At 37.4% G+C, this 144,179-nt stretch overlaps 6 protein-coding genes across 13 annotated transcripts; 3 read left to right on the forward strand and 3 right to left on the reverse strand.

Moving 5' to 3' along the window:
• The first annotated feature begins 3,514 nt into the window (after positions 1-3,514).
• pdca (phosducin a) lies at positions 3,515-10,923 on the forward strand. Its single transcript, XM_017490429.3, has 4 exons — positions 3,515-3,676; positions 6,482-6,550; positions 7,730-7,878; positions 9,771-10,923. Exons 2-4 carry the CDS (start codon positions 6,505-6,507, stop codon positions 10,287-10,289), a joined length of 714 nt encoding a protein of 237 aa, XP_017345918.1. The 5' UTR covers positions 3,515-3,676; positions 6,482-6,504; the 3' UTR covers positions 10,290-10,923.
• A 2,104-nt stretch (positions 10,924-13,027) lies between these two features.
• Positions 13,028-25,302, reverse strand: odr4 (odr-4 GPCR localization factor homolog). 5 transcript variants are annotated; one of them, XM_017491649.3, is made up of 14 exons: positions 25,082-25,302; positions 24,600-24,699; positions 23,387-23,524; positions 23,105-23,200; positions 22,871-22,977; positions 22,716-22,752; positions 22,502-22,630; positions 21,682-21,777; positions 21,074-21,133; positions 20,868-20,996; positions 16,921-16,999; positions 15,785-15,970; positions 14,730-14,843; positions 13,028-13,770 (listed from the first exon to the last, which is right to left on the reverse strand). In XM_017491649.3, the coding sequence occupies exons 2-14, from the start codon at positions 24,696-24,698 to the stop codon at positions 13,700-13,702; spliced, it is 1,341 nt and encodes a 446-aa protein (XP_017347138.1). In that variant the 5' UTR covers position 24,699; positions 25,082-25,302; the 3' UTR covers positions 13,028-13,699. The 5 variants fall into 5 exon arrangements, with proteins under 5 accessions (XP_017347138.1, XP_017347137.1, XP_017347139.1 ...); XM_017491648.3 differs by having other exon boundaries at positions 15,785-15,967; positions 20,868-20,999; XM_017491650.3 differs by having other exon boundaries at positions 13,028-13,767; positions 15,785-15,967; positions 20,868-20,999; positions 25,082-25,301.
• A 120-nt stretch (positions 25,303-25,422) lies between these two features.
• Positions 25,423-58,378, forward strand: tpra (translocated promoter region a, nuclear basket protein). 2 transcript variants are annotated; one of them, XM_017491074.3, is made up of 51 exons: positions 25,423-25,687; positions 28,840-28,944; positions 29,331-29,386; positions 29,840-29,936; positions 30,061-30,164; positions 30,598-30,762; positions 30,863-30,955; positions 31,819-31,899; positions 32,730-32,817; positions 32,922-33,062; positions 34,415-34,509; positions 34,970-35,167; positions 35,749-35,856; positions 35,955-36,175; positions 36,603-36,763; positions 37,722-37,849; positions 38,603-38,751; positions 39,440-39,602; positions 40,747-40,881; positions 40,973-41,113; positions 41,575-41,740; positions 41,900-42,066; positions 42,511-42,663; positions 42,856-42,972; positions 43,657-43,860; positions 44,033-44,223; positions 44,343-44,490; positions 44,590-44,727; positions 45,727-45,858; positions 45,992-46,122; positions 46,407-46,617; positions 47,807-47,965; positions 49,299-49,497; positions 49,823-50,019; positions 50,303-50,376; positions 50,600-50,796; positions 51,175-51,417; positions 51,857-52,005; positions 52,296-52,376; positions 52,626-52,790; positions 52,958-53,062; positions 53,478-53,568; positions 54,113-54,321; positions 54,654-54,725; positions 54,845-54,939; positions 55,625-55,734; positions 56,234-56,332; positions 56,420-56,579; positions 56,776-56,888; positions 57,384-57,473; positions 58,058-58,378. In XM_017491074.3, the coding sequence occupies exons 1-51, from the start codon at positions 25,537-25,539 to the stop codon at positions 58,114-58,116; spliced, it is 7,005 nt and encodes a 2,334-aa protein (XP_017346563.1). In that variant the 5' UTR covers positions 25,423-25,536; the 3' UTR covers positions 58,117-58,378. The 2 variants fall into 2 exon arrangements, with proteins under 2 accessions (XP_017346563.1, XP_017346564.1); XM_017491075.3 differs by having other exon boundaries at positions 54,848-54,939.
• Positions 57,880-68,115, reverse strand: prg4a (proteoglycan 4a). The gene is made up of 14 exons (XM_017490404.3): positions 67,994-68,115; positions 66,444-66,583; positions 65,664-65,780; positions 65,307-65,420; positions 64,853-64,900; positions 64,103-64,171; positions 63,576-63,689; positions 62,766-62,957; positions 62,304-62,390; positions 61,705-61,844; positions 60,883-61,039; positions 59,931-60,029; positions 58,917-59,042; positions 57,880-58,509 (listed from the first exon to the last, which is right to left on the reverse strand). Exons 2-14 carry the CDS (start codon positions 66,517-66,519, stop codon positions 58,403-58,405), a joined length of 1,446 nt encoding a protein of 481 aa, XP_017345893.1. The 5' UTR covers positions 66,520-66,583; positions 67,994-68,115; the 3' UTR covers positions 57,880-58,402.
• A 3,736-nt stretch (positions 68,116-71,851) lies between these two features.
• On the reverse strand, positions 71,852-87,521 carry rxrga (retinoid x receptor, gamma a). Of its 3 annotated transcripts, XM_017491589.3 has the most exons (12): positions 87,364-87,510; positions 87,164-87,258; positions 83,013-83,150; positions 80,706-80,899; positions 79,302-79,425; positions 78,920-79,099; positions 78,004-78,164; positions 75,886-76,015; positions 75,537-75,669; positions 74,675-74,766; positions 74,091-74,196; positions 71,852-72,244 (listed from the first exon to the last, which is right to left on the reverse strand). In XM_017491589.3, exons 3-12 carry the CDS (start codon positions 83,035-83,037, stop codon positions 72,097-72,099), a joined length of 1,293 nt encoding a protein of 430 aa, XP_017347078.2. In that variant the 5' UTR covers positions 83,038-83,150; positions 87,164-87,258; positions 87,364-87,510; the 3' UTR covers positions 71,852-72,096. The 3 variants fall into 3 exon arrangements, with proteins under 3 accessions (XP_017347078.2, XP_017347077.2, XP_017347076.2); XM_017491588.3 differs by lacking the exon at positions 87,164-87,258 and having other exon boundaries at positions 87,364-87,518; XM_017491587.3 differs by lacking the exons at positions 83,013-83,150; positions 87,164-87,258 and having other exon boundaries at positions 87,364-87,521.
• A 15,014-nt stretch (positions 87,522-102,535) lies between these two features.
• dusp12 (dual specificity phosphatase 12) lies at positions 102,536-106,796 on the forward strand. The gene is made up of 7 exons (XM_017490148.2): positions 102,536-102,622; positions 103,079-103,366; positions 104,448-104,561; positions 104,651-104,769; positions 105,504-105,591; positions 105,836-106,016; positions 106,601-106,796. The coding sequence occupies exons 1-7, from the start codon at positions 102,615-102,617 to the stop codon at positions 106,748-106,750; spliced, it is 948 nt and encodes a 315-aa protein (XP_017345637.1). The 5' UTR covers positions 102,536-102,614; the 3' UTR covers positions 106,751-106,796.
• The last annotated feature ends 37,383 nt before the right edge of the window (positions 106,797-144,179 follow it).

Raw genomic sequence — 144,179 nt, forward strand, 5'->3', positions numbered from 1 at the left:
AAAACATGGTTAGAGTTTGTGTGTATATCTGTGCTCATTCCCCCGGCAACATATTTTGACCGATCTCGGCTCAAAGCCTAATGCTGTCATGGTACCAGTCCAAGGCCTGCAGATTGGAATCTATGCTCCCTGACTTTCTGTTTCAGAAAGAAATATGTAAGCATATGGGATAGAACAATAATGCTCAATCCACTTTATTCAACACATACAGTAGTTGCACAATATCAAAATACTATTCCAGAAGTAGTCCAAGAGATAGTTACAGTTGTAAGATGTGTATTTTCTTCTCTAATATGCTGTTACCCTCCACTCAGCTTAATAACTGCACCAATTCTACCAATCTGCACCAATCCACTAGTGTCTTAAGAGAGTTCCTGTTAGTTTTAGCTCACTCTTCCCCTGTTTGAGTGGACAATTCAGATAGAATTCTTGGTGCACATTTCAGTGTGTCACCTTCTGTTTGAAATAATCTTACAAGTTTATCCCGTTGTTCATAGACTTGTTGAACTGTCTGTTTCAGATGTATCATAAATGGTTTAGATTAATGCATTAGACTAATACGTTATAATTTCTATAATAACAACACATACACAGGAATTTACATGGCAGACAATCCACATAATCTAAGGCTAATAATAAATATTAAAATGGGTTGTTGTTTAACAACAACAAATCTATAATCGTTGATATGGTGATGTTTTCTGTTAGGAGACATTTAAGTGACATTTATTAAAAACGTCTCAGATTACAATGGTTTTTAACAGTCATTAAGACATGGGAGAAGATTCAGGATAGAGGAATTGACACTTTCCGGTTTTCTCAGTTGCATGGTGTGTTGCAAGGTGTGTTTTTTATTTCAAGAGAGTTAATACTGGAGAGGCTACTGCAGGAATGACGGTTTATAGCTCCTGTTATGAAAGTGATAACAGGAACTAACTTGTCTGGTGGATGTTCCATAACATAACATAAAATGTGTAATGTGCAATGTGTCATTCTTTAATAATTAAAACTTATACTCATTAGAAAATCTCTGTGGTATTATCTTATAGTTATGCCGTATCGCACAACTCTGGAGGGGATTATTTTTTTTACAACAGCTTTGTCCTTCATGTGTTATTCCTTACATTCATCACTCTTGGTGTCTTTCTTCCAACCCGTCTTACACAATATTGTCTTTATCTTCACATGATCCGCACATAACTAACTTAAACAATATTAATGTTAACTTAAATATGTCAATATATTTGTGAAGAACAATAAAACAGTTATCTCCAATGATTTCTGGTAGGCAATCATAAGACTGACCAGTCGAAGAAATGAATCAGAAGTATGTCACTTCCTTTCCCAAAAAATATAGTCGAAAGTATCATATGGTGTCATGTTCATACTGGAAAGGCAAACTTCTCTGGCACCCAAAAAGATTTACATGAGAAATAAACTTAAGTGGAATAAAACAGAATTCCCTTTATGAGAGAGCCTCTGTGATATAATATCCGCCCGCCCCTTTGAAATCGCCTCAAACTGGTGTTGTGCAATATTTTATTTGTTGCAGCATGTGGTTAGGACCAGTTTCACTAATGAATCTGAACCAGATTCAGAGGTTTCTGGCAGGTCAGTGTGATTCATGGTGGAACTATTTCATCATTAAGAAACCTTTGTGTGCCAAATAAACATGTCTGAGAGTGTAGCATACATGAAAGAGGGATACTTCCTCCCTTCCTCCTCTTCCCCCTTATAAGGCCGCAGGAAGAGCCGGGCCAGCCTGGAATTAAAAAAACCTTAATTTTACCTCCATCTAGTGATCACCATGAGGAAGCTTATTTTTGGAAAAACATAAAGGCCCAGAACTCACAAATAAGTTAAATAGACTTTACTGACCTTTCAATAGAACAGATACAGTAAAAGTGATATATGGAGGCAAACTGCATTTTAATTGAGATTGGGTTTGAATAAAAGTTCTGACCTGATTAGATTTTACAATTCTTTTCTTGTTTTTTAACAAAACCTAATTTTCTATAACTCTTAGAGGTATATAAGATCAAAACTGAAAAAAAATGTAAAATGTAAAAAGTTGCAGGCAGTACCATATTGTGTTCACCAAATTGAAATAAATTTTTGAAAAAATGGTTCACAATAAACACTCTTTCATTTACTTCTTTATTATTATTTTTATTTGACAAATGTGAAAGAATTGAAGTAGAAGAATTAAATTCTGAGTTACAAGGCAAGTGTTGATTTTTGACAATATTTAACCTTAGTGCTTGCGGCTGAACAGTGAGGCAAACTTCAACTGAAAGATGTCGTAAGTTGATAGCTGAAAAAAGTATGCAGCATTTTCATTTCCTTATAAAAGAGCAGTATTTATCTTTTTGTAATGAGTAAAGTTTTTTTTCTATAACAATTGCCAAAGTGTTTCTTTCTAATTTGAACCAGACAAAGTGTAGTTTGTCCTTTATAGTAAAAAAAAATAAATAAAATTAGTTGACAATAAAAATCATACAGTTAGTCTATTTCGAGTTTAATGTGCATATCTGTACATTTCCACAAGGAAAAAAGAGAAAAAGGAGAGTGGCGTCAGGAAAAGACGAGACACAACATGTCCAGGCAGTGTTATAATCTTCTTGCCTAGAGCAGAAGAAAACTGTCATTAACTGCATAACATCATCAGGTTTCAAGCAGGCCACGTATACAGCAGCTACCTCTGTCACACTAAACAGATGCGTCAAAGTCCATCCTTTCCTCATTCCAGTCAATCTGATCACATCGTCTTCTCACTCTCTGACCCTGGGAACATACAGTGCTAAACAGAAGAGCAAGAAGAATTTGTTTACTTGCTAATAGAAATTTTGCCTAGAGTAGCGCTAGCAATGAACTGCACTTGGTGAATAAATGAAAGGCTTAACAGCCAAATGAGGTAGCATGAAATGTTACCTAAGCCAGTGATAACAATGGGTTGCCTCACACAGTCTTGCTTAACACATCCGGATAAGTGGATTCCTCATGAAAACGTCACTCATGCACATAGTAATTATGAAAAAGTAATTGAATTGTAATAGTAGCCTATTTCTGATGAACCATTCCAAGCTGATGTATACACAAACCCGAAACCTAAGGTGAGCCAGTTAGAATGAATGCGGTTGTGTTTTATTCCTTACAATATCACTAAGTATTAGGACACTTCAGTGGGTGTCAAAAGCCCAGGAAACAGATTGTCTTGTCATTTCTACTCTAATTCATTGTCCATCTTACAGATTTCAATTTAAAGTTTATTAACGACTTATTATTAAACTTTGCATTTGTATATTTACACCATGTACCAAATAAACAACTTCTTCACTTCTTCACCCACTTTTCCTGATGGGTTATCAATCTATAATCTTTTAAATCTATAAAGTTTACTGCAATCAGCAATCTATATGGTCATCTCACTGTCTTTCATCTGCCTTCATACAGAGATTGCTGTATGAAGGAAGCTTAATTATCCTGCTCTAATCCGATTACACGCCATTAAATTATGTCTACAATGTCATCATGACGCCCATGTCTAATTCTAATAAGCACCTTAGACCACACCCACCATCGTCAACATAGAGGGACCACCGGGGTCTGAGAACTTCTAAAGAAAATCCATAAACCCATAGGAGAAGCATCTGTTCAAGACACACTATACTCTCAGGTAGGCCAGACAGCTCTCTATCCCAACCTCTTTGTCTCTTTATAATTAGAAAATATTTTGTGTATCTTATATATGAAATAAATCCTGTTCATTGCTAACCATTAAGAAGCATCTTTAATCAGATCATGTTCCTGATAATGAACCACCAAATATGATCTGCTCAGAGTGCTTTTTTGCAATGATATGCCTGTGCTATGCACTCTGAGAAAAATGGTTCTTGAAAGTTCATGGGATAAGTAGGGGTTCTTAGCTTCGAAAAAAGGTTCTACTTTGAACCCTTTCAGATAAGGATGGTGCATAGAATTCAATTCAGTTTTATTAACATGTCACAAAGCAAATTTATGAAATTGGGATTTATGAACCAGACTTAAATTGTCTAATAATGACTTATACATTGTAGTTCCTCTACAATGGCATATAACTACAAGTGCTTTGTTCAGTTTTTCTTTCCTTCATATGTTCAAATATCAAGCTTTTTTGTTTTTGCTCTAATGCTCCAAAGCTCATGACCTGTAATAGTCTAACTATGTTTTTCATCTAGCTGTATATCGAGATGATCTGTACACACACACACACAAAAAAAATTTAGAGCAAAAAAAATGTCTGAAGGGCTTTTCAGGGGGAACCCAGAAGAGGATGAGTTTCCTTTGTAGTGGTTAATACTATGTACAAACAGTGAAAGAACTGATTGAATCATAGATATATGAAAATTTACTGTAATTAAAATGCCTGTCCAGAATATATTAAAGAAACCTTCATAAGAAATAAATAATATATAATACTAAAATTAAACAACAAGAACAAAAAAAAAAACTATAACTAAACAAGCACTGCAAAAGTAATCTCTGAATAAGATTTCATATTCTAAAAGATTTCATATTAGAACATATAGGCTGATTTTAAACTAATTTAAAAACCTATTTATTAGAGACTACATAACATTTGGAGAATTAAAAACAACAAACAAACAAATAAAAAAAACTATAGCCAAAACAACAACAACAACAGCAGCAAAAATAGCTAGAGACAGCACAAGTAATATACTGTATGTAATATGTGCCTATACTACAAGCAGTACAATGCACACACACACACACACACACATATATATATATATATATATATATATATATATATATATATATATATATATATATATATATATATATATAAAATCCTTAATAATATGTAATAACTAATCTTATTAGTTATTATTGTGTGCAGACTGAGCTCAAGGCCTGATTTGACCATATTTACTGAAATTTAAAAGAGGTTTAAGATATTTACTGAAAAAACAAGAACAGGTAAGTGGATATGTTGCCTATTCATTGATGGGAGAAAAGGTGAATACATACAGAATATGTCATGTAATAAATAAAGGTCTTCGTCAAAATGGACGGCTGTAAATCTCCTGAATGCTGTTCACACTATCAGGCCTCATGTGATAACTTACAGCAGGCGTTCTCAAACTTTTTCCTCCACAAAGCTGTTTTAGTGTAAAAAAAAAAAGAAAAGAAAAGAAAGAAGAGCAGATTAATTTTATGACTACAATTGTAGCTGTTCAGATATATTAAGCACATGCAAATATGCATCATCATGTAACCTGAACTATTGTAGCTTTATTTTCCTGAAATAAATGTCATATTAACAGCTTTAATGAAATATAGATTTAATCAAATATGTAGATTTATGGTGACATTTTGAATTTATGCTTGTTTGTTTTTTAGTTACAGTATGAATCTTTAGATAATTATCAACGTTAAAACATAATAGAGAGTCACATCATTGAAACACACAGAAATTTCAACACATAACTGAAAATGTGACCAGTCATTAAGGCTTATGTTATAATAATTATAGCAATAATGAGATAATATAAATAACTCACCAAGACCACATTTTGAAAACAATTTATTACTCTAAGATATATTTTAGTCCTATTTACTGTTATATTTAATGAAATATACATAGAAATAGAAGAACATACCCATCTTATTCAACTTGATGAAAAAATATTATTAATATAAAATGAACTTGGTTTTATTACGTGACATATATTTGTTAGCTTTATGCGTAGGTACATCATTCTTTACTTAAATAATGTACTTGAAAAACATGAAATGAATGTTTCTCATAGTTTATATGAAAATATACCCACTAAGAAGAAGACACTCATCTGTCTATGCATAGCAACATGCATATGGACTTTGCGTTTCATCATTTTTAAAAATCTTCATTAATGATGTGCTACAGACCAGAGCCTCATTTAGCCACAGTGGTCATAAATCATTAAAAACCATCCTACTTGGTTTACTGACCAAAGACTTTCAAAGAATATCCACCTGAGACAATTACTACATACACCTAAAAGCACCCACACACAATACAGATGTCTGCTGAAATGCAAACCAGTGTATAATCATGTGTATTAATCTTATAATCCAAGCTCAACCCTGATAAGTGTAGGTGACACTGACATATAATCCATCTTCCTGTAGTTACATCATCATAATCAGCACGGGTTAATCCAAAACACCTGCTGACATCCTTCTCTCTAGCTATCAGTCTATTCATTCACTTTATCATTTATTCATTTATGCTTTTCTGTAGTTATAAGCTAAACACTGTGATTTAAGAAATAAATGATAGTATACTATTGGATAATTTTCTCAGTATGCCAAGGAAGTTCTCTCCATTTCTCCTTTGTTGATTACCCAAAAGGAAGTTGCGCAAAGCGGGCAAATTTGGAGATTATTTATACCATTTCCTGCAAACCCCAGAAGTTCTATCTTTATCTTTTCTCAGAAGTCTTGCTGCAGACTGTAAATATGTCAGACTTGGTGCAGGAAGATGAGCTACCAGCACCACACACAGGTAACACAATGACAGTGATGATTACTCAATAAATCATTGGTTCTTAGATTCTTATATTCTTATATGTACATTCATCTTCAGTAAGCACCATTGATGGGATGCCAATCTACTACAGTGTACCATGCACACACTCATTCATACACTTCTTCACACCTAGGGTAAATTTATAGTAACCAATTCACTTACCAGAGTGTATTTGTGATGTAATAAAAATTGTTCTAAAAAAACAACAAACAAAAAGCCAGAAATAAAAAAAGCCAGGTCCTGCATAGCCTATAACTATATCGAATTGATCAGCTAATTATCAGGTTTATTGTTAGGTGTTGAATGGAGGGAAAACATTTGTCCAGCACTGTGGGTCGACACGAGAGGACTTGAGAAACCCTACCGTGTAACTACAAATGTTTTTATTAAGCCCTATCTCTAAAAGGGGTCATCAACATGGAGACCAAGTTTATTTATTTCCCTACTATAAATGATTTACCTCACCTCAGGGAAGTCACCAAACCTTTTGTTCTCTGTGCCTGAAGTTGTTGACTACACAATCTACAGGCAGAACATTGATGCAGTGCTTTTTCAGTTGAATATGTCACACGAAACCAGACTGTGAGCATCATCATACTATGTCTGGTGGCATGTAAATATGCAACACTGCTAACAGCATAATGTGTCACCCAAACCAGATGAGTGTTCAGGAGTATGAGATGATCTAGCTCTTTCACCATAGTCAGCTCTGATTTACCCAAACACATTTTTTCATCTTCTGTATCATCTCCGTGAAGTTGGTCCCCACTCAATGCTGACAGGTTTTGTTTGAACAGGTTTCATGTGAGACAGTAAACAAACAACATTTCATTCATTTTCATCAGTGTTGGCAGTTTGGGTGAATTGACGTAACAGTAACAATCAACAGCACCTACTGGGAACCCATATGATAATCTCTGACTCAATCTGATTGTGTTCTAAGGAAATATGTAATAGCAACAAGAACAAGAAGAAACAAATTATAGCTAATATATTGCTAACAACAAATGGAACGTAACTCTCAAAAATCCACATTTGAATTAATTCCCTTTCATTTATCTTTAGCAGTGCCAGCTATAAATGATTTCTTATCAATTCTATTGAGGTACACCAATAGATTATAGAAGGTGTTGATTATTCCTGTGGTTTCTGCAGGTCCCAAAGGAGTGATCCACGACTGGAGGAAATTTAAGCTAGAAAGTGAGGACCATGAGAGCACGCCACAGAAGCGGAGAGAGCTCCTCAGACAGATGTCCAATCCCAAGGCTAATACTGATGATAACAATGAAAAAATTAACCGCAAGGTCATTACCCAATACCACAAATCCACTAAAGACTTTACCACAATCATGACTCAGTGGTCTATATTGGTACAACTGGACAATCAAGTTGAAGCAATGTTTCTTGACAAATTGATACATAGTATTTCCACTGAACTAGACCTATAGTAAAATGGTTGCTACTGTCAGTGACTACCTACTTATTAGCCATATACAGTGTTATATCTTTTATATCATATCATATCATGTTATGTCCTCTTGGCATCATATAGAACAAAACCTCCATGGTGTCTAATGAACATCACTTGAGCCAATAAAGTAATAGGGAAATGTTGAAATGGAAGTCCACAAGGACATATTCAAGCAGTATTGCCTTAGTGTCGACACATCATAAAGGTGGATGGGGAGAAAATATTATTTTAAATGATATCTATGAATCATGAAAACATTTTAAAAACAAATATGTTCAGTTGATTGGGTCTGTGTAAATACTGCTTGTGTAGTAATTGACTGTATTTGTTTCCTATATTTATACAGTATTCCATATGTGTACTGTATTCTGACCAAACCTCTCTTGGGAATTTTTTTTTTTTTTTTAGAATCTCAAAAGACAGATTTGGATAAATAGGAATAAACAAATTATTTAACATTTTATGTGGCATGGTGGTACAGTGGGTAGAGCTGCGGCCTCACAGCTGCAGGGTCCCTAAGGCCAGATTACTGTTTGTGTGCAGTTTCCCATGTTCTCCAAAAGTCCATGTGAGTTGCGGTTCTCTAGTTTCCTCTCACCTCCCAATAACATTCCTGGTGGGTGGATTTTCTACTCTAAATTGCCCCTAGGTTTGAATGAATGTGTGAATGTGGTGCCCTGTGAAGGTCTGATGGTCCATCCAAGGTGTATTCCCATATCTTGCCTAGTGTTCCCAGATCCACCATGACCATGATCAAGCAATTACTGTAAGCAATTACCCAGACCCAGAAAGCAGTTACTGTAGATGAGGGGTCTTCAATCTTATTCACAAATGGCTGGTGTGGCTGCAGGTTTTCTTTCCAACCAAGCAGGAGCCATACCTGATTTCACTTGTTGAATCAGTTCAACTTAGTATCCAATCAACGATCAAGTGTGTCTCCAGTTTGGCTGTAATGAAAGCCTGCAGCCACAGCAGCCCTTTGCAGATAAGATTAAAAACTCCTGCTGTAGATGAATGAATATGTATTTTTGTGCAGCAATAATTGGCCCAAAACATTGCATGGTGTTATCCTAAAAATTCATTAAGATCTACATTAAGAAGTGCTGAAAGTATAGAACTTTAGGGTGAGAATCTGGCACTGTAACATGATGTCATCAGCTTCATCTTGGTTCACTCTGAAATCCAAATAAAAGATATATATATATATATATCTCCAAATAAAAAATCTGTAATAATTAATAATAATAATAAATAATAATAATCTAAAAATCGTTAAAACATGATCCTGACTCAGGTCCTGCATAGCCTATAACATAATTGAATTGATCAGCTAATTATCATGCATTTTGTTAGGTGTGATGAATGGAGGGAAAACATCCATCCAACACTGTGGATCTAAAGGAAAGGACTTGTGAAGCCCTTCCATATAACTGTAAAACGTGATTTTGTTAATCCTATCTATAGCAGGGGTCATCAATTTAGAGACCAAGTTTGGTAATTTCCCTGCTCTAAAGGCAGGTGATTTACCTCACATCAGGGAAGTCACCAAACTTTTTGCTCTCTGTGCCTGACGTTGTTGACTACACAATCTACATCAGAACACTGATGTAATGCTTTTTCAGTTGAATATGTCACACGAAACTAGACTGTGAGCATCATCATACTATGACTGGTGTCATGTAAATATGCAACACTGCTAACAGCCTAATGTGTCACCCAAACCAGATGAGTGTTCAGGAGTATGAGATGATCCAGGAGGAGGATGAGCGATGTCTGAGGAAATACCGCAGGCAGTGCATGCAGGAAATGCATGAGCGCTTGAGCTTCGGGCCCAAATTCGACAGCGTCTTTGAGCTGGAAAGCAGTGAAGCCTTCCTCAAGACCATCGAGAATGAGCACCACCTCACGCTAATCATCGTGCATATCTATGATGATGCTATCAAAGGCTGTGAAGCTCTCAACAACTGCCTGAGCAGCTTGGCGGTCGAGTACTCCAGCGTGAAATTTTGTCGAATCCGGGCATCTGCCACAGGTGCAGGAGAAAGATTCACCGATGATGTCCTGCCCACTGTGCTGGTGTATAAGGCTGGAGAAATGCTGGGAAACTTCATTTGTGTTACCAAGCATCTCAATGAGGAGTTCTTCACTATTGATGTGGAGAACTTCCTCAATGAGTATGGCTTGTTGCCAGAGAAAGAATTCGCTGCCTGCCCTGATGATGATGAAGAGCTAGGGGTGGAATAGTCTAGAAAGATCATACTAGCGGAGAAGAGACATAGTAGAAGATCCATGGCAAATGTTTGGGACTAAGCATACAAATTGGCAATCATTTTGTCATGTATAGAAGCTCATTAACTCACATGCTCTAATCAGATATACATATCCCACTGCAGTTACTATACATTATTAAGAACTTGCATGTGGATTAAGGTGATGTTAAAACACACTTATATTAACCAAAGCAAGATGTTTCTTATCAGTAACTGAACAAAGACACCAAGACTATCCAAGCATATTTCCACAGAGTAAATAAATAAAACTGAGTGAAACTGAAAATTGTATCATATAATTACATAATTTGAAGGTGGCCCCATAGAGGACATACAAACTAATTCCAGTTTTTTCTGAAATTTTTGAAGGTCCTTGCTTAATCTGTGGCCATTAATGCTTAACCATTAGTGATTAACGGTGTAAATAAGAAACATCAATTTGAAGTGGTTATGTTTTGGTCTGTAGTGGCGCTTCATGGTACCACTTTTGATTAGTGCCATGGACATGGTCTGATGCCATTGTCAACATTTCTTTCTTTTTTTGAACGTCATGTTGTCAGTTCACTAATCAGACCAGAAACGGTTAATAAAATAAAATAAACTGTGAAACCCTGTGAGAGCATCCCTTTCTGACCTGTCTGAGAGTTTCTGATGTCTCTTGCCCTTTAATTAATGTTTTGATGAGCTGCCTTCAACTAAAACATATTTTAGCTAGAGTGACTCCAGCTAGAGATATCAGGATGATTCTGTGACATTTTAATTTTAATGATCTACACTATTTCTAGCTCCACCCACATGCTCTGGCCTGACTCACGTGGTACTGTATCTGAATAAAAGGGCTAATCAAATTCAGCACAAGTATGTAGAATACGTCACAATACGGCATTGGAAACAGTGACAACATGCGGGATTATAGTTAATTTGCCAAGGCACACTTAGATGTTACAGTATATTAAATTCCCTTTAATTCCCTGATACACACACACACACACACACACACACACACACACACACACACACACACACATATATATATATATATATATATATATATATATATATATATATATATATATATATATGTATGTATGTATGTATGTATGTATGTATGTATGTATGTATATAGTTAAACTAGGTTAATCTTTTTATGTATGCAATACTAATGAGTTTTTGTTTATTCCATTGGAGAAAAGGGGTGGTTTGTGTAGGATTTGGGGTGTTTTCAATTCACTTATTCAAATTCATAATAATTCATACACAAAGGTACAAAAGTAAAGGTTCAAGTAGTGATGGGATTAGTGTCCTATTCAGTCCTTCCAGGATTTCCCGATTTTACGATCGCAGAAATATCAAGCAAACTCAATATCAAGCAAACTCAAACAATATTCGGAGGAGCTTGCAATTTTTTAAAATTACCATAATATTTTCCACAGATTTGGACCAAGACGTGCCATGTGACCATCACAACGAGCATTCAGTCAACACCCTCTTGGATTCATGTTGAACATGAATACAGCTAAAAAAGTCTCATTTACCAACAAACATCACTGTGAAATACCGTGCAAAACAATTTCGTGCAATTGTAATTTTGCCAATTCAAGTAGTTTTCCGCAAAAAAGCACAAAAAGACACAGCAAAATCAAGCATTTTTGGCTGTAACAATCACAAAAAAAACCTCAGTGAAATCCTGTACGAACTGATTATTTGTATGAAATCAGATTAATTCCAACATCATCAACCTTATTGTTTGAAGTAATATAAGTAATGCAAAAGTTTAATGACTTCAGGTTTGCACAGAATCGGCATTTCTTGATGATGTATGTTCCTATGTACACTGTCAATATTTTGGGGCACATATATTTTGAAATATTTCCATGACAATATTGTGTACTGAATGGGTCAATATACTGTACATTATATAACTGATTATTGACCTATTTATAGTACTGAAGTTATGTTTAAGAACGTAGTGAATTGTTTAACTATACTGTATATATAGAGGTTTGCTGTTACGGCAGCCAAACAGAGTACATTAATAAATAATCAAATAGCAATTTCATTAGATTACTTCCCACTTGGGTCCCCAGTTTGAACTCTGGTTAATGAGTAGTTTCACGTCTTCCCAATGTTCTTATGGTTTTCCTACAGTTTCTGCCCAGCTCCTAAAAACATGCTGTTGGGTGACTGGGTACGAAAAAAAAAGTGTGAATGCGTGTGTAAATGAGTGTACATGGTACCCTGTGATTTACTAGCATTCAATTTGGGGTGTTTTCCTTTATTTTCAGGAATTTGACACAACTCAATAATTAACACAAACTGAAAGCACAGACTCTCCCAAAAATCTCAGGTTGTGTGAAATTTAAAAACTATTGTTTTTATTATTATTGTTTTGTTAAATAACCAAACGTCGTTACAAAACACTTGATTGTTTTTTCCCACACAGAAATTCATGTGTAAAACTTGAATTCAATAACAGACTGTGTGATAACATGCTCTCCGTGGTTACACTATGAAGACTCTGTAACAGTAGATCTGTGAATAATATAATTACTATGTTCTGTCATCAATCAGCGTGATCATGGTTCATGCAGAAAATGGGTTTGCATAGTACGAATATAAAAAGTGAACTTTGAGTAATAAGGATATTCTTACTGTCCAACACGCTTTACGTTTATGCGGATTTTTGGTATCAAAGGAGTGATCACACTGAGATTTTAATCAAAAATTTATTACACTGCCAAAAATTTGTCATCAGCCATCTTTGGTTGCAATGGGACTAAATCGCCAGCCAGTGTGCAAGTCACATTACAGTACATACATGTCCTAAGACCACTGATTTCAATTCACAAAAACTTATGAATAATTCAATGTATAATTATGCATGAATGTCTGCAGGACTGCACAACATGTCTTTGATGTTGTGTGTGTGCGACACTGAGACAAAACAACAATTCATAATTTATTAATGAATGAAGTGTTTAGTGATGGAACCCATAACAGGAGAATGAGGACACTGCTCATTGCTTGGAAACCGCTCCAGTTGGACAGGTTCCTGTATTACAGCCATCAGTGAGTCACTGCCTCAATTCTATTATGGGTCAGTGAGAAAATTTTAATAGGGTGGAAAAAAAAAATCATTAAAATCTTAATGATTAATGGAACATTTGTCCCATCCTTCGTTAAATAAATGTAATATGTTGATGCGGGTTTTAATATTTGTTTAGTTTGATCTTTTTTTTTTTTTTATCTTGTGGACAATTATAACAAGTTATAATTTACAATTGTAATTCAGAAAATATGTCATTTGAAGAGATAGAAAAGTAATTTTCTATAGTTTATTAATTTATTTTGATAAAGTTTTAATAAACAACTGTGGTCTCGCTGTTACTCAGTAAGATAGAGTAGAGAGGTTGCTGTGGCCAAGAGGGCGACCGCAGCTGCCACCGCCATGCCTGCTGGGAAGAGAGAGACCAAGAGAAAAAAAAGAGAATGATGAAAGGGGGAATTTTTTTTTTTAACACACTGGAAAAACACTGGCCCATAGTGATTCACTTATGACTGGGTTTCAGTCACATACAATTAGAGGAACAGTTAACAAAAAAAGGACATTTACACAGTTTTCTCTCTGTAGCCAGTCATCAGAGATGAGTTTGCTGTCTCTTTAGTTTTGCACTGGAGTTAATGTAAACATTGTTGGTGCCAGATCAGCTGGTTTGAGCAACTGAGAAACTGTTGATCTGGGATTTTCACACACAACAATCTACAAAGTTTACTCAGAATGGTGTGTGTAAAATAACCCCAAAAAACACAACATCCAGTGGACGGCAGCTCTGCAGGCAGAAACGGCGTATTGATGCTAGAGATCAGAGGACACTGGCCAGGCTGGTTTGAGTCGTGTCAGCCGAGAATAGATATCTACGGCTAAAGTGGGTAAAGGCTGATTGAAACTAGACTGCTGAAGATTGGAAAAAGACCAGGCGATGGAACACGATATGGTCTTTTGCTGTTGTAGCGCATTCACCACAAGGTTCAACATACTGTGCAATCGGAGATGCTTTTCTGCTCACCACAGTTGTAAAGAGTAGTTATTTGAGTTACCATAGCTTTCCTGTTGAACAAGATTGAACAAGTCTGGCCAGTCTCCTCTGACCTGTCTCAGGTCACTGAATGGTTTTTTTTTCTTTTCACCATTCTGTGTAAACTCTATAAACTGTTGTGAGTGAAATACTTTTTTCCACTTAGATCACATTTCTCCCCATTTTCATGTTTCATGTGAACTTCAACAAAGTTCTTGTACCTGTATCTGCATGATTTTATGCATAATAATAATAATAATAATAATAATAATAATAATAATAATAATACTTCCTAATTTACTTACACATTCACACACAACCTTTTGTCTGTAACACACCTGCATATTGTATTGCTGCATTCTTTTTTGGCACGGTTTCAGCGCTGGATTGTGTAGGTACTTGAGTAGCTTCTTCGTCACATCCATCTTCCACTCCCAAAACAGAGAAACATGCTGAAACACACATACACGTACACACACACACATTGACACAGAAATCCCCACATGAACATTCTCTCCATATTATAGGGGCACGTTTCTTCCAAGCCTGGGGCCTTAGAATCAGTGTTATGGTTTGAATAGCTTTTCAGTTCAGTTGTTCATAGGATATCAAGAGTTTGTTCAGGCTGGTCTATGCAGGATTAGGCAATGTTCAAATAGCTTTTACAATGTCTTCAAAAATTCCTGGCACACATTCTGTTAACACACCCTTCAAGCATCAAATTTTTTAAGCACTAAAATCATAGATACATACTCTAACTAGGAATGGGGAAATGTTAAACTTTTATCAGTTTAAAAATCACGTGGTCAAACAAAGAATTGCTCCATGAACATTACAGTAATTTTTTTTTTTTACTGATGTTATGATGCTGCGATCATATCATCAAATATCATGATGAGAAGAAGAAGAAAAAAAAAACATTTTCAAAATGCTGTTTGTCAAATCACATTTGTTAGAGGATGAACTCTCGACACCTTCCAATGAAAAAAAGCGAAACCTTCCCATATCTCAAAATGATGCTACCTTCCAAATTTGGTGATGATTGGGCGTTTGTAAGAAAGAAGCGAAAAAACGATCAAAAAATGATCAAAATGGCAGAAAATTCAATATGGTAGAAATGAACATCATGGTGTCCACTGAATTCGGCTTGACCCAAAAATTCAGAGGAAAGTGGAATTGTGTTTCTACAACACTGTCTTAGGGAGTTATTATAAACATATTTCCAAATTTGCCCTATTGATGCTGCTAGAGGGCTTGAGTGTCATCGATCAAAAATGCTGTGAAGGTAGCAGAGACTGTGCCGATTTTCATAAAAAGGGCTATGGGACATTCGGTGCTTGTCCCCCTAATAAGCAAACCACTTCCTGAACTATGATGATATATGTGACGTTACTCTGAGCCTCCATGCTGGTGTCCACATCCCCCTCTGATAAGTCACACCCGAGCATTTCTTTAAACCGCTCAGCCACGTCCGCAGTGCTCTCATCTGGGAAAATGTAGTCACACACACTCAGGCCAGAGCCTGATAGGGGGGCAAACACACGCCGTGGTAGATCCTGCTGCCCACAAGCTAGATCTGCTGAGATAAAACATGAAATCATATCATATTTTACTTTAAAATGTGCTTGACTTTGTAAATTCAACACTATATTAATTTAAATACACATGTGCAATAAGGAAAAACCTGTTTTTTCTACTGAAAGCACTCCATTATTTTTGCCCTCTGAATGACCCAAAGGTTGGCTTCTGCAAAGCCATAATTACGAAAGTCCTTGTTTTTCTGCTTTAAACAGAACATGCAACACAATTTATATTTGTTAATGCTTCAGGGAGCAAGAATAAGAGTTAACACTGACCATGTCTATATTTTTATTTTTCAAGGTTCATACAGCTTTTCTAAAGTGAAATTCCAGCAGTTTCAAGGGGGATATTCAGAATGAACCAAACCCCAGTATAAGTTACAGCAAAGATTGAAGTTAATAGATTAAAGTTTAACACTTTCTATTGAGTTCTAGCTTTCTATTGACACCAAACGCGATACTATGATATACTATAGAGTCGTAGCGTGAGTTGAAGGGATCATTTACAACTTCCAGTACAATTCCAACCTGTTCTGCCCTAAAGGTATTTTGAACCTGTAACTTTTATTTTCCAGGAAATTTAAGTCAAACTGGCAGCCAGATATAAAGGTGTAATACAACTGGTCAGAAAAATATCTGATACTCATAGACACTTCCTGCTGATATGCTTTAGATTCATTGCTTAAAGGCCAACTATTAACATTACAGTCAACTCCACTGAGAGAACTTCCTGGCACTCTAGCACTCAAAACACACAGGACCAGACATGCGACGATGGAGTAAATCTTAGAAATTTCACAAATTCATAGCGCCATCTAGTGTCCACTTTCACATACTTCTATTATTAACTAAAGCCAATAATGTGTTTAACGTATAAACATTTGTTCTGGAGCTTTAAAAGACTAACATTCTTTTGCACTTTGATTAATATCATGCATTTTTTTTTTACCTGCTTCACTCATGAGCAGATCCTCCAGAAGCATCTCCACGCGGCTGAAAACTGTGTTCACTACGTCCCTCTTGATTGCCTGTGAAAGTTGGAGCAAAACACAGAAACTGTAACAATGAGATTTTTAAGGAACTACACTAAGAAAACCCCTCAGGATATTCATTTATTGAAACAAAAAATAAATAAATAAATAAATTAATAAAAAATTCACAGATTGGTGATGTATACTTACAGAAGTCAGGCAAACTGTATTCAACTGCATTTAAAGTTTAACAAATAGAATATGATTAAAAATGGATAAATAAAATAGTACGATAAGTGTACCAGTGAATATCATTTTTTGTGGTATATTATGATAGAAAATTATTTGGTTAGAGAATACACTACAATATTTTACATACAGTAGTGCAGTGTTGCCCTCTCACAGCTTCAGGGTCCCTGGAATGATCCGGAGCTTGTTTATATAGTGTTATAGTCTATATAGAGTTTGTGGGCTTACTCCGGGTTCTCCAGTTTCCTCCCACCTCCCAAAAACATGGCAGAAGGTGGAATAGCTCTGCTAAAATCCGTTTTCCTAGAATACACACTGACTATGTTTACATGTACAGCAGTAATCTAATTATTGACCTTACTCTGATTAAGATAATAATGTGATTAAGGTGTTTACATGAGTCGCTTTTAGAATACTCCTGTCATGTTCCCGTTTTACATGTTATAGAACATAATTAGATTACGGCACACGTCATTACGTCACCGTGCCACGCCGTCCCTCCAGAATTTCATGTATCAACATACAGTTGGTCTTCGTTATGGTACCGTATACAGTTTTGGGTGCTTTTGTTTAATTTTTTACGAACTCTTTAAGTGCAGTTAATTATTTGTCATGCTATACGTGCTAACAGACAACTGCTTGAAGCCGTGGGCTGCGTCTCAAACCGCGTACTTACTGTCTATATAGTAGCTGAGATACATGTATTTTTCCCCACTACAGGCCTATGGTAGGCAAGTATGCGGTTCGGGACGCAGCCGAACTCTTTTGTTCGCAGTAAAATGTTGAGAACTGCCGTGTGTGATCGTGTCCTGTCGCAAAATGCGGTGAAAACTCTCACACGACGCTCATAATGTGATTAAGGTGTTTATATGTCTGTAATACACATCCATAATGTGACTAAAACAGGAGTACTCCACCTGTCTTAATTCGATTAGAGCTTAATTCGAGTATGACCTTAATTAGATTAAGGTAATTAAAATTGCTGTTTATGTGGTAGTTTCTTAATCAAAGTATCGTCTTAATCGGGTTAAGAGTGGATTATTGTTGTCCATGTAAATGCAGCTGCTACAAACTTGACCAGCATAAAGCAGTTACTTAAGATGAATAAATGAATAACAATGCTTTTATAAGGCCTTTATGATCTGTAGTTAAACTGAATGCAGGAATAACTGATTTTTAGCACTTTTAAACTTTTTAAAAAGATGTCATCATCTGTATTAGAATTGAATTATTGCTTGATCACACAATATATAATCACCATAGCAATATACAGTACATTGACACTGTCACAAAAAAAGCTTCCCAGAAATGTAATCTCGGACCTCTAATGAGCAAACTGATGGCCACATTTTCATCATTTTCAACAAGAGCGCCAAGATAAAAAAACAAAATGACCAAAAATATGTGAAAGTACTTAAACATACACAACTTCTCATCAAAAGGGCTGGTGTATTATAGGAGATCAAATTATGGAAAGATCTAAACTACACTCCTGACATCAGTTAAAACAAATCCTGCTTTCAAAACACCTATTTGAACAATTTCCTGATGATAGAGAAACAGAAAATGGACTTTAAATCTGCTGGTTTAAAAATCACAGGTTGTAATTTACATTTTGTTTTTTTTTTAATACAGTCATCTGAAAAAATAAGTACACCACATGAAAATTGCTGGCTTTTTTGAGATATTTGGACAAGCAAACATTTGATCATTGCCTATTAATGAAGTTGATATACTTAAACAAAAAGGATAACTAGCTTTTTCAATCATTTACATTCAACAGAAACATCATTAGATGTGAGCTTCTTCTGTGGGAAAAGTAAATACACCCTTGGCCTCAGAAGCTGGTATTGCCCCCTTTAGCAGAAATAACTTCCTGTAGGCGTTTTGCATAATTGTCAACCAGGCTTGCTGGAATTTTTGACCACTCTTCCATGCAATATTCTTTCAGTTGTAAGATGTTTGAAGGTTTTCTTGCACATTCTGCCCATTTCAAATCCCCCTACAACATTTCAATGGGATTCAAATCCAGGTTTTCAATAGGCCATTCCATAACCCTCCATTTCTTCTTTTTGAGCCTTTCCTTGGTGGATTTGCTAGTGTGCTTAGAATCATTATCCTGTTGAAAGATCCACTTTCGGTTCAACTTCAACTTTCAGATGGATGATCTTCACATTATCTTCAATCACTCTTTGATACAGTGCAGAATTCATAGTTGAATCAATGAATGCAAGCTGTCCAGCCCCTGAGGCAACGAAGCAACCCTAAACCACAACATTTCCACCACCGTGCTTCACAGTTAGTATGAGGTGCTTCTCCTGAAAAGCTGTTTTTGGTCTGCGCCAAACATGCCTGCTGTTACTGTGGGCAAACAACTCTACCTTTGATTCATCTGTCCAAAGCACATTATTCCAAAAGGCATGGTCTTTTCCTGTATGCTCATTGGCAAACTGTAGTCTTGCTCTAATGTTCTTTTTAGACAGCAAAGGCTTTTTCCTAGCACGATTCCCACGCAGGTCAAACCTGTGCAGTCTCTTTCTGATTGAAGAAGCATGCACTTTGACACCAACAGTTGCAAGACTTACTAGAATATCCTGTGATGAATTTTTGGGGTTCTTGGAGACTTCTTTTTGCTTCAGGTGGACTGCTCTCGTAACGAATTTGCTGGGACGGCCAATCCTGAACTAATTGGCAGTCGTTTGAAATCTGCATCATTTGTAGATTAATTTCCTTACAGTTGAATGATGTATTTCAAATAATTTAGAGATCTTTTAAAATCCCTTACAAGACTCATAGGCATCCACAACCTTCAATTCTGAAGGCCTTTCAGAACTCTTTAGATCTTGACATGATGACAGCACACACCTCAATAGCAAAAGGGAAAACCAGACACTAGATATGAGAGGGTTAAATAAGACAGGTTCCACCTGCACTCCCTAAACAGGTTCTAATCACTGGCAGGTGTGATATATATTAGGGGTGTACTTACTTTTTCCATGTGACTGATCTGTTTTTTTCTCATTTAAATTGTGAAAATGACTACAAAATGCCAATTTTATGTGTTATTTGATAGAGTGCATAAACTTTATTAATAGGCACGGTTTCAAAGAGGATCAGATGTTTGCTTGTCCGAATATGTGGAAAAAGCCAACAATTTCCATGGGGTGTACTTATTTTTTCACAGGACTGTATGTGTGTTGCTGTTTTTGAAAACCACATCAGTGAAGTTGTGTTTAACTCATTAATTGCGTCTGCTCTATTTCTGACTTTATGAAATTATGCTGGCTGAACATATAATTTAAATCAGTATTAGTGACTACAAAACTGCACAGCTACTGTATGTTCAGCTTTTCTCAGGCATGCTACTGTATATAATCCATTCAGTGTTGTACTTATCAGCATGCACTCTCCTGTGGATTTACTGCATATTTTGCACTCGTCTCAGACTGCTGTGTATTTATACTTTATGTAGTCCTGTTTATCGCAACACTGCGCTGTGTGTCACACCATGGTACTGAATACACAATACCTTTTTCCAATGTATACAACCTACATATGGAGAAATGACAATAAAACCCACGTGACGTTTTGGTCAGGAACTAACCTTAACACGGCTGAATATATATATACATATAAAATAAAGAACACTGAATGTAACACACATTACTGTGCTCACCTGTGCGGCGTGTCTGGTTTTAGGTTTGTTGGTGTGAATGTAAGCTCTGCAGTGAACTGCTCCTCTCACACATACCGAGCCGCTGCACTCCTGCACTACAGCGCTGGACATCTGGCCTGCATCTGCGTCCTCCTGATTCACACTCTTTATTAAACAGAGCAACATCTCACACAATAACTCGCTTACTTGATTCACGTTATACTTACTGTCAGGATGAGGAGCTGCGCTTGAACTGTCTGCTGCTGGCTCGCCTTCGTGCTCTTTTTCTGCATCAGAATGAATACAGACGATATTTGAAGAACTATAAGCAAAACTCAAGATTACAGATTTCTCCTTACACCTCATATGTAGTCGATCGCCCAGAACATGTTTGATGTCTGAGTTCTGCACTTGAGATATTATAGTAGTCTACTCATTAAATAGGAGGTTTACACTGAATCACTTTTTTTCCTGAGCACATAGTTTGGTGTAACCTTTTTCCAGCCTGATGAGCTTCAACAACTCTTTTCCTGAGGTCCCCAGAAATCTCATTTGTTCGTGCCTTGATACACATCCACAAACATGTGTTGTGAAGATCAGACTCTGACAGATCCCTGTTTTTAAATAAAAAAGAGCTCTCACTCACACCTGATTGTCATCATTGATTGAAATCACCTGACTCTAATTTCACCTTCAAATTAAACTGCTAATCCTAGACGTTCACATACTTTTGACACTCATAAATATGCAATATTGGATCATTTTCCTCAATAAACTGTAACTTTGAGGGGAAATAAAATTGGGTATAATCAAAAGTAGCCTTAAAAATACTCACTGGCCCTAATAGGAGCTCGGAGTCATCTGTCACAGCTTTGCCGTTTATGAGACAGAGAGCAGCCTCGATCTGTTTAGCCCACATCCTCAGTCCGTCCTGTAACATACCACACAGGAATTCCTCTCATTTAGTAATTGAGCTGTCAAGCAGATGCAGGTTAACATATACAGTAACTAAAGGCAAAATATTACATAACCAATTCTTTGTCTTAAAGTCTCAGGGAACCTAAATCTGTGATTACGTTCTGATTAATTATGTTCATCTTGGGGGCCATGATATACAGTACAGTGGCTATGTGCTACATGGAAAAAAAATGGTCCAAATCTTTTTCGCCATTTAAAACACCTTTTTTTAGGATGGTGTGAACTCAAGGGTGGAAATGGTAAATTTATGCACTAGCCCACAGGGCAAGTGAAAACTCTTGTGAGGTCCTTAACCCTCAACTGTGTATGCAAAATACCATAAATGTAATAGAGCTTTATAATTTTGCTCAGTTTAGTCAGTGTTTCCATATACCTGATTCTGAAACGAGCATCTGCCATGTATGCTAATTAATCTGCCTAGTAGAAATTGTTCTACCAACAGCCAGATCACTCCTTGGCCAGTGTATACGCCAGTGTGTATTCAGAAGGAGCAGCAAGCACTATAGCTGCAGCATCGGGTTGCACTGCACTATCATAAAGCACCAAACATTCAAACCAAATGAAACATTTTACTTTTCTGCCACACAACTACAAGAAAAAAAAAAATCAATTTAACTCCATACATGTCATGATTTATTTGCAGCTGAAGTGATTAATTTCAGCTGGAGCGTTTTCACCTTTATGGACTCGTCGACATTTTCTGATGTGACAGGGATCTGCAAGTCGAGCTGCACACTGCAGGTGATCAGAGGCCATGAGGATGAGATGCCACTCTGATACCTCCAATCTGCAGGCTTCGCTGAACACTGAAAGAAAAGTCAGATGTACATGATTGACAGTGTAGTAAAAATCAGAGCGATATGGCTTTATAAGCAGAATAGAGTGGCATACCTTTGGATCTTTAACATCAAATGTTTTGCAGACAGCTCTGTTGCCAGTAAATTAAGGAAGACTTAAAACATTACGTTCATGTTTATAGATCACAGTAAATCACACACAACCGTCTAGGACTCACAGCGTTTGTTCTCCCACATGAGTAAGGATACTTCCTTGTTTTGGAACAGATGTGCAGGGTGATGCGCTCAGTTACGTCATCCTCTGACAGGTCCCACAGCTTGCTTTTGGATATGGATTTATCCACAGAAAAGACAAGCTGAAGAAACACATGTATTATTGAAGAGAGCTGCAGTAATAATGTTGCACTTTTAGAAACTATGCATTATGATATCTGCATTTCGCTGACTTTTGCTAACTTTCAATGTCAGTTCTCGTCGTTTCACCTTTTTCAGCGTGTTCTGGGCTTCTTTTGACACCTCAGGTGGTGCGATGAGAAACAAACCGAGAACGCTCAGGCCTCCAGGTAGCATCCGAGAAACCTACAGGTTGTAGAGTACACAGCTATAAACATTTACAATGTCTATTAAGTCATCCGAGTCATTTTGAAACGTTATACATATGGTATATTGTGTATGTGAATACCTATTGAATTCTGTTTGACTTACTGTTACTAGGTGTATACATACATACGCACACTGGCAGCAGTTTTAGCACATGTTTCTCACCTGTCTGGCATGCTCGGCAACCCACTCCACATCAATGTTGTCCAGTGAGCTCAGCGTTCTCTGGCTCTCAGCGGCTCCCTCAGTTTCTCTGTGAGGCGTCCGCACAGCCAGAACCACAAAGTCCCTCTGTGCTGAACACTAAATGGAAAAGGACAGGGACACTAAGGACGGAAGATATGGCATATGCATTTGTTATAACCCTGGAGCTACACTATATGGCCAAAAACTGGTGAACGCCTGACCAAGACACCCAGATATACACCTTCCCCAAATTGTTGCCACAAAGTTAGAAGCATGCAATTGTACCGGATGTCTTGGTATGCTGTAGAATTAAGATTTCCCTCCACTGGAACTAAGAGAGCCAAACCTGCTCCAGCATGACAGTGTCTCTGTGCACAAAGCAAGCTCCATGAAGACATGGTTTGCCAAGGTTAGATTGGAAGAACTCAAGTGTCCTGCACAGAGCCCTGACCTCAACCCCACTGAACACCTTTGGGATGAACTTTAACACCGACCGCACCCCAGGGCCATCTCACACGACATCAGTGCCTGACCTCACCAATGCTCTTGTGGCTGAATGACCACATCTCCACAGACGATTCAAAATCTAGTGGAAAGCCTTTCTAGAAGAGTGGAGGTTATTACAAAAGAAAAGGGCGACTAAATCTGGAAGAGGATTTTCAGCAAGCACAAAAATGGGTGTGATGGGCAGGTGTCCACAAATAGGTCATATAGCGTATGAGCCAGCAACAACACATGTACATTGCACCACCATACAACCCTTTTGCCCAAACTGTTTATTTAAGATTTGGGTGATGCATACAATGCTGCTATACTGGCTTATTGATGCATCAATCTGACACTTAGACAGTATAGCATCAGGTCTGTTACAGGTCTAAAATATCTATAGTCTCTATATCGGACTAAGTCTGACATAGTTTATGATACAATGCGCTAACGCATTCAATGCTGTCAATGTGTGTGACGTTGACTGACATGAAATTGATCCTGGCATGAGGTTAAACTGACATGAACTGGTATGTGGTCAGTCTCACATCAACCTCACTTGATCACAACGTGACAGTGTCAGTATAGTACTGGATCAATATTATGTATCAGCCAATACACAGACCTTTGATATTGAATCAGAAATTTAAAAAAGAGGAATTGCTGCATTGCTATATTGATGTCAATTTGATTTTAATGTCCTCACCTGGCCGATAAAAAGTCCAGTCTCACATGACCCAGCAGCTGCTGACAGGTTAGTCAGGTACTTCTCCACACACTCCTCAACAATGTAGCCTCTACCCATCCTGCACATTCAAAACACCATCATAAACATCAGTATACAATATGGAAATACACTAAGCGACCTAATGTGAGACATAATCTGACCAAGTGTACGGCTATTTTTGATTTTTATTTTATTTGAATATTGCTAATGCATGTAAACACATAATTATGAGTGTGTAAGCAACAATGCAAGATGATGATCAAGTTGCTTTACTGACACCATTTACATACATACACACACACACACACACACACACACACACACACACCTTTTCATAACATTATGTAGCAACCTAGCATACCATAAAAGCTTTTACAGGTCGTACATGCGTCAAAACCGTGAAGCTTCACTAACACTGGAATATTTAACACGCAGGGAAATAAACAAACGTTTACACCGACCTGATTATATTTCATACGCTTCTTGACTTTCTTGGCAGCATGAATGAAGAAGGAGAGCTGAACATTTATGTCTAGGTGGCTCAATCCCAAATACAACTGTATTGAAAATTAGTGCACTGCCTAGGCTGTTAAAAAAAATTCCTTATTTTACACTATACGTCAAGCACTTTAATAGGGAGTAAAGGAGCTATTTGGAATACGGCGCAAGCCTGACGTGTCGCAGCATAAAATACACGTAATTGAAAAGAAAACGCCTGATTGGACGGTTAAATTGTACAGTATGCTGTTAGACGCTAGAGCGCGTGCGTTGCCCGTTCGATGTTTGTGATTGGTCCGAAAGTCTTCGCGCGAGAGAACGAGGCGCACGCGACCTCGCCGGGTCTAAACTGCGCTGTTTGACGTTGCGGAAGGATTTTTTTTGGCTAACAGGTCGTTAGCAGTTCTTCTGGGCAGACATGGCGACGGCTTTGCAGCAAGTGTTGGAGAGGAATGAGATAAGCAGACTGACCAAAGCCGCTCAGAACAAACTCGAGAGGTTTCTCACGGGGAAGCAGACGGAGTTGGAGGCGCTCAGGACAAGCCATGAAAGCTATAAAGCGGACTGCGGTGAGCAGCGGGCTAGGCTAGGCTAAGCTAACTGGCCGAAAGTCGGGTATAATTAGTTGAAGTTGGTTAGAGTGGAGCAGTGAGAGGATTCACAGCGCGGTTTAACGTGAAAGTGAAAGTGTAGCGAGTGCAGAGTTAACAGCAAAACGTGTAAATAATAGAAGAAGAAGAATATCTTGTGTTCATTACACCAATGTGTGCAAGCTGCATGGCGCCACATTGAACACAATGGCTGTTTTGACAACACAGAGCTAAGACTTAAATCACACGAATCATATGATAGCACTACGTACTGATCCTGAACAGAAAGACAGACAGAAATATAGAACTGCTTTATTGATCCCCCGAGGGGAAATGTGGGTGCTAGACAAAGCTATAACATTCAGCATATTATTTAACATTTAACACAGTGCAAAGATAATTTCAGATTAACATGTTTAAGGTGTATCTAAATAGCCCTAATGTGCCTTGTTCATCGTGTAACAACTTATATGAAGTCATATTTCCTGATGAATAATTCCCAGACTCACTCTCTCACTCAGTCTTGGTAACTCTACAGAGAAAAGTAGCTAAAAGCGCACACACCAAAAAAAAAAAAAAAAGTTGCTTGGTGATGTCATAACGCCATAATCTGCATATTCATGGTTTTATCATGAATATGCATATTACAAATTAGAGTTTAATACGAAGCAAGATTTTCTTAGAATAAATGACAATAGGATAGAGTTTTATCTGAAAAGTTGAACGATCTGAATCATAGATTATAACTATAATCGTCTTTCATCTTTGGTCGTGGCACCACAAAGTAATCGTTTACGTGTCTACTGTGGTAAAATATTACACCTTATTTCAACAACACAAACAGAAGGAAGCAGCTGTAGTGTGTAGTTGTGAAATGGATATGATGGAAACTGTTACAGGATGGAAAAACATGCTTTTAATACCTGGAAGTATATCCAAGATAAGTACTTATGGGTTGGGATAAACAACTGGGATGAGTGATCACTCGACGGACATATCGGCTGGACGAATTCGGGCTTTACACAATGACGGCAAGTCGAGTTTACTGCTATCTCAACTCATACAGTCGTAGCTAAAAAATATGGGCACCCCTGCATTTCTGTGAGATAATGCACTACTTCTCCCAGAACATTGTTGCAGTTACAAATGCTTTGGTATTCTTGGGTTTATTTCTTTTGTTTGCATTGGAACAACACAAAAAATAAAGCAGAGAGAGAGAGAGAAAAGACCAATCTGAGACATTCCACACAGAACTCCAAAAATGGGCTGGATGAAATTATTGGCACCTTTTAAAAAATCTTTAGAAATAATTATATTCCAAGCATGTGATGCTCCTTTTCATTTGTAATTAAACTCACCTGTGGCAATTCACAGGTGCTGGCAATATAGAAATCACACCTGCTGTCAGTTAAAATGGCCTGTACCACACTGAGCATGGACAAAATAAAGAAGAGCAAAGAGTTGTCTGAGGATTTGAGAACCAAAATTTTGGAAAAGCATGGACAGTCTGAAGGCTGCATGTCCATCTCCAGAGATTTTAATGTTCCTGTGTCCACTGTGCGCAACATTGTCAAGAAGTTTACAGCCCATGGTGCTGTAGCTGATCTCCCTGGAAGTGGACGAAAGAGAAAAACTGGCGAAAGATTGCGACGAAGGATTGTTGGAATAGTGGATAAAGAACCTCGACTTGTAAACAAATGCAAGCTGACCTGCAGACACAGGGTACATCAGTGTTGGCTCGCGCTATCTGTCACCTTCTGAATGAAACGGGACGCTATGGTTGGAAACCCAGGAGGGACCCCGCTGCTGACACAGAAACATATAAAAGCCAGATTGGAATTTGCAAAAACTTACCTGAGGAAGGCAAAATCCTTCTGGGAGAATGTCCTGTGGACAGATGAGACTATAATAGAGCTTTTTGTAAAAAGCACATCATTCTTCTGTTTTCAGAAAATGAAATGAGGCCTTCAGAGAAAAGAACATGGGTCCTACAGTCAAATGGTGGAGGTTCACTGATGTTTTGGGGTTACTTTGCTGCTTCAGGCACTGGATGTCTTGACTGTGTCTAGGTCATTATGAAATCTGAAGTCTACCAAAGAACTCTGGGGTGCAATGTAGGGCCCAGTGCCAGAAAGCTGGGTCTCCGTCAGAAGTCATGGGTCGTACACCAGGACAGTGACCCAAAGCATACTTCAAAAATCACCCAAAAATTGTTTAAGACAAAGTGCTGGACAGTTCTGAAGTGGCCAGCAATAAATCCAGATCTGAATCCCATAGAGCACCTGTGGAAAGATCTCAAAACAGCAGTTGGGTGAAGGAACCTGTCAAATCTGAAAGGCTTGGAGCAGTTGGCAAAAGAAGAGTGGTCCCAAATTCCAGTAGAGTGGTGTAAGAAACTCACTGATGGTTACAGGACGCGATTTATTTGTTATTTTTTTCAAAGTGTGTGCTATCAAATATTAAGTTGAGGGTGTCAATAATTTTGTCCAGTCCATTTGTGGAGTTGTGTCTGGAATGTCTCAGATTTGTCCCCCCCCGCTTCTTTTTGTGTTGTTCAAATGTAAACAAAAGAAACATGAGAATACCTAAGCATTTGTAACTGTAACAGTTTTTTGGGAGAAGTAGTGCATTACCTGACAGAAATGCAGGGGTGCCTATATTTTTGGCCATGACTGTACAACCAACAGCTGAGAAGTGAGCTGGAGAGCTGTATCAATTTTAATCTAGTTCATCTCTGGTCAAAAAGTCACTAGATTTGTCGCTGGTCTCTTAAAAAATAATAATAAATAATAATATTGATAAAGGAGTCTATAAAGTTGACTCTAGTGACAGATCCCCAAGTTGGCAACTGTGTACTCAGACAGTTTCAGTAACTATCCCAGTTGGGTTGGCGTTGGATGCCGGGGAAATTCCCACGCTATTCTGCGCGTTTAATCATAAGCATGTGTGGTTCAACTTTACTGCTTTTATCTACAGCTCTAAAGCCGTACAGCTGGACTGCACATCTGTATGACTTAACGTACAGGATAGAAATATAAATCGTTACATAAATTCATCACACATTACATAATCAGTGCTTGCTTGTTGTCATGATTGTAACATAACGTGTGTGTGTGTGTGTGTGTGCGCAGAGCAACAATCGGCCAGCACCGAAAAGAAAATATTGGAGCTGCAGGAACAGCTTGTGTCCAACAGTAAAGAATGTGAGACTCTTAAGGAAGAGAACGGCCGACTCGGTGAGCGAACGCAGCTTCTCGACAGTTTACGCTGCTTCTTTTTCCCTGTTTGCTGCTTCAGAACTAAAGAAGAGACACCTCCTGTCACGGGGTGTGGGAGTTTAGTAATGAACATCCTAAAAATAATAACAACCCTGAAGTTGTGTTTGTTGTTCGTAAACATATTTTACTGCACAAAGCAAATCTTTAAGCCATAAGATGTTGTAATATAATCATACAGCAGTTATATGCAAGATGAAAGATATGACCTTATTGTGTTTTTAGCATCCATGTTATCTACAGTCACTCTATTGACCCGATTAAACCATGAGTTCGGTCAGATTATGGTGTAATGCTACTAGATGATTGTGTTAATCCAGTAACGATCATCCGGTCATTCTGTTTAGCTGAAGAACTCAAGAAACTAAGAGCAGCTGATGATGAAGAAGAAACATTGCAGCAGGTACGGCTTTTGATGAATGTTTATGCACAGGTGTTTGTGTTACAAAGTGCTTCATTTTGAAAGTTTTGACCTAGGGAAGAAAGCTTTTCATGTGACTGTTATTCCCATGCTTTCACATAAGCAGTCTAATTTGTTTGGCTAGAGATCTTCTCAGATCGACATTTCTGTATTATAAATTTTTTGTTCTAATATTTTGATTCACTGGATTTTTGACTTCCATGAGCTGTAAGCTGTAATCATTAAGATTAAAACAGAAAAAGGCTTGAAATATTTCCCCTTTGTGTAATGAATCGGGAAGATTTAAAAGTTACACTTTCCACGATATACATTTTATGAGCTGCACCTGTAGGAAATGACTAGCAATTTTCTAGTTGTGTAGAATCGGACCAACAGAGTCATTTCTACTGAAGAATTCTCTGCAAAACTCCTTTAATAAAAAGCTGGCCTTTTCAGGATAAACCTCCAAAAGCCAAATATGAGATCGAGGCAGAAAACAGACAGCTGTCCCGCTTGCTGGAGAAGAAATCACAAGAGATTGAAAATCTCACTGGTAATCTAAGTGTTTATTCTGCTACATGTGATTTAAGCTTAATATGTGATCATTTTCTAGTGGTATAGTCAAGATTATTTTACATGAATTAATTCTGTGAGCGTGTAACTTGGTTTGTCTGCAGAGGAGCTTAAGTGTGTCAGTGAGAGACTGGAGGAAACCAGCTCAGTGAAGATGGAGCTTCAGCTGAAACTGGATGAGCTCCAGTCCTCTGATGTCTCTATTCAGGTAAACACAATCACTCTTCTCATGTATAATACGCTGTTCATTAAAGGTGTTCTTCACACATGTGTGTAACTCATGCTTTTACTCAGCATTCTGTAGAAGTCCTGATATCTTCAAGAGTTTGTATTAATAGCGTTGTGCTTGAGCAGGTTGAAAAATGAGATAAAATGGAAAGTTGGAATTTTGAAATTTGGCACACATGAATAAATTACTTTTAATTGTTATCTTGTAACATGTTATGCCCACTTAAGAGGTTGTTTTTGCGTTCCCATTTTTCTGTGTTGAATGGGCATTTTGTGAAGTTGTACTGATTGTCTTTAAACGTAATAGCCTGGTTTCGGTTTTAGCTGAATGTTTGATATTTGTAGGTTATATTATATTAAGTTAATTTATGCGCTTGAAGTTTAGTACGAGTTCTGTGTTTGTCCCGTTGCAGCAACGGGAAAAGAGGATGGAGCAAGAGAAGGAGCTTCTTCAGAACCAGAACACGTGGCTGAACTCTGAGCTGAAAAGCAAAACGGATGAGCTTCTCACAGTGACGAAAGTGAAGGGCATAGAGATCCTGCAGCTTAAGTGCACTTTGGAGAGCACGACCGATGAGGTACAGTACCCTTGCCGTACCCACCACTACAGTTCTGCATCACGTTGTAGTTTGTCAGACACCATCTGGCTTTAACTCCTGCAACTGCCTTTGTTTCCAGGTGACCAGGCTTCAGGAGGAAGTCAACAGGCTCAAGAGAACAAGTGAAAACCTGCAGAAGACCACAGAGAACTTGCTGGCCAAACTGAAGGAGGTCAGTCACTCTAGCTGTAAATAGTTTTGGTCACACTGGACTTTATTTATCAAAATGTACAAAAAATGTAATTATTCTACAAATATATCTCAAATCTGATCACTCAGAAGGTTTTCCATAACAGCAGCTCTGACCAGCAGTGCCAGCTGCAAGACAAAAAACGGGTTAATATTAATGTGCTCGTTTTTATACACAATCATTTCTGTTGTTTCTTTATACCTTGCACGGGAAATTGCATTTTTTTTGTGCTAAAATTATTTAGCATTTTTGGATGAAATCTCCATTATCACTGTTGGAAAATAAAGGGGTGGTGTCTATAGCTGCTATAACATAAGTGATAACAGGATCTAACATGTTCGTATACGTTCCACAGCATTAAATGAAACGGATAAAAAGTATGATGCATGTTTCTTTAATAAATATAAAATTGGAATCAATGGCAAATCGCTGTGGTATAGGTTATGTTGTTATCAGAAACTAACCATCTTATTTTATTCCTTACTTGAAAAGTGTGCATAAGCAAATTTTGCAGGAGGTGGTAATATCAATATAATGGTAATAAAATTAGTATTTATTGACGTCTGTATGATCAATCTCGCTTCTGGTTATACAATGTAAATTTGAACTTTCTGTTATAACAACCATGTTTTATTGACGTATTAATAAGCTGTTTATTAGTTGTTATTGCTCTAATCATTGAACATTAATAATATATCCATATATAGCTATGATGGATAATGAAAATTCTCTGCTTCCCTCTGCATGCCATGATGTTTAAATGCAGTCTTATCGCCAGTCAGGGTGCTCATTTTTACTAACAATTAATTAACTTGATCTTCTCCCTCTTTTTCTCCTCACCTCAGGAGAAAGATCAGCGCATTGCCATTGAGGAAAAATATCGCAATGAGCTGAATGCCAACATGAGACTCTGCAATTTATACAAGGTCAGATAATCTAAAAATAGTCTTGATAGAATTTTTTTATGGCTAACGTAAAAGTTTTATAGGTATGTTTACTGCAGTATTATAGGTATTTTTAAAATAACTTTCTCAAGTCATGGTCTGAAGCAATGTTAAGCAATTTAGCTAACATATAATATTACTTAGTGCTTTATTATAGCATTTCATCATAGCTGCTATAGAGCTGGTATCAAGGTATCTTTAAGGAAGATGACGTTTAATGCTTTCTTTTAATTATATATGAAAAATAAATCGGTGTACTACAGATCATGTAAAAGCCCCTGAGATTGAATTACTTTCACTACTTGATGTTCGGGATAAAATAAGTGCATCAAGTTGAGGAACAAAATATTACAACTTCAGATTTGATCCGCTTCTGTTCATTTCTATAGTCTTCCATAGTTTAACATGAGTGCTTCTCGTTAATTCCAACTGGCCACAAGTCTGGAGCTGTAGGGTTATTGTTCAGTTTGTGTTTACTATTGAGATTGATATGATCTCTTCAGATCGGTGCTCTAAAACAACTAAGACTCGATCACTGTGCAGTTTTTTAAAGAACTCCTGAATTGGTTGTGGGTGGTAGCTAGTTTGCTGAGAAGACCGAGATTAAAAATGCTTAGGGAGAAAGTCGTTCCACAAACAGCGTGCTGGCTAGTGATATCACAAACACTTCAGACTGAAAACATTGTCCATGTTGAAGGTTGAGTGTTTAATAACTGATCGACACGTGCTCGTTCCATAATTAATTTGGCCTGCTGGGAGTTGTGTGATGGAGTGTGCGGTGTCTTATGTTCTGAGACTCTCGTCCTGTACAGAGCGCAGCAGCCGACTCTGAGGCCAAGAACGCAGAACTCAACAGAGGTGTGGAGGAGCTTAACAAACTGCTAAAGAAGGCAGTGGAAAGTATGAGCATTTTGTCTACAATACGGAACAAATACGAAGGCTGTTCATGTTTTATAGCATTTTCATAAGCAGTATCTGTATATTGAAGTGTATCTTGCCAACAGCTAGCAAAATTTCTGAGAAGAAACTCTCTGAGCTGGAAGGCTCCCAGGGTAAAGTGGAGGCTGAGCTGCAGGAGAAGATTAGAAATCTGGAGAAAGAGGTGGAGAATGCCAACACACACCTCGCAGACTTCAAGCGGAGAGGTGCAGTGCTTCATCATTCTGATACGGGCTTAAAATTAATACAGGCAAACAGTATTACCCTAAATGAATGCTGTTTAACCCTTTGAAGTCTTAAAAAGAATTTAAATGTTTTGCCATAGATTTTATTTTTTTGTGTTAAACCACCTTAAAAAATGTTTTTAACTTAAGTGTTTGGTATAATTTTTTCAGCTTCATAACTTCAGCTTTAAGAATATTTTATTATTTTTTAAATATGAGATATTGTATCGATGTAAGTGCTTCCACAACCCACAAATAAGATTAAAACACCTATTAAAAACTAAAAATTTTTATTTAATAAATTAGGAAAACAAGCTAAATGAAATGTGTTTTCCCCAACAGCATAAATGTTATATATAAACTTTAGAAGTGAAAAGCAAATAACTCTATTGAACTATTTACAAATGAAACTGATTAGTCACAGGCGTTTTATCATTCTGGTCAGGGTTTCCTTTTATCCTTCTGGTCAGTCCACCATGAATGCAAAATATAAATTTTAAATTTGAGAAACGAGAAACTCTAGTGAACTATTTACAAGTAAAACAGATCAGTCACAGGCATTTTTATTTCAGTCTGTGCAGTACTCCAATATCAGTGTCCTTTTAGCTGTGCCATTTTTCAAAGCGGTTCCTGTCCTCAAAGAGGCACAGTGCCACACCAGTCCTTGTCCATCAGCGCTGTATAGACATAAGAATAGAAAAAAAAAAAATAGTTTAGCAATAATTGAGTCTTTATTAGTCACGTATACATTACAGCACAGTGACATTCTTTTCTTCACATACCCCAGCATGTCGGGAATCTGGGGTCCGAGCGCAAGGTCAGCCATGATGCAACGCCCCTGGAGGAGAGAGGGTTAAGGGCCTTGCTCAAGGGCCCAACAGATTTTTAACATAATATAATATAATATAATATAATGCAATGCTTATATAAAAAAAAGAAACTATTTGTTTTCTTTATATTTGCCCAGGAGCTACAATACAAATGTTTGTCTCAATAACACCATTTGTACATAAATAGTTTGTACTATAGTTATACTACTAGTTTATACTATAGTTATACTAACCCTAACCCCAAGTCTATATAAAACAGTGAATGTTGTAATTGAATTGAAATCAAAATGAAATCATAATCCGTATCCCGTCTTTTACCCGAGTCTGATGATTACGTCAGCGAGCGAGAGAGAGAGAGAACAGCGTCAGAAACCTTGTACTCATGTCTGATATTAAAGTAAAACATTAAAGAAAGAAAAAAAGCATTTTTGCCAAAACGGCCTTGAAGTGAGTTTGTGTTTTTGTATTGAGCAGAAAGCAATGAAGTGTGTTGTTTCTGGACAGGAGTTCCTGCTCTCACTGAAGAGGACCTGACCAAGTTGTCTCCAACTGCAGCTGTAGTGGCCAAGATCGTGAAACCTGGCATGAAGCTTATGGAGGTAGGACAAAAAGCTTTTATTTTCAGGATCTGCTCTTAAACTTCTCAACAGTGTTTCCATTGACTCAGTCAAAAAGTGACACACTTTGTAGGCATTAATAATAATAATAATAATAATAATAATAATAATAAGTTTTACATCTTGTAATTTCTTGGACATTATTCACACGATGATTAAACACATGCTTGTATTATTAATTATTAATATTTATCCTTTCTGGGGTCTGTGTTCTCTTTCTGCTGTTTTAGAAATCGTTTTGCGATCTCCTTTGAGACTGACTACCTAAATAAAAGAGAACCTTAACAAAAAAGAACTGAACAGAATCAAATTGTGATAGTTCAATAGGAACTTTCAAAATGGCCACTGCCCTAGTCAGAGAACTAACGATAGACGAATTCTCGAATTTGGGTGGGGACATGACCGGGTGATGATTGACGAACTGTTGTCTGCTCCCTGCTAGCTGTATAACGCATTTGTGGAGTCTCAGGACCACTTGCAACTGGAGAAGATGGAGAACCGACGCATTAACAAGGCCCTGAATGAGGTCCGATCAGAGGTGGAGCGCAAGACGTCTATAATGAAGAGGCAGCGGGAGGAGCATGATAATACCCAGAAGTCCATGAACAGCCTCAGCTTAAAACTAGAGCAAACCGTGAAGGTATGTCGGGATGTGTATGCAGGTAGAGCCAAAAGTGTTGAGTCTACTACCAAGAGCTGTTTTTTATTTATTTATTTATTTATTTTATTAAATTATTAAAATGTGTACGAAAAGTGAATCATTCAGTATTTCATCATTCATGCAGAACTCAATATTAAGAGTTGAGGCAGTAGTTGAAGCAGACTTTTTGACAGGTAGTGAAGGAAGGAGCTAAATTTGCCATTGGTCTCAGACTGTATAGAATGAGGTTCTTAAATTTAGCTTTTAAAATTATTTGGACTGGAGTTCCTATAAAATCCATATCTGTCTGAATAAGGACTTAAAATACCTTGACTTTGAGGTGTGACATATGAAACGTGCCATCATTTTAAAATGTATTGATGTTTTATGATGATTTTGGAACAACATGCCATCATTTGCTGTAAAGATATCACTGAAATTATATTTCCTCATTAAGGCTGCAAAAATTCACAAATCCCTAGTAAAAGCATGATAAATTAGTGTAAAATTAACACTTTTTTTTTTTTTTTTTTTTGTATAAACACTGGGTGAAAGTTCATCCGCTAACATTTCTTTGCCAGGATATGAACAAACTACAGGAAGAAACTAATGAGGTGAATAAGCGAGCCTCATTGCTGGAGAAGGAAAATCAGAGGGCAAGGAAACAGATAGCAGACTTGTCTCAGCAGGTACTGTTGGCTGATTACATTTTTCCCTCAGTTGCCACCCTTAGAAAATCTATGTAGAAAGCCTATTTCTTCTGCACAAATATGGTATCCTGCGACAGGTGCGTGTGTTGCTGGTGGAGCTGGAGGAGGCACGAGGGACCAAAGTGGTGCGGGAGGAGGTGAGCCCTGCTGTAAGCAGCAGCTCTGAGGTTCAAGGCCTACGCCAAGTGGCATTCCGCAGTGTGGAAGAGCTCCAGCAGCAAAACCAGAACTTCCTGATCCAGATTCGAGAGCTGGAGGAGCAGCATGAGAAGAGCACAACTGAGGCCAAGCTTGCTAGGTACTCCTTCCAACTGAACAACCTAGACTGAATGTTAATATCCACTTCAAACCTCATTTTTATATCCGTCCAAACACCAAGCTCAGCCTCTGTTTGAGCAGTGTTATATTTCGCTCACTCAGATGCAGGATGTTTAATAAAACACTAGTTTGAGATGCCAACATTAAAAAAAACAAAACACATTTTATTGTATTTTCCGTGGGAAATTAAGCTAATTGTAGGTAAAGACTACATAGTTCTAATGAATATGAATAATTTAATTGTGACACAATCTTAATTGGTTATTTGTTTTCATTGTGTTTTAACAATTATCACGATCAGGGTTGATTTTGAAAAATGAGCATTGCATTATTAGCTTTGTATTCTATCAGTCTGTTAAATTATCACAGGAGCTGGAGTTATATTTCATGTTCTAACACACGTGCAGGCAGGCAGAGTTCGAGCAGAAACTGGAGAAGGCACAGAAGGAGTTGGAGCTCTTGAAGGAGCAGAGGAACCAGCAGAAGCAGGTGGCTGACTCGTCCATGAGGCAGAGAGACATGTACCGCATCCTGTTGCAGATGGCCGGGGTCGACCTTCCTCCACAGGGTGAGCTCGCAGTAGTAGTGTGGGACGAGATCCAAAACTACAATGTTGGATTTATTGATTAGCAAGCAAACTGGTTGAATTGAACCTGGTCCTGGAAATCCTAGAAAAGAAAGAGTCTTGGGACAATGAAAATATCTTTTACCAAATCTGGAAATGTTAGCCCCAGTATCATCACGTTTTAAAGTAGCTTTGTTGCTTAACAAAATATTCATAAAAATGATGTGCAGGAGCTTTACAGATTTTTCATTCATTTCTTTATTTAACCAAGTTAAAAAACTCATTGAGGTTAAACATCTCTTTTACAAGAGTGACCTGGCCAAGAGGCAGCAACAAATAACATACAATTTTACATCAAAACACAAAACAACACAATCAAGGATCACAACAACAATGTACTAGTGGATAAAACCACGAATAGACTTCTAGATAAAACAGTACCGGTTAAAACTTCTCCACGTATACACAGATGGTAAGTCAGCCTAATCATATAACATGCAACGATGTGTTTGATAGCTACAACCAGTAATAAAATGAAGCAGGATTTACAGTGTAAAATTATCTCTGGTCTAAATCATCTAAATGTTTTACATTTACATTACTGTGCTAGATTTATTCACGAAATCAATTTGTGATGCAAAAATGTGCTCATGGACCTTTTGAGTTTGAAATTATGGAAAAGTTATGTTTTTTTTCTGGTACGACTGTGTGGGAATGCTTTTATCAGCCAGCTTGGATTTGTATTAGTTCTAATGCCACAGCCTGGTGTGTTGTCGAAGAAGTAAATAAAATGTTTAAAAAGTGTCATTAATCTATTCACCATTGAGTCTACTTTTGTAGCCATTCACCTTACTGGTTAACCTTGTTGAAAGTTCCAGCACATTTTGCAGTCTTTTGCATTGAAATGTTTTTGTATACATGTTTATTTTAAGCAAGTGGATTTTTTTTTTGGGTGTTTCAGGCTCAGAGGGTGGCTCCGAGTCCTCTACCCCGAGCAAACCTGTGGCCACACCCACTCGATCCACTACAAGCCAGTCTGTAGCTTCAGAGGTGGCCCAGGTCATACAGACTAAAGTGGCTTTCAAGCAGGTCAGTCCCACAGCTCTACACAGAAGCTTTACACTCAGCCTTCCTTTACATTTTGCAACGCATAATCTTGCTAATAATGACTCGAACACTCTGGCTATTTTGATTCGAGTGATCGATTTGTGTTAACTGGTGCATTTTTTTCCATGTTAAGTATTAATGTACAGGAGTAACGAACTTTGGGTGTCATGAAGTGGAAATTGTTCGTGGGAAGTAGGGCTGCAACTAATAATTATTTTCACAATTGATTAGTTGGCAAATTATTTTTTTGATTAATCGAATGGGGGCAAACTTGCAGGTTAGTAAAAAACTAATATTTTATCCATCAATGCAAAACTTGAACTTGTCTACCACTTATAGGTTTTTGCAAAGGATCCTTTCGTTTGTAAATAAATTAAAAATAAATCCATCAATGAACAATCGTCAGCTCAGCTAACATGATATTTGCGAATAACCAAATTGATTAATTTTAAAACATCTCATTTGAATATGTTTTGGTATATTTAACAAAAAATATATACGTAATATTATTTAAACATTTCCTACAGAAAGTCGATTTCCTAATCGATAATGAGATTCGTTGACAGCGATTTTCATAATCGATTATTATCGATTATATTGATTAGATGTTGCCGCTCCAGTGAGAAGTTCCTAAACTGATGTGGATCCAGATGTTAACATTATGAAATTCAGTTTCGTTGATGTTTAGTTTTGATCACTTTCATATGAATAAACTCTACTATTGCTTTCCCGTAGCTAAATGAAGCTTTTGCAACATACAAGAAGGAGAAGGCAGAGAACGACAAGCTTCTGAATGAGCAGAATGAACGCCTGCAGGGTCAGGTGTCTGACCTAATTTCCCAGAAGGCCAAGCTCTCCTCTCAGCTCGAATTTGCCAATAAAAGGTGAATGGGGCTGCTTTTCCTGTGACCAGGAATGCACAGAATGTCTTTGTTTGATGCCTCGGGCCTAGTTTACACTAACGCAGGCAAATTTGGAAAGAAATGTCTTATTAATTATACAATGAAACAGCAGGGGAAAAAAATAAAAAAATTTAAAGCAAAGTTATTGTGAATTATGAAATGGGGGAAGTTATTGTGAAGCATTATTCTATAATGCAGATTTTTATTTCATATTTGACTGCTTTGTATAGTATAAAAATGTCACTGGAGCATGCACGAAAGCATGTTTGTCAAAAGAAATGAAAATGGTGGAAATGTCGGGTTGACGGGTCACATGCCGTTTTTTTTCTTTATTGTCATACTTTGGGAAATGGTCTGAAAATGCTAGTGTAGCCAGAACATAAAAGCAGCGTTTTTAAAATGACTTGCGTTGGGGTGAACTAGACCTCGGCTAACACTTCACTTAACTGTAACAGCAACTGTAGCTTGGCTATGGTCATAAAGTACAGGCAGCTAAAATAAGCTTTCAGGACTTCACACCTGTATATCAGACAGGCGATATCCCAAAGGTTTCATGCATTTTTAATCTTAAGAACCATTATATTATTATATTACAATAAATCTAGTTCTAAATGGTTTAATGTGACCTATTAGCTGCCATGACTTAACCGCTCATTGTGCTGACTTGCAGGTATGAGATGTTTCAGGAAAATCTTAACAGCTACAGGAGAGAGATCAACTCCCAGCGGGAGAAGATTCAGAAGCTCTCTGCCACATCTCAGAAATATGAGCAGATAATCCTCACCATGACACAGGATCTGAGGGAAGCCAACGAGAAACTAGCGGTATCTGAGGTGTGTCTGAGGGCTGTGTTCAGTTTAATGTTTTCGTGTTTGATGCTGCTGCTGTTTTGCTTGCAGTTAAGGGAACGAGTCAATTCAGTTAGTGTAAGCTGCAAGGCTAGCGGGTAAGGGAATCTTGGGGAAGCATTTTCCAAATAGTCCCATACTTTCCGGAAAAAGACACATTTTTGTTTTGTAATATCGTCAGTTGTACAGAACAGTTTCATAAAGTAGAAATATGAGTTATTTATTTATTTTTTAAAAATATATAGCTACCGGATTGTCTCATAGTGGCAGAAATCTCACAAGCAAATCTGTTTGAGATATTGAGCAAATCAACATCTTTTGAGGTTTCTGTGTTCTGACGTTCAGCTTGCATGTTTCTTCTTAATAAAGTGAGCTGTGTACCTCCAGTGTAAACTTCAAACAAATCTTCGGACACCAGACATCGTCTTGGCTGATAAACTAAATTTTGAATAAGGTGTAGTTTGGAAGTCCTGCTTGGCACTGTTGTTCCCATACAGATTTAATAGAGACAATATTTTTTTTTTTTCAAAAATTAACTAAGTCATAAAGGTTCTTTTTTTTTTTTTGCTTTCTATGTGATTTCTATTAGGGATGTGATGGTGAGGAAATTTTCCCACCATTAATTGACGTGTGACAACACGGAGTGTTTTTCCCTCTCTCTTATGAATGCCCGTGCGGTTGCGTGTATTTCACTTTCGAATTAGCAGCAATTCGGGGGTGGCGAATGTTTGAAAGGTGGGTTCATTATTATTCCTAATGAAAAACACAACAACAAAAAAGTACAATGACAAACTCGCTTATGTGAGAAATAGAACTTTTGAAACAAAATATTCCGCCATCGTCTTGTCATTCAGCTCGCCTCACTCGTGTTAAAAGAAATCTGACTCCTGCTGATCTGTGCTATGACTCTGACTCATTCGACTTATGCTGAATTGAGCAGACGTGTTTAGTTTTTAATTGTAGTGTCCGTTCTCTAACTGAAGTAAATGATTTTTATTACTATAAAAATGCAAAACGGCGATGGGGGTGGTGCTGCGGCAAGTGATGTAATCGGTGTGTGGCACCAACACCGGGAACACAGTCTATCGCAAACAAGCTTATTTTGTAGATAAACGTTTACTCTTTATAGGTGCGGTATGAGAACCTGCGTAAGGAGCGTGACATTTCGAAGCAGGTGGAGAGCCGTCTTAACCAGGAGAAGGAGTCCATCCTGGCTGAGCAGCGTGGACAGAACCTGTTGCTCGCCAACCTAAAGTCCATCCAGGTACTACTCTGATCACAAGTACACACTCAGTGTTGAGTTCTTTTGTGTAAACCCCATGAAGGCGATGACTTGCCGCTCTCTGATGTTCTAGCTAACACTGGAGCGCTCTGAGGCGGACACCAGACAGCGCTATGCTAACCAGATTATGAAGCTGGAGAAGGAGATCGCACAGCTGAAGAAGCGAGTTGAACAGGAAGTGGAACAGAGGCACACTGTGGAACGCAACCAAGATGTAAGCGCGGTTCTCTTCCAGGCGTTTTTCTTTTAAAGTGCTTGTATTTAAACCTGCTCTTTTGAAACAGTGAATCTATTTTGACTTTGATTTTGATTTTGATTCTACAGAGTAGTATCCGGGTCATATTTATTACCAAATCACTAAAATCATTACCGACAGTACGTATACATTCTAGTTCATGTTCATGCATATTCACTAATCTTTGTTTTCTCTGAGAACGTTCGCAGACAGGTTTCTACGCCATTTTCCTAATGTTCATAACAATCGTTATGGACCTTGAGCCTTGGTGTGTTTTTTGTTTTTGTTTTTTGTATTTAATGCAAACAGCTGTGGTGTACCTTTCCTATTACTCTTTCTTCAGTTTTAGTTCCTTTGATTTTAAATGTTCCGTGTTTACATGTCGGTACACATTTACAGTATGCTTGTTTTAATTCCTTTATGGACTTGTCATGATTTAGCTTCAACTGGTGGAGGCTAAGAAGCAGCTGGCAGCTCAGAACTCTCTGCACCAGAAGACCAAGGAGCTCCTGAAGAGCACTGAACAACAGGTTTCCATTCTGAGACAACAGCTGAACAACTCTGAGAATCAGAATAGCAAACAGCCTGTTAAAGCATCATCCAGTGGTAGGTGCTATCGCTTTTTAAGATGTTCACAGTACAGGGGAGCTGCTGTTATTTTTTAAGCTGTTCATAGCAAACTGACACTGAAACCTGTTGCTTTGAGTACTAAATAATGACTGTATTGGCGAGATAATGTGTTTCTGGTTCTCTCTCTCGCTGAAGCTCCTGGTGTTCCTGAGCAGGAAGTAGAGGAGTTGCGTGCACGTCTGCAGCAAACCGAGGACCAGAACTCTGATCTGCAGGAGCGCCTGAAGAGCGCACAGAACAACCTAGAAGAATACAGGACCATGGTGCTTAGCCTGGAAGACTACATCAGCAAGGACAAACAGGTGGGATTGTCTGCTTTTTAGGTAAATCTTAAGTATCTGAGAAGTGTGTCTCTCTCTCTCTCTCTCTCAGGGGCGGGGGGCAGTTCAGTCATGATGAGCAGTCAAATGTGTCTGAAACGTTACTTTTTATAGTAGGGGCTAAATATTGATGGCTGAAAGTACAGTATGTGTGCGTAATATGTCACTACTCAACAAAAGGAATAACGAGATGAATTATTGCAGCTGGTAAAAGGAAAACGAATCAAATTTTTTTTTTTTTTTTTTATATTTGTAATTTCCTGGTAATGATAGGAAGTAAATGACATGACTTTGAAAAAATGCATACCACTATTGAACAAATTTTGTGAGATGAACCCCTAGTTGTTTTTAGACACTTTGTTTTTAAACGTGCACTGTTTAAACACTATTAAAGTTCATTCCACTTGTGCCATCTGACCGGTTCAGGCACTCGAGGAGGCACGCTTATCCATAGAGAACCAACTGAAGGAGGCCCAGGAGCTTAACAGGCAGCTGGAGAACCGGATGGCTGAGGCAGAGAGGGAGAAGCAGGAGCTGCATGAGGAGAAGCTCAAGGCTGTGGAGAATGTGGAGAAACACGTAAGAAAGCAGAATCTCATCCTACGGTGGTAGTTTTTCAACATCTGACCCATTTTCAGGGTTTGGATTTCACATTGTAGTGGCAGCTCTCATGAAGAGTGGAGCAAAATATTGACAATGTATATTTATTTGACTGGTATAGATAAAATGAACAGTTTCTGGTTTTGTCTCTTGTCTCCTGCTGTGTGGCAGGTAAAAGAGCTGAAACATAGTCTGACAGAAATGCAGACAGAACTGCAAGATGCACTACAGAGAGCAACATCCGCTGCAGCCAAGGAGCAAAAAGCCACACAGGAGAGCCAGCAGCAGGTAGGTCTACCAATCATCTCTCAATTTAATTTTATTTACTAATATTGTGTATGGGGGGGGGGGATCTCCTCAACCACCACTAGTGTGTAGAGTCCACTTGGATGATGCGACATCAGATATAGTGTGCCAGAACGTCCACCCCACACCAGCTATTAGTGGAGAGGAAAGAATGATGTAGCCAATCCATGATGGAGGAGGGCCAATGGGGTAATTTCGCCATGACACTGCAGTTATACCCCTTCTCTTTTACGATAAGTGTCCTGGGATTTTTAATGACCACAGAGAGTCAGGACCTCAGTTTAATGTCTCATCCGAAAGATGCTGCTGTTTTTACGGCATAGTGTCCATGTCACTATACTGGGGCATTAGGCCCCACACAGACCACAGGGTGAGCGCCACCTGCTAACAGTGTTTTAACAGCAACCTTAGTTTTTCCCAGGAGTTCTCCCATCCAGATACTGGCCAGGCTCAACCCTGCTTAGCTTCAGTTGGATTTTCAGTATTTTACATTTTCATGAACATTTGGTTTTTACAGATCTTTGAACTAATTTGTTGGCATGTAGGAAAAAAATTACCATGCTGTTGATGTTATGGTACATTTATCAACAGACTGCATAAATGCAGGTTGTGACTGTACAACAGACCGCAATAGTATTTCTAACCTCCTTGTCCTCTTTTTCCAAGGCTAAGCTGGCCATAGAGGCACAGAATAAGTATGAAAGGGAGCTCATGCTGCACGCTGCTGATGTGGAGGCTTTACAGGCTGCTAAGAAACAGGCACAAGAGGCAGCAAAGAGTCTCAAAGAGCTTGAGGAGAAGGTCCAAAAGGCCTCTGCCGAGCTCCAACAGGGCTGTACGGGCTGGGTGCTGCAAGAGAAAAACTTAAAGGTAATAATTGAGATAAAGGGTTAACCTATTAGAAGTAAAGAATGCTTTATAAGTGTTTTTTAATTTCTTGTAAGTGCTTCTATTGATGTCTAGCCATATTTGTGTGAGGTGATGCTACTCACTAGGTTTGCTCAGTCACCCATTTCACACACTGAATCTTAATTTCATTCAGGAGGAGCTGGTGAAACAGGAGCAGCGTCTAGAAGACTTTCAGAAACAGAACAAACTGCTCCATGAACAGATGGAACAGTTGAGTGTTAAAATGGCTGCCGCTGTTCAGGAGCAGGCAGACAGAGAGGGCGTTCTAAACATTTCTTTTAACGAGGAGGACAAAACTCAAGAACAGCTCCTTGAGATCCTCAGGTGAATGTCTTACCTAGTCCTACAGGGCTTCATGACTCGGTTTCATTCTGTGCGGCGTATATCTTGATCTTATTTGTGTGTTCTGCCTTTGTGTAATACACGGTTCATATCACCTTTAGGTTCGTGCGTCGTGAGAAAGAGATAGCTGAAGCTCGGTTTGAGGTGGCTCAGGTAGAAACGCAGCGCTACCAGCAGCGCATGGAGCACTTGGAGAAAGAGCTGAAGGAGGTCCAGGACAACCTGACAGCCGAGCGAGACAAACTACAGGTTAGAAGCCACAAAACGCATAGATCATACAGTAATACACGATAAACAATCGTTATTTTATGACACAAGTTGCTTTAAACTGTTTTTGTTCTTTTACAGATGAATACGAAGGCCATGGCTCAGCAGGAGGAAAAACTGAAAAAGCTGGAGAGCTTGAATGCTTTGACTGAGAACAACAAGATGCTGAAGGAGGAGAAGAACCGGTTGGAGCAGGAGCTGCAGCAGATCCGGGCCAAGGCAAAGACACGCATCTCATAATGTTTTGTATCTGGCCAGCTTTCATTTTATTCCATAACATTATTGTACTCCTGTAAGCCTGTTGTAAAAATATAAGCATGAAAATATTGCACTGATTATGTTTATTAATATAGACTAGAAGTAGGTATACTAACGGCTGCCCACTATATCTGAGCCCATTTTATTCATTTCGTATCTGCACTGTATAATAAGAATTTAATGTTTCATAAGATTTTTAAAGTTTAATGTGTCTCCAGTTAGCCAGTTGACATGTTTAATGATGTACATTAGAACAAGCTACACAATTAATCAAAAATCTGACCATGAAACATTAAATGTTACAGCTTACAGTTGCGATCAAAATTATTCACCCCCATTGCAAATCAGGTTTATTGTCAAAATTTACTTTCAGCTGTTTGCAATGAATCGATTTGAAAATTGGAAAAAAAAAAGCAGTTGAAGTTGATGGAATTTGAGGAAACCATTTGAAGCATTCGTTGTGTTGAACTCTTTCAATTGGTTTTGTTTGATTTGTTCATTGCAAACAGCTGAAAGTCTGTAAATTTTGACAGTGAACCTGATTTGCAATGAGGGTTGAATCATTTTGATTGCAACTGTATTTGGCGACCTTAAAAACCCAGGAACTGTAAATGTGGATTAAATAAAAACTAGCGCTTGAGCTCGTATCTCTTATCAGAGTTCTCATATCAGAGATCTTGTCTTCCTGGTTTCTGAGTCAAAAGATATAAGCTGCATCAAGAAATCTCATGAAAGTCTAAACTGGCGTTACATTTTTAATTTTTTAATTATATGTGGAAAAATCAGAGAGGGTTTGACGGTCAATTTAGTATCAGTTGAAATGTCAGGTGGTAGAAATCATCCTTCTTTGTGGTCAGAGAGAAAAAATTTTTTATTTTCATTACAAACCTGTCACTTAATAAAAAAAAAAAAACACTCAGTATTTATTCTTAAAGCATGCTGTAAATTCCTCTCTTTCAGGTGCATAAGCTGGAGGCAGACATGAGGCCTCTGCAGGAGAGCAACGCAGAGCTGAGTGAGCAGAATGGCATGCTGCAGGCCGAGAAGCGACTCCTGGAGGAGGACGTCAAGCGCTGGAAGAATCGCACTCAGGTCTGCAGCTTTACTGTTTGAATTGTACTTCTTAAGAGAATATGAGAAGCAGTCTGAGATACTCGGATGTTATGGTAAATCATGAAGGGCAGGTGATGAGTGTGTGTGTGTGTGTGTGTGTGTGTGCGTGCAGCAACTGGTGAGCCAGCAGAAAGATAGCAATCAGGAGGAAAGTAAGAAGCTCCAATCAGAGAAGGAGGCCCAAGTCAAACGCATCCAGCAGCTCACGGAGGAGACGGCCAAACTAAAGAGTGAGCTGGCCAGGTCAGTAATGACCCCCGTGCTGGACAATGTCTAAGGGTTTTTTATTTTTATTTATTTATTTATTTTTAGTAAATGAACTACATCAGCCAAAATCTGAATTCATCAAATTTAGCATTATTTAAACAATATAAAGCTAATTAGTATTTAGTTGCTTTGTTTACCATTGTTGGCAGTTGCAGTGTCTGAGATTAGTCCGAGTGACCGCCAGCCTGGAAAAATAAATATGTTGTACAGCCCTAATGACAATTATATAATCACTTACCTCTGTGCGTGTGTGAGAGCAGGGCGAATGCATCCGTGTCTGCATCACAGAGTCAGGGTCAGAACCTGAGGGAGAATGTGGGGAAACTCACCACAGAGAGAGACAATCTGAAGAAGGAGCTGGAAACAAAGACTCAGGACATCCAGGAGAAGCTCAAAACCATCACGCAGGTCAAGAAGATCGGCCGCCGCTACAAAACGCAGTACGAGGAGCTTAAGGCCCAGCATGACAAGGTACATTAGAGTACAGGGCCTTCTGTCTGTTCCTGTCAACAAATATTGTCTTGGGGTTTTTTTGTTGCATGTTTTGGTCAGCTGTTAAATATTTAACAGGAAATAAGGGAGTACTCTAATACACAAATTCTTAAGAAGTGAGAGGACTCTAGTCTGCCTGTTACATTTGCATGTAAAGCCACCAAAATTACCCAGAACAATTAGTACCAGGAATTTTTTTTTCCGGGGACCATTTGGTTCCTCCAGACTTTTTGTCATCTGCGTTTGCATAGTGGTCTAATGTACCATGAATATTGGATGAAATTAGTCCGGTGACGTTGGTCTGCCGGTCAGAACCACTCCTGTTATTTTTGTGATCCTGAATTTTCTTGTAGTCCTTTTTTCATTTCTTGAGCTTCTCTCTGCAGTGTTTTGCTGTGTGAACAACGCCCAGCTCGCTTAACCGACTTGATATTTTTGAGTATACTTTTTTCATCACAGCTTGTCTTTTCCAGTTCCCGCTGTATTTCATCCTTGGCATAAATACTTAATTAGGCTTGAACCTTGTCGCCGGTCCATCTGTCGCTTATTTTTTAAAGAAACTCCATTGTGTTGATTCAAATCGCGATAAGCAACTGTTACTGTACACACCACAGCAGACTTTTAAAAATGGTGGTTGGAGAAAAAAAATTCTGCATGCACTCAACCAATCAGCATGTTCCGTGCCCAAGTCTCACCCCCCAAAATCCCTGAACTTTGACAAAGTACCACCTCCCGAGTAGGGACTTTCCGAGTGGGAAATATTTTACCTGGAACTTAATTTAGACCCTGGTCCCTGCTGTCGAAACACACCGAGCACCTCCAAAAGTCCATAGTTCCTGGGGTGGAAACATGGCTTATTAGACAGCTACACTAACGTATAAGTCTGACTAGAAATGAAGAAACTTTGTAAAGCTTTAAAAAAAACAAAAAAAGAGAGAAATCCTTTACTGTTTTTACCACAAATTGCAGTGCTGTGGTTTTGCCACTTTCTTTAGGACACAGAACTGAGAATCTCACTGGAAAAGCATAGTGCTGGTTGTGGATTCGAAAAGACTTCAGTCTTTTAGGTGTATAGTTGTAAATTATGTAAACAGCTGTGCGTTAACTTAAATTGACTCTACTTGTACTACTTCTTCTTCTGTCTCTTTGTGCTGCTTTGCTGTTGCAGATGGTTGCAGAATCGGCTGGTAAACCTGCACAAGTGGAGGAAGCACATATGGAGGCACAACAGGCCTCAGCGCAGGAGATCCAGAGCCTGAGAACATCCCTGAACCAGGCTCAGAGTAGAACCACGGAGCTGGAGGCACAAGTGGACAGCATGCAGAAGGTACCATATATTACTATTTAGAGTTGTCCAGAAATCCTATATTCATTAGTTAGCTTAGCATGAATGAATCCTAAACTGTGCCTGTTCAATCCTGTGTTTTGGTTACATGGAAATTTCATGACCTACTTTCTGTATAAACCTTTTATTGCATTCATGAAACCTCACCATTTCTGAAGGTGGAACTGTAGAAAGCAGTAAGCTGGAAGTAACAAGGATAACAATATTGTACCACTTCAGACCTAAATGTGTAAATACCCTATTGTTTTACAAAATCGCATATTCAAGATTAAATTGCATTACAATGTCATTTGGTCTCGTATACATACACTACCTGTCAAAAGTTTGGAGACACTCGGCTGAAATGTATCTCGTGATCTTAAAAACCTTTTGATCTAAGGTTGAAGATTAAATGTTTGAAATCTGTGTTGTAGACAAAAATACAACATGTTCATTTCTTTCATTAGAACACTAACTTTATTTACAAAAATATTTTTTAAATGGATGACTTGGAGTGAAATATTCTGAAAAGCAGCCAATAGGTGTCCAGCATAGGTGGGAACTCCTTTAATACTGTTTAAAAAAAAAAAAGGGTGTGTGTATGTATGTGTGTGTGTGTGTGTGTGTGTGTGTATATATATATATATATATATATATATATATATATATATATATATATATATATATATATATATATATATATATATATATATATATATATATGTGTATATATATATATATATATATGTGTGTGTATATGTGTGTGTATATATATATATATATATATATATATATATATATATATATATATATATATATATATATATATATATATACTAGGCAAAAAGGTCGTCTACTTTGAAGATGCTAAAATATTAAATTATTTTGATTTATTTTGGATTTTTTTTTATCACAACATAATTCCCATTGTTCCATTTGTGTTACTCCAGAGTTTTGATGACTTTATTATTCTAAAATGTGAAAAAAATAAAATAACATAAAGAATGAGTGTGTCTAACCTTTTAGGTAGTGTATATAATGGGTAAGAGAAACTTAGATTATTTATTAAGTCCTTTAGACTAGTACCTCTGGTAAAAACAAAAGAAGCACACACACATTTCTCTCATCTGATCGGCTAGATCGGGAGTTAAACTGGAGTGAAACTGTGTAGAAGTAAATTTCAAATTAAACAAGTTTGACACAACTTTAAGAAGAGTATATAGAGAGGTGTTTTAGAGGTTATGTAGACGGGTGTGATTGTTGTGTAAATGTGAGAGAAAAATGGTATCATGTGACTGTGTGTAAGCCAGAGATTGTTTGTGTTATTGACATGCAGGCTGCGGGAGAGCGGGAGGCAGAGATGAAGAATCTGCAGGAGCAACTCGCTCAGATTCAACCGGAGCTGACGCGTCTCCGTACAGAGCTTCAGGAGAAGAGCAATCAAGAGGACCAGCTAAAACAGCAGAACACTGAGAAAGAGGAGAAGACCAGGAAAGCCATCCTGGCAGCAAAGCAGAGGATCTGCCTACTCAATAGTGAGTGCAGTAAACACTTAAAAAATAAAAAATACACAAGTCATGAAAATGAGACAAGCTCAAATTTTTGTGAGTTAAAAATCTCAGCTGTTTTTATCTTCTTGTAAACTTCAACCAGTAAAAAAAAAAAAAAAATGTAAGTTTTTCAAACAGTGATGCGTTGGCTACTTTTAAAGCCTTTTCCCCCCCATTAGTGACAACCCAAAGATAATTGGTTAAATTAAACATGGTGTGTAGGTTAAATCATCAGGTAAGCATGATTGTAACTGTGTGTGTGTGTGTGTGTGTGTGTGTGTGTGTGTGTGTGTGTGTGTGTGTGACCCAGGTACAAAAGAGAAGCTGACTAAGGAGAATGAGGAGCTGAAGCAGCAGCGAGAGGAGCTGGAGGTGAGGATGAGCGCACTGAAGTCTCAGTTTGAAGGGCGGCTTAGCCGTCAGGAACGGGAGTTGAGAGAGTTGCGCGAGCAGCAGGAAAGACACGGAGAACAACGAGATGATCCCCTGGAGCAGGGACCAAGCAAGGTATGATTTACTGGAGACCCAGGACAATAGTACTCTTCTGTTCAGCAGTAGTTCCACTAACACACCTTTTCTTTCATTCTTTACAATGAAACATTACTGATTTGCTTGTACATTGTGTCTTCAAGTAGATTTTTAAAAAATTTTTAACTGTTTGGTTTGGATTTAGTAATACTGTGTTACTTTTCCTGTGGTTTATCAGAAGGCTGGATTAAATTGCACTGAAGAGTTGCTTTTGCTGTGTGTTTTTCAACACGAAACCAACCAACCTGCTTCTCTTTTGCAGGCTCAGGAGCAGCAGAGGCCGTCCGAAAGCAGGCAGATCACACTGAAGTCCACACCTGCTGCTGACAGAGGAAGGTAAAGACTCAGGAACAAACGAGCCAAAGAATTATTTATGTACGGCTTATTTGTGCGGACATCTTGGACTGAGATGCTGAAGTCAAATCGGTTTAGCCACCCTAAGTCTTGTAACTTTTTAATTTTTTTTGCTTGTTTAGCTCTGTGTAGAAAGTACCATCATGTAATATTAATTTCATTAAATATTTTTAACGAGAGCATCTTATCTTTAATTGGTCCACAGTGCTAGTGCCAGCGAACCACCTACAGCGAACATCAAACCCACTCCTGTAGCTGGAGCTGCCAGCAAACCTTCTTCCATTCCAGGCAGCAAGGCCACACCAAGAGCAAGCATCAGACCAATGATAACGCCCGCTTCTGTTAGCACACCAACGCCGACCGCCACAGTCATGCCCACAGCACAGGCAGAGTCACAGGAGGGTGAGAAACCTAAGCTCTGTTTTCATGGCAGTTAATGTTACTTTAAGTGCCCCCTGAACATGCATAGAAGAGAAATTAGTTAACGGTTTTCTTCATTCTTCTTAAGAAAATATTAAAATGGACTCTATAAATGTACCTTACTAGAAATACCAGATATGTATAGATATGCATTTATAGATATGCATGAATATGCAATTTGGGAAAATCTGACCAATTAAAATGTGTTTTTCAGGTGCACGGGGACACTTTATTTATTTATCTATTTATTTATTTTAGGTCTTTGTTTGTGTTTAGCTAAATCCTAGCTAACTGTTTTAAATCATGATCTCTTTCTCTGTTCCATCAACAAATATTCGTTTATCGTCATAATCGCTACAGCTCTGCAGCCATCCGAGGCTCCGATGGAGCACGTGACCGTGTTTGGGAGCGGCTCCGTGCGTTCCACCAGTCCGAGCGTTCAGAGCACTCAGTCAATCATCACACTGCAGCAGAGCCAAGCCACAGCCTTTGTCCAGCCCACCCAACAGCAGACCAGTCAGGAGCCAGCAGCCCCCATGGTGGAGGCAGTGCACAGCTCTCAGATGGAGAGACCGTCCACCTCCACTGCTGTGTTTGGCACAGGTGAAATATAAAATTCAAAAATCTATCCATGCTCAATGGTACATAAATCGGTCAGCCACTGAAAGAGTCCAAGAGTGCACCAGCTTTGATTATTAGTAATTAAACATTTGACTTATTTGAGCCTCAGGATGCAGTTTGCATGTGGTCATGTGACCATTCAGCAAGGATGCAGACCAATGTGGATGTTAAATACTACAGAAAACTATATAATGTTTATAGACTTAAAGGACTGCACGGATTTTGAAAACACTTTTGTCTTGCACAAACGCGTGTAATCAATTAAGAAAGCCAAAATCATAATAGTGAATAAAATACATGAATAATTGTGCTCTTTTTACTTGGTCATTGTACCAATAAACCAACCACTTTTGTATATTTGTGCTTTATAGCTACAGGAAGAAAGCATGTGTGATGTGTATGTCCAATTTGTGTGTTTTAGTGTCTGCGAGTGCAGCTTCAACTCTGCAGAAGCGTGTACGAGAGGAGGAGCTGGAAAGCACTGCCGAGGTGACCGAGAGCACACAGGATGACCTTAACGAACCCCCTATGGCTAAGAAGATCCGTTTCATCCAGAGAGTCGGCCTGGAGGTGCGATCAGGGGGGGAAACCCCAAAAAACAAAACTTTGTTTGTGTGTCAGATGTCAGTTTAAAAGTTACAGAACTTGCTACTATGTAAAACTAAAAACGCATCTTGAAGTCTGTTAAAATAAGTTGCATTCTTTTCTTAAATTTTGCTTTTACGCTGTGCAACATTTATTTGATAAGTTTTAAGAAAATAAGAACAAGATGCTGCATATTTAGTGTAGCTCTCATATTTAGGTGGCTTATAGTTTTTAGGTCAAACGCTGTCTAAGAAGGATTTTTTTTTCCTTTGCAGGAGGATCTCGGCACTGAGGAGAGTAATGACGCAGAAGCTGAAGCCCCTGAAGTTACACTGGAAGCCCCAGATGCCAGTGAGGTAAATCATGCAGCATCGCATGGAGCAAAGCAGTAGTTCGCATCATACACTGATGCACATAATCTGTGAGGTTGTTGTATTTAATCACAGTACAAACACTAATGACATCCAGATCTCTGTGCCTTCAGGAAAAGAAAGATTTTATTGTAACAATTGCTGCCTACCTGGGAGACTTCTATCTTTTTGAAACTTATATGCATATCTTAAAGATTGAGTTTTTCTCTCTGTGTGTGTGTTTGCGTATTACAGGAGGGCTACAGTGTATTGGGTGTAGAAGAGATCCTTTCTCAGTCCATTCCCTTGGATCAGGTGAGCGAGTCTCAAGAATCAACCTATGAGCACAGGCACGATGTCATCGTCATCGAGACAGACAGCAACAGTGAGGAAGAGGGGGGTGTAGAGGAGGCTGGACAGGTCAGACACTTGTCAGGATAATTATAAAGCTCCTTTTAATGCTTGTGTTTAATATCAACATTCCCTGTGCCTTAGTATTTGATGTACTGGAGAAGTGTTTTCTGATGTTTTTTTGATTATTGGATGCTTCTGACATCGTTCTGTTTATCCTGTCCCTCATTCAACAGTACAGAGAGGAGGATGATGATGATGAGGGAGTGATTGCAGAGGGAGAGGAGAGTAACGAAGGCAGTGGAGATGTCAATGAGCCATTTGAGGGCGAGGACACAGAGGTGTTTGAAAAGTGTAGCACATATTTAATTGTTTGGTTTCAGATTGTTTCTTTAGTTGTGCACTGGAGTTACAAGACTAATGCTGCTAACAGTGGAAGCTTTTATAATTATTGATTTAGCTTAAGGCACACTGCATGCCTAAATTATTACACAAAATTGCCTGTTTGTCTCCCCCCACCAAAAAAAATTATTATTACATAAACAAAAGGTTTAATTTAAAAAAAGTACTTAATTATTTTTGCACTTTCATTTATTGATAATGGGAGTGGCAATCAGTTTAATTCAAGCTTCAATTTTTAAAAAAAAGTCCAATTCATGTTTTTCAGTATATGAACTTGTATTTTTCTTTAGATATTTTAATCTATAAATAATCTCAATAGCGGTGCATCTGTTCTGTTTCTTGTGCTGTACACAGACCGCTGAGGCCGTCGAGCCAGGCATTGAGAATGAGGAGAGTCAGGGAGCATCAGACTCCACCCTGAAACATGCTGATTCTCAGAGCAGTGGTACAGCTACGCGTGCATGCGCACACACGCACACGCACACACACGCACACACACACACACACACACAACCGGTCAAAAATTTAGACGTACTCATTCTTTATTAGTTTTTTTCCCCCTGCATTTTAGAATAATAATAGTCATCAAAACTCTGGAGTAACAAAAATGGAACTAATGGAATTATGTTGTGATAAAAAAAATCCTAAATAAATCAAAATAATTTAATATTTTAGCATCTTCAAAGTAGACGCCCATTTTGCCTAGAATTTACATAGTTCAACTATAGGCACAAATATTCAAAATGCCTTGGTGGTGTTCTGTAAATGACCTCGTTAAAGTTTCAGACTAATGATTACTGTACAGATTGCTGCCTCTGCCTACTTTACCCAAAACCTCTGCTGTGGCTAAAATCAATCAACACTCTACAACGTGGGTGATAACCTGCCTGATTCTAACCAACATCAATTAGATTTTGCTATTCATAAACAATGAATAAATTTTTTAAAGCAAACTTTAATTTATTTTAATTTATTAACCACGTGTGCAGGTGAAGCAAGCGTCAGCACCATGGAGCCGTCTCCTGCTGTCGAGCCTTTGAGAGAGGTGCAGCCTTCTCCCAGCACAACTGCTGCCTCCAGTTGCTCCTTGTCCTCCCAGGTCCCCCGACTGCCCCAGTCACCTCGCAGACCGCATCAGACACCCCCACCTCGCCTCAACATCCACCCTGTCCCTGAGCTCGGACCCCCTCTCTTACAGGTACATTATTCCTATTTCAGCTATGTAAGGAATATGTAAGTCATCGTGTTTATTTAATGTTTTTATTACCTGTATGCATTTTTTTCTGTCATCTAGTCATAAAAAGTCAAAGCAGCTCACTGTGTTCTAAACGTTAGAAGTCTTTAGATTTTATAGGAACAGTTTAATAATGAATATGAATAGAAATGGATGTACAAAGCAATTTTCATGCTTATGGATCATCCAGCCATATTAAACTCATCCTAATAAAGTGTGATAAGGTTAATTCTCTGGAAGGATGTATAAAAGTAAATTTGTGTTTTTCTATTTTTTATTATAATTTTTTTTAACAGAGGCAATCAGGCCAGACTAGACGGCCATCGACGAGCCGTGTACCCCAACTCACACCCGGGATAGGAAGCATGGTAAGTCGTCCCCCCCCCCCCCCCCTTCCTTTTGTCTGTGTATTATGCTTTAATGATTTCCTTTAAAAATCTCATATGTTGAAACTCCCCCTTGTGTTTTTTCCCTGTTATTTCTACAGCAGCAACACTTCTTTGATGATGATGATCGTATGGTTCCCAGCACTCCAACTCTAGTGGTTCCCCACCGTAATGATGGCTTTGCTGAAGCTATTCAGTAAGTTTTAAAAAATAAATTAATAAAAAATCTCTATGGTGGAGGGGTTGGGTCATGGCTATTGGGGATCTGTGATGCCTTCACATGGTGCATTACTAAGCATTTTATGGGTGGGGGGAAGAATGTGGTTGGTGAGGGTTTTTTTTTTTTTTTTTTGCTTTGAGCTTTCAAATGTTTGCATATGGGTAATCTTCTTTCTTTTGCACCATTTTTATTAGTTTTTTTTTTTTTTTTACCAATGAGAATTATCTGCAAAATATTGTGTAGAAATTAGAAAAGTTTAAAAGAATTTAAATGTGACTAGAATAATCACAGGCCTCTAAATCAGATTATACTAATGGGGAAGGCAGGCTGGTGTTATAGAAGCCTTGACTGAGGAGGAGATGAATCTTTCTCAGTTCGATTCTAGATAATAATAGTGTGTGTGTGTGTGTGTGTGTGTGTGTGTGTGTGTGAGTGTGTATGTGATGCGATGCAAAACTACAGTGTGTTAGGGCTGTTGTTTGTTCTGTTTGTCAGTCAGGAAAGCAAAAACAGGTAAAAACTGTGTGTGATGGATAGGAATTTCCAGCCAAACAATTAAAAGAAAAACTAAAGCCAAAAGTCAATCTAATGCAAAATTTAAAAATCTTTATTATATGTGTAAAGTGTGTTAACTATGTGTTTGTCACTTGCTCTGTCTCAGTTCTCCTCAGGTTGCTGGAGTCCCTCGGTTCCGTTTCGGTCCACCAGAGGACATGATTCCTCAGACGAGCTCCTCTCACTCTGATCTAGGTCAGCTGGCATCTCAGGGTGGTGAGTTTCTCAAAGCATCACATGGTCTCTGTCATCCTTTCACCATGTTTTTTCACCACATGTTTAAATGTTTGTGTGTTTATGTACAGGTGCATCAAAAAAATTAGAATATCATGGAAAAGTTTATATATATATATATATATATATATATATATATATATATATATATATATATATATATATATATATATATATGTGTGTGTGTGTGTGTGTGTGTGTGTGTGTGTGTGTGTGTATATGTATGTATGTATATTATTAATTCATTATTCTAATATTTTGAGATATTGGATTTTTGATTTCCATGAGCTGTAATAATCAAGATAAAAAAAAAAAAACCCAAAATGCTTGAAATATTTCACTTTGAGTGTAATGAATCTAGAATATTTGAAAGTTCCACTTTTTGAATTAAATTACAAATACAGTCCAATTTTTTTGAGCTGTACCTGAATAGTGGTTATACGCCATGTAAACACTGTGAATATAATCTAAAAATTGTCAGGTTTGGGCATGTATGAGAGTCCTCTCTTTCTGGCTGCTCATGATGAAGAGTCTGGAGGCAGGAGTGTTCCCACCACCCCTCTGCAGGTCGCAGCTCCAGGTAGCCAGTCAGATCATTTGAGCACAAGATTGCCTCGAGCTGTTGTCTCTTACTAATTTGTATTGAAAGCTGTTTTTGTTTGTGAAGTGAGCGTTTTTGCTGAGAGTCAGCCCTCAGACATGGCCGAGCCAGCCTCGCAGTCTGTCCCCATGGTCAGCACATCCACGGCAGCCATGAGCGGACATGGAGAAGCTGTTCCTGGGGATGACGCCGATGATGTCTTTATGGCTGAAGCGGAAAGTGAAGGGTGAGTGCTCATGACCGTTATTTGGATATTGCCCGTGTTCGATTTTTCGGCAAAATGTTGTTAGTGGCTTTTATTTATTCCCCCTGTTAACATGTTTGATGGAGCAATTTGTGTTCTCAGGAAGCACATTAAGGGCAATCCCTCATTTACATTATAAGTTGTAATGAGATTTTTGTGTGCACACGTGAATGAACAGGACCAGTGGTGAGGCGTCGTTGGAGAGCCAGTCTGAACTGGAGCCTGCTCAGCCTTCTGATGATGCAAGCCTGCCTTCCACGAGCCAAGAGCCAACCTCCAGCTCTGCTCCAGGTACACACACTTACACACACACAAGACTTGAACATTTCAGGTTCAAGGCCTTAAGAATTATAATCTCGCCTTTTTTTTTTTCTTTTTTTTTTTAAGCAGTGCTTTGATTGATTCACTACAACTAATCTACTGCCTTTTGTCATTGACATCATATATCACACACTGGACAATACAGAATCACTGGGGTTAAACTGGGGCTTGCATTAGCTACCTGTTACTGAGCTAGTATGCACAATATACACATGACTGTGTGTCAAAACCTGTGAATGCAAATGACTCTGAAGTGCACCACAAATTATATTCAACACAGTTAATTGGTGTGTGTTTCGTTAATGCTGAATAATTTGTTAATGCTGAATAAGTCCTTACTGCAAATTAGGTCCTAACCATTGAAAAGTATTAATACTTTTAAAGTATCAAATTGAATTTGAATATACCTGCAGACAATCCCCCCCCCTTTCTTCCTCACTCATGTTCTTAACCATATTTCTGCAGACACCAGCAGCAGCCAGCAGCCCAGACCTGCAGAGAGAGCTCGCAGAGAGAGTGCCCAGCCCCCACGCAGAGCCCAACTTATCAGGAGAGGTACTCAAAGTCTCTCATTACTGTATTCACATCCAGAGTCTTTCAGCTAGACTACTGCCCTTCATACTGCAGTGCAAGGACTCGCATCATCTCATCATCGCATGTTACCTCGCAGCAGTGATACTGTTTGTATCCTTGTGTCACAAGCTATGACAGTTTAAAGGCAATTCTTAGTTTGCTTAGGATGAAAAGAATGGTCCAGTGCAGATAAATTTGTCAAAAAAAAGTTGATGTATTATGCTTAAATTTTCATTCATTTGATTTCATTCATTTTATTCACCTGATGCTGTGTGTGTGTGTGTGTGTGTGTGTGTTTTTATATATATATATATATATATAAAATATATAATGTGTGTATATAAAATTACATAAAGTACACTAATGCACAAAACACAAGATCAAAATGGCAATTTTAACATTTTAATGAAGTAAAGGATAAATGCAGAATAAAATGCAGCAAGACATCATTCAGACTTAAGTCAGATCCCTAATGGAAGATCATTAATAAGGCCATTTTCAGTGCGTTTTTGACTCTTGGGGGTTTTTGTGTCTAATTTCCTTTTCCTTCTCTCCTTCCCCTGTAGGTATAGGCTATCCTCGTGGTGGCCGCGGCCGAGGGTTCAGCAGAGGCATGCCGTTCTGATAACATCTCAATACTAGTTGCGAAGTTTCCCAATTTCCATCCAAACATGTTTAAAGAAATAAAGCTACAAATTCCGTGCACCACAGGTTTTGTACATATTAGAAATGTGTATGTTCTGTAGTTAGCTTCAGTTTGCTTAATTATGATTTCAAATTGCTATTTTGTATTTTATGAATGATGTTCATTGTTTTGCTAATAATGAATAAAGCTGTTCAGTGTTTTTTGCTAATAAAAGGTGGCTTGCTGCTGAACGACAAGGTCAGGTTTGCGTTTGCTTCGGGTTTATTTATTGAGGACAGCTGAGCCAGGTTCTGACGTCATTCTCAGCAGACGGCTTCGCAGGAGACACCAGAACAGGAATATCACTGCTGATCTTAATGCTGAAGACTTTAGCTGTAAAGAAGGACAAAAAAAGAGACACTTTTTCCTTATCTACAGAAGAGATGTTCTCTTTCCTATTTAAATGAAGGTGGAAAGGGATTAAGGGGGAAAACACACTAAAGCAGACATCAGACCCCATTGTGTGGATGGTTTTTTTTGTTTGTTTGTTTTTTGTTTTGCTTGTTTGTTTTAATTCTTCTTCTCTGATGGTATTTGGCTATTTAACACAAGCCTTTGTTATAAAATTCTACGTTGACTTTAACAACTAAATCCTCATGGGGTCCAAATGCCTACAAACTCTTATTCCTTATTAGTAGTGTTAATATTTTCTTAGGTGCTCACTTAACATGCTTAGCAATGTTCACTCTCAGACTGAAATAGCCAGCTTCAGCTTGCGCGGTGGGTAAAAGTAGACTTACGCCAGGAGAAAACGTAGTATTCGAACCCATCAGGCTTCCTTGGGTTGGGCATGGAGAGAGCGGAGGTCACCGGGGTGGGGAATCCCTTCCACTTCAGGTTAATGTTGATCTCCCCGGAGAGACGGACTTTTGTAAGGGAAATTTTGTAGATGTTAAGGAGGACAAGGTTTTGATGCAATCCTCGAATTTTACTGCTCATATGTCTAGTTGTAAGTGATAGACAATTGATTTGTGTTAGAATTTTGATTTTTTTTTTTTTTTTTCCTTTATTGAAAAATCTCAAGGCTTGAGTTCTGGAGACATGTGGTCAGTAGCTGGAATTACTATAAGACCTGGATCGATGAATGTATGTTTAGTATTTGTTGTCATAGCAAAGAATTCAGGCATTTTCTAAACATTTATTTTGAATTTGAATTCATATATCATGCTACAGTTGTTGTGGGCCCACAGAATACAGACCACAATAGAAACACCAATGTCTCTGACATCGCCACTATACTGATTGTGTATTAACACTTTGTACCTTTTATATATTTATTTTTATAGCACAGTGCTGTGAAATTCTCTATTCTGATTGGTCAGTAGGTGTTGATTAATTTTCTATAGCAGCAGCTCTGATAATAGTGTTGGCAGTAAAATCATGTTTGTTACTGTGCTTGTTCTGATACATTATTATTTCTGTACTAACAATACACATACTTGTGTGTTGGACAGTCTACATAACCTAAAGCTTATAAACAGATTACATTTTGTTGTTTTGTTATTTAACAAAGAAAAATGCACAATCATTGAAGGTTTGCTTTTGATATTTTCCCTCCACTTCCTTGCTACATGGTTTTATCTCCTTGGTTTTTTTTTTTACAAACAACAAAACTTTCTATAATATGTAATGTCTTGCTGCTATGCATTTGAAAGTTCGATTCACATATGGATAAGAGTGAAACGTCTTCAAGTATCATGATGAGTTTTGTCTGATCTCTCAGCCCTAATTTAAAGTAGCCTTGTTTAGCTCACCTGGTTGGCGATTCTTAGCGGATATGGGGTTCTTTCCTTTTTTCCCAGTGCAGATCGGCCCACTTCCAGCAGGGTAGGTGAGTTTCTGTACCATACCTCCTGTAGAAAAGGCAATATGATTGATAAATAATGTGTTTATTGTAGAATGAAAAATGAGGGATAAGCCATTAGCCTAATCTAGGATGGCGCTGAGGCAAAGTGCAGGAGCAGAGCCATCACTAGTAAGGTGAAAGATGGTGACAATTATAGGGGCCCCACTGCCACTGTCATTTTCACCACCTAGTAGGCCCTACTCTATGAATAATTATAGTGTGTGTATAATTATATATATTTTACAGCTTCAGCTAGTATTCCTGAGAGTTTAGTGAAAACCACAAAAACATGCAATTTTGTGAAAGAGGTTTTCCAAATATCTCCTCTCCCATCCCTAAAATGGTTTAGTCTGATGGTTATTAATTATAACCATCACTCAGTCAGTGACAAACAGTAGAGGGACCCAATAAAATTAGTCCCACCAAACTAGCGAACATCACCAATCAGAGTTGAGGCTGCTCTGAGAACAGCTGAAGTTAGAGGGTAAAGTTACAGTGGAAGAACAGGAGACTGAGTAATGGAAACGGTCGGGTGGGGAAACAAATCTGGGTTTCTCGCCTTCTATAATTTTATTAGTTTGTCTTGAATAATTGCTTGAGGACTTTAAACAATGTTTCATTAGAAGTTATTAATGGCCTAATGCCTCTGTTTTGATGTAGTAGTTATATACACGTTTAAAACATTGTTTTGTTATTTAGTAAGAAACCCCTATTAGGTTACATCGCACCATGTCCATGCCCATATCTTATACAGGACGGTGGTGGCCGACATCAGTATTTTTTCAGGGGGCCCAGATCCTAGCTATGGCCCTTTGCAGGAGTGAATATATATTTTTCTGAATCATGGTCTGACCCATTACCTTTCTTGAAGAAGTAAACCATTTCAGGCCTGTTCCTGGTGGCTGGGACAGAAAGAGCAGCAACAATGCTTCCAGATAGCCCACCAAAGTCTTTAGACACAGATCTGGGGTAGCCAGGCTCCATCACGCCATTCTGAAAACTCCAGTAGTTATCACCCTGTGCAGAGGGAAGGAAAAGGGAAGGTGTTAGTCCATATAAACTCTGATAAGTGCTAAAGGCAAGCTGAGAAATTTGAACATATTACAGTATACCATTTTCATATAATCCTAATTGCCTAATCTTATAACACAGTTGATGGACTTATTTATTAAACATAACCATTACACAAGATGGAATGTTATTGCCTTTTGGGTTTTTTTTTTTTTCTGTGAAGGGTGCAAATAATTCAGAAACTGATTTCATATATATTTTTTTAATTAGGCTTGTTAAACTTTGATCATGGAAAGCTACAGTTTAGTGATGATCCTGTTCAACAAACCTGCTTTTTGGTATTTGGCAGACACCCCAGAGCAGTGGTAGCTCAACGGTTAAGATTTTGGACTATGTATCAGAAAGCCATGAGTTCAAATCCCAGCATCGCCAAGCTGACACTGCTGGGCCCTTGAGCAAGGCCCTTAACTGCTCACTTGTATAAATGAGATAAATGTAAGTTGCTCTGGATAAAGGTGTCTGCCAAATCCAATAAATGTACTTAACCTAATAATTACCTGAGGAGCTGAATCAAGTGCTTTTAATTAGGGAAATCACCAACTGTGTTTGAACCCCCAGAAGCAAAGTTTGACACCCTTATAAACTAGGGGCTCTGAAATAAAACCAAAGACCTTGATAATGTAGGTCTTGCCCTCGCAGTTGCAGCGGGTGAAGGCCGTGTCGATGGGCGAGGGAATGCCCAGGTCTGCTGTAATACTACGAGCAGGACCAGCTGCTCTGGTCTTGGGGTCCAGCATCCAGAAAAAATGACCTGAGAATGAAGGAGCGAATCAAAACACAGCGATATTTTTTATGAACAGGATTAACCTACTGTTCTGTTTCGGTCAAACGTTTTACTCTACTCAAAATGAGAATCATTTTTATTAATTACATTTCTATGTAGACATTATGTTCAGACATTATGTTCAGGCCATTTTGGCCCAGAGAGTAAAGTAAAATAAAAATAAAGGTATTATTTATAATACACTTAAGTAAAGGTAGTAATTAGTCATCTGAAAGATGAAGTTTTGTCATTGTTGTTTTGTCATATTCTCTAAGAGTCGTATATTTTATTTACACACACAGCTTCCATTAGGAATATACTCAAATATCTGAAGGGCTAAATGTTACATTCGTGTTGCTATAAAAGCTGAAGTGCTGGTCTTGGACAGTAAGGGAAAAATGCTAAGTACTGAACAGAAAATGCTGGATTGAAATTAGGGTTAATTACCCTGGAAAACAATGATGGAACCATTGAATGGTGAAGTGACACCGTTGATCGGGAGGCCGTTGCAGAGGTCAGGGCTAGAGTTCTGGTCTTTTAACGGAGAAATTTACAGAATTAATGTAGACATAATAGAGGTCCATTTTCCTTTTTTTTCTAAAATAATTCATTTGTTTATACTGATTAAACATGTCAGATAAGTAGAATTTCCAGTCCACTGGTGGAATAAAAGGCCAGCGTACTATGAGAAAGGGTTAAAGTATAGTATAGAATAGTATAGAAGTATAGAATAACTGCAGACACAAACCTATTTTCATTATAATCAAGCTGGCTGTGTCTGTACAACCTTTAGCTTTATATGCTTTTAAATAAGCTTGAAGAATGATAACCAGCCCATTACATGTTTCTAAAAAACACTACAGACTGTGATACCACACATCATAGCTCTGATTGAGGTGCATTCCTTACGTGGCAGTCCTGCTGTGCTTGCGGCCTCCAGAGCCTGTGCTATGTCCGTCAGTGTGCTTGGTCTTCCAGCAAGAAGCTCAGAGACACCAGAGTGTTGATTAGGGACTTCACTTGCTTGACCGCTGATGGAGATGGAAACCTGGACATCTGCGAAAGGTTCTCCAGGAGAGAAAGCTCCAGCATGGGCTGGGCCTGAAGTTAATACAGAGAACAACAGCTACAGATCAGATCACTTGAGACTTTTGTGTTCTCCAGCCTAACACCTCATACTTCAGCTCTGACTGGAAGGAGTCTGGTTATGGCTATGACATGGCTGACACAGAGGTAGTCTGTGTAGCCACCGAATGAAATCAGAGCTAACCGCCAAGACTAGGACACTAAAGACCTAGAGTGGGACTGTTTTAAAGAACATTAAAGCAAATATTAAAGCAAATATTAATATAATGGTCTTCAAACCAAGTTTAATAAGAGACAGTGGAATATGTGGTAGTTAAAGTGCATGTCTAGTCTATTGTAAATAATACAATTTTATGAAATGCTTTGTCTGCTGTAGCTTTATAAGTAGTTTAATTCTTTTTGGCTTTACACACACAGTCATCGAAAACTGATGAACAACTGAGAAATGCACCATTTTTCAAGTTTGGTTTGGAAAGCTTCAGCGCTTTATGAAGCATCATCTCATCTCCATCACTATCTGTTCTAACTGAGCATTCGTCTCAGTAAATGGTGCTCAACACAACTTCATAAGATTCTATTTTGTAAATGAAGGAGCCTGTTTAGAGATGGACCTGGACTGATCTGGAGTCTTACCTGCTGTGTTTTCCACAGGGATTGCAGGAGGAAGAGTGAGGTGAAGATTAGCATCAGCAGGAAGATGTGATGCTAGATCTTCAGTCAGTGGCAGTAGCTCTACAACACTGCCTCCTGTGTGAAAAAAAAAAAAAAACCCATGAGAATATAACTGTCTGATAAGCAGTTGGTATCTGATTCTTGTGACAGCTCCCCCAGGATACCCAGATTGTAGAGGTTTTAAGGCCAAGTTTAGGTACATAATGGTCAATTGTAGCAATGGCAAGTGAGCCAGTTGTCCTTTTTCAAAGCATGACAAAATGCAACGATTTTGAGCCAAATGTGGCCCAGATGTAAGCTCTACATCATATCATGCCTCTCACATCAAACAAGAGTTCTGTCTCTTCCCACAGTGGTATGGGACACAGATGAAGAGGTAACAATGTATTTCGGGCACTCTCCGAACAACAGTGCAAATCGTCCTCAGTTATTTTATCACATTCATCCAGCGCTCTGGGATTCCGATTGTCCATGGAGCTGAAACTCACCGTCTACAATGGCATCTGGAGTGTCTTGACCGTGAGGGAGTGCTGATCTGAAACTGCCATCAGCACAAGCTAAATACACACCGAGACAATAAAATCATTAATTATACCCTCTGATAAAGAAATGCTTATGAATACAAATGAATAAACATTGTTGAATGAAATAGAGGGAATGACACAACATGTTAGGAGCTGTATATATCATCTACATTTTAATGTGTGCAATACTGGGAAGGAGGTTTATCTGATTGTGTGATAGTGAGCAGTTGTTTGATGAGTTAAATTTTTCTCATTTAATTTCATTCATTTTGTATTTTATATCGAACTGAGTTGCCGGTTTATTGTCACTGTATACAGTAAGTAAATGTACTTTATAAACTTTTCTGAGTGTAAATTTATTTTACTCTGTATACCCATGTATTCAACTACAAACCTTTTGGAGTCTAATATTAATTGTTCTTAACTTATTTTGCGCAAAACATTAAGCTACATTTTAAGATTATTATATACAAATCATTACACAATAATGATAGTAATAATAATAATAATAATAATAATAATAATAATAATAATAATAGCACAATTATATTCTATACACTTGGGATGTAATAGTTATTCATAATATGATCATTATTAAATACACTTCAATGAATTTCTAACAGGAAATGCTGTTTAGTATACATATCAGTTGCTAGTTGTTAAGTGGAATTCATTAAAACTGATTAACAATACAATATTAAAATTATACTGCACCTCCTGACATTTTGTTGATCCTAACTTCTGGTGCGCTGTAATTCATATCTGAAATAAAAAAGTTAATAAAATAAAAGGTGTTTCATATTAAGACAAATGAAAGCTATATTTAATTTGCTACTTTTTTTTTGCAATACAGCATTAACGCACCTTCAGAGACATAACTATTAACACCAATAAAGTTCTTCTACAACATTCCTCTTACTAAAGGTCCAAAAGATGTATCCATGAGGGTCACATGCCAGTGCCAAGCATTTGAACTTAAAACAACCATAAGTAACACATAATAAGTGTTAAAATAACTGCTGTTTGTATGTCTTCCAGTCTGCCATCCGGAGGATCCTCAAGCATAGAGAGAGTTTTTGGGGTCAATTTTTAGCTGTAGTGTTTATACAGAGCATCACTGAGATGAAGATTAAATAGTTAAAGAATTTTATTGCTATAAAATCCATACCACAGTGTGTGTTGTAGTCAGGACAGCAAGAGTTGTAGAGGGTGCAGTCAGGGTCACACTCACACTCCCTCCCTCTCCTGAAAGCTTCCTGGCACCGACCCCTGCATGAGCCACCTGGGAAATGACAGCACACCAGTTTACCCTCATCTTCATCACAACTCTCAGGACTTCCAGAGAGCCACTGTAGAGCCTCTGAGCAAGAATTTTAACCCTCAAGAGTTCAGTGACTCTGTGATGTGCCTGGACTGGATCCTAGCTCACATAGTTGTCTTGGACATCCAATAAAGAGTTGATTTATGTAAAGAGTCATGAAGGACACAGTGTTTATGAGATGGAATGAGACTAAATCTGTCTTACGGTAGGTACAGACTTCCTCGTAGTCCTTGCAGCATTCATTGTAAGTGAGACAGTCATTATCGCAGGTACAGATCTTCCCACGTGAGAACGGCTCTCCACATCGCCCCCTGCAGCTCGCTACATAAAAACATCAAACACACCCTGAACACACCTGCCTCTCACACTGACGTTCAAAACGGTCATGAGAGCACTATCAAAATTTTTTTTTTTTCAACAATTATCAAAAGTACTGTCAAATTATATTTCTCAAAAATAGATCTTCTTCACTAATATCAGTATTCTATAGAAGTGTATAGACGAATGTACTAAAGAAGTCAGTATCAGGACAATGAAAATTAAGTTCCTCAAATAGCTTCCTAAAGCTATTTCCTAAAGTTCTACATGTGGAAATGCTCGGTGTCTACACCAGAGAAACAAACTAAAGGACCCTTAAGATTACGTTTTTTTTATGAAGTATTGTCTATTTAAAAATCTAAAATAAATGTCTCAGCTTAATAAATTAATAAAGAAAGAAGGAAATAATCCAAAGTGGAAATAAGGAAGCGAATGTGTATTAATGTTTTAGATAAAAACAGATGGAGTACTCCATGTAAAGGCAAAAACTACATACAGTACTACTGCCATTTACTTTCCTTGATAAATGCTCATGACAGAAAGACAAACTCTAAAAAAAAAAAAAAAAAAAAAAAAAAAAAGGCCTGTAGTCAGAAAAAAAAAAAACAAAGTTGAAAAGGTAAATAATGTGAGACAGCGTGCTACTATGTGAAGAATGTGACTGACTTTGAGTGGCACAATGCTGCAGCAGCATGCACGCTATCAGCAGCACAGAGGAAATCAGAGTCCATGAAGCCATCATAACTCTCCAAACACTTGGTTTCAACCTGTTCACTTTCAGCACTGAATGATCCAAACAGCAAAATCTAAATAATTAGGCAAATATTACATCAGTGAACTTCAGTATTAAATACAGGGGTATTCAAATTACAGAGAAGTACATCAAGTTTCTAGCTTTAAAGCTATTCTAAAGGAATTTGCCTGAAACATCCTCTAGGAAGCTAAGGCATATACCAAAACTGGGAAATGTTTAGACAAAACTTCTCATAGTTCTATGCGTCAAAATGATTTATTTTAACCACTTTTCACATTTGAGTGACCTCAAAACTATGAAATAACATACTGTATATAGCATAGTGATTTTTAAAATATTTTATTTTAGATTTCACAGCTTTTAAAGAAGTCATGAAGTCATTTATGATTTTACTGCTGTGCAATATATATATATATATATATATATATATATATATATATATATATATAGATATATATATATATATATATATATAGTTTTTTTATATATAAACTTTACATAAAAAACTTTCAATGCACCAAAATTGGTACAAAAAAAAAAAAAGGTTCATCAAAGATTCTGCAAAGGTTCTTTGGATGGTTTATGCTTCTTAGACGCCTGTGTTACAGAGTTCTATATAAAACATTTATGTGTTTAACCACTGGGACCATCAAAGATTAGATTGAACCATTTGTATTAGGTGTAGGGGTTCACATAACACACATAAATTCAGAGCTAAGTGTGCAGATAATAAAACGTTAATAGCTAATTAGTCTTTTATGTTCTCATTTTCTTATCTTATATTGCAGGCTTTATCTGTGCTTCTTTAAGATCCACTCTGTCTGGACATGTATGTTACCCATTATGTAGATAAAGTGTTAACAATATTGATAATATGAAGTAATATATTAAGAGCACAATTAGTGTTACTATCATTTATACTATATACTATCATTATGTATAATATTAATAATACATAATTAATCTTCTGCTCAAACAGTAGCTGTTAAGAACATAGACAACACCTAAATTTTAAAGTAAGAATATGAGAATATAAAATAAATAAAGCACTAATAAGTATTTAAAGTTGGCAAAAAAACTGATGTATTACTTTATTATTTTACTGTAATCAGTAATTTCTAACTTATAAGCTATTAATTTAATGTCTAATGTGTATATATATATATATATATATATATATATATATATATATATATATATATATATATATATACACACATTATATATATAATGTTACCTTCTAAATGGAAACTAATTGTTATGTTGTTTGTATTTGTTATATTATAGATATAATTTTTTAAAATGTTTTATTTTAGAAATAAATTCCTCTACAGACATCAACTCTCATCAACTCATCAGAATCTCTTTAACATTAAATGTAAAATCAGATCTACACACATTTTTAACTGGTACAGTATATTTACTGACTAACTAGATAATGTAGATAAGGCTTAGATCTTACCTGCAGGTGATCTTTCGAACTCAGAATGTTTCTTTCTGATGCACTTTTGTCTCTTATATAGCACCGAGCAGCTGGATTTCTCGACTGGACCAGGACATTGTGTAATTAACCACCACAGTCTGATTAAACCACGGTGATGCAGAGACTGGCCTCCTACACACACACACACGCACGTTTGTCTTACTTCATCCTTGAGGACCTTTCACTGACATAATAATTAAAGCTAATTAATGCTATGCTACACCTAAATATAATCCAAAATTTAACCTCAGCAAGCAACCTATATCAAGGAAAACATTATGGTTAATGAATGAATGACTGAATGAATTTTATTGTGGGGAATAGCCAGTTGTCCCCACGAGGTCAAAACGTTTAGATATGCCATATGCACTCACACACATTGTATTACTATTATTAAGGGGTTTTGCAGAAATTTCCAGAAATGCTAATATCATCTCTACACCCTAGCTCTAATACTTTTGCATCAATTCAATTTTGCATGTAATCTGATGTCAAGAAAATAAGCAAAATGTCACACAGTCTGAAAACTTTCACATTTTCCTGTCATTAGTATCGCTAGGACAGTAAAGCTGAATTTACACACGAATTACGAGCCTGCATGCGCAATCCTGGTCAGTTTAATAAGTGTCTCCAATTCACATGATTAAGCACTCTCTGGAATCCTTCAAATGACCTTCAAAGATCAGACTCACATTGTGTGGTGAGAATGGTTTTATTCCCCACCCTGACCTTATATTTTACAATCATATTCCGCTGACCTTCATCTTTGCTTCAGTCCTGTTCACATTGTTGAGGTAAGACTGAATGCTGTGGGCCTGAAGGAAGCTTTTGTCACCCACTCACACAGATGTGCTCACTCTATCAATCCTAAAGTGTTTATTTAAATCCTCATTTAAATGATTTTATTGGTTCTTATGTGGCATTGGATTTAAAGTCAGACAAGGGTCTTTGTTTTAAACTTCTACCTTTCTGGAAAAAATAAACACCTACAGCCATTTTCAATGCACACAGTTAAACTAATTGCCAATAAAATCCAAAAGCCCTCTGACTGCTGTTGAAACCTCTACCAGATCACACAACCAAGGTTTTGTCTAAATGTGATTTGCTAGACATTAAATCAATGTCAATCAGATATCTAAATGCGTTAAAAAAAAAAAAGAAAAAAAAGAATTCAAGACATTTTGCACATGTATTTTTAAAAACTGTGCACTAACACTTCTCAACCATGGGCACCTCTACACAGCTGACTGAAGATCTGAAAATGAAGCTAACTGATGCCTACAAAGCAAAGGAAAGCTATAAAACGATTTGAAAACACTTCCAGCTCACAATTCTACTGTCTGAAATGTCATTAAGAAATAACAGTTAAGAGGCTCTGTGGAAGTCAAGGCAAGATCTAGAGAACCAAGTAATCTCTCAGGTAAACCTGCATGCCCATATGCTGTCCAGAAAAGCAAAGAAAAACATTTATATGAAACTAATGACCTGCAAGGAGTCTTAGTTAACACAGACGTAGTGGTGCACAGCTCTACTCTGCGGCATTGCTTGCACAAACGTGAACTGCATGGAAGAGTCATCAGAAAAAAACCTTACATGTGACCTCATCACAAATGTCACCACTGATGTATGCAAAACAATATCGAGATAAGGCAGGGGCATTTTGGAAACAAGTGAATTAAGAAATAAACCTGGGAGTCTTTGGCCACAATCACCAAAGGTATGTTTGGAGATAAAAAGACGCAACATTTGATGAAACAAACATCTCGCCAACTGTTCAGCATTGGGATGGATCTATTATGCTTAGGGGTTGTGTAACAGCACACAGGTAATTTTGTATGGGTAGATGGAGGAATAGATTCCAGCAAATTTTAGAAGGAAAATGTTAAACAGTGGCTGTGTCCGAAATCGCATTCTGTGACAGTACCTACTGCATTCGATTCAGTACTTACTGCTTGGCCATTGATACAGTACTGGTAATCATGAATACAATCTGGATGCGACGTGGATTCTGGCAGTTATTCTGCATTACCTCATGGGATAGCGCAGTATCCACAGTGTCCAGAGGTTCCATACTGCAGAATCTCAGCGGACGCAGCAGATCATTCGTGTATTTCTCACCTACCGTTTTATAAATACTGAGAATTTGGACATACTGCTGCTTTGGCGTACTGCTTTTTGCATACTCTGTAGTAGGATAGTAGGGATATTCGTACACAGTCAGTCAGTCAGTCAGTCAGTCAGTCAGGAAACTGAAGCTAAAAAGAGATCTACAACATGACAACGATACAAAACATATCTTAAAATCCACAATGAACTACTTCAAGAAAGGCCTGCCTTTAACCTCACTGAAAATATTTAAGTAGATATTAGCATGCTATGCATACAAGATGGTCCAAGACTCAGAACTGGAAGTCTTCTGCTAGGAACTCAGTAAAATGCAATAGAAAGTCTCCTAATGAGGTACAAAAGTGTTTGCAAGCTGTGATATCTGGGAGAAGGGAGACGTTACTAATGAGTACTGACTTATTAAGTGTGTCTAAACCTTTGCACATGCCACAATTCCTATTTTATTGTTTTTTCCCTATTTTTTAAAATACAAAATATATATAAATTGTGCAATAATATTAGAGAAAAAAAGTGTGTGAAGTGTTTGCCTTGTGGTCAAGAGATGCCGAGTGTTGCCTTTGCCTCTGTTTTAACTAATCTCAGAAAAATATCATATTTCATTTTTGTCTCATTCTATTTCTCCTAAGGACTCATTATATTGACAAAAAGTGAAAGTAGATGAGGGTATGTTAATATCCTTATTGGTGTCATTAACCAATATGTATAAAACAGTTGCCTAAATGAAACATTGTTTTTTGTGTTTCTCAAATGACACAGCTTTATAATGATGTAATAGTATTTTTTACTGGTGCAATAAAAAGAGTGCGTGTGAAGAATAAAAGTACATGTGAGGGAAGACATCCGCTTTGTGGGATATTGCCTTTGCTGAGGTAATGTCTTTCTAATGAAAATGTGGTGCGTCACACCAAGGAGCACATTGTTCTGATTATTAAAACCGTCTGTTATAGTTATGAGCTTCAACACAGCCAAATACTGCAGTCCAGACATGTGGCTACTGTCTACTGTTTCCCTTTGTTTACTTAAACACATGTTCAACTGCTCGGTCAGTCTATCAGTCTGATGAACACGAGACACATCTGTTAAGGCATGGGTTTCCAATCTTATCCAGAAAGGGATTTTTGCTTAAAGAACATTTAAAGAAGCCATATTAAGCAATTAAGCAAAAGGCAATTTATCTATTAAAAACATTTGAAATAATGAATATTGCACGCATTGAATAGCTACAAACTGACAGAAATGTTACTTCTACAGAAATGTTACGATGAAGATGAAATTACATTATGTTGTATGCAGACACACCGTGCACACACACACACACACACACCTAGGGACAATTTTGAGAAGCCAGTCCACCTACTGGCATTTGTTGAAAAGTGGCAGAACACCAGAGAACCCAGTGGAAACCCATGAAAACATGTGAAACTCCATACATACAGTAACCCGAGCATAACAATCTGAAGTTAATTTCAGGTGACCTTTTTATTTCATCTGTGGGGAAAAAATATACTGTGTCCAAAAAGGTGGTGGTGGTGTTTTTTTTAAATCACTGTTTCTCTAAAATTTAAACCACTAATGAAAAAAAAGAGAAAAATATCTGATCTTAGCCATCACATCCTTTGAACGTGGAAATATGGCTTTAAAAACATGGCAAGAAAAAAATTAAAAACAAAGAAAACAGTCCTCAATACTTATACAGAAAATGCTGGATAATGCTATTTTAAATTGTTTTTATTCTTTTTACATAACATTACAAAATACATGTTGGCAGTTTACACAATTTCACAGTGAACAGAATCACTCTGTACTACATCGGTGGCGAAATCTATGTACAAAATTAACATTAATACTTGGCTTTTTGGTTAATAACAATTAAAATGTCCTTTGTTTAAAATGTAGTATAAAAGAAGATCAGGGAAAAGAGGTGGATATTTACAAGGTAAAGGGCATGATTAGCATCACGTGATTTGATGTGGAGCTTCCAGCATCTCCATGAGGAACGTGTCTATTGGAGTATCACCGATGAGCTTAAAGAAGAAAAGATGCTCGAGACACTTGAGGCCGATGGAGCGAAGAGCAGGAAGACGCAGCAGGAGCTTCGCAAACCTGCAGCAAATAGTACAGATACAGCAAGGTATATATTATATATATATATAGATATATATATAGATATAGTATGTGTTTATCAGGAAACAAAACCACAATTTCTCAAGTTGTAATACTTAGTATTAGTAACAACGTTTCATCATTTTTTACTAATATAAAGGTAAACTGTTTATCCCTATTTTCTGAAAGAGGTAGGAACAGTAAAAGTGATATTTATTTACTTGATTTTACTTATTTACTTACCTATTTAATTAGTTACTTATGAATAATTTATTACTTATTACTTACCTATTTAATCAGCTACTTATTTATTTGGCCAGGTTTTTGTTGAATTTGTTTTGTTTCTTTGTTTTTTGTCTCATTATTGTGTCATCGTTAACTCATTATTTATACATACGCATATTTATATACATGTATTTTATGTATATTTCTGTACACATATTTATAGCTGAAGAAATGACGAAATATGGAGAGTAAAACAATGGATATGTTATTTTAATAAGCAATGCTTACTCTTTATTTCATTTATAATGCTAAATTACTCCTAGTATACTTTCAAACTATCTGTGCGGCTGTAATATATGAATATCCCTCTGGGATGAATAAAGTGATCAATCAATCAAACTGCAAGGCCAATTCTACTGATTTCACTATACATTTAAGACATTTGGGTTTAAGTTCAAAAGATGAACATGAGATGAATTTCAGCTTTCATTTCCTTCCATATTTACATCTAGATGTAAGGTGCCAACTTAAAACATGGCACCTTTGGTGGCAGACCACCCAATTTTTAGGTGATCAAAAGTATAGGAACAGAATTTAAAGTGAATTAAAGTCATCACCAGACTGCTACATTTTTCTTTGTGAGGCTTTTTCAGGCTTTGTACCGTAGCCTGTTTCAGTTGTTGTTTGTTTTGGGGGGTTTCTCCCTTCAGTCTCCTCTTCAGGAGGTGAAATGCATGCTCAATTGGGTTACGGTCTGGTGACTCGGCCAGTCTAAAATCTTCCACTTTTCCCATCCACTGTTTTAAGTTGTTTAACACATCTAGATGTAAACAGGAGGAAATGAAAGCTGAAATTCTTTTGATCTCAAACCCAAATGTATAGTGAAAACAATAGAATTGGCCTTGATGTTCCAATACTTTCAGAGGGGACTCTATCTATTTATCTGTCTGATTAAAAAATGACCATAACAATTAACAGTCAAATCAAACAAAACAAAAGGTGTGAAAACAGGATATTCAGCTGGTTTCTCAGCAGTAAATTACTGTATGTATTCTTAATCAATAATCGTCAACTGATAATCATCCACTAGACATAAATGACTACATACATAAAGTTCACCACCTTATTCAGGATATTATGGACTCCACTGACGTCCTTCGCTCTCATCACTACACACCTACTCATATTACTGTACTTATGGAACAATATAAGCTTCAACTGATTACATGTGTAATCGATTGTAAGGGGTTAAATAAACCAGGGAAAGAGATCAAACACACTTCTGTGTCTGCGAATAGCAGTTTAACACACTGTCTGCAGTTCAAACAAACCCTCCCGCGCATAAATACTTCATAGACGTGTTGTCATCTACTTTGAAGTTTAGAATAACAGACTTATTTTTTGAGGGGCAAAAGCTCATTTTTCTCAAACACACACACACACACACACACACACACACACACCCATGCACAATCAAATGCAAAATGATAAAAGATTATCAATGCTAAAAATGCACAAATTTTAAAAACCATGCTTTTTGAGTTTAGAAATGTACATTATTATTACTATTATTATTATTATTATTATTATTATTATTAATGCCAGTGGATATGAGTCTCACCTGCCTGGCTGGTCTGGATATTTGTGCTTGGTGTATGACTCCAGTGAGGCGTAAACTTTTTCCCTCAGTGCCTCTACCTCAGATGGACTGGACAAACCTTTGGCATCTACGGACAGATTCAGCATTTCAGCAAAGTCAACAAAACATGTAGCCTCCTACGCTACATATATATTAGCATTCCTGATGAAAATGTAAATGTGCTCCAGATTCTTACACACAATTATATTAAAATCTTGTCATAGGTGTAAGATTACTTTCACAGGTTTACAGGCATCATGGTGGTCAGCATGGGTTGTGACATAAACACAGGCAAAATGTATGCAAATATTCCAATTATCAAAGTAATCATACTTAAGTGTTCATATGGTAATTATTTTCTATTGATCAGATTATTAAACAGAATATTGAATTAATTCAATCAAATATATAATTTTATTCAGGCAGATTTACTGTGGGTTTATTCTGATTTAGGTGTGAAAAGGGTTTTTATTTTTATTATTATGTTTTGTGCCATTAATCCGATTAGTAAAAGATTATTAAGTTGAATGTAACAGAGTTTAGAGTTGTTTAGGTTAAAGTGCCACCTGGGTTGAAGAGAACGATGGCTCTGAGGCAGCCGAGCTCCGTCTTGTCCATCTGCATGTCCTTCATTTTAGACACCAGCTCAGAAAGAACCCTGCAGATACAGCAATCAGATCAGACTCTGGAGAGATCGGACACTACAAGTGCTCAAACACATCAGACATTAGAGGGATTAGACAATGGAGTTGAGACACAGACACTAGACAGATTAGACACCAGAGCACAAACGCATCAGACACTAGAGAGATTAGACACTATAGACCAGACACTTGAGAAATCAGACATTAGATATCCATTATTAGAAAAAATGGACATAGGAGTTCAGACATTAGAGAGATCAGTTACTAGAAAATCCAGACTTTTAAGATCAGACATGAGACACTAGAGATCAGATGCGAGAAATCAGATGCAAGAGATCAGACAATATAAATCAGAGACCAGAGAAATCAGACATCAAATATTAGAGAAATTGGACCAACATTAGAGATCAGCTAGTAGAAAGATCAAGCACTAAAATCAGACACAATGGATCAGATACAAGAGGGAACAGATGTTATAGATTAGACACTAGAAAGATCGGACACTGGAGGTCAGACAGTATTTCTTATTTACTAGAGGAGTCATAGACAAGATATCTGTCTAAAATAGAGAGATTAGACACCAGAAAATAAAAAGATGTTAGAAATCAAACAGCAATCACTCCAGATACTATACACTGGACACAATTGGGCCTTAGAGACATCAGACACAAGTAACTGTAAAGTAGACAGATTAGACAGTAGATAGATTATTATAGGGTATTAGAGATCGGACAGATTATAGGGTATTAGAGATCGGACAATAGTGTATGTTTGTAGATCAGACCTGTCAAAGATGGACCCCACTCCTGCAGTGTGTGCACTGTTGCGGTGGACATGCAGGCCTGTGCCTAACACAATGCCATCCTTCACCGACACAGAGCGATGAGAGAACGATGCGATGAGCAGCTCGTTCCAGCCTGGATACACACACACACACACACACACACACACACACACACACACACACACACACACACACAAACTTAGCAATGGAGCAGAGCGAGGAGGACAGTTAAATGTGTTGGTACACACTAGGGGTGAGGTACCTAACAAGTTTGTCCTTAACCATGTGACCTAATGTTCACCTAACAATGTCGTCCCCGTGTTAATGTGGACACAAGGAGTTTACTGACCTGCTCGCAGGAGGATGACCTGGTCATCCAGAGGTAGCTGAGAGAAGTGCGGGATGAGTTTTGCCCACTCCACCAGGGTGAACAGCTGTTTATCAGCTGCCTGGCAGATGTTGGTTACGGGGTCATTTGTCTATCAGAAACCAGAGAACGTTCTCATCAGAAACACGTGACAAATAACCAAAGTCTAGATCATCCTTCTCTACATTTAATATCCTAACTGTTTACTGGAGGTCTGCGGCACAGAAGGGCCCTCGGTGAAGAAATGAGACCGTACACTGCACAAACTGCCATCTTAGTAAGTGCAAATATAATTAGCCAAATATAAGATTATTAAACCTATTCCTAGATTATTTTTTTACTCATTTCAAGCTTTACATTTTCTCGTTCTTTTGACAGATCATTTTGTTTCTTTTTATAAATAAATGCTTAAAATGAGCTAAATTATCTGCCAATAGAACAAGACTATTTCAAGCTTAAAATTAATAAAAATGTTTTAGGTAAAAATGAAATTAGCAGAAATTTGTTAGGCTTTTAGTAATCTTATATTTGGTTTACTGTAATACAGTATTTCAATAGAAAAGACTAGATAAATGTAACTAAATTCAAGATATTTTCACTTACTAAGATGTCATTTTTTGCAGTGTAGCCTGTTAGTAAGCTTACTAAAGTGTCTAACTTAACATATTGTGTGCGTGTGTGCGCGTGTGTGTGAGGTGAAGTGCTGATTTTAATGTTAATATATTTTATGTGAATGTAAGAGAATTTTGTGCTCAGCAAAAATGATATCCTAGCACATAAAAATATCTTGAAGATATTCAAATTCAACTAACATTCCTCTTTATTAGATTGTTTCTAGACAAATCTATGATTATTGAGCCTATTGATAGATAGTTTTACTCATTTCATGCTTGAAACGGTCTTATTCTATTGCCAGATGTTTTTGCTTATTTCAAGTGTTTATTCCTGGAAAGACGCAAAATGATCTGCCCATAGAATAAGACGACTTTAAGCTTGAAATTAGGAAATACGTCTGGAAGTAGCCATACTGATCTGATATTTACTATATAATAACATTTATAAATGTATGTTTATAAATTTTTATTTAAACATTAATCATTTATAAATGTTTAATTTATATCCAGAATTGATATATTTCTGTAAAGCTGCTTTGTGACCATTTGTGTCCATCGTTAAATAATAACAAATATTATAAAAAATGAAATAAGAAATAGGAGGAGTGCGTCTCAATCAGCTCACTCGCTCGTGAATCTGTATATCGTGTACACAAGTTCGGGCTCTGGTAAGGACCCTGGTTCACTACACATTGGGACACTGATGACAATTTCTAGGGACATGACTACGTACTCGCCTTGTAAATCTCACATCACCACTGGCATTTATCAACCACAGGCAGGACTGATAAATGTCTGACATTATAACCTTTATATATTATAATCATTCTAATCTCACGTGTGTCTGTCATGGTACTTTAAGCAGGATCGTAAAAAATAATTAAACACTTAAAAGTCATCATTAGATTCAAACAAGTTGAACCTGTATATAGAACATCAAGTAAAGTAAATAAACCTAACATAAGTAAATCATTTGAGAGCTACAACAAAATGACGAAGACGAAGTACTGAGACGAAGGCTGAGAGTTTGTCCATCTTTTTTTTTTTTTTTGAGTTGAGATGCTTCAGAAAATGAAATCATTTTCAGTAAGGGAACATATTGTGCATCGATGATCCCTGGTTTTTGCAGTGCATTGTGGGATTTTTTTGGGGTGTGAATATTCCAGTGCACTGGAAGGATTTTGTGATTGAGACTGCCCTTAAAATGGCCGACTTCCTGATCAATGACTTCAATGACTACTGAACTAGGGAGCTGATTGAAATGCATCCTTAGATAACTTTGTTCAAGATTTTACTTGCGAAGATATTTTTTGCAGAGTGTGACAAAGCATTTTGGATGTACTGTATACGAGAGCATTTCGAATGATATGAAAGTTTACTTAATGAATGAGAGTGAATTTTATGTTTAGCAGATGTGACACAAAAATGTGCCTGTGTGTAAAGTCTATGTATACGGAGTGAACTAGGTGTCGAGTTGTTTTCTTACTGAGGTGTCTGCATTAGTCTGGATGTAGGTGTCTGTTTTTGGCTCCACGGATAATTCGGCATCTAAAATCTTCTCCACTGGCATTTCTTCGTTTAAACCGCTGCTGGAATCAACCTCGTTGTCATTTTTATCTCGACCCCGTTGCCTTTCTTCCTGCACAGCTACACACACACACACACACATTTGTCTTAATATCGTTGTGTGGACCTTCCCCTGACATTAAAAAAAAAGTTTTCCAATTCAATGTCCCCACAAGGTCAAAACAATCAGACATTCCCATCCTCATGGGGACGACAGAGGGAAAGAGACAGTTACCAATGGGACATTTTGTTTCAAATATTTACTCTTAGGTAGAAAAAATATAAACATCACGTCTGTAATGGAAATATGTTAACTTCAACAAAATACACAAGTGTAATGCTGGAGTGAGTACTGGTGTTTTTCACTTGGCAAAAACTTCTGGGTCGTGGGGAACCTGGAGCCTATCCCAGGGGGCATGGGGCACAAGGCGGGGTACACCCTGGACAGGGTGCCAATCCATCACAGGCCACAATCACATACACATTCATACACTATGGACACTTTGGACATGCCAATCAGCCTACCATGCATGTCTTTGGTCTGGGAGAGGAAACCAGAGTACCCAGAGGAAACCCCAACAGCATGGGAAGAACATGCAAACTCCACACACAGGGCAGTGGCAGGAATCAAACCCCCAACCCTGGAGGTGTGAGGCGAACATTCTAACCACTAAGCCCCCGTGAGCCCTTGGGATTGCATTTAAATAAGGTTTTTGAAAATCACAAATAAAATGAAATGTTACTTTATCAATTGTTATCACATGAAGCCAGGTTTGAAGGAAGATTTTTAAGTAAAAGTCCTCAGACTGTTGCCCAGATGTCTGAAGAGGCCTCACCTTCCCTCTTCATTCCCATTGCCAGGCATTTCTGATAGCGGCAGTACTGACAGCGGTTTCTCTGCCGCTTATCTATTAAACACTCCTTACAGTCCCGGCATGTGTATGTCAGGTCTTTCCGGATAGTTCTCTTGAAGAAGCCCTTGCAGCCTTCACAGCTGTATACTCCATAGTGTTTACCTGGAAAGAGTCACATCTTATGAGAAAAAAGGAATATAATATCACTCAAACTCACTCTGAAATCCCACGAGTATATTGTAAGCCCAATGCTAGTCACTGGAATCATTTATATCTACACTGGCAACAAAATTCAAATTTCACCTAGCTTCCGCTACCATCATGGGGATGGATATAATGATGTAATATGCACAGCAGATTTTACCAGAAGATCGATCTCCACATATGGAGCACAGGTGTTTGGACAGAGAGCCTGGACTAATGCACTGATAACTGCTACTGATGTTAGCAGGAGGTTTAACATCTCTTGAGGCATCCAGGGTGTTCATCTAGGGGGAACAGTGAAATGGCAAAGTAATTACAGGAACATAGTTCATGATTACTGGTCTAGAGTAGGTGTGTTAAACATATGACCCTCTGGCCAGGACACCCAACCAACCCACACACCCACATCCAACCAACCGACACAACCACACACCCAACCAACCCACACTCCCGCACACCTAACCAACTCACACACCCACACACCAAACCAATCCACACACCCACATCCAACCAACTCACACACCCACACACCCAACCAACTCACACACCCAACCAACCCACACACCCCACACACCCAACCAACCTACCCACCCAACCAACCCACACACCCCACCAACCCACACACCCGCACACACAACCAACCCACACAACCACGCACCCAACCAACCCACACACCCAACTAACTCCCACACCCCCAACCAACCCAAATACCCAACAAACTCACACACCCAATGAACCCACACACCCAACCAACCCACACACCCAACTAACTCCCACACCCCCAACCAACCCACATACCCAACAAAACTCACACACCCAATGAACCCACACCCCCACACACCCAACCAACCCACACACCCAACCAACCCACACACCCAACCAACTCACACACCCACACACCCAACCAACCCACACACCCAACCAACTCACACACCCAACCAACTAACACATCCACACACCCAACCAACCCACAAACCCAGCCAACCTACACACCCACAAACCCACACCCAACCCACACCCACACATCCAACCAACCCACACCCCAACCAACCCACACAAACATTATTATTATTAGTAGTAACAAATTGTAGTCTGTTCATATATTTTCTAGGTGATATAACAATTGTGCACTGAAAATGTACTTTTCAGTTAAATGCTAATAAAGAGCAATTGTTGATATGTTATTGATTTACTAAACTGATTTTTTGTTTGGGTGACCTACTTGACACCCCGGATTTAGAGTTTCCAATACATAACGGTAATCACTCCTGGAGTTCCCCATGCCCTGAACATTTGAGTGTTTTCCTGCTTTAACAGACCCATGTCAAAGAAGACATTAAAATGATCTGTTTTATCATATGTGTTACAGACAAGAATACAAAAACATGCAGAGCAGGCAAGTCATTGTGTAACTCTGTTCTGAACCAGTAGAGGGTAGCAAAAGAACTAGTCTAGAAGTGTAGACTACTACACATTTCAAAATGCATAAAACCTATTCATGAAGATGTAAGAAAGTGTAAAATGGGTAAAAGCTGTCTGTATGTCCTGTGGGATTTGTGGGTACCTGAGGATTGAAGCCCATGTTAGGTGTGCTAGTCAGGGATGAAGTGGTTGAGCTCAATGATGAGGAGGAGGTGATGACAGCGTAGGGTGATGCAATACTGCTTATGACCGAAGGATGGAGGTGTGTTACCATGGAGCCGATGGGTGCATGGGAGGATGGCCTCAGGTGACTGTTGTCAACCTGTACTGAAGAACCTGCAATCAGAAAACACACACACACACAAAGAGAGAGAGAGAGCGTAAGAGAGAGAGAGAGTATGAGAGAGAGAGCGTAAGAGAGAGAGTGGTCAGTGCGCTAAGTCCTTAGTTCTTTGATGATTCATTAAATGGTGAGTGATTTATTGTGTCTGCAAAAGGAAAAGGCATAATACAAGCACAGTGCCCTCCACTAATATTGGCACCCTTGGTAAATATGAGCAAAGTAAGTTGTGAAAAATTGTCTCGTTATTGTTTAACCTTTTGATCTTTTGTTAAAAAAAAAAAAATACTCTGCTCTCATGGATATCAAGCAATTGAAAACAAAACACAGGTTTATCAAAAATATTTAAATATAGGTGTGCAGCAATTATTGGCACCCTTTTAGTCAGTACTTTGTGCTACCTCCCTTTGCCAAGATAACAGCTCTGAGACTTCTCCTATAATGCCTGATGAAGTTAGAGAATACATGGCAAGGGATCTGAGACCATTCCTCCATACAGATTCTCTCCAGATCCTTCACATTTCGAGGTCCATGCTGGTGGTCTCTCCTCTTCAGTTCACCCCACAGGTTTTCTATGGGTTTCAAGTCAAGGAACTGGGATGGTCATGGCAGGACCTTGATTTTGTGGTCAGTAAACCATTTTTGTGTTGATTTTGATGTATGTTTTGGATCATTGTCCCACTGGAAGATCCAACCATGGCCCATTTTAAGATTTCTGGAAGAGACAGCCAGGTTTTCATTTAATACCTGTTGACATTTGATAGAGTCTATGATGCCATGTATCCTAACCAAATGTCCAGGTCCTCTGGCAGAAAAACAGCCCCAAAACATTAAAGAGCCAGCATCATATTTAACTGTGGGCATGAGGTACTTTTCCATATGTCTACCTCTGTGTGCGTCAAAATCACCTCTCGTGTTTATTACCAAAAAGATTTATTTTGGTTTCTTATGACCGTAGAACCCGATCCCATTTGAAGTTCCAGTAGTGTCTGGCAAACTGAAGATGCTTGTTTGTTTTTTGGATGAGAGTAGAGGCTTTTTTCTTGAAACCCTTCCAAACAACTTGTGATGTAGGTGACTTCAGATTGTAGTTTTGGAGACTTTCTGACCCCAAGACGCAACTAACTTCTGCAATTCTCCAGCTGTGATCCTTGGAGATTTTTTAGCCACTGTTGAGACAATATAGACACACGTTCTCTTCCAGGTTGATTCATAACATTTCCAGTAGACTGTAACTTCTTAATTATTGCCCTAATGGTGGAAACGGGCATTTTCAATGCTTGTGCTATTTTCTTATCGCCACTTCCTATTTTGTGAAGCTCAACAACCTTTTGCCTCACATCACAGCTATATTCCTTGGTCTCACCCATTGTTATGAATGACTAAGGGAATTTGGCCTATGTGTTACCTCATATTTATACCCCTGAGAAACAGTAAGTCATGGTTGAAAAATTTCCTGTTCCTAGTCACCCAGGTGTACTAAACGAAATGTAAAATATTAGTGGGAATATACTTCAAACATATTTTTCTCATATAAATTCATAGTGGTGGCAATAATTGTTGCACACATATATTTAGCCTTTTTTTTTTTTTTTTGATAAACCTGTGTTGTGTTTGTAATTGTTTGATATCCATGAGAGCAGAGTAATTTAGTGAATTTGAATAAAAGATCAAAAGGTTCAACAATAAAGACAAGTTTTCACAGGCTTCTTTGCTCATATTTACCAAGGGTGCCAATATTAGTCGAGGGTACTGTACACCAGATACTGTCCAATCAGAATCCATTTAGAAGAAGGATAGATTGTTCTGCACAGAAATTAGTCTTATAATTACATTTATATTTACTCTTATGGCAACTAACAAATGCTCTTTCTTGTCTATACTTGAAAAATGAATCATTTGAATCTATGACACCACCAAGAGACAGGAAAGCCCTCTCAAACACAAGATGCATTTAAGTGCTTATTAAAGAGACTTTTATAAGGTTTTCATCTGCATTTGAAGATTCAGCTCACATATAACACATGGGTTTGTTCTCAAAAGTGACAGCAAATGGCATGCATTTTCAGGAATATACAGCAACTAGGTCTTGTTATACAGTATATTCACATTTAGGTGATGAGATGCCATCCATGAAGCCTGCCAGACATGCACTGATCTGAGTAGCAGAGTCTCTGATTGTGGGAAGGCAAGGATGATTGTCTCATCTGGGTGTCATCTGATAGGAAAAGCCATGTGAAGACATTGCTACACCAAGAGAACAGGTGTAGAGGGAAAAGAAAAGAGGAGCAAGCCTGAGACACAAGTAGAAAGTCTGCCTAGAGTATATTTATATATTATATTTTTATATATTAACAGGTGTGTGTATTAGATGTATGTATCATTAGGTAACGAGTCATATTACACCTAGACCGATGTCAATTTAGTTAGACAAAAAAACAAAAAAACAAAATTAAAACAAAATCTAAGATAAAACAAAGGCAATCTGAGTAAACACAAAATACAGTTTTGAAATGAAAATGTTATTTATTGAAGCAAAAAAGTTCTCCAATACAAACTGGGACTGTGAAACTTTATTTAGCCCCGTAGTTACTAATTCCCAAAATCAATAAATCTGCATTCATAATGGGGTTCAGCAACCAGGCCGAATGACTGCAAACCCTGTTTGTTCAAATCAACACTTAAATAGAACTTTTTCAACAGCATGAATTTGGTTAAAAGTCTTACCAATTAACACATTATGCCAAAATTGAAAGAAATTCCAGAAATGTTGAAGAAGAAGGTGATTGAAACACATCAGTCTGGGATGGATTACAAAACTATTTCCGAGGCTCTGGGACTCCAAAGAACCACAGTGAGAGCCGTTATCTCCAAATGAAAAAACTCGGCACAGTAGTGAATCTTCCCAGAAGTGACTGACACTGGGCAAAAATAGCATCCATGGAAGAGTGGAGAGGTGAAAACCACTGCTAACCCAGAAGAACATTAAGGCTCGTCTGAATTTTAACAAAACACACCTCGATGATCCTCAAACCTTTTGGGAGAATGTTCTGTGGATTGATGAGTTGAAAGTGGGACTGTTTGGAAGACAGGGGTCCCGTTACAGCTGACGTAACCAAACACAGAATTCCACAAAAGAACATTATACCTACAGTCAAGCATGGTGGTGGAAGTGTGATGGTGTGGGGATGCTTTGCTGCTTCAGGGCCTGGCCAACTTACAATAATTGAGGAAAACATGAATTCTGCTCTCTGCCAGAAAATCCTAAAGGAGAATGTCTAATCTTCAGTCTGTAAATTGAAACTCAAGCGCAACTTGATCATTTCATGATCCAAAGCATAGGAGTAAATCCTAATCCTAGAAGGAAGTGAAAGACTTATCTCCAGTTATCAGAAGAGTTTGGATGCAGTTATTGCTGCTAAAGGTGGCACAACCATCTTTTAACTTTAAGGGGGCAATTAGTTTTTCACATGGGTGATAGGTGCTGGATAACCTATTTTTGCTTCAATAAAATTTTAAAAAATAAAATAAAAACTGTATTGTGTGTTTACTCAGGTTGCCTTTGTTTTATGTTGTATTTTGTTTGAAGATCTAAAACGATTTAGTATGAGATATACACAAAAACAGATACTTTTTCACAGCACTGTATGTTTTCAATTTCTTATGTCTTTTATTACTTATTTTATAAGCATTGCAAAATGCAAAAGTGTAAAGTGCTGAATATACACTTGTGAATCAAATGTGTGCATTCTTGGATTTTTTTCTGAGACCTTTTGTAATAATAGTACATAGAACAACAATTAGCAATAAGAATGCAGAGAGACAAGGTCATATGGGTTCTACAAGCTATTACTGAACAGAAAAAGGGTTGATAGTGTCACAGTTCACACAGTGCATCCAATCCAAATACCCAGAGATAAGACCGTAGTGTCCCTGCATCCAATCAGAAGACACAGAGGTCAATGAGTGTCAGCAGTAGAATGTCACATCCAGCAAATTAGAACGAAAATAGAAGCATAATGTCTGTCAATTATGTTTGTATCCTTTGCAAATCTCCTTTAACCTCATGTGACCAAATGTGACCTCTGAGAGCTTTTATTTTATTGTTTGTACATTCTTTATATGGACATTTTCTTGAGAAACCTTTTAATGCATTTAGATAATGATTGTGTGTGCGCGCGCGTGTGTGTGTGTGTGTGTGTGAGTGAGTGAGTGTGTGGCAGCATCAGCATCTTCTCTGCTAGTGTATCTTCACTAAAGCAACCTGCATGCCTAAATAATAAACTTCATTAGAACATGTTGAAATATTCAGTATCTCAGATAGACATGATTCATGACCCTGGAATTACTTTCTTCAGAGCGATAGTTCTGAAGTCTGTTAATTTTAGTGCTAAAGTCAGGAATACCATTACTGTGCTTCACTATAGCTGTTGTATGTAAACTGAAAAAATTACATCAGTAAAAAAGAAAATTACAGATATAATCACATATTTAGTATTTCTTATTGTGAGAAATACTGAATTTGCTTCAGTGAAACATATATATGATTACTAAGCCTTTTCAAGACTTTAAATTAGCTTGTCATAAATTGTCAGATCATTTTGCCCAAAGAACAAGAATAATTTCAAGCTTTGAAATGAGTAGCAGTGTCTAGAAATAGGCGTAATAATCTCGTATTTCTTTTATCATAATCTCATATTGGGAAACATTAGATAAATCTGCTTATATTGAAGATTTTTGTCATGCTAGTCACCTGAGACCTGATTTAGCTGATAAAGTCTTTAATCAGTCGCATTCCCCAAACTCACCACCAGAGGTCCCTGTGTTCCAAAATCTAAAAACTATCCACTCTCGATCATAACTTAGTTGACTCATCTGTTTGTAATTATCACAGGCCCAAGTCTTGTAGTATTTCAAGCTTGTCACTTTGTTGGACCTTTATCTTTTGGATTACAATTCCTTGCCATTTTGTCAGATAATTCGTCAGGGATTTTGGCCTGGTTCCTCAATCTGAATTTTGGATTGTATGTCAATGAACCACGCGCACTTGGACCCTCTCTCACATTCTGAAGTATCATTGTTCCGTACAATGACTTTGGCACAAAATATACAACAGTGTCCATCTGCTGTCCTGTAAGTCTAACAGCAGTCCTACAGAGTTTGATGTTTTCCCTGCTCTGAAAACCCTAATTAATGACAAGCCACTTTAAATTAAAGCGTGTTTAAAAAATAAAAATAAAAATTCAGTCTGAGAGAGCATAATCAGCAATGTAGCAATGTGGAATGTGCAGTGTGGGGTACGTTATTTAATGTAATTTCATTTAATTCAATGTCTTAGCGCCAAAGCACTACCAAACATGGTTTCACTAAATCACAAAGTTATTATTTTTTGCCAAAATATTCCTTTAAAATTGTATTCCAAAATCAGTGAGTATTTATGAATGGCTTACATTAACATTCCCAAGAATTTGAGAGTAAATGGTCTTGTAATGACAGTAATGATGTTCAGCATTTGACCGATTCCATTACTTCACATTATAATACTTCATATTATTATTTTTTAAATATAATTTTCTGTGTGACTCTAAGACTTGGTCCTCCCAGCATGTCCTCAGTTCAGTGATTATGTGATCATCTGCATCCTGTGGGAAGCTGACACCCCTGCAAAGCTCTAGATATTTACTTGATGTATAAAAATATTATAAAGCATCATTAATAGTAATGTTTTTATTATTTATAACCAGGACATCGGTTATAGAGCCAGTGCTCAGCTGTGGATCTTCATGTCTCTGATACTTTACCCAAGGCTTTTTGGACATGACTGTTTAATTCAACTTATTGAATTCAATTATATAAGAATTATTCAGCACTAAAAGCAAAATCTGCATTATTTTGTCAATCTTAAATTTGCATATACAATATTAATATCAGTGTTTGCTGTAGTAATGTCAGTGCAGACCAGAAGTAAACAACTATTATTGTTTTTTAGTAGAAATACTGTATGTAGGAGTCAACCAGTACATATTATTATCATATAAACATTTAGATTACAGTACACAGTGATGCAATCAAGCCCTGATCTTTGATACTGCTGACTGATATTTCAACAAATGTCCTTAAATGTTTTAAATGCCCCACATATACAGATACTGCTGTGAAATCCTTCCATGAAGACCCCTTAAACAAACAGTTTCAGGCCATAAATTTGTGAAGAGCAATAAAAGTGCCAACCCTTGACCCTGACTGAGAGGCAGAATCACCTGCACGCTTCAGCACGGCCACTACACGTGACACAAGTACACAAACGAGCCAAGTGTGCTGGATTTATGGCCGTCTGGTCCAAAGTGCACTCCAACTATCCAGACAGCAAATAAAGTAACATACAATTAAGACAAACCAAAAAGACAAATCGATACAGTCAGTGAGTTCATGGAGAAATATAAGCACATTAAACACTTACTCAGATGAAGGTATTCAGTATGATCCATTTGGTAGCCAGGGTGGAATTGGAGTCCTGTTTAAGTCTCTGGTGGTTGTGTGTCTCCCTCCTGCTGAGGATTCGCTGCTGCTGCTCTCACACACGCGCGCGCGCGCGCGCGCACACACACACACACACACACACACACACACACAGAGCACAGTGAGGAGGGGGGCCACTCTAGGGAGGTCCTTGACAGACGCAGACACACACACACACACACACACACACACACACAGAGTGGATTACTGATTAACAAAACAACTACTGTTCAACTAATATTCACTCACATACTAATTTGCATATAAAAGAATACATGGTGAATGGTGATGAGCACAAACAAACAAACAAACAAACACGCAGATAATTAAATGGCACATGGATAAATGAATAGATATACAAATTATTTTTTAATAGAATGACAAATTATTAATTTAATAATTAATTAATTCAAATGAAATGGTGAATGAATGAATGAATAAAATAAATAAGTATAATAAGAAAGAAAGAAAGACAATTAAAATTAATTTATATGAATTAACAACTAGTTACATTAAAATGGATTAGGAATGAGAATGAGAAAGAAAGGAAGGAAGGAAGGACGGAAGGAAGGACGGAAGGAAGGAAAGGAATCAGATGAATAGATTAATAAATTGCTAAGTTAAATTAAATTAATATGAATAAATAAGAAAAAGTTGACATTGGCTAATTAACGTTAAATTTGATGAAGAAAGAAAGAAAGTAATATAAAATTAACTAAATACATTTTTAATTCATGTGAGAAAATACATCAGTATGTGCTGTATATCAGCAAACAAGCTAATAAAACAATGTACAGGCCAAAGAATATATATATATATATATATATATATATATATATATATATATATATATATATATATATATATATATATAATGATGTGATGATATTAATTACATAATGTTATTAAAAGGAAAGTAATAATGTTTATAAGCTTGGTCCCGGAGGGGGTTAAACATCTGTTAAACATCTGGTCAGATCACAATGCTATATCATAAACTACATAGATGTTGATTAGCTGAAATGCTGTGTGTACAGACTTTCACTCTACACACAGGTTTCCTTGTTTTACATTTTTTTGATCTGTTTTTGTCTAATAACCGATCCACACAGTGTTGCCAACTTGAAGCAATCCGAGAAGAAAGAAATTCCCAGAATTCCAGCCGTTGTGTCCCTGTGAGGCTGATGAAAGGTGCGAAGATCCCCCTGAGATCCCCCTCCAGTGCGTGGGGTCATATAAGGGTGAGCTCCTGTTACTGAGGGAGGTTATTCAGAAGTCAACAGTACTCCAAGTCTTCCACTCCTGCTTAAGTGTGAGTGTGCTGGATCGGGACACTGCAGCACCAGGGGATGGGAACAACAGTCAGCTTTAAACAACAACAAAAAAAGGCCCACAAAAGAGCAAGAAGGGACGCTAACTAAGACGAATGGTTTCTTTTTTCAAGCCATTGCAGCCTAATCAGGCTCTTTTCATTCGCTTCTTGTTAGATAGTGTACATCTGTGGAGTGAAAGGGAATGAAGGACAATTTATCATGCAGCCTTTTATCTCTATAATAGAGCCACATGGCCCAGAGCTTTAGCACTGTTCTAGGCCACACACAACAGTACTAAATGAAGACCGTGACAATTAGGCGAGCAAATTTATTCTGTAAATGTACAAGAATGCAAGTGGTCTTATTATTTTTCACTGAGCTGTTGTAAATATGTTTACCTCACAAGTTGCAGCAGTAATTTATGTATGCAATAATCTCCTCATGATTTATTTTTGATGTTACAGTATATTTACATTTAAAGCGTTTGGCAGATGCGCTTATCCAGTGAGACCTCTAGGATCCTCATCCTAGTACAAATATGTCAGGGTCTAAGAATACTATTATACTAAAAACCTGTTACAGAAGAGCTAGTACAGCAACAAAAACAGTCCAAGTAGTTTTTATTAGTACTCTGCATGTTGTCTGATACCCAATACTGATCCAATTCAGATCTCTGTTCTTCACTTGAGTAGTTGCAAAGGCTGTTTACATTTACATTTATTCATTTAGCAGACGCTTTTATCCAAAGAGACTTACTAATGAGGAAATACAAGCAAGCAAGTTTGAAACCTGGTGCTGAGCTGTATTCTCTTTCAGCTAATCATGTGTTTAAAGGAATGTTCAACAAATGCAGTATAGAAATCATAAAATATATACCACTAAAGCTTCATCCAAGACAGCTGATCATGTTTGCATCTTTAATTTAATTTAGTTTTGGGTTTTTGGTTGAAAGAGACTTTCATTACTTTTTAACGACGTTATTTGCAAAACTAAAGAAGGAATCCTCAGTCGTTGCTGATTTACTACATTTGGTGTAAGCAGGACATTGTATTCATTAGATCTTTCAACAAACCATTTTTTAAAGATGGAAATAATGAGGCGGGTTAAACTACTTGATTTTGTATTAAAAGAAAAAACAACAACAACTACAGCACATCACATCAGCATAACAGCTCATCAGTGGATTAGAACTGAAATGATATTACTCTCTTTTAGTATCACATTTGTGCACTACTACTACTACTATAACACTAAAAATAATAGTAATAATAATAATAATAATAATAATAATAATAATAATAATTCCAGTTTCCTTCCACCTCCCAAAACCACTCTGGTCGGTGGATTGGCTACTCTAAATTGTCCCTACAGTAGATATGAATGTGTGTGTGTGTGTGTGTGTGTGTGTGTGTTTGCTATCCCATCCAGGCTATATTCCCAGAACAGACTCTGGATCCACAATGACCCTGACCAGGATAAAGAACCTTTAAATGAATGAATGAATGAATAATAATAATGCATTTATTTATACAGCACCTGTCATCTTAATGTTCTGCACCAGAAGCTTGTCCCAGGACTGGCAGATCACAACTTCACTGTACCCATCAACTGCTGAACTTTACATTTGGATTTAATTGGATATTCTGACCCACTTACATAGCTTTGCATAAAACTGAAATAAATGTATAGTTATTTATACATTTATGTAATAATTGCCAAATAAATATGTGTGAAAGGGTTCACAATCAAATCAAATATGTCTAAAATGAGTGAAAGAGCTTTATTATAAGAGAATGTTATAATAATGACTGTAGAAATGCCACTATATGTTTCAATGCTAAAGGAAAGGATGGTTTGAGCTGTTTCCTAGAAGCCTCCTGGATATCAAGATTTTTGGAGCGTAAATCATTCTAACAGCATAAACCACTATCATACCCTCTATAGGCTGAGATCAATGGAGATTTAAAAAAAAAAGTCCTGGTATGCTTTATTTACAGATGTAGTTAGTGTGCGTGTGTGTGTGTGTATGTGTGTGTGTGTCTGCACAGTGTCAGAGAGGCTGACTCTCTATCCATCTCTCAACACTTAAAAGCTTTGCAGGCCTTCGTTTAACCCAACACAGATCTAATAGACAGCTCAGGGAGGAGAAATGAGCATCAGCTGCCATCCTTCACCCTCAGGATAATAGCCCTGACACACACACACACACACACACACACACACACACACACACACACACACACACACACACACACACAAAGAATGGAGGGCAAATGTTTGAATGAGAAAGTGGCCCAGTACCTCGACAGTGGTGATGACAGATCTGTAAATCAGGCCGCTAACATACAAATGCTCTGAATATCACTTTCTGCTTTAGTCGAACAAAAAAAAAAAGATGTCATCATGTGATAATTTATATAATAGGGCTGTAATATTATTGAGATGAAATTCTCCTTAGAAATATTGGAAAATGAATCAAGACAATGCTGTGTCTGACCATTTTCATTTATGAAGATTTTCTGTCTTTGTATTACAGTATAGGACATAATCCATGCTTTTAAAATAGTACATATAAAATAAATAAAGAAAATAAACTCTACTTCCGACTCTACTTTGTCCACCCCGTGTGCGTGGAGTTTGCATGTTGTCCCTCTGCTTCGGGGGTTTCCTCCGGGTACTCCGGTTTCCTCCCTCAGTGCAAAGACATGTGTTGTAGGCTGATTGGCATCTTCAGATTGTCTGTGGGATGTGAATGTGTGTGTGATTGTGCCCTGCGATGGGTTGGCACCCCATCCAGGGTGTCCCCCACCTTGTGCCACTAGTTCCCTGGGATTGGCTCCAGGATCCCTGCGACCCTGTGTCAGTATGGAAAATGGATGCATGGATGCACTGTATTGCTTCTAGGTTCTGTGATGCTGCTTGATGCTGTAACTATAGCATGTTGTGGCAGTGGTGGCTCAGTGGTTAAAGGCTCTGGGTTACTGATCAAAAGGTTGGGAATTCAAATCCCAGCACTGCCAAGCTACCACTGTTGGGCCCTTGAGCAAGGCCCTTAACCCTCAACTGCTCAGTTGTATAAATGAGATCATTGTAAGTCAATCTGGATAAGAATGCTGTACATTTACAAATGCTGTAAATGTAATGTAGCTATAGCTATAGTGCATACTTCTGAATCCCACCACCTGCTGAACTAAACACATCAGCCGAGGCGTGATCTGTCTACAGAAATATGATTTTTTGTAGGATTAAGTAACATGCATAGATAATGGATGATTTTTTTTTGGAAAGAGGAATGCAATATCAAGAATAAATAAAGCATATGGATGATACAGTATCAACAGTAACACAGTACAGTACTCCTGTGTTCCCTCCATGTCTTTGCTAATCAGTTCACTGATCTTTGATCAAAAAGCAATGTCTAACAACCACCATAAAGATGATATCAAGATCACTGTGTGGGATAAGACATGTGTGAATGTGTGTGTGTGTGTGTGGGGGTTGGGAATATTAACCCTATTGCATGTAGGGGCATGGTTTAATGTTGGCTTATATCTTCAAGGAGGAGTTTATATCTTGTTTCCTGACTTGTACTTATGTGTTCTCTCTCTCTCTCTCTCTCTCTCTCTCTCTCTCTCTCTCTCTATATATATATATATATATATATATATATATATATAAATATATATATATATATATATATATATATATAAATATATATCTTTCTCTCTCTCATTCTCTCTCTCTGTCGCTATATCTCTCTCTTTTCTCTCTCTCTCTCTCTTTCTTTCTCTTTCTCTCACTCTCTCTCACCCTTGCTCTCTCTCTCTTTCTCTCTCTGTCACTATTTCTCTCTTTCTCTCTCTCTTTCTCTCTCCCTCTCTCTCTCTCTCTTTCTTTCTGTAAGATACGGAGATGCAGAAATACTTTTTTTTAATTGAACTTGATTGGTGATCTCACATGTGAGCTGCACCAAGGGTGTGATCTGTAATAAAACTTATCCTGGCTCTGCTGTGTTCTTTGCTGTGTTCACCCACATTTCTTACAATGACTTTTTTAAGACATTTGACTGGCGCTTAAAACAGAAATCACTTCTTTTTACATTATTTATTTGTTTTGTTTGTTTGTTTGTTTGTTTATTACAAAAAGTGGGGCTTTTATTTGAAGAACTACAAGAACGTATGTTACTAGGGTAAGGAGTGTATGTGTAGAATTATATAGCAGTAGTAATACACAAGCCAGTGCTAGTTACAATGCTAGTAAGAGTAAAGCGTTTGTGCGTGTGTGGCCAGAACAAACTCATCTATCAGGAACTCAGTAAGTGGGCTTCTCATGTTTCGATCTCTCTCTTACGCACTTATACTTTAGCATTGTGCAAACAGCACGCCTTAAAACAACCCAGATGTTGGGTGAGATAGATCTTACTTGTTAGCTACACTAGTCTTGTAGCACCAGTACAGAAGTGAGTAAAGACAAGAAAGTAGTAAAGAAAACTAAAGTCAAGAAGTGAACACTGAACAACAAACATGTCTTAACTGACTGAATTTAATTTTCTGTAAGGAAATATTATTAAAAAATATCTTATATCTAAGAGTGACTATTTGCCTTATTTAAAATTTGTTTTAATTCATTCAAACAGACAAACTACCTGATATTTTAAATATGTTATCTGAAATGTTTCCTATGTTTTCTGCATTAGTGTCAGAGCATACAGTTTAGATGGATGGATGGATGGTTGGATGGAAGACTATGAGCGTCCATAGCGTACTTTTTCACAGTCTAGCATTCCAGCAGTTTCCAACCAACTTTACTTCTGCAGGGTTACGTGCCATTTAATGACATCCTCTGTGTAAAATGCAAAGCAGTAAATTGAAAGATACTGTGATGTACACACTGCAGTGATAGGAAGAGAGAAGATTGCTCAATGTTGACCTGTGTGAAGGACAGCGAGTGTTACTTCACCTCCTCTCTACAGGAAGTGCGTCATAAATCTTTCTCAGAACGACAGGCTTTGGGGATGCGACCCATGACACACTGATCATCAGACATACATCTCTCTCTCTCTCTCTCTTACTGACACACACACACACACACACACGCACACACACACACACACACACACACACACACACACACACACACACACACACACACAAAACAAACAAACCTAACAAAGCAGGGACTGTTTCCAAACTAGTCCAGACTAATCCATTATAAATGCAGTGCACATGTGCATGTATGTTTACAAAACATGGAACTTTTGCAGCTAGTGCTCCACTTGCAACTTCAGAGTTCCTGTATTGCTCTAGTACATGTTCTATTGTTCAACATGTAGGTTCAAGATTCATTTTGTAACATTAGTCATATGGAGAGCATGATTCCTTCCAGGTTTATTGCCATAAACACACAGAGAGGTGTATGAAAATGTATAAACCAGGTACTATAACAAAAAATATGATTATGTAGAATGTTATACTGAGCTATAATAACAGTGTTAAAAAGTCTACAAATTTCATGTGATGTATTTAAAAACATTTGTCAAAAATTTCAACCTAGTAACATAATTACTGATTTACTAGAATAATAGAGTTAATGGTTATTTTATTTTATTTTTATAATGCAGACTTTATTAACATTTTTAAATATAGCTTTTGATATTTCTGCCTAGTAACAATGGAATGAAATTTATTAAAATGTCACAGTCTGGTACCAGTTAGTAGGTCATTCTGTAATTGTGGGTGCATCTCATGTCTGTGGGATATATCTGTAATATATTTCCTCAATATATAGCACCGATGCTTATTATTCTAGTACAAAACTATACTTTTCCAAATCACACCACTACATGTGGGAAAAGACATGTTTGTTTGTTTAAAAAGAAGGTGTACATCACATAAAACCCTAGTATTCAGCTTTGAGGATTAGTAAAATTGCTCATTCTTCTCTGCAATTAAGCATGAAATTGACCTCAAATATTATTATAATAAATTTCATAATTTTGCCTTTAGACAGATTAGATAATCAGGACTTTTGAGTGTGTACTACAAAAATAAAGTGTTTATTGTGATATGCCGTATTTTATTTGTGTCCGATAAACCACTGTCAAATAAGTTACTGTACTCGTTACAAAAACCACGTTCAAAAAGGAATGTTTTTTCCAAAAATCACCGGATTTGCGTAGAGTGATGTCATTTCCTGCGAATGGATGAATAACTAGAAGGTACAGTGGTGCTTGAAAGTTTGTGAACCCTTTAGAAATTTCTTGCATTTTTCATATATCTTTCATTATTGCATAGTAAATATGCAACCTAAAATATCATCAAATTTTCCTAAAATTAGATCAAAAGAACCCAGTTTAACAAATGAGACAAAAATGTTAAACTTGGTCAGTTATTTACTGAGGTAAATATTCTGTCATATATTTTTGTCTCAATATTACATATCTGTGAGTGGCAAAGTATGTGAACCTGTGTCAACTATTTTTGGGTATGGTCAGGTGTATTACTGTTGAGTTTTTACTTTTCAATAATACTCAGCTGAATACTGTACATGTATAGTGCCAAGATATTAGCAGAGGTGTCGTTTGTCTCCCTAGGTAGTTTTCTTCCAAAACAACATATACAAATTTGACTTGCTTGAGAAAATGCAAGGGCCACATTTATGAAACTAGAAAGGTATTATGCCTCCAAATATGTTTTCCTTAAAGTGTTAATGATCAGAATTTTTTGCTTTTGGTAAGTGGTTACATAATCTATCAAATCAGATGGCTATTTTTCCCAAGCTGTGAAAAATGATTTATTTTGTCCATAATATAGTTATATAATATAGTAATTATAGTTATATAGCCAGAATGTATCTAGCATCTCTGCTTTCAAAACCAGGTAACCCTGATTTTGGCAAATATAAGAAGTATTCGATTTTAAGGGTGGTATGTTAGGTCATGTTTGGGTTTTGTGGAAAAATAAACTTTTTTTTGTTGTTGCACGGTCAAATCCCAAATGTACCTCTAATTATAGAATAACCCATTAATTTCATTTTACTGTATATTGTTTTAAGGCAAGTTTTATTTATTCTTTAGTTCATTTTACTGGATTGTAAGGAATTAAACACATCAGGATGAGCTGATATGGGGGAAATAATCAAAGACTGCGTGGTGTGATGGTGTGATTTTTAATCATTAAAAACAGTTCATTGTACTTTTGTACACTATACATTTCCCACATGCAGTGTTGTGAACTGAACGGTTAGTTCATTCCTGTCATCATTTACATTACAACATAAACAGTTGTTCCTTCACTTTCTCTTGAAGTTACTAAAACAGAAAAAAATCGGCTTCTTACTGAGAAAGCACAGAGCCCTCTACCCTGGTGGTCTCATTTAAAGTCCCAGCTTTATCTCTGACTGTTTCAAAACTCTGACACTCTGAGACTCATTATCGAAAACACCACCAATCAACAATGATGCATTTTCCTTTATTAGATAACAAGTTTTTAAATTCATTATGTATAAATAGGCTTTAATGTACAAGTCATTGTGAAGGAGTTGTTACTATAGAAATGATACATGATAATGTATTAGAACGAGCACTAATATACTGTAAACCTGTGATTAGTCTTGCAGTCGGACCTACTATCAGAGCAGCTGTAATAGAAAATGAATCGACAACTTCTGAGCAATTTAGATTCGAGAACTCAGCAGTGCTGTGGAATTTTATTCCTTAGTCATTAAGTATTACTTTGTAGTGCTCCTCTGAAAAAAAAATGAATCACTAGTCTCAGTATAGTTAATAATAAAAAATTAGAGAAATAGAAGATTTGGTAAGTTTATGTTTAACACTGACAGCATTGAAAAAACACACCCATCCATCCACCTTTCATACCGCTTATCCTACACAGGGTCACAGGGAGCCTGGAGCCTATCCCAGGGAACTCAGGACACAAGGCGGGGGCCACCCTGGACAGGGCGCCAACTCATCTCAGGGCACAATCGCACACCCGTTCACACACTACGGACAATTTGGAAATGCCAGTCAGCGTACAGCACATGTCTTTGTACTGGGGGAGGAAACCGGAGAACATGCAAGTTCTACACACACAGGGAAGAGGCGGGATTCGAGCCCTCAACCCCGGAGATGTGAGGCAAACATGCTAAGCCACTGTGTCCCCCTGAAAAAAAAACACATTTGTTGCAAAATCTAAAAAAAAAAAGTGAAAGTAACGGAAATGTGACGAGACAATATCGGGAAAAAGGCTTAGCTAATATTCTGCAATCGGTCAAAGGGTGAAACACAAAGAGTGGAAAGAGGGAATGGAAGATTGTAGCAGTATGTTGACACATTCTCAGACTAATGTAAAAAAAGAAATACTTATTTTTTATAGATTTTATCCATACCCTAACAGTCTAAATGTTTAGAGGATCGTGAAAATGTCAATAAATGATATAGGATAGTTGTAAATCATGTTACATGAATCTATAATTACAGTATTCAACATGAGAAGGGGCAGTATGTGTTGTCTTATGCAATCAGTGAAAATGTAAAGCAGAAGGAAGCTTGTGATACCATACACACACACACACACACACACACACACACACACCAAAAAAACTGTTATGCAATAATGAGAAGAAACACACTGTACAGACATTAGCTTCCCCACACACAACAGCTTGGAAGCATTTCTTACTAACTCCATAACCAGAAACCACTAAATTTGATTTTAAATGTGCTTTTAATTATTATGTCTCATGAAACTGAGTTATTATTTATTTAATGAATGAATTGTGAAAGCACCACCACAAGTGAATTTATTACTCACTATAAAAAAAAAGCATTATGATGTTTTGAATGTTGTGAGATTTATGTCACATTTACATTTCCATGTATTCCTTTAGCAGATGCTTTTATCCAAAGCGGCTTACAAATGAGAAAATACAAGCAAAGCAATATATCAAGCGGAGAACAATACAAGTAGTGCTACCATACAAGACTTTTTAGTTGAGTTCTAGAGAAGCAAATGTAGAGTTGTAAGAGCCAGAGTAAGTTTTTATTTATTTATTTATTTTTTAAAGGATAACGTGGGGTTGGTGTTTTAGGGGTTAGTTAGGTGTTCACGGAAGTGGTGGGTCTTTAGCTGTTTTTTGAAGATGGTGAGAGATTGTAAGTCCATTCCACCACTGAGGGACAGTTAGTGTGAAGGTTCTGGAAAGGGACCTTGAACCACATTGAGCAGGCACTACAAAGCGTAGGTCATCAATCGATCAATATATATATATATATATATATATATATATATATATATATATATATATATATATATATATATATATATATATATATATATATATATATATATCAAGTCACACTGATCTGTAACAAGATTCTAAATCTTCCAAATTCGTAAATTCTATTAGGATTGATTTGTATTTTCCAAAAATTCTGATTCTGTGAATTTTTGGTTTCCTTGAATGTTTCCTATGTATTTGAAGAACATCTGAAAGCGTGTGAAAGTGTTTATATAAAGCTGCTGTGGCATTTCGAGTTGTAGGAACAAAAACATTTCCATAACGCTACAAAATGTTGCACAAACATGTAACATGTTTCTGCAATGTGATGTAATAATGGTTGTTTTTACCATATTCAATGTTGTTGAATGCTTGGTTCTGATTGGTCAGAAGGTGTTGCCTGCTTAAGTAAGAAATAAACCCTTGTGTGCTCTTATAGTAAAATAATAAGTGTGATGAAACCCAACATGAAGACGAGTTACTGTTCTACCACAAAGTGGAATATTGTCATATAACAGCATGTCCTAAAGTGTTTTATTCCTCTGATACCAAAGTCAGTTGTCAATGATTAAAAATGTGTATTTATTAATGATTGACACTTCCTGCTTTTTAACCATTCATAGTTATGTTTCCTGTTGTGGAACATCCAAGTGTCACTACGGAGACTATAACTCCCATCAACCACTGCACACCACGTGATGACTGTTTGCACCTGATTCACATTTATGTTTAATGAGCACTAGTATTTACGTCACATCTTGTACATCGCCTATTGTCTAGCTTTTGTCTTTTGGCGTCATTGTCTTTTCTTGTTGTAGCCCAATTCATGTCATGTTCATGTTGTTACCTTGCTTCGCTACTCCTCTTTATATTTCATGTGTTTCCATTTATAAATAAACAAAATCTGCACTTGCATCCGGTTCCTCTACTGTTTCATGACACTGTGAAACAAGTTCCTGTTACCACTTATGACACAGGAGCTACAAACAGTCATTCCCTCAATAGCCTCTTTGTTTAGTCTCTCTTACCATTAATAAGACAAAATAACTTAATGACTGTTACAAAGTGCTGACACTGGAGACTCCTTCCATAAATGTTAAATAAACTGTATTAATAATTACATCTCTTAATATTCATATTTCTACGTTAAATCGCAACAATAAAAAAAATCTGTTTTTTTTATTTTTATTTTTATTAGGCATGGTATGCGCAGCAGGAGAAAATAGCCCAGTAACCTCTCACACAATAACAAGATGAGAGAAACATACTGTAAGTACATTAGTTTACAATGGATCACAAAGCAAGACCTCTAATAGATCAAAAATATAAATACAGGAGGAAGCTCTCATCTTTAAGGGCATTAAAATAGAAGCCAAAGCCAAGCTCTCTTGGACATATGCTGGAAAGGAAGCAATCATGGTAGAGGCAATTGTACGATAGGAAGGTACAGGCCGTGGCCCTTCGTCACCCCTTAGAGGAAAAGCGCTTTCACGTTGCCAGGACAAAGTCAATCATTCAGACATTCATAGAGAATACTTTTAGAAAAAGCAATTAGCCAATCTCCCATCCTCAGGCTCAGGGAATAGTGCGCTAGGTGCTTTGCGTTGTAAAATGTAGACAAAAGGGCACTGAGGCTTATGGGAAAGGACATAACATCTCCATTATTAAAAAAAGAAAACAATAAAGGGCAGAGTGTACCACTTGCACAAAGAGTACTGCCAGGTTCATGGAAAGTTTACTAGCATTACACCTTGTTTACAGAAACCCAAATTGCTTTCCCTTAACACAGTTGGTATCACATTGCCGTTTTGGCCTTGAAATAACTTATTAAAAACTTATTTATTTAACAATGACATTAGTAGCTAAATGTGAGTATATACATATGTGGGTATGTATTTACAGAAACAATATTTTGGGTGAGATTGACTTACATGGTTGGCTAGTTACATTAACGCTCTATCTCCAAAGCAAAACATCAGAGATAAAACATGTCTGGGGTGATGGAAGGTCAGAAATTGTGTAAATTAGATTGTTTTCCCCTTTAATTCAGTTAATGTACTACTGACAGAGTGCAATTGATCCAGTAATGATGATAAAAAATGTGCTACTTATAGCATGCTATTTTTAGTATTATTAATCAGTATTAGTATTGATTTAATTTTAAGTTGAACTACTCCTTTAATTTGAATGAAGCAGGCAGTCCACTGATCTATGCTGTGTCTCCTATTGATCAATAAATAGCACTGGGTTGGGTCTTGCACATTTCAGTTTGGCTGTCATCTCTTGTATCATATCACTAGTTACTCGGCTTACTGTTCATATTGCTTGTGTTCCACTATATAAAGATATTTGGGGGAGTTCTCTATTGATGTCTTTATTCTCGTGCATGTTATATAAAGATGACTGTGATTAATAAACAGGTCACAGATTTAGGAAAGTTTTTCATGCATATGGATGTTTTAATAAATCTTTTGCAGGGGACGAAATCCATTCATCCATCCATCCATTGTTTGTGGCACTTATCCTACACAGGGTTGTGGGGAGCCTGGAGCCTATCCCAGGGGACTCGGGGCACAAGGCGGGAGACATCATGGATGGAGTGCCAACCCATCGCAGAAGGAAAAAATCTATGTCCAAATTGTTTTACATGTATCGAGATATGATTTGCTTTTGTTTGATGAAGCGTTAAGTCAGGGAAGTGCGCATAGCTTAGTCATACTTTAGTAGTCTGATCTTATTGGCTTATGTTAGTGATATTAATACAAATGGTTGGCGCTGTTGGGGTTATTTAACATGATGATAAATTAGTGAAATGATGGAGAGATGGAAACAATGATTACAGCACACACTTAATAATGGGATTGTGAACATAACATTTGATGTCAGTTTTGCAAAGGCAAATATTGCAATATTTGTTAGCAAATTATATAGGCCTAATGTGCAGCTCTAAAGACCTACCACGTGGAATGGCCAGATCAAAAACCTCACTAAATAACAACCAAAAACAAACTGAAACTAAAACTAAAATAAAATAAAATAAATATAGAACTAGAGATATGATTTACCTCATTAGTTTCTGATTAAACCAGTTATTGTAAAGAACTGATATGAACAGGCAGACCACTACACTTTTTTATGTCATACATTTGTTTTACAGCACTGAAATTATTTGAAAATTGTACTACAAAGTATTTCTTAACCAATGATATACTGTGTAGCCATAAATTGGACCTATGGCTTGACAGAAGAGACCAGAATAAAAACTCACTAAATCATAACAGAGAATAAAAACAAGACAAATATTAAAATGCCGGATATTTTTTTATACATCTAAAACTTTATCACAGATTTTTAAAGACAATTTTAGTTATACGTAACAACGTACAGTATACACATTTTAACAAATTCATCAGAATGCTAATCACAGCCAACTTCTGATTGCCTCTTTATTATTACTTATTCAAATATTTATTTTAAATGCTGTCTCAGGGATTCATAAATGTCACTGGCCAGTAACGGTATAATTACTGAAAGGCTTTACTGCTCCTATTGAGTGACTGAGTTCTTACATAGGTACTGTAAATGTCACAGCATCTGCTTTCACCCACAGCATCTGAGACAGCCATAACTGGGCCAAAAGGGCAGGATTACACTTATAGCAGCACATCAGGCACATTCGATAGCGCAAGAGATTTAAAGCTCCAGTAAAAGCAAATACTACAGACGACAGTGGGTTTTTTTTTTGTAATTTTTTTTCTTTTTCTTTCTTTCTTTCTTTTTTTTTTTTTTTTTTTTTTAGAAACATTGCATCATACCAATTACAAGAAATGACTAGGCCATCAGACATATTTCACTGAAGTAACTGCACAATTGCTTCTAAAAAGCCTAATTTGATTTATTTCAAGAATCTGGTAAGTAATTAACATTAGATCCCCCTGGACGTACTCAATAACTGCCTGATCTTATTGGAAGAGATCAGTTCAGTGTGTATTGATTATTTTAAATCAGTTTAAACATAGTTTAAGCCAGATGCAAGCATGATAAATAAAGATAACAATGAAATATTAAACACAGAAAGACAGTTTGGATGTGTTTCAGTTTAAATTGTGTGTGTGTTTGTATCACAGCTGCTTATTTACTACATTACTAGCTGCAACACTTTGAGTACAGGTTAATAATGAAATGGGAAATATGACGTGATGTAGCACAATGCCATACATCATACTCATACCATTGAAACTAAAAGGCAAATAGTGTTTAAATGAAAATTGTTGTGTGGTAAAATTGTTGCAAATGCTAAGGCATTAGGCTAACAGAAGAAAAGGCTTCACACATCTCCTAAATGCCATTTACCCCAAACATTAAGGCTTATTATTATTATTATTATTATTATTAAAATACATTTGACATTCTGACATCAGACTTGCTGTACAGTAGATGTATTCTGAAATTATTTTAATAAACACTCTATATGACTTGGTATTTTATGCCCTCTAGTGATTAAACTTTGCTAACGCATTGATTCCGGAAATATAAAATCCGGAACTGAATCTTTTTCCTCTTTAGTTTCTCATCGAACCTGTTTTTGTAAAGGACCCGCATGCATAGGTAACGCATTGCAACTATTAAAAATGTTAAACGCTTGTTTTACAACATTGAAGTTATTTGTAAATTGTACCACAGTGTAAAACAATAAAAAAAAAACATAATATAACTAGCGAGTTACTAATTGCTTATATATTTATAAACAAAATAATAATACACACGTAGACATTTGTAAATAGCAAGCTGTAGCTAAGTGTGCTGAATGGTTGAGGTTGATTCCATGTCATTAGTTTATAAGCTGCAGTCAGGTATATATTTATTTTGTACATTCAAAGTTGTATACAATCTCAGTCTTTGGGATTTTGGTGCAACACCCACTGCTACAAATATAGTTAAAGTGTAATAAAAACACTAGAGTTTTTTTTCACTAGAATAGGAAAGAATACAACAAATACACAGCATCAGGTATGTGATCGGTTCATATGATTCGGTCCATATATGTCCATTCTGTTTATATAGGAAGGATCTCCTCAACAACACCATGATCTCAGTGGAAGCTGGTCTCTATATTGGCTCTGTGTCAGATCTTAAGGATCCTGAAGCTCTGACCCTCACAGGAATCACTCACATCCTCAGTGTGGACTCTGAACAACCAGAGCTGTCTGGATTTCACATCAGATTTGTCCATGCGCTGGACGATTCATCCACAGATCTCCTTAGCAAGCTGGACAGCTGTGTACAGTTTATCAGTGATGTCCTGAATGCATCTTCGTCTTCCTCATCATCATCATCTGTTCTCGTTCATTGGTAGGTTTCAGTTTGGGCTTCATACAGGATCAGAATTTAATTTAAATAACTGTAATTTAATCGTTTGATAAATGCTTTCATCTAAAGGTATTCAGAAGTAGGGTGGAATGTAGGCCATGCACAGAGCTGAGCAGTAAATTAATATTATCTTTATCACAAATATATGATTATAACAAAATTATACGTGCAAATTATTTCCCTTGATCGTGTAATTATGATTGTTACACTTAAACACCTATTTTGTGTTGAAATCTGCAAGTACTGTATTCTTTATACTAGGGGTATAATGCAGTGCTACTGTCTATCTGTTTAGTCTTTCAAATATTTGTACATGTATTCCGATTGGTATTTGTAGTAGGTGTGGTCTAAACTAGGAGGGTTTTTTTGTTTTTGTTAAGTAGGGATGTTGGAGTGGACCTTTTTTTTTTTTTTTTTTTTTTTAAATCTCCTACATGCTTGACCTTCTTAAAAAAAGACAACAATAGACTCATATTTGTGTCTGTATTTAAAAATTGATAACTGAACAGAAACTTTGCTCCTCACACAGCATCGTAAAGCGTGTTTATGTATAACAGGCTGGTGCTGGTCAGAAATGTTGGATAGGTATGAGATCGGATTTGATTTCTGATCTGATCCACGTGGGTTTTTTTTAAATTGTATTTATACGTGCTGTGAATATGTATGAAGTTGACGTGCAGAACTCAGGTTAGACAGGAAACAAACTTGTTTTAAAGCACACCATCATCATGCCGTGATGTTTTACGTTACTAAGCAACAGAGACTTGAATGTAGTCAGCTCACTTACTGCGAGGGTATCCGGTATCATCCTCAGCATCAGCTATCATCTCAGAGCTCTAGCATCAGCATTAAATTGCAAATAAAAAAAACAACAACAATTGATTATCAAGTATAATTCAGACCTTACTTTGATAGGATCATGCATGCAGACACACTAAATACGTACATAAACACGTCATAGCTTTTAATAGAATGTTAAAGAAAACTAATCATTATTTTATTTTTTAATAGGAAAATTGTTAACTTTGCTTTTTAACTGGTTCCCCTATCCTCCTTTTCTCAGTCATGCAGGTCAGAGCCGGAGTGCTGCCATCATCACGGCTTATTTAATGAAGACACAAAAGCTGAGTGTAAAGGAGGCGTATACCAAACTCCAGCACATCAAACCTGATGTCAAGTACGACTGGGAAAGCTGTTTATCGTGCTCTTACAGACAAATCCTAAGCTCGAGTACTGTTTTGAACAGCTGGTTTCTTGTGTTTTCAGGATGAATGAGGAGTTTCTTGAACAGTTGACGTTGTATGAGGCTATGAATTGTGAACTGGACACCAGCAGTGTGTTATACAAGCAGTTCCGACTGAAGAAAGTTACTGAGAAATATCCAGGTACGTGCCATCTTCAATCCCTCCAGATCACATGATCCTTCCTGTTTGTTCCCCATGTAATGTCATTTCATATAGTGTCATATAGTTCTTTTTTTTCTTTACATCTCGGTGAACACACTGAGCGCAAATGCTCATTTCACCTCGCTGTCCATCTCCAAGTGCCGAGTTGTAAAATGGGAAAGAAAGAAATATTTTAGAATGAAGACAACACAATAAATGAATCTAAAGAATGAAAAGTTTATTCCGGGAGTGTGTAAGGAGTGTTGCAACTGGAGCATGTTTCTTTGTTGTGGTGTTGCTGTGGTCAGTGTTTCTGGCACTGGACTACATCAGAAATGAGATTTTCGAGCTGAAAGGCAGCTTGAAGTCTGTCACTGACTTATTATATAAGCATTGCAGTTTACACCAATAACTGTTGTTTATGTGAATCAGCGGAAAGTAGCTTTTGACTGTGTGATCTAATCTATTTATGTGCAAACACACACACACACACAATTATTTATTAGATCAGTCTAGTAAAGAAACCAAAAGGCAAAATCAACAATAATAATAATGATGATGATGATGATGATGATTAGTGTTATTATTATTCATGGTTAGTACGTTAGCCTCGCTCCTCTGGGGTTGGGCAACCAATTTACTGTTGGTTGTGTTTACCTTGTACAGCTATAAAAGTGCACACTGTGATAAATGTACTTTATTCCTGATTTTACATTTTTACAATTTTATTTCAGAGCTTAAAAACGTTCCCAGAGACGTATTTGCAGTCGACCCTGCACAAAGCCACAGCGCTGAGGCCGTGTACAGATGCAGAAAGTGCAGGTGAAATCTGCATCTTAATCACATTTCACTTAAGTAAATAAATAAATAAATCACATTTTACCCTCTCAATCTTCACAGCCTCCATCTGAAGTGTGTGTGTTTGTGTGTGTGTGTGCATGTGCCCCCGTGTGTGTGCGCGTGTGCATGCGTGCGTGTTTGTGTGTGCATGTGTCCCCGTGTGTGTGCGTGCACGTGTGTGTGTGTGTGTGTGTGTGTGTGTGTGTGTGTGTGATTTACTTTCCAGACGCACACTGTTCCGCCACTCCAGCATCCTCAGTCACTGTGTAGGCAGCGGAGCGTCTGCTTTCTCCCATAAGAAGTCGAGGGGAGGACGACCTGTGGGAGATCAGAGCCAGTGCACGTCGTACTTCATAGAGCCAGTGCAGTGGATGGAGGAGGTGCTGCTCGGGGTCATGGACGGACAGGTAAAATCCTGCTTACAATCACTGTCAGATTATTGTTAGGTGGAACACTGCATCAGAATGGTCACACTCACATCATGACAGCTGTCATGAGGTGTCATGTAACTTTGTCTTGCTGGTTTATATCTGATAACTGCCAGTATAACTGCAACACTGAGTTTATAATTATTGATACTACAAAGTAAACACTACTTCTGTCACTGCATACTAATGCTGCTAATTTTATTACTATTTTAAATAATAACATTTTCTAAATGTTAAGAATAAATAAAATAAATGCTTTATAACCTACTGATAGATTACAGTAGGTAAATGGATAAGGTTTAAATAAATAAATAAAATAATTTTGCCTATGTAATTAATTAAACTAAAATAAATGATTACTATGATTATCATTATTATTATTATTATTATTATTATTATTATTATTTGCATTCAGTAACACTTCTTTTGAACACTGCATCAGAAATATGACATAACCATGTGTAATTAAAGAAGGTGTAAAGGCAGCTTATATCCTGCTCTATTCCTTATGGCTTTATAACTGTTGCTGTGTAGTAAAGTGTATGATGAATGCTGTCTTGCAGCTGCTGTGTCCTAAGTGCAGCTCTAAGCTCGGTTCGTTTAACTGGTACGGAGAGCAGTGTTCGTGTGGCCGCTGGGTGACCCCCGCCTTCCAAATGCACAAGAACAGAGTGGACGAAATCAAACACATCAACATAGCAGCACTGAAATGACACCAGCAAACAGTTAAAAACACAAATAAAAAGATATATTGTTTCATCGTTTTGTAGTGTCGTCATCTGTTATAAAAAAAGATCTTTTATGTTTCATAGCAATTGTAATGAAAGTAACCTTTGAAGGAAGTAATTTGTTTAGAAATGAAACATGCTCGACTTTTGAACACAAGTCGCAGGTTTATACAGGTCAGTATTTACTTTCACATTTCATCCAGTAGATGGCGCCATATTTATATTGTCCTCATGCCCTCCAGTTCAGTCCTGGGCAAATTTACACAATCACCTCACTACAGAACCAAAAGAACAGGGGGAGGAGTCAGAGCTGATCCAGCAGACCTGAAATCTTGAAATATGTCTTTAATGTGATTGAACTCGTAGTATAAACTTGAAGATTGAACTTTTAAATGGTCAGTTGTTTTGAGTAACTAGCACCAGACAGATGGATGTGAAAACCTTTCTATTTTTTCCTTATTTGGGTGAGTTTGGTGTCTTACTCTACAGTAGAACCTGACTTAGGATCACTGTCTCCTCTATATTGACTGTAGGTGCAGTAAATGACTGTCACTGTGTTTAAGCAGCTCTCCTCTGCCTCTGTAGACCTGTGAGAGCGTGTTAAAGCATGCATAAGAGTACTGTCTGTTTGGACAGGTGAGTGTACCTGACTGATCCTTAGCAGACGCTGAGGCCTGAGTCCAGGTTCTGTTTAAATAACACTTAAATAGTGCTGTAGGTATGTTTTTTCACCCTTTAGTGCCTGGTTTAAAATCACATCATCTACATGGACAAGTGAAAATGTGTCAATATAAAGAGAGACGGGTGAAGAGTCTAAAAGACTCTAAAAGACAAGTAACCTTAGAGACATTCATGCTAAATCATAGCTGTTAATTAATGCAAAGGAATTACAGAAAATATTGGGAAGGATGAGCCATTTAATTCCTGAAAAGAAATGATGGAAAATACTGGAATGAATGAAGCATTTACTTCTTATAGTTACAGTTCCAAATTGCAAATTCATTAAAGCCATAAAACATTCATGTCTCTGTAAATTAATGGATGATGCTAGTATAGCACACACAAATGCCATTATCGAATTTGAATTTTATTATTTTTTTTTCTGAAAACTTATGCAGTTCATTCTTGTTCCCATTTTACACACTACCACGCAGACATTTACTGGCCCTAAAGCCTCTTAAAGGCCAAATGGAAATTAAATTTGTACACAGACACTTTCTCTTCTTTAGCAAACGCCATTTACCAAAGGTATTTTTCTGCAGACTGGCTGCTGCACTGGAGCTGATGCACAGGACTATGGGATTCAGAATTTCAGCTGACTTCAATCAGGTCTGTTAAATAGAAACTGGTGTAGAACTGGGTCTGGGATCCAGTGGGAGTCATAGGAATGGAAGGTTTTTTACTGTCATGGGTAGTCAGATATTTACTGAGGTGGTCATTTACCGTGTTCATTCATTCGGCTATGGTGTTTCATCCTGATCATGGTCACTTCAGTTTAAATGACTAATTGGCTTAGATTCGGGAAATATTGTGGATTAAAATTTTTGAGATTTAAAAAATATTGCGGGTGAGTACGTCATAAAATACACTACACACCCAAAAGTATGTGGACACCTGACCTTCATGCCCATATGTGCTTATTGTTAAAATTGTAACCTTAAAATAATAAATAATAACCTTCACATTTCTGGGAAGGCTTTTTGGAGCGTGGCTGTGGGGATTTGTGCTCATTCAGCCACAAGCGCATTAGTGAGATCAGATGGAGGCTGTGGTTCAGGTGGTAGAGTGGGTTGTCCACTAATCCTAGGGTTGGCGGTTCGATTCCTGGCCACATGCCGAAGTGTCCTTGGGTACGACACTGAACCCCAAGTTGCTCGAGATGGCAAGTTAGTGCCTTGCATGGCAGATCTGCTACCATGCAAGTTGGTGTGTGAGTGTGTGGGTGAATGGGTGAATGAGACACAGTGTAATGCATTTTGGATAAAAGCGCTATATATGTGCGCTGTTTACCGTTTACACTGATGTTGGGTGAGGAGGCCTGGTGTGCAGTCAGCATTCCAGTTCAACCCAAAGGGGTTAAGTAGGGTTGAGGTCAGGGCTCTGTGCAGGACATTCAAGTTCTTCCACTCCAACCTTGGCAAAGCATGTCTTCATGGTGCTTGCTTTGTGCACAGCTGCATTATTATGCTGGAGCATGTTTGAGCTCAACCCCTTAGTTTCAAGTATAGGGAAATTGTAATGCTACATCAATACAATACTACAGACATCCTAGACATCCTAACCTTTCAGGAGCGGGCTGGAGTGGGATTAAAAATCAGTCCTGCACATACTGTGTGTTGCTATGGCTCTCTGTGGATGTCTGCCATTCCTGATCTTAAGTATAGTGCAAGCCGTGTAGTTAATATACAGAGCATCTGCGTTTATAGTGAATCGATTTCATAGTGAATCTTTCAGGTTAACTGCTACAGTGATGCAGTCATGTATAGATTAGATCTGTGCTCTTAAATACTGTGATACAATGTGAAACAAGTGCTTAGTCCTTGAAATAGTTCAGGTCTCACAAAATGGCTTGTTAGAACAGCATTACATTTGTATAGTAGGCTACTACTCAGTTAATATCACATCTGGGTTTGATAATACTGTATACAGGTTATACTGCACATTTATTTCTTTAGCTGTCTTTACTTAGGCTTTAAACCCCCCTTTCATACGTTATATGCCATTTGGGAGCCTCTGGTAATCTGTGTCTACTTACAGCATGCAATTCTCAGATCCTGTCAGCTTTATGAGGGTCAAATCCCCAATGTAATGACCTAACCTTCACCTGGAAGTCAAGAGAGGAGGGCTTCTGTGAAACTGATGCATTGACCAAATGACTGATAAGCATGGAGAAGAGTCCTGTCAGACAGCAGAGAGGAGTGAACCTTTTCTACTTCCTGTATGTATGCTAAAAAAAAAAAAGAAAAAAAAAAAGAAAGAAGTGGATTTATGCATTTAGCTGGCATCATAGGATAAAGTCATAGTACCTATGTAATGATTTGCAGTGATCTCACCCTCTAAGCGGACGGGTGGAATGTAAGCATGTCAGCAAAATGCTTTCCACAACCTAACAGCCACCAGTTTTACCTTTATTTAGTCACTTATCTGTGAACAGATAGATTGTAATTAAAAACATTCACTGACACCATCTGTCTGATTAAAAAAAAAAAAAATTTTTATTAATTCATTAATTATGGGGAGGCAGTGGTGGTTTGGTGGTTAAGGCTCTGGTTACTGATCGGAAGGTCAGGGGTTCAAGCCCCAGCACTGCCGAGCTGCCACTTTTGGGCCCTCGAGCAAGGCCCTTAACCCTCTCTGCTCCAGGGGTGCTGTATCATGGCTGACCCTGCGCTCTGACCTTAGCTTCCTAACAAGCTGGGATATGCGAAGAAAATAATTTCACTGTGCTGTAATGAATGTGACCAATAAAGACCCATTATCATTATCAGTAACCGTTTTATCAAGACCAGGATTGTGGTGGATTCCAGTATCCTGGGAATGCTGGACCCAAGGTGGGAATACACTCTGGATGGGGCACCAGTCCACTGCAGCTAGTGAAAGTTGTACAACTTATCTTTGCACAAAAGCAGCAGGATTAACTATTATTCTTTTAAACTATTATTCACATTTTAAAATAATCATGAAAATCTGAGGATTATGTTTAATTTTCTTCAAGGACTAAAATAGTCTTGCTCAAATGGTGGACACGGCTGGTCCCTATGGGCACCATTCATCCTGTCACTGACAACCTTAACTTTTTTTTTTTTTTAAACAAACCTCAGGGTTAAAGTCAGCCATTTTTCTCTGAGCTTTACTGTAGAGAATAAACAGCCAGACTTTTCCATTAGGAGCAGACTTCTCCCTCCAAGTGTCCTGTACACCACAAGAGACAGACTCTAAATGACATTTTAATCTGAGGTGTGAAGGTAGACTCATTTAGGACTAGCGATGGAAAACACACATAATAATTGCCTTGTGATTTAAAATGACTTCAGCATTTTAAAAAGGTTTGTGGGAAACCTGGATAAGGGAGTTTGCTATAGTCTGCACCTGAGCAAACTCAAATGTACTGGAAGATTCGTCTTCGCTTTAGCCAGCTATGTAGCGCAGATGTGTAGCTGGCAGCAGTGATGCATTCCCCGTTACCTCCTGTTTAAGATCAGCCTATAATGCAAGTCCTTAAATTCACACCTCTATTTTACTTTTACTTTAATTGAATAGACAAATTGATCAAGATCTCCAAAGTTAGTCTTGTCTCTTTAAGGTCTGGTTAGTTTAGCATCCGTGTGCTCTCTGTGGGAACTGCTAATTAGCTGATAAGCAAACAAGCTAGTGACTAGCCACTCAATATTACTAGCTACTCAAAGGTATGTTCTCTTTTCTTGCACTTTTTTTCACTTTTTATCTCAGCATTATCTGAAAAACATTCTTGGATGATCATTAAATGTTATAATGAATATATTGTATACCTTCTACCCGTCGACCCCTTTATCCTCTCTGTCTGGCTCCTGCTTTTCTCTGAACTGAAAGAGGCCCATGTGGTGGGTTTTGAGGAAGAAGTATGGTAAATGTTTTCCCTGCTTTTTTTTTGTGTGTGTGTGTGTGTGTGTGTTTTTTTTGGAAGAGGCCTCTTCATAAAATACTTTCATCAGTGCTGCAGGTTCAGTTCTTGGGGCTGCAGGTTCAGGAGACAGAAATATAAAATGGTCTTAGTGCTCTGTGCTCACAGAGGAATCGTCTGATGTCGGAGGAAGATTGATGGTGTGTAGGAGTGGTCCACTGCAGAGAGCTTCTGGCCATAGCTCCTGAAGTCATAAAGTAAGTGTGTGTGTGTGTGTGTGCATACCTTTAGAGGATACAGAGGAATTTTTTTTTCCCTGTATCCTCAAAGGACAGAGAATGTTATCATTTCAATTATCAGAACAGTGTACAATAAAAGTAAAAAAAAAAATGAATACAGTGATTTGTATTTGCATTAAAACATACATAAAATGCTAATCTGTTCCTGTAGTAAAACCTTTAATTAGTTAAGTAAGTGATACTGGTGGAAATAATTCACTATACTGTATACCTGTTTCTGTAAATATAGGCAGTTCCAGGCTGCATTTATTGGCAAACCGTATCAAAATTTCTAGAAAACACTGGCCTGTCACTGACTATTCATAGTAAAAAACAAAAACAAAAAGATATATATATTTCCTAATGGGAATTGGCAGAATGGTTTTCAGGAGACGAACAACAAATTAATTTTTTTTTTTTTAAAAATCAAGAAACTGAACAGATGGATGAAAGAAATAAAGGATGAAAACAAGTAAAAAATAAAGGATGTAAAGACGAAGCAAAGCAAAAAAGAAAACAGGATAAGAAAGAAAGAACGAAAGAAAGAAAAGACGATATAGATTCATGAAAACTATATAGTGGCATCACCAGCAGTTATTAAATAAAATTTCTCATTGTATGTACACAAATGTGCAAAGGTTTTAGGCACCCTATTTATTTGAGTACAAACTTTGTTAAAGATTTTTATTTTATGACTTCTACATTATCAAGTCAGTACAAAAATTTTAGATTTCCAAACATTAGTTTTCAAGCACAAAATTAAAGGTTACCGAAAAAAAAAATGTTTGTATGTCAGAAAAGAAAGCAGTATTTTAAGTGGTAAGAGACACTTTTCAGATTAAAAAAAAAAAAAAACATAATGAAGGCTGCTGGATTTTTCTGCAAAAATAAGAAACAAGTGCAACAGTCAAAGTCTCCAGAAGAACCGTGTCTGGTTCTGCAAGATGCTCCATAAAACTTACAGCTCACTTCCTTATAAAACTGCACTAACTCTACCTGAGACTTTTTTTTAAGCAAAGGGTCATCACCAAATATTGCCTTTGTTTCATGTGTTACTGTTTACTGTTCTTTATAGTATCTTTAAATGGAGAAACATTTAATTTCATTATTTTGAAGGCATCTTTGCTCTACAAAAAAAAAAGATGTCTTTTGAGTGTGTATGCATGTATACACATACACGTTCAGAGGGAGTTTCTTGAAGCTCTCTCAGAAGAGTATATGAAGTTAATAGGATCTGCAGTACAGAAGAACCTGACTGGGATGGATGTAGGTTCTAATGAGTGACTCCGTGTAGGAGGTAATGTTTCACTGTTTAGTTCATAGGCGAGTAACACAGACATGCACAGTGAGATGAACAATAAGGTTTTCCACTGCTGAAATTATTCTCTGTGGGCTTGGCATAAATTCTCCCACCTCTTCATTGTGATCTGACAATGAGTTGAATTTATGTGTATGGGAAAATGTCAAATGGCTTACCTCAAATGAGACAAATAGGAGGTCAGGGGCATTACAGCAGTGTTTTGTGGTAGAAGAAATGCGGTTTCATATAAATGTTTACAGTGAATGTTTTTCTCTCAGCTCTACTCTGAATGCAAGCAAACAACAAGTGAGGACCAGAGATTCCCTTCTTACTTCATACTGAAAACACTAATGTGACGTTTTGTATAACTTGGAAATAACTTTTAACTTTGACTCACCTCTCTTGAACACAAATGTGCATTTTGAAAAGTCTGTCCTTACAATACTGTTATTCTGTGTTTGCAGTGTTGGGTAGTAACGGAGTAAGTTTAATCTGTTTACGGAAAACCAGGGGGTGTAATTTGATTATGTCATTCCTTTTAATGGATTACTTGATTACATTTTTGAGCTCTATGAATCACAGTCTAAAAGTTGACAGATTTTGCACATAAACCGATGTCCGAATTAACGCCAGCTCCATGTGTGTAACACAGGACTCACAGAGGCTGGATAAGGATCCATTAGTGGTTATCCATAAGAGGTTATTTATTAACAAAATTACAATTCAAAAGAACAGTCCAAGTTGTTATCAACGTTCACTTTGAAAGCAGGCATTTCCAAAATAATATCAATATTGTGCTCAAGAGCAAGGCGGGGTCAACAATACCTAAAACCTAAAAAAAATAAAAAAAATAATTAAAAACCAAAGGGCAGTGAAAGGACAGGGTCAGGATAAAGCAGGTGAAGATCATACGCAAAATTGCTTTCCAACAAGCGCGGCTCAGAGCTTACTCACTTGCAAGCAAACGATAAGACTTCACACTAAGTGTTTTATGTCGGTTTAGCAGGAAATTAGCTTTATGTGTAGATAACTGTAATGTGATCTACATAAAAACACACAGTTCCCTGACATTTACATACAGTATCTCCTCATGTACATTCTTCATTATATACTGTATACCTGAATTTCTCACTTTGTGAGTTTTGATTCCAAATTTGTGGTCTTTAGTGGATCCAGTCATCTTAGATAAATGTTCATTGGGGATGCGATGGACCTGTTAGTCAAACAACCAATAGAAACTTTCAACTGCTAAGTAAAAAGGTATGTAAGATATATGTATTTATGTGTAACATAAATAAAATGTCTATGTTGGGCTCACGGTGGCTTGGTGGTGAGCACGTTCACCTCACACCTCCAGGGTCGGGGGTTCGTTTCCCACTGTGGCCCTGTGTGTGTGGAGTTTGCATGTTCTCCCCGTGCTGCGGGGGTTTCCTCCGGGTACTCCGGTTGCCTTCCCCAGTCCAAAGACATGCATGGTAGGCTGATTGGCATGTCTGAAGGGTCTGTAGTGTATGAATGGGTGTGTGAATGCGTATGTGATTGTGCCCTGCGATGGATTGGCACCCTGTCCAGGGTGTATCCTGCCTTGTGCCCAGTGCTCTCTGGGATAGGCTCCAGGTTCCCCGTGACCCTGAAGGAAGGATAAGTGGTGTAGAAGATGGATGGATGGAAAATGTCTATATTTATGTTGACTGTGTATGGCAACTGGGATCATATGCAGTATGTACCGTATAAAGTTTGTATAATTTTTGAACATATTTCATAATGGGAATTGGCAGAATGGTTTTCAAGATACAAACAAATAAATAAGTGTGTGTGAATGTGTATGCCTGGTACCCTGTGATTGACTGGTGTCTCTTCTGGCGTGAATTCTCCAGCCTCGTGGCCAGCGTTCCTGGGATAGATTCTGGATCCACCGTGAACCTAATCAAGATAAAGTGGTTACTGAAGATGAATGAATAAATAAATAATAATAATAATTAAAAAAAACCCTGAACAAATGAATGAATTATGGTTTGTTCAAACAAACAAAAATAAATTAATAAATTGGTGGAATTGGTGGAACAGTTCCATTACATCTCCTATTAACATTTATAATTTAAAACAAATAAAATGTCTATGTTTATGCATTACATTTTAACTTTGTAGCAAATTTATTTTGAATGTTTAGGGGTATTAATAGGTAACTAAGACAAACCAATCTGTGCTCAAAGTGAACCTTTATGTATGATCATACTGTATATGGCAACTGGGATCATAGGCAGTATGTTTAATGTTTGTATAATTTTTGAACATGATCTGGAATCATTTTTCAGGTTGAATTGGTGGAATAATAATAAATTGTACAAATCTGGTGTATAACAGACTCCTAGCTCCTGAAACATCTGAAACAATGCGTGGGTGCTGTCCATCTTTGGCTGTTAAAAGATAAATGTGAGAACAGTGGAGTTTGTGTTCTCCCTCCTGTTTATTTTGCCTCTCAAGCAGATTTGTGGTGAGTGAGTTCATATCTGTGGTAATGTAATGGGAATGATCTTTGTGAGAATGCAGCTTTCAGTATTTCTGTTGTCTTATCAGTGTAAATGTGTCAACAGAAGTGAGCTAGAGATTAGTTATATTTCACGTTTATCACTCCTTCTCAAATCTCTGAACAGTGTTTGTCCTTTAGCTCGTAATAAATAAAGAGGCAGAATTAGATCAGATCCCAGAGCAAGATTGAACACTTTGATATGTGTGACTGGAAAATCTTTAAATGTAATATATTTCTATTAAATATATTAAATATAAAAATATTGCCTTTTTAAAGATGTTTTTGATTAGTAACTATATTCCACTTTTGACCTCATTCTTGATTCAATAGACTAACGTCTCTACAGCATCTGCCACTTAAACAGATATTGGTGGGTTATTGTTCTCTTCTTCTATGACATTCATGATCAATAATCATGATGCTTAAAGTGTAAGCCTTTCCATTGAAGCAGAATTTGAATGCTTGGGGATCAGTTTCCCAAATGCATTGTCAAGTTAAAACCATCTTAACTGGTAGAGAGAGTTTTCAGTGTCATATTTACTGTACTATTTAACCAGGATCTTTGTGCTGCAAAACATTTGAGAAAATCCTGAATAATTTATACACATTTATCCTTTTACATTTCTATTAGCATACTTCTCAAAATTTCATAACCTAAAGCAAACCCAAACCTAAAACATTTTCATTCATCTTTATACATTTCTATTCAGTAAGTACTTTATACTGGTGGATCCAGAGCCAATCCTGAGAACACTGGGTGCATGGAGGGAATATACCATGAGTATTCCCAGGGAGAGATGGGCAAGTCCATTTCAGGACACCATGCACACACACATTCATACACTCGCTCACACTTACGGGAATTTAGAGTCACAAATCCACCTACCAGCATGTTTTATGCAGACACACAGAAATCACCCAAAAGTCCACAAAGTCAGTAACCTGAGCTCAGGATCAAACCTTGGATCCTGGAGATGTGAGGCATTAATGCTACCTGTTATATCACTGTGCTGCCCTGCAGTTTTTGGAATTTCCTAAAAATAAAAAGGTCACAATTTCACCAAATGTTTTCATAGCCCGCCACATACAGAGCCATGAGAAAAACGTAGCAGCTTTTGTGGTTTCATTTATACCCCAAAAGCTGTGAGGGGTTTGTGCAGCTTGTTGTACTGGCCACTTTTAATAAACAGCAACAATCCCAAACCAGCAATAACAAAGCAAGGAAACTGTTGTCATTTTATTTACTGATGTTTTAGTGCTTCGGCAAGTTCATAGAAGCGTTACTGCAGTACAAACTGCTGACTCCAGAAGAACTGCATATGTGGAGTGGATGGAGTTTTGCTGAAACTGCTTCCCCTACTTTGCGGCTTGCGTATCAATACTCTTTTCCAAATCCAGACATTTTTTTCTTTCCTCCATGGTGGCCGAGATCCCAGGTCTAAAAATGGTTTCTTAGGAAACCAAGTAAAACATTGCGGCTGGGGAATAAATTGCTTTGAATCTTGGACTGTGAGACAGACTGTGGTGGTGGGGGAAACACAGAGATATGTAGATCCATCTGTGGACAAAGGAGAGGCGATGGGACAAGAAATTGAGTTGCAATATTAGAAACTATGAAGCTGTGGTTGTGGTGCTGATTTAATTTCTGAAATTGTGGTACTGTGAACAGTTATTTATAAAAATATAACCACAGTTATTTCCTCTGTCCTGAATTGACCTATGTACATAAGCACAGCGCTACTTCATTTACTATTAACTTATATTGTATGTTCTGTACTGGGATCAGAATTACGTGTGAGCAGTTACTAAACTTCTATATGCAGGTAGAAGATTTATTCATACTGTTCATCACTGAAAGTATTTGGTTTGTTTTTCAGCAGTCAGAAGCTTATGTGTTGGTCAGGCATTTCCATCATTGACATTGCAACAGCTTTTTTGTGTATTTCTTTTGGTCCTGGGATTTAAACCTTTGCTCACTGCCACAGAACCTTAACCACTGAGTGCGTCCTGTGACTCATGTAGGTCTTAAGCCTCATGGTCACCAATGACATGAGGCCAGTTGGGTGTTTTTGGCAATTCAGTTCAATTCAATTGTATTTGTGTACTGATTGATTTTAACAATAGACATTGTCACAACGCAGCTTTACAGAAATCTAGATGTAGATTTAGATCCATAATGAGCATCCCAGAGGGGATAGTGGCAAGCAAAAACTCTTTCAGATGATATGAGGAAGAAACCTTGCGAAGAAACAGACTCAAAAGGGAACATGGATGACTCTGGATAGTGGGATTATAAAGCGTTACTCTTATACAACTGTATACTGTAAAGTCACTGTGAAAGTTTTGAAATGATGTTCAGTATGAATATATTGTGAATAAGAGTTATGAGATGAGCACAGGACAGTTTTTATGATTACAGCAGCAGTTCTGAGATTATCCATTGAAGCAAGAGTGGGTATTGAATGATGTGGTAAACTGTTTTTGGGAAGAGACTTGCTGGGAAGTTTTGGTAATGAGACCTATTTATCTAGAGCCATCCTGCAGTCATACTCCACCCTAAAGTCTGGTAAATTATATTGGATCATTTCCAATATAACCTGCAGCTGCTAGGCAGAATATGAAAGCTGAGACTCAGGTTCAGGCAGGAAGTCTGATGTCATTGTGCTTGCAAGAATCTCCTGTAAGTCATGCACACCCCAAGGACTGATGAATGAGGATAATGTAGCTTAATGCCACTTTATTACTTTTCTTTTAACACTCTGCACGTCATGTGAGGTTTCAGAATGGAAAACCTGACCACAGACTGGCACTGGAACCACATGAAAGGGCTGGGTTTCATCACAAGTCTTTTTCACCAAGTATACTTTTTGGAGAAATATGATTATACAACAATTTGTAATCATATTTAAACACCTGGCTGTTAAAAAAAAAGTGCATTTTAGCCCAAAGGTGCAATGAGGGTGAATGAGTGTGAAAGGTCTGTGCAATCATATTTCATCAGCTTTGGACCACATGCAGCTTCCCCAGCATGCTCTGACATTCAAGTTGACGTTATCCGTCTTTTTCCTTCCATGTGGTGGAAACCCAGGCCTTTTCCATGCTCAGTTTTTGATGGTTGCTCTGGAAAGTTGGCCGCGCTGGAGCTCTGGCCTGCTCGGACTTTTCCATGCACTCAAGCTTCTCAGAACCTGGAATGCCAGAGCGTCGGCCTGGAGCTTGTCTCCCATTTATTTTTAGAATGACTGCATTGTGTCAGACCCAAGTGGCCACAACCTTGCAATTCTGTCTGCAGTATATGTTCAATAAACTGTGAAGGAGCCTGAATATGCGATAAGTCTGTCCTAGCTGTGGTGCTGATGTGCCTGGACATTTGTTCTCATTATCCATTGCCAAGTATTTGTTTATTAACAAAAGCTGTCTGAATTTGGAGTTTACCTCTACTTCTGGGTTTTATTGAGCATCTCTGTTCAGATGGAAGGATGCCTAACATAAAATAGCACAGCATCAAAGATGCCAAACATCTGTGCTGTGTTGGGGTATTTGGGTGCCTGTCTGTTCATCTGTCTTTACTTTGCATTAAATATTGCTCTTAGTCACACAAAATGTGAAGTAATTGCACACTGCCACATTCATGCATGAATAGTAGAGCTTGATATTGTCCCACTTTTAAATGCTAAAATACACATCTCAATTCATAGTGTATGGTACAAAAGTATACAGTTAATACGTATATAATGAATCCAAATGTAATCAATACATTTCAATTCACTCCTGATCAGATACAATTCAGTTCATCACTGATTCATTTCGATTCATACCCAATCCAATATGTTAAATCCTCCAATCCTCTTCTGTTAAATTTCAGTTTTCCACCATGGGAAAGTCGTCAGGACAGAGGACTTTGTGTTTTCCAGTTTCTTGGTAATGTGACAATCTGCATTTTTTGTATTAACGTCAATAGAAAACAACACAGAGGCTGGTGAGGGAATAATAGTTTATAGCTGCTATATCATAAGTGATAACAGGAACCTACTGTTCTGTGGATAGTTCACAAGATTAAATGTAGCTATAAACTGATTTAAAAAGTACAACATATTCTTTGTTCCCACAACCCTGTCTATAGGCAACAAGAACACTGAAACAACTGAAATGAATTTGAGATCTCTCTATTGCTCTCTCTATTGCACTCTCACACACACACATGCTTGAACCAGGGAGTGTGCATAGATTTTTAACCATGTTCCTTTTTGAGTTTGGATCTTGGATGTGGCCGTATCGTAGACTGTTGGACTGCTTTTCCTGTTCGAATCAGTTTGTCTTTACACCCCAAATGAATGGTCTGTGCAGCTTTGTATATCTTTCATGTGCTCAGTAGGACTTGTTTTGATCACCTGTCTTACATTGCAACCAATAAGACAAGAGAAGAACTATATTCAAAATCAAGGCTTTGAAGAATAGAATGGCATTTCTCGGAAGAACGATTTTGCCAAGTTACCATATAAGAACAAACTTGCAAAGACATGAAGTCAGAGAACACTCCTTTATGAGTTTAAGACACGCAGCATACTTGGCTTTTTGGCTTAAGTGCTAGCAGCTTCCACTTTCACAAGGTATGACACAAGTTGCTAAATTTGCTTAGATGTTCAATTAGAGCCAAGAGCTGATACTTTGTGTGAAAACTTTGTGTTTTCTATCTTATATAATTCTGAAATTAAATATATCTTTTGCTTTTGCAGTTCAACAAATAAAGTTCTAGCATTTAAAAATGTAGTTAGCCCAAAAAGTGAAAAATCGAGAGAAATTTAAAGACTCTATAAATCCACTGAAATATGTATGGTAAAACAGCATTACTGTTAAATTCTAAAGAATTAGAAGTGTACAATAATAAATTCTGATTATTACTTTGACTGTCTTATCACCTGAGGTAAAAGTCACTCACATCCTTGGTTTGTTATCCGACTGTGTCCACCTGTTTTGTGTTACTCATTGCTTTGTCTCTGTATACCCTGCTCTTTTGTTGTGAAATCTTATTATGCATTATTGTCCTTAAATCCGAGCATTGTCCTCCAAGTTCTGTTTAATTGTTTCCTTCCTGGTTTTGGCCATCATCTATTTTCCTATATTTTGTATATGGATTATCCTTGTTTGACTTTGCCTGCATGTGTTTTAACCCCTGCTGTGTATATGATAGATATGATTATTGGATTCACGCATATAAAGAATACACTGAGTTTATACCTTTGCATCCTGCCTCTTAATGCACGTTAAAGTGTTACACATTTCCTGCTCCAGTTTTTTTTTTTACAAAATCAAATTTAATGCACTATTCGTTTTAAATAAAACTATGTTATCTTAATGGATTATACATCATGCAATTTGTTCTCATTGGTGAGTTATCAAATAATCCTTGATATGATAACAGTCCTTGTAGCAGAAATGTCTTTCGTTGCAGATGTACCTTGATCTTTATTTTTTTCCTTATGTTTTTTTCTGGCATCTTTTACTCTCTCACTCAATTATTCTCTCACCCCCATTAATTATATAAAGATTCATCTATTCATATATCTCATATTTCTCATATATCTCACATTTGGTTGAAACTTTGCCTTGGTTAGTCTAAAAAGGACTACTGTTGTGAAAGAATACTGTTGTGTATATCTTTCCCTGAGTCTCCATAATCTATCGCCTTGGTGGTTTCGGCACACCTCAGCACCCTCCAGAACAGGAAACACCTGATTGAGTTTGCTAATCTTGCCATTATTGTTAATCCCAAGATGCAGACGCCCACTTTGGTTTATGTGAGTTTATTTACAGACTCAACCCAGACTAGCCTTGAAATTCACTGGAGTCCAGCTGTCTTGAGGTTTAAAACACATCTGGATCTGATGGGATTTCTCTGAGAAAATTGAGTTAGTGGAATCTGATTGGTTGACAAAATATTGCTGTACAAAAGAAACACATGACACGATAAAAACACGCTTTTGAACTGCTCATTCGTATTTGTACTGATGTGTCATTCGCATATGTGTCCATTCTCAGAGCTGGCTCTACTCGCATTTGTAAAGAGATGTTTTTGGGAAATGAGGACAAAATAGATCCTGTAATGCCTTTGGTGTAAATTTAGCAGTATTTTTTATTCTCAAATGCTGTTGTATAATACAGTGAAATTTATCAACCTGCATTCATCAATACAATGAACACAGCATAATGATTTCCAGACAGTTCTAATGAGATTATGTTTTACTTTTATCTGTCTGTGACCTGGGGCAGCCTGAGGTCTGACTATACTGCTTCTTTCAGTAACTTTATTAGTGAGCTGAGTCGAGTGCTCGGATTCACTAAATAAAGCCAGAATTCTCATTACTAATTCTTTTACAGTAAACAAGTATTTGACCAAGCACCACTGCTGTTTTCAATTAGCAGGAGTTGAAGCCAATTGTATCACTTCCTGCTGGGACTGTCCTGCAGTGGATACCAGGAACTCATGAGATGGCACATGGATAACAGAATTCTCTAAAGCAATGTTCTTCATAATGGTTGTGTTACAAAAGTTTATAGACAAAAACATTTCAATTTAATTCTAATTTTGCTTTTGTAACTCTTTTAACATTAGGCATTGTCACAGAACAGCTTTACAGAAATCCGGACTTAGACTTATATTTAGATCCCTAATGAGCAAGCCAGAGACAACAGTAGCAAGAAAAAACTCCTTTAGTCAACATGAGGAACAAACCTTGAGAGCATTCGGAATGGGAACACATCCTCTTCTTGGTGACACTGGACAGTGAGACTGTCAAGCATTACAGTGTGGTGAAGACAACAGAAGGTAAACATTTTATAAAATAATCCATCATGGATTGGTGTGATATGGCTTGATGAGAAAATAGAGGCGGATTACTTTCCAATAACAGCAGCCCCATACAAGTCCCTGTGAATGAGCTGTTACTGTAGAAATGCTAACATATTAGAATGAGCACGTTAATATAAAACATACATCATTTGAATTACAGCCGGAACTAGTCTCGGAGCCATGCTACCATTGAAAATGAATCAACATTTCTGACCAATCAGATTAGAGATTTCAACAATGCTAAGCTATAGTTCCCTATAACAGATCTCTCTCTCTCTCTTTATTTCATTCACTTGTGTCAGTCTAAATTTCAATGTCAGTACTCTCATTTCTGCCACTATGGACTAATTTTTTTTTTCTACCATCCATGCTCCTCCCATTACACACTCCTCATTTTAGCACAGTGAAGACTGTTAGCAGGCACCTTGAGCATCCTTACAAGAAAACTGGCACAACAACACCCTCTTGAACCTGGTGCTAGTACTTTGTGTAAAGACGTTTTCCAGTTTTTCCTAAACAAAGTCTCCACTATCATTGTACTTCTTGTTCTCCACCACACTTACACCTTCATTCACCTGCATTAACATTAATCATCTCATCCCGTTTCTCCAAATTTTTACTCCCACTGACGTAGAAAGCAATCATGAATTCATCATGAAATCCATTATCTCCACACCTCTGTGAAAACTGCCACTGTTATCCATGTCTTTAAAAAGCATCCTGTGCACTGCAAACTTTGATAATAACAGACCCATTTCCAATCTTCCCTCTCAAAGATATTTCAAGGGTGGTTGCCTTTCAATTACAAGAACACCAGTGACTCTCTTTAGTTCAGATTTTATTTCTACCACCTTATAAAAACAGAAACATTACATACACAATATTTAACTTTGCTATCTCCAATCATATATAAAGCATGCCAAAGCATAGGTTGCAGTACCATAGCATGCCTCAGTTCCTGCCTCACTGACAGGTAGCTCTTGATCTTCATCAGCAAATTTAAATCCCACACTTCACCATTTTCTCAAGGTGTCCCACATGGTTCCGTTTTTGGTCCCATTAACATGCTTCTACTTAGTTCCACCATTTGGCAACACATTCCAAACATCCATTTTTCCATTTTTCATCATTGTGAAGTGACATCACTGACAGGGGCTATCCACAGTGACGTCACAGACCCAACTAATCCATAATGAAATTCGTTGCTGATTATTTTAATTATCGATTATTGTTGATTTTATCGATTAGTTGTTTCAGCCCTAGTCACTACAATAAATCAGGATACTGGCAATGAGTCTGAGTTGTCTCACCATCACAAAAGCAACTGGAATACTGAAGCAAGCAGCTTCCTCACTGAAAGGGAAAAATGATCTCAATTTTGTAATGAAGAAAATCCATACAATACTCCTACCATGGAATTAAGCCTAGTAGCAGTCTTTTTTGTTTGTTTGTTTAGGATTTAGTGCAAATAGTTAGATTTGGCCATGGATTAGCATTTACTTGAGGTTAACTGTAATGTGATTTATGTTAAATAATATCATATGCATGTTTACGATATCAGTGTTTTCTTCCTTTGTTACTGTTATGTTTTAGACTAATGCTTTCATGCAAAATATTAAAGGCAAAGTAAAAAAATAACACAAAAAATAATGAACATTTAAGTATAAGTGCCACACTGTACTAATGAAGTGAATCCACATGGTACCAAAAGCATGAAATTACATCTAGTCTAAGCAGTCATGCCTTTAGCTCTTACTGTTGATTAGTAAGTCTCAGTTTTCTAAATGTTGTGCTCTCTCTCTCTCTCTCTCTCTCTCTCTCTCTCTCTCTCTCTCTCTCTCTCTCTCTCTCTCTCTCGTGTGTGTGTGTGTCCAAGTCCATGGCTGGGAGTATTCACATTCAGCTATGGTGAATCCATTAACAGCAGCCTGGGTGTGTTATTTCTCTTTTCCAGTGAGTTATGACCCAGCTCTCTGAATCTGTCCATCCTCTTTATATATAAATGCTATAATCGCTCTCACTCTCTCACATCAAGTATTTCTGAAATGGCCTGAAATGGTTTCTCTATACTAAAAAACAGCCATTTTAAGGTTTATGCTCATCTTAAGGATTATATCTCTGCTTTTCTCTTTCAATTTTAAAGAGTGTCCTTTGACCCTTTATGTTTACAATCAATATAACTTCTTCCTTCTTTGCTAAACTTTAAGCGTATACATGTATAAGCATATCATAAGTTTAAAAAAGTCTCTGTGATAAACTCATAGACAAATATTGGCAGAAAGTTTGTGTTTTATGTCAGTATTTTATGAGTTTTATTTGAAATCTGATCAGTGACTGACTCATACCGATCTAGCATTCCTCTTTTCACATAACTGAAGTGTATGTAAACACACTGGACCAAAAAATAAATAAATCCCACATTGGATTATCACCAAAATAATATTTTTAGCATACAGATCTAGTAATAAATACAGTGTCTTTATTTATTAAGATCCCAAATAAATTGCACACAAAGTTAGTGTTGCATGTGATTTGCAAAGAGTTGTTGTGTGAATCGCATCACAAACAAAGTGGAAAAACATCATTTAAATAAGGTTTTCTAATGTGATAATTGATCTTGATAGCCTTAGTGAGAGAGAGAGGATCCTGCTACATGCATAATCACTGGTAAATAATATGAACTTTTGAAAACCGTTCTCAATATTTTGAGATACTTCTCATTATTTTTTAAAACGCACCTATTATGGCTTTGAAACGCGCCTAATTTTGTTTTAAAGGTCTCATACAATAGATTTACAAGCATCCAAGGTCAAAAAAAAAAAAAAAAACACTTTCATTTGCTCATAATTTAAATTGCAGCATCACCCCCCACTCCCCCCCAGTGTCACATTCAATGGTCCATTCTAAATTATTCATTCTAAACTCCTCCTTTCAGACAGCATACTCTGCTCTGATTGGTCAGATCTCCCAATCTGTTGTGATTGGTCTACCGCTGTCAGCGTGTTTAAAAAAGGAAACGCCCACTACCACTGGCTTGGCTTCTGGGTTACTGATCAGAAGGTCGGGAGTTCAAGCCCCAGCACTGCCAAGCTGCCACTGTTGGGCCCTTGAGCAAGGCCCTTAACTCTCTCTGCTCCAGGGGTGCTGTATCATGGCTGACCCTGTGCACTGACCCCAGCTTCCTGCATCCTGGGGTATGCTATAATATTGGGGTATGCAAAGAAAAGAATTTCACTGTGCATATGTATATGTGACTAATAAAGACTCATTACCATTATCATTGTTACAAACCCACATAGGTTAGTAAAGGAAGTAAAGTCTGGAATTACTAAAGAATTGTTTCAGATGTTCAGAATCGGTACCTTCTTTCGATTGTCAATAACCCTGTTTGTCGTGCGCTTTGATTTTTGAATTTTTTCATACTTTTTACATTCACAAACAGCTATAACACACTACATGAAAGGTAATATTTGAAAAACCACAATAGGTGCACTTTAAATGTTTTATTAAAGTTTTCAGAAACTTTGTTTTTGCTTTATTTTTTTTGAAAGAGAAAAATAAGTGATTTATGCAAATATAATACCTGCCATTCATTATTGCCATCTGCAGTGTATTAATTTGCACACACAATTAAAGTGCTTATCCTGCTGCTAGAAATCACACCTCTAGAAATAAATGTATCTATTTGCATTGACTCAGACCCGTATTCCAAAGCACCCCAAATTAAATACAGATTAAAGCAAACACACAAAAGTGATAATATGTGCTATTTTGCTCATGTGAAAGATGCTTTTGATCTTCTGTAGCTTAGGTTAGTAAATTCCGTAGCTTGTATATTGCGGATGTTGTAATGTTTTTCCATACAACCTTTAGTAAATCATAACCTCAGTCTATTTTCCCACACTTTATGCATTGTAGTTGTATTTGACTAAACATCATTTCTTTCAGGGTACACACATTCATGTCATGCAGGTCCACTCTGTCCAACACCGATTTTTCTTCTTCCACTTTGTTTGCAAAGCCTGTGAAAAGGTTTTGTTTATGTTATGAACAGATGCTTGTGTTTATTGCTGGATATATACAATTCATGGTCCATGTGAGATGCTTTCCCTGGTCTGAATACACCTTTTGTCCAAGCTCATCAACAGACAGTAGGCAGTGAGGTCATTAGGTCACCGATCTGTTTGACCTTCCAGCATACATCTCAGGTGATGATCCTAAAAACAAAGTTTGATGGTGATTCATGCTTTTGCACCACTGCTTTATTTACTCTTTGTTCATTTCTATGATAAAATATTAAGCTGTATTAAATGCTTCATGTTTAACCTTTTAATGAGCCCTAACTGTACAGATATTAAAGATTTATTAAAGCAGACACGTATTAACACTGAAAGCATCTTATACTTAGTCTTGGGCCTATACATGGTGAAACTTTTTGCACATCATGTCAAGAATCACAAAAGCCCACATCAATCATGGTTGGCACTGGTGACAGCGTGTTGGTGTATCATTAAGCTGTGGAACTGCCTCCCGTCAGGTCATTACATGATGTTCCGGGAAAGGCTTAATGCTTGCACTCTGAGACTCTTTGATCAAGGGCATGGTGCTACATTCATTTTTGTATTTCTCTATTACTCACATGCTGATGGGGAAATAAGCAGAGGCAGGGACGGAGAACTTTCAAAGGCACAGCTAGCATTCTGCCATGGGGAAATTAGAGCGTGAATATTTTATATGCTGCTTAAGGAGCTGTAGGGTATCACTTCTCACTAACACATGGGGAATCACATTCTCCAGCTCTTACAGGCAAATTGCTTACAGGTTCACGTTCTACAATGTTCACTGTTACAAAATGGGCCAGTTGTCAAGGATTATTTGTGTCTATTTGATTCCTCTAGTTTATTAGTCACAAATGCTGTGTATTAGTATAAATGCTGTACGACAGATTTACAATGGCAATTATAGCAAAACCTCTCGAACATCTTATCCTGAGAAATTCAGAGAGTCTATGCCTTAGCTCTAACAGGCTGAGACACAAGCTGCATTTCAAAGCATGTTTATTTTATTTATTCAACTGTATCTGTATTTATACATGTCTATATAGGGTTCTTTCACGTTTGCAGTATTACATGTAATCTTATGGAAGGCAGCCACTTCCAAAGTTGTAAAAAGTTAACATTTTCAGTAAAGCGCAAAGTGACATCAAGTCCTTTTTTTAAATTTTATTTTATTTATTTTTTATTATTTTTTATTTTTTTACTACCTCACCAATCAGGTCTGAAGTTGGGAAGACAGTGAGAAAATTGAACGCAGAGCTGGTGAAAAATTTGTCTTGGCAGTGAGGGAATATAATGAGATTTACAAAAATATTTCATTCTCAGCATACCAATGTTGCAGAACAACAAAAAATAACAATGTTTGGGACATTCAGAGGTCTGCAATGTGATGAAAGGCATACCTTGTTATCACCAGAGTTAAACTAGGTTTTAGATCATTCTGCATTACAGATAAAAATACATCTAGATAGCAAGCTAGGTTAGTTAATTAGGTACTAGCTAGGACTGGTAAGGGCACTGTCATGGTTACAGTGAATGATAGTAAATGATGTAAACAGTACCTGGTGTTAGCTTATTAACCAGCAGTGTCTGGTGTACTATGTGTATTTTATTATTTATTTATTTATTTATTTATTTTTTTACATTTATTTTAATCAACAGTTATAATTTATAAAGGACACAGAAGCTGCACCCCATTTGAACTCGCTTCTATTGTCATAGGTTGCCATGGCGGTTCTGCTTGTTATCTACAATTTTGTAAAGTCATAGAATATTTAGTGTTGCATGTTGGGATCAGTTAAGGAAAAAGGTGTTTCCACACTTCACTTGCTCTGCATGGTGCGGGCGTGTTTAGTTGATATTAGTGAGACAGATGACTAAAAGACACAGAAAGCTTTTGGTGAGAATTGGCGTTAAGACCTTGTATGATGTCGAGTGACAAATTTTTGTTTTTGCTAAAAATCTGTCATATTACATCGCTATTTGTTCCATGCTTCTGTTTTCTATACATACACACAGGTTACACGGTGACACCACAATGTTTATACTGTCTAAAATAATTAACACCAAACTGGTGTGCACCTGATCAAGCTTCGACAAGAAACACATTACATCACTTCCTTTGTTTATTTTAAAAGGTTTAGATTTCTACTTAAACAGAGAACACCGAGAGTTGTGAAAAGAATACTCTCCCACTAACCACTGTAACAGCTGCTACTGTTACTGTTGCTACGTTTGCTCTTATTTGATTTGAACACGACTCAATTGCTTTGCTATGTGCAACATTACTCTGTAAAATTATTCCATGTTCTGAAGCTGCAGTGTTGAGCGATTAGATTTGCCCAGCACACATTGCACTACTCAGAGTTCACGTTTTATTAGCGCTCAGCTAAAATGTCCCAAAGGGTTTAATAAAACACATTGTAAAGCTCAGGCCTGGAGAAAGAAGCCTGTCCTGGCTAAAGCTACTGCTCTGTCTAGCATTATTCAGCCTGAATTCTCTCTCAATCAGTCTCATGAGCTGTGCTGCCGAACATAACATTATACTAACTGAATTCATTCATATTATTGGCCATAACATCTTTGTATTAGGCTAATTTCATGTCTGCTCCCATCTCCTATCTGGTCAGATAACATCGATACTGGTTCTTGAATCAACACTAATAACATTTGAGTCATTAATTCAAGTGTAAAAATTTTGCTAATTAACTAACGCTTGCTTAGTTAGAAGTAATAATTCTTCTAGGCTTTTCTTAGTTAAAATTATTAGTAAAATTATAATTTTTTTTAGCCCCAAAGCTTGAATGCATACATAAAGAAGCAAACTTGCGTTGGATGACATTTAGTGTAATGGAGAACGTCTTTTTTTGGCTGAACTTCTCCTTTAAGTCCAGTGAGATTATGCTTGTGATTTTGGACTTAATAAATAAGTTGAACTTCACTTGATTTTTTACGTTGTACACTGAGTCAGGCTAAATTCCTGAAATTGGTATATTTTATCTCAAAGGGTTAAAGGATTATTGTAAAGGTTATTCATGGAGACAATTTCAGTATCACTTGTTTACATCTTGTAGATATTTCTTTCCTGCTAAACGCACTCTTCATATGTAGTAACAAGAACAAGACTCTCTCTCTCTCTCTCTCTCTCTCTCTCTCTCTCTCTCTCTCTCTCTCTCTCTCTCTCTGTGTGAGAATGTCTGAGGATATGTGTAGAATGCCTGGTGATTAGGGAGGACAGATTTTCTGCAAATCATCAACCTCATGTTGATTCAGCTGCCTGCACAAAGGCTCTGACCCACGGTCAGGGGGCTCGCAATGAACATACCCACTTCCTGCTCTTCTGACAGCTTTGACAGGAATGTGTGTAGTGTTTTGTATGTACTATGTGTATGTATATGTAGTGAGAGTAGTAAATAGTATGGAATTAAAGTTTCTTAATGGTGCAACAAGTAAGTTTCAGCTCATTAGACACTGTTTTAGATGAAAATGTAATGACTTTAATCATGCAGTCAAGTGGTTTTTCATTTCAAGAACATTGTGTTCGAGTTGCTTATTTGTCTGATTCAGAGAAAGAGGTTCTCCAGGATTTTGTATTGTTACACCACAATAGACAGTCACAAAGCAGCTTTAGATCCATATTAAGCGAGCCAGAGGTGACGGCGGCAAGGAGAATCTCTCTGGGATGACATGAGGAAGAAACCTTGAGAGGAAGCAGACTCAAAAAGGAACTTATTCTCTTCTAGCTGTCACTTGATAGTGGGATTATAAATGATTACTCTTCTACAACAGTATACTGTAAAGTCAAACAATACTAAGTGTGTTGAAATGATGCTGTGTATAACAGTATTGTGAATAAGAGTACTGGGATGAGAACAGGACAGTCTCTATGATTACAGCAGCAGTTCTCTGGTATAAGTCAGCAGTATCCACGTTTATTCCGACTATAAACTGATGCAAAGGTGAAACTTAAAGTGTTAATTAAATTTAAAGTGGTATTAAGCTTAAAAGGAAAATAATGTAAAGTATTTATGTCCAACCTTTTCTTTAAAAAGGTATCACTAGAGTTAGGTTTAATTTATTTTTTAAACATAGATTTCACTGAATTGTTTATTAAGCATATCACATATCACACTAATGTTTTGTTTGTGTCAAAATGACCCATTTGCATGTTTAGCAAATGTACAGTAGAACAATAGTTTTAAAAAAATGCTTTATATGATTTCCTTTATGTGCATTTACACATTTTGAGATTAAGAAAATGAAATATATGCATTGTATAGTCTTGAACAGAACATAAGGATTACATTATTTAGACTACTTTATGTATAACAATCCAAAATGATGTTTCAGCTAAATGTCGTATGTTTGATCTTCTATGATCACGGTGGGAAAATCACAGTTTTCTACTTGAGTGTATATTTTACTGTGACTCTAAAGTTTATGTCTGGGTTTGGATTTGACAAGACCTGCTTAGTGGATGATTAATTAGGTCAACATCCTGGTTGGTTCCCGAAGTCAGTGAATCCCCCAAGTCAGTGATTTCCAGTTACAGGAGATGAAAAACTAGGCTCAGTGTCAGATGAACAGGACTGGTGTGTTTCTTTGAAGCTCCTCTTTAGGGGGTCTCTCATGCAGCAGGCAGGGACGCACAGGTCTAAGAACTTCAGATAACCTCTGTGTGTAGCAGTCTACTATAGGGAAAATGCATTTTTCATGTGAATGGGTTTCCAATTCATTAATGTTATCAGGATCAGTGGAATCAGGCCTCCAGCTTGAAGACATCTCACTTTCTGGGGCAAGACTGTATAATAAGATGGGGATTCAGATAAATGGGTTGCATGTTTGGTAAGTGGTTATCCAGTTCAAACTTCTTAGGGAGTGTGGGTGGAACCTGTCTTATTTATACCCCTCTCTTATCTAGTGTCTGGTGTTCCCTTTGCTATTGAGGTGTGTGGTGTCATCATGCCAAGATCTAAAGAGTTCTGTAAGGCCTTCAGAAAAATGGATGGGGATTCAGATAAATGGGTTGCATGTTTGGTAAGTGGTTATCCAGTTCATGACCACTTGTTAAGACAACAAAGTTTGTCTGTGTTTACTATAATGTCTTATTGTAATGTTAAATGTTCTTTAATTGTGATTGGAGTATTAATGCCCAGCTGCCCATTTTTGTAAGCACCCTGACTATTCCCCATACCCCCTCCCTGCATGCTTCCTATTCCAGTTGCACTTTATTTACATTCTGTCAGCACTGTGTATGTCATACATGTATTTTGCACCTTGGGTCGAGGAGAAATGTTATTTCATCTCACTGTGATGATAAAAAAAGATTGACTTGATTTGACTTGGAATGTTTTTTGAATTCTCAGTGGAAGAGAATTCAGTCAGCACATTATATTAAAAAAAATGCACAATAATAGGATGTGCTGGATCAAGTGCTATTATAAAAGATGCCGAATAACATGCATGGATGTTGTGTTGTTAAATTAAACCAAATTTGCAGTGATTAATGAGATGATTACAATTAGGACTATTCATGCAGTGATATATCGGAAGTATATTAGACTCCTATTAGACTCCTATTGAATAATTGAGTTTACTGCCTTAGCTATTGTTAAACCAAAATTTGCCCAATAGTGTCTCTCTGTCTCTTTGGGTTTGATCTCACAACCTTCCAGTCACCAGCTCATAAACTTAAACATTGATATTGCAATGTTATTTCTACTCAGTTTCCGTTTTGCTATTTTCAGGTCTGTATGCTGCCTGTGTAAAGATACTTTGCCTTGTTTGTGTTTTGTAGCACAAATAAGCTAAATAAAATAATAGAATTATCTGAATAATTAGGAAATGGAATCATAACAGCCCGAACCCAATGTTAGCAATGTTACCAGGGTTTGATTCAGAACTACTTACCTTCCAACTTTCCAGGGATCTAATGAAAAAGCAGATGTTTTTTAATCGTAACAAAATGCTGAGTTGACTTAATTTTACCCCAAATAGTATTAAGTGTCATTATGGACTGAAAAAAATGCACATTGAAATTATTATTAGATTAAAATTAAAACCAACATAGCCATTAGTGCCAACAGAACGAAATTCTTCCAAGATTAGATTTCCATGCCATACTGCTGGCCTTACAGCTGATTACTCTTTCAACGTCAAGTTATCAAAATTTTTTGGCCTATTTTAGAATAAGTGCCTTAAAGAGTGATTAGATTTAGATTTCTTCATACAGATATCTTAAAAATCACAAGACGTCAACAGTGCTTTAGGCTGTCGTCAGTCCTCAGTGACTGTAACCAGAGCCCATAATTTCAACCCAAATGGACATAATCACACTGAACTCAAAGAATCACCTGAAAAAGTTGAACTGTGTGCTCAGTTTCTCTCTGAAAGTGCTCCAGAAATTCCGGATGCGTTTCACAGCTCTGCATATGCCCAGATGTAGTTTCCCATGCTTCTAATCTTGATAAAAATGCGTTGAGTTCTGTTCTCGGCTTCACAGAGATGGCATTTAGGCTGTGAGAGGTATACAGGGATAACAGTCCTATAATTAGTCCCTTTCAGACTGGCCTTCTGAAGTCACAGGGCTGATTTGCAGCATTATTTCAACGTGATGACTACTCAGGGGAAACGAGCAGCGCTTTTCTCTCTCATGGTGTGCCAGAATCAGATCCGTGAGAACACGGGGGGAAATGTGCCATGCCCTAATTTCAGAGTCTGTGCATGTTTTATTTGAGTTCTGAAAGAAGTCTCCTCTGTGCTGTTCAGAGTTTTTTGATTACATTACAGAGCTTAGAAAAGTCCATCAACTCCATCAAGGCCTTGCCTTTGACATTTGAAATTTATTTTATCTGAGGCTTAACAATAAAACTTTCCTATAAATAAAACAGACCTAGTAAGTATAGAGTGGGGATCTCTTGATTTACAAATGGGGTTGTTAGAAAAACTCTAACAAACTAGCATTTTAGTGTCTCAAATCGCATACTCGTATACAATTCTAGACAGTTATTGAGTATTACAGTTAGTGTTTGAATTTGAAAAACCTCTCGTGTTGACTTCAATCCACCAAAAGTGCTATTTTGCGTACCAGACTTCTGGATTTTCTAGATTAATAAATACTTTTGATTGTAACGTCCAAGTTTACAATTTGAGATACAGCTCATGACGACAATCAAGACAACGGCAGATAGTTTTAATAGAGACAGAGCTCATCTATGTTTAACATCACTGTGTATGAAATCAATTAACATTTTACAGTTCGACTGTAAGATAGCCCAACTACACAGCAACTTCCAAACCTCCAGAATCTTCAGGTGAATGGAAATGTAGCACTGTGGGGATCTGGTGTTACTAGATGTACAGTTTAATATAGGTTTAAAATATGAACAGGAAAAGTCCTTTACTATTAACTCTAAATTGTGCTAGAGAGTTGAATACTAGCTAGCTAGCAAAGCTGCTTAGATTTTTAAGCTCTTGTCAACACTTTGCAGAAAAATATAACACTAGGTTAATAGCTGTAATACAGTAAGTGCAGTAATACTTTAGAAGCCACAAAGACTCTACTTTTAATAACACCATAACACCAGTGTAGATTCTGAATGATATTTAGCGTTAGTTGTTATCTACCAGAACACTAAGATTACCATTATCAACTGAAGTGGAATTTACTAAATTTTTTCGGTTGCAGTGTTTTTTTAGTCTATTTTGATATACTTATATTTAGGGTATTTTGTATTATGTATCATTATGTATTATTGTACATCTCTGGTAACAGCTATGCAGAGCCAATCACATTTCTCTCTCAGTAGAACAAAATGAACAAGCACATGAGACTTTGAGAAATTTACAACCCTAAAGTGAACTGTTGCGTGCTCTGATAACTTTCTAACAATCAAAAATCAATATTTCAATGTTCTTCTTTGACTTGTAGTCCAAGTGTGTCTGGTTGTGCCTCTGCTCAGATCTTCCCTTGACTGATCTATTGAACAGTGCTGCCGTGTCTAATTTCACCTGGCTCTGCTGCAGGCCACTGAATACTCATTCACAGACCAGAGCTAAAAATATGGAAAGTGTAGATGAGCTTCTCTGGTGTGGAAGGAAGCCAGAGACCGGGAAAGAGTAGCTGGACCAAAAGGCTATGTTGGAGAGTTTGAGTTTTCCATATTGAAAATCTTTTGATGATGGTACAGTAAGAAGAAGACACATTCGGTTGCCTGTAAGCTACAGAAAATAATTGGACTACCGGACAATGCAAGTTATAATTTACCAGTTAAAAAGACCTCTTTAAAAGTACTCTATAATTTGGTCATGGAGGCAGAGGATTCCCATGAAAATGAAATTGTGGTGCCTCATTTCATTGTCTGATTGGTTGCATCAACTGTGATTGCAGGAACATGGAGTAACAGAGAGCAGCAAATCTATCCTGTCATAAGTTATTTGATTTGACAGGTGAAAATTACTGTCTTGTACATGAACCATTTGTAATTTTCCTTCAAAGCTGATATCTGATTACTGTTTGGTAGAACGATATTTTGGCTCATAGTGGCATATCATCAGAACATCATGAGTATGAGTCCTAATGGCCATCTGTGGCTGGGGGTCCAAGAAAGCATAACAGACTCTGCTCCTTTTCAGTTATCAGAGCAATACTAACCATTCGTCGGTGAGTTCATGTAAACTAAGAGTGTAACACAATGACAATATCAGTATCTATTTCTGTATCTGTGTAGTGCTCCAAATGTCCACATCTGTATCTGTATTCAGATTTATCCCTGAGCAATTATAGGTTATTTTAGGTTTTTTCTTTTTTCCCCCTAAAATGTTTCTATTTGTTTTTCACAGGAATGTTGTTGGTTAATACAGTATATATTACATTAAAGGTGGAAAAAGATCTGACATATTGATATCACCTTTTTACATCACAAAAACCTGCAATTTTACCTGGGGTTTTATAATTTTTTATATCCACTGTATGGCCATGGGACTGGCCTTTTTTTTTGTTTGTTTGTTTTTTTTTTTGTTTTTTTTTTTACATTTCACTCATACAGATATTTTTCTTTGTACCTACATATTATATTTTCTAATGAATGAATATACACAAACTAGTAACTACAGTCATGTGAAAAATTCTTGGCTTTTCTTTTCTTTCTTTCTTTTTTCTTTCTTTTTTTATTTATTTTTTATTTTTTACATATTTGGACAAGCAAACATTTGATCCTTTTTGAAACAGTGCCTATTAATAAAGTTGATACATTCTATCAAATGCCTTTGCTAGACTACAGTTTGCCAATGAGAATATAGGCAAAGACCAGGCCTTTTTTCAATAATGTGCTTTGGACAGATGAATCAAAGATAGAGTGGTTTGGCCACAGTAAAAGCAGACATGTCTGGTGGTGACCAAAGACAGCTTTTCAGGAGAAGCACCTCATACCAACTGTGAAGCATGGTGGTGGAATTGTTATGGTTTGGGGTTGCTTTGCTGCCTCATGGACTGGACAGCTTGCATTGTTTGCTTTACCTATGAATTCTACATCATATCAAAGAGTGCTTGAAGATAATGTGAGGTCGTCTGTCCGAAAGTTGAAGTTGAACTGAGAGTGGACCTTTCAACGGGATAATGATCCTACGCACACTAGCAAATCCACCAAGGAATGGCTCAAAAAGAAGAAATACAGGGTTATGGAATGGCCTAGTCAAAACCCAGATTTGAATGCCATTGAAATGTTGTGGAGGGATTTGAAATGGACAGGACATGCAAGAAAACCCTTCAACATCTTACAGCTGAAAGAATATTGCATGGAAAAGTGCTCAAAAATTTCAGCAAGCCTGGTGGACAATTATCGAAAACGCCTACAGGAAGTTATTTCTGCTAAAGGGGGCAATTCCAGCTTCTGAGGCCAAGGGTGTACTTACTTTTCTACAGAAGAATATCACATCTATTGATATTTCTGTTGAATAAATAATTGAAAAACCTAATTTTACTTGTGGTTTGATCAGATGTTTGCTTGTCCAAATATGTCCAAAAATCCAACATTTTCCATGGGGTGTACTTATTTTTTCACATGACTGTAGTTGTAATTTAAACTTACCTTGTGCAGGCAGTTAATATGGATAAATGAACGAACACTGTAAATAGTTCAAATTATAATGAACGTGGTCTTTGTATGTCCTGCTAGCTTTATATCCGAACGTTTGCTCACTCCTGCATGAAAGTAAACACCTCCCACTTGTGTGACTTTTTTGTTGAGTCACATGGGATCTCAGGCCCGATGTCATCTTCTCCAAGCACCTATGACCTCGTTTGAGCAACAGTTTAATCTTACCTTTATGTATCTTTACCATTGCAGCAGTCTCATTGGCTGTACATAAAATCTGTAATTGCGTTCATCAAAGCAAGTGGATTGTTAGCTTATGCTCATGCTTGCAGGCATCTCAGAATTTTTTCAGAATGGTCCCACCCACTGGAAATCAAAACATGATTGGCTGATTCTACTGTAACTCTCTAAATAGGTTAGTTATTTTATATGGCTGAAGTTCTAACCAATGAGTGAGCTAGTGAGGCTGTATCTATTAAAGACCCCATACTAATCGGATGGGATTTTATTTTTCCATTTCAAGATGTCAGTTATTTTTTGTTCAGCCACATCATAATAACAAAATTAGACCATTACTCAAAAGCCTGTAGACATTAAATATAATGTTAATATTTTTTAAGCAAAGTGAAGTAAAAATGAACAAAAAAAATATTGGTCAGTTTTAGTTTAAGAAAAATCCATCAGGTTTTATAAGTCCTAGAAGGCCCAAAGGGTTTCCCTCTGCAAATAACAGCTGAAAAATCATTTTATATCCTTGTACGGACTTGAAGCACTCATCGACATTAACACAGGACATGTGTGTTTTTGGCTAATCACACTCCCTTAAGAATCCAGAATCCAGATGCGGGAGGTTTTTCCTCATCTTTGACTCTTTTATGCACATATGTCATATTGGTGTGAGAAGTCCCGAAGTAATCCAAAATCTATCTTTTCTCAGAGTACAGTATATTTTGATAATATGTTAGAATCATGTAAGTTAATTATTACCATTTCTTCTGCATCATTGCTTGATCGATGGGTTCGTTAATATCACTTTCTTCGAGTTGCTCTCTGCACTGTTAGGGAAGTATTACGCTAGGAAATTTCTCTGTGATTATAACTCGTGTTTATGTCTCTAATAAAGAACCTAATATTGTCCAACCCAAAGCTACAATTCTTTTCAGATGTTCCCAACTCAGCATTCAAGAGCACTGAACCTTAAACCAGGGGGCAAAGATTAAGCCATCCTCGAAAGTTTCATAATACTTTATGCCCCATAGAGTATATATGATAAGTGATTGTAACATTTGAGAGTCAAAAGCTGTAGCATGTAATTGCAGTGTAATTGTAACTGAACCATATTATTTATGCTGTTCCAAGTGCCATGATCACATTCAATAGCATGGGTCAGAGTACTGGTAGTCATGGTTGACATGAGAAGATTCCAAATGTGGTGAAAGTAGAGAGACCACGGGAATCAACAGAGCAAATGAATTTGAGCTAAACATAGGAACCATTACAAAAGACATGGAAGCTAGAAAGACAAGGATGTTGGAAATCCCTAGTAATACAGGCTCAAAAATTTAGGAGTGTATATGAATGGATCAGAGACAGGGACTGGAAATGTATCAGGGTGTAAGACAGAGCCAGGTTCAAAGACTGAGAATGAAGCAAACATATGGACAGAGCTTGAGTTAATATGTGTGACAGATTCTCCTTTTTATACTGGCACACTGCTGTTGCTGGGGTTGGTACTGCTCCAGGGAACCAGCTCACCTATTTAGGACCTACGCCACATTTCCACTGTTATAAGAGCTGAATGATGTGGGAGTTTAATAATGCACAACTAATAATTATGGAGAATTTTACAAGTGAGACTTCTGGCTTTGAGACTATATTTTACAACCCAAAGTCAAATCTGTGTCCTTACACAGTACAGACATAGAAAGCAATTGTGCACAAAATGAAAAAGACATGTTTTGTTTTATTGGATTGTTTTGCAATATTTACAAGTCATATTTTAGTTGTTGGTATTGAATAACTTGAGCAGCTTCAGGTAACATTTAGACCAACAGTATTTTGATGGCTGAACAGATTTTGCACTGGACGAGGCACTGGAAGAGAGTGGGGCAGGATCTGAGACACTGGATCAGAAAAAGAGACAAAAGACTGATCAGCCATTCTGCCTTCAAATCCGAGACCAAACAGGTTGGAGTTCCATCAGAGATTGTCCATGGAAGGACCAGAACCACATCTACATAGATGAAAGTGGTACAGTAAAAGCCCATACTGGCTTGAGAATCTGCATAAATGACAGCTTATACACTTTACAAATATTAAATATCTCTCTATTTAAATATTTACCAAGTTTCTATTTTTAATAAACTTGTAGGCCAACATAACTGTGGATATAATACTTAGCAAGCTATGATATGAAAGTAAATTAATATGAATAAGGGCGTTCAAAATAGATTAAACCTGGATCATTTCAAGTACATGTACGTAGCTTTATCCATATCAAAGTTTCTACTATTGCATGTGTTAAAGTCACTGTTTCTGTTAAGAATTTCTTCTCAGTTTAAACTACCCTGAGGTGGTCTGATCGGTCCTGTGAGAATGAGCGCTGATAGAGACGCGTTTCTATTGGCTGCAGCCTGTAGGTATTTTCACAAAAGTCAACATAGCACAACCACACACAGAATATCCCTGCTATGCTTATATGCGTATTTCATAGGCTTTTGAGTGGATAAAAGATAGAAACCCTCTTCATTTCCCAAAAAAATTTAGCCAGTTTGAACTGGAATGCCACCCCCCCTCTTGAAATTCACTCCCCGGAAATTCACTCCTCAGACAAGGCGTCCCCTACCAATCATGAAATCTTGATATCCATTAGGCATGCCAGAATAAATGGAATTATGAGATAACTTTCACTATTTGTGATGGAGTTTCCATACTTGTAACCTCCCTACTATTCAGTGACTCCTACACAAGTTTCTTAAACTGTGTGGCGGAAGAAGGATGGATCTCAGTGCTGTCTAGCACAGAGCAGAAGCTGCCCAGAACTCTAGCCCAAGTACTCAAGGATACTTTCTCTCCCCATTACAGTTCCACAAGCACTCTCCATACCACTCAGCTAAAGGTGGAGTCTGTGCTTGATAGCCAATTGGAGTTCCCACTCCAGACAAGATGAACCATTGGCATGGAATTGGTAGCAGAGGCTAAAGTAAACTGGCTCAAACGCGTGGAAAATCCAGGATTGAAACTTCTCAGGTAAGCTCTATGTGGTATAACAGCTGGATAATTTACCAGGGACTGGAGAATCCACCAAAAACTGTAGAGGCCTCTAGAAATATTAGATAAGCAAGATATTTAGCAAGTAGGAAACATGCGGTAACTAGGAAAACAAGCAGACACAGGTGAAACAAATAATGCATAAGTAAGAACTCTGCTGAAGTGGCCATGACAGAGGAGGACAGGAAGCCCAACAGGAAGGTTCTGTAGCAGTTATAGATATAGATGTAAAGCCTTTGGAGACATGTTATGTTCTCATATCTTGTCCAAATATTATGCATAAGGCCTCAGTAATTTGCCTACTGCTACTATTCATGCAAGAGTCTCTGCCTGAGATGTTAACAAATACACAGCTTCCATATGAAAACGTCATGAAAGACTTTTTTTTATTATTATTATTTTAGCCCCAGAGTCTTTCATTGTCACACCTCAAAATGGAGTAAAGTTCAAAAAATTTATGAACAGCTGGAAGGTGTATTAAATTTCTGGTCCTGGGAGTGTTTCTGATTAACTGGGATGTAGTCATTCTCTTTTGGTGTGCATAGAATGCTGAAGAAAGAAAAAAAAAAACCCCACATATCTGAATAAGAGCTGGGTATCTTTGTAGCTGGGAGGACTATGGAAAACATGCAAAATTCTGATGATTTGACAAAATTTGTTTATTTATTTATTTTTATATCCCCCCAGGACCCTGACCAGCATAAACTGGTTAATGAAAATGAACAAATGAATGAATGAATGAATGGTACATCATTATATGTATCTCTAGCATTTCCCCAATGTTTGTGCCTTATATAGACACATTTAGTTCCTGAATGGAAGAACTGTGCTTACTTGTGTGGTAGCCATTGCAGTCAGACAGAGATCTGTGCCAAAATACACCCAAAAACCTCTAGGGTTGTTCATTCCCTTTTCAGGAGTTTTGCAGATATGGACACTTTCCAAGCTTCTCTATGCATGCTGTGTGGACGTACTGTATGGACGTAGTCCAGCTACATTGCGTCCGAAACATAGCCATGATAGTTGTTATTCCAGGTGAATTTTGGTCTCATCATTGCTAAATAAGCATTCATGATTTTTAACATCAGGGGTATAAAAATGTTCAGATACAACTCCAGTTCTCAATATTTTGTCAGTCTCAGACAAATTGTCACTGGACTGACTGAAATAGCAACCACCCAGATTTGTATGATTTTTACAACCAGTAGTTTATTGAGTTTTGTCATGCATGTACAGTGGATATAAAAAATTCTACACACCCCTGTTAAAATGGCAGGTTTTTGTAATGTAAAAAAATTAAACCAAGATAAATCATGTCAGAACCTTTTCCACACTCAATGTGAAATTACAGCATATGAAAATTAAGTGGAAAAACAATCAGAAACATTTTAGACAAAATAAATAAATAAATAGGAAAAACAAAAAGTTACAATAACCTACTTGTATAAGTGTGCACACCCCTAAACTACTACTTCTTTGAAGCAGCTTTTGATTTTATTACACCACTCAGTCTTTTTGGGTAAGAGTCTATCTGCATGGCATATCATCACTTGGCGATATTTTCCCACTTTTTCTAGCAAAAACATTCTAGATCATTTGAATCATCTTTGAAGCTTCTCCTGTGCACAGCCGGCTTCAGGTCACCCCACAGATCATTAGTTGGATTCAGGTCTGGGCTCTGGCCAGGTTATTCAAAAACATGGATCTTCTTTTGGTTAAGCCATTCCTATGTTGATTTGGATGTATGCTTTGGGTCATTGTCCTGCTGAAGGATGAAATTCCATTTAATCTTCAGCTTAGTAGCAGATACCCATCCTGGCTGGAGAAAAGCAGCCCTAAAGAATGATGCTGCCACCACCGGTGCTTAACCATGGTGTTCTTTTGGCGATATGCCTTTTGGAATTATGGAATTGTTGTACCTAGACCATAACACATTTTGCCACATGGTTTAGAATGATTTAGTTGGATGTTTTTTTGTGAGAAAGGGCTTCTGTCTAGCCACCCTACCCCATAGCCCAGACATGTGAAGAATGTGAGAGATTGTTGTCACATGCAGAGAGTAATCAGTACTTGTCAGATGTTCCTGTAGCTCCTTTAATGTAGCCGTTGGTCTCTTGGCAACCTTCCTGGAGAATTTAGAAATTCTTGTATTCCCCTCTCCTGATCGATACTTTTCAACAAGTGAGATAGCCTGCATGCTTTGTAAGCTCTTTGCAGATCATGGCTTCAGCAGTCAGTTGAAACCAAAACGATATGAAGAAAATCCTACAGAAACAGCTTGTCTTATCACTTGAACATGAATCTCATGAATATGAATCTCATGAAAATGAATCACATGTAAATGAATCATACATAAATGAATCACATGTAAATGAATTACATGTAAATGAACCATATGAAAATGAATAAATAAATTAAAGACAGAAACAGCTTGTCTTTATTTGGGGTTAATCAGAATAATTTAATTGATGACAGCTGTATGATAATTACTTTTCAACATGAAATTGTATGTTGTTCATTCTGGACACAGCCACATCCCCCACTTATAAAAGGGTGTGGGTTTTTATTTATTTTTCCTAAAATGTTTCTGATTGTATTTCACATTTTTGCACGATGTAATTTCATATTGAGGGTGGAAAAAGTTTTGACATGATTTATCTTGGTTTCCTTTTTCACATCACAAAAACCTGCTATTTTAACAGGGGTGTATAGACCTTTCATATCCATTGTAGACACTGACCTACAGTATGATCCTGTTGGTCAGTTCCTGAAGGTTGGTCTGGCAAGGTCTAGTCTCAACAGTAGATCCCAGAGGCTTTCTGCATCAATACAGAGAAGGAAGCAGAGGTTTCTGGTCAAAATGAAGTGATGGAAATGTAAACCATGCCTTTGATAACTGACAGAACCTTGGCTTTGACAATGAGTCCCAAAGGATGAAGAGGTGAAGGAGATCATGAAACACTTTTGAAACACTTTTGATTCTGACAGTACACTCAAGCTCAAATCAATTGAAGTGGATTTCACTGTCATTCTAACCTTCATATACAGTGCAATGAAATGTACTTGTTGACATCCAAACAGCTGTCAACTTCACTTGAAGTTGAAATGTATTGTTTGACTCAGGACATCATTCTTGTCTTCTCATTTTAGTGAGAAAGGTTCCAAGGTTATTATTAACTGACATATTAACTAAGAAATTCCCAGCTCAGTGAAGTTTTGCTGTAATAAGAAATACCTTTACAAATAATATAAATTTTTTTAAAGGAGTAGAAAATTACTTAAGTGAAAGTCGACATTTCTGTGTCTGTTGAAGTCTAATGTATGGCCATAAGTATTCAATATATAGACGTCTGCATAATGGTTAATAAAACTAGAAATCTTCAGCCAAAATATAATGACTGGTTATGTAATATTGGTCTATCTTTCTTTACTCTCTATGGTAGTTTGTAGAGTCTTCTCTGTCCTACAGGGTTACACTTCTGAGGTTATTGACCCTAACACACTGACATATTGCCTTTGTGTCATGTTGTTGTGCTTTGTTATAAAGCTATATAATATGCTTACATAAAGAGATATAGTTCTTATTCTTATTTCATTTCAATATTGAGAGATGCTGCTACTTAACATGCCATATGTAAGCCATGGAGTATTTTACAGTAGATTCTCTCGAGATTTGTGAAGGAAAATTAACCAAGCCAACCTGGCTGTAAAGTTTGGTAATGAGTTTCTCAGATGTGTTTTTGAGACCGGGGATCATCTCTGGTGTCTGTGGTCTTGAAAAATCACTGTCTGACAAATAATGGCTTTTACATTTATCCTCTTACTTTAAATGCTTTAATATGTCCACTAACTGCAAGGGTGAAGAAGGTGCTTAAGTATGGGTATTGTGGCAAGATCTTGTTTAATTGAAAGTGGACGTAGTGAAATCAATATTAGAACTAGGGGAAAAACAAAAATATAAACTTCACGTCCTCAGTGAATCTAATGAAATTTACGCTTCAAATGTTTTGTCTGTCTGTGTGATTCTCGTGTGAATGGTCATTCATGAAAAATGTATAAAAAAATAAACATTTTAAAACAAATTTATGGAGATAGAGTAGTGGACTTAGCACACATCCCTGTGTGGAACCAGTCCTGAGAGTGAGGGTGGAGACCGAGCCTGACTGACTGAAGGCGATTAGTGAGAAAATCCATAATCCAGGTGCAGAGGTGAGTGGAGAGGGCCATGTGGAGGAGTCCGGTATGATGATATTGAAAGCAGAAGTATAATCAATGAAGAGTATCCGGACATATGTCCCTCTGTGTTCCAGGTACTCCAGAGCCTTGTGGAGGGCTATAGCAATGGCATCCACTGTAGACCTGTTAGCCATATAAGCAAACTGATGGGGGTTAAAGGTGGGAGGGAGACTGGCTTTAATATGCCTCAATAATAATCTC

Source organism: Ictalurus punctatus, chromosome 17 (assembly GCF_001660625.3).
Source record: "Ictalurus punctatus breed USDA103 chromosome 17, Coco_2.0, whole genome shotgun sequence".
In the NCBI taxonomy this organism is placed as follows: Eukaryota; Metazoa; Chordata; class Actinopteri; order Siluriformes; family Ictaluridae; genus Ictalurus; species Ictalurus punctatus.

What these genes read in the sequence shown, in the direction of transcription:
- pdca (XM_017490429.3), top strand. Translation starts at nt 6,505, where the DNA reads ATGTCAGACTTGGTGCAGGAAGATGAGCTACCAGCACCACACACAG. An exon ending in GCTACCAGCACCACACACAG is followed by an intron (nt 6,551 to 7,729) that starts GTAACACAATGA and finishes TGGTTTCTGCAG; the next exon opens with GTCCCAAAGGAGTGATCCAC. An exon ending in ATGAAAAAATTAACCGCAAG is followed by an intron (nt 7,879 to 9,770) that starts GTCATTACCCAA and finishes CACCCAAACCAG; the next exon opens with ATGAGTGTTCAGGAGTATGA.
- odr4 (XM_017491646.3), bottom strand. Translation starts at nt 24,698, where the DNA reads ATGGGTAGAGGCTACATTGTTGAGGAGTGTGTGGAGAAGTACCTGACT. An exon ending in CTGGACTTTTTATCGGCCAG is followed by an intron (nt 23,525 to 24,599) that starts GTGAGGACATTA and finishes TTTTCCATTTAG; the next exon opens with TGTTCAGCACAGAGGGACTT. An exon ending in AAACCAGACACGCCGCACAG is followed by an intron (nt 17,000 to 20,867) that starts GTGAGCACAGTA and finishes CAACTTTCACAG; the next exon opens with GCAATCAAGAGGGACGTAGT.
- tpra (XM_017491074.3), top strand. Translation starts at nt 25,537, where the DNA reads ATGGCGACGGCTTTGCAGCAAGTGTTGGAGAGGAATGAGATAAGCAGA. An exon ending in TGTTAAAGCATCATCCAGTG is followed by an intron (nt 41,741 to 41,899) that starts GTAGGTGCTATC and finishes CTCTCGCTGAAG; the next exon opens with CTCCTGGTGTTCCTGAGCAG. An exon ending in ACATCAGCAAGGACAAACAG is followed by an intron (nt 42,067 to 42,510) that starts GTGGGATTGTCT and finishes TGACCGGTTCAG; the next exon opens with GCACTCGAGGAGGCACGCTT.
- prg4a (XM_017490404.3), bottom strand. Translation starts at nt 66,519, where the DNA reads ATGATGGCTTCATGGACTCTGATTTCCTCTGTGCTGCTGATAGCGTGC. An exon ending in GCAGCATTGTGCCACTCAAA is followed by an intron (nt 65,781 to 66,443) that starts GTCAGTCACATT and finishes GTTTTTATGTAG; the next exon opens with CGAGCTGCAGGGGGCGATGT. An exon ending in GATCAACAAAATGTCAGGAG is followed by an intron (nt 64,172 to 64,852) that starts GTGCAGTATAAT and finishes GTGTGTATTTAG; the next exon opens with CTTGTGCTGATGGCAGTTTC.
- rxrga (XM_017491587.3), bottom strand. Translation starts at nt 87,391, where the DNA reads ATGGATCATACTGAATACCTTCATCTGA. An exon ending in GGTCATCCTCCTGCGAGCAG is followed by an intron (nt 75,670 to 75,885) that starts GTCAGTAAACTC and finishes GTGTGTATCCAG; the next exon opens with GCTGGAACGAGCTGCTCATC. An exon ending in CATCGTTCTCTTCAACCCAG is followed by an intron (nt 74,197 to 74,674) that starts GTGGCACTTTAA and finishes ATCTGTCCGTAG; the next exon opens with ATGCCAAAGGTTTGTCCAGT.
- dusp12 (XM_017490148.2), top strand. An exon ending in TACAGATGCAGAAAGTGCAG is followed by an intron (nt 105,592 to 105,835) that starts GTGAAATCTGCA and finishes TTTACTTTCCAG; the next exon opens with ACGCACACTGTTCCGCCACT. An exon ending in TCGGGGTCATGGACGGACAG is followed by an intron (nt 106,017 to 106,600) that starts GTAAAATCCTGC and finishes GCTGTCTTGCAG; the next exon opens with CTGCTGTGTCCTAAGTGCAG.